At 39.6% G+C, this 142,346-nt stretch overlaps 9 protein-coding genes, 1 long non-coding RNA gene, 1 other non-coding gene and 1 pseudogene across 12 annotated transcripts; 9 read left to right on the forward strand and 3 right to left on the reverse strand.

Moving 5' to 3' along the window:
- Positions 1-9,294: 9,294 nt before the first annotated feature.
- vsnl1a (visinin-like 1a) lies at positions 9,295-35,056 on the forward strand. Its single transcript, XM_014993586.2, has 3 exons — positions 9,295-9,462; positions 32,515-32,730; positions 33,066-35,056. The coding sequence occupies exons 1-3, from the start codon at positions 9,301-9,303 to the stop codon at positions 33,261-33,263; spliced, it is 576 nt and encodes a 191-aa protein (XP_014849072.1). The 5' UTR covers positions 9,295-9,300; the 3' UTR covers positions 33,264-35,056.
- A 1,014-nt stretch (positions 35,057-36,070) lies between these two features.
- Positions 36,071-37,975, reverse strand: sf3b6 (splicing factor 3b, subunit 6). Its single transcript, XM_014993583.2, has 4 exons — positions 37,826-37,975; positions 37,008-37,126; positions 36,608-36,746; positions 36,071-36,472 (listed from the first exon to the last, which is right to left on the reverse strand). Exons 1-4 carry the CDS (start codon positions 37,853-37,855, stop codon positions 36,383-36,385), a joined length of 378 nt encoding a protein of 125 aa, XP_014849069.1. The 5' UTR covers positions 37,856-37,975; the 3' UTR covers positions 36,071-36,382.
- Positions 37,976-39,645: 1,670 nt separating this feature from the next.
- On the forward strand, positions 39,646-55,325 carry tdrd6a (tudor domain containing 6a). The gene is made up of 19 exons (XM_014993575.2): positions 39,646-40,324; positions 43,387-49,029; positions 49,208-49,287; positions 49,390-49,449; positions 49,541-49,586; positions 49,928-49,992; positions 50,979-51,033; positions 51,138-51,205; positions 51,742-51,793; positions 51,907-51,992; positions 52,097-52,159; positions 52,559-52,577; positions 53,223-53,302; positions 53,380-53,419; positions 53,529-53,560; positions 53,645-53,708; positions 53,811-53,878; positions 54,182-54,236; positions 55,166-55,325. Exons 2-19 carry the CDS (start codon positions 43,467-43,469, stop codon positions 55,252-55,254), a joined length of 6,585 nt encoding a protein of 2,194 aa, XP_014849061.2. The 5' UTR covers positions 39,646-40,324; positions 43,387-43,466; the 3' UTR covers positions 55,255-55,325.
- Positions 55,326-55,739: 414 nt separating this feature from the next.
- Positions 55,740-66,601, reverse strand: pla2g7 (phospholipase A2, group VII (platelet-activating factor acetylhydrolase, plasma)). Of its 2 annotated transcripts, none has more exons than XM_014993578.2 (11): positions 66,289-66,601; positions 65,055-65,177; positions 63,950-64,100; positions 63,240-63,333; positions 63,094-63,162; positions 60,330-60,504; positions 58,842-58,955; positions 58,428-58,519; positions 57,680-57,850; positions 57,461-57,609; positions 55,740-56,300 (listed from the first exon to the last, which is right to left on the reverse strand). In XM_014993578.2, the coding sequence occupies exons 2-11, from the start codon at positions 65,148-65,150 to the stop codon at positions 56,200-56,202; spliced, it is 1,212 nt and encodes a 403-aa protein (XP_014849064.2). In that variant the 5' UTR covers positions 65,151-65,177; positions 66,289-66,601; the 3' UTR covers positions 55,740-56,199. The 2 variants fall into 2 exon arrangements, with proteins under 2 accessions (XP_014849064.2, XP_014849063.2); XM_014993577.2 differs by having other exon boundaries at positions 65,055-65,182.
- A 518-nt stretch (positions 66,602-67,119) lies between these two features.
- ints9 (integrator complex subunit 9) lies at positions 67,120-76,310 on the forward strand. Its single transcript, XM_014993576.2, has 17 exons — positions 67,120-67,312; positions 67,691-67,818; positions 67,924-67,984; positions 68,122-68,184; positions 68,360-68,499; positions 68,737-68,823; positions 69,497-69,617; positions 70,174-70,308; positions 70,813-70,924; positions 71,029-71,209; positions 71,308-71,368; positions 72,458-72,629; positions 72,729-72,853; positions 74,728-74,895; positions 75,006-75,104; positions 75,194-75,331; positions 75,984-76,310. The coding sequence occupies exons 1-17, from the start codon at positions 67,304-67,306 to the stop codon at positions 76,158-76,160; spliced, it is 1,977 nt and encodes a 658-aa protein (XP_014849062.1). The 5' UTR covers positions 67,120-67,303; the 3' UTR covers positions 76,161-76,310.
- A 1,566-nt stretch (positions 76,311-77,876) lies between these two features.
- Positions 77,877-81,035, reverse strand: glrx5 (glutaredoxin 5 homolog (S. cerevisiae)). Its single transcript, XM_014993581.2, has 2 exons — positions 80,612-81,035; positions 77,877-79,297 (listed from the first exon to the last, which is right to left on the reverse strand). The coding sequence occupies exons 1-2, from the start codon at positions 80,907-80,909 to the stop codon at positions 79,125-79,127; spliced, it is 471 nt and encodes a 156-aa protein (XP_014849067.1). The 5' UTR covers positions 80,910-81,035; the 3' UTR covers positions 77,877-79,124.
- A 240-nt stretch (positions 81,036-81,275) lies between these two features.
- Positions 81,276-82,171, forward strand: prkrip1 (PRKR interacting protein 1). Its single transcript, XM_014993580.2, has one exon. It carries the CDS (start codon positions 81,323-81,325, stop codon positions 81,896-81,898), a length of 576 nt encoding a protein of 191 aa, XP_014849066.1. The 5' UTR covers positions 81,276-81,322; the 3' UTR covers positions 81,899-82,171.
- A 119-nt stretch (positions 82,172-82,290) lies between these two features.
- On the forward strand, positions 82,291-82,569 carry LOC148153013 (small Cajal body-specific RNA 13). Its single transcript, XR_015761882.1, has one exon.
- Positions 82,308-92,531, forward strand: clmnb (calmin b). The gene is made up of 10 exons (XM_014993573.2): positions 82,308-85,117; positions 85,330-85,391; positions 85,484-85,579; positions 87,412-87,495; positions 87,571-87,663; positions 87,751-87,977; positions 88,058-88,251; positions 88,335-88,417; positions 88,961-90,261; positions 91,728-92,531. Exons 1-10 carry the CDS (start codon positions 85,048-85,050, stop codon positions 91,855-91,857), a joined length of 2,340 nt encoding a protein of 779 aa, XP_014849059.2. The 5' UTR covers positions 82,308-85,047; the 3' UTR covers positions 91,858-92,531.
- A 1,395-nt stretch (positions 92,532-93,926) lies between these two features.
- LOC148153014 (uncharacterized) lies at positions 93,927-98,565 on the forward strand (annotated as a pseudogene).
- Positions 98,566-102,353: 3,788 nt separating this feature from the next.
- LOC106921719 (alpha-1-antitrypsin homolog) lies at positions 102,354-104,786 on the forward strand. The gene is made up of 5 exons (XM_014993572.2): positions 102,354-102,457; positions 102,663-103,265; positions 103,563-103,833; positions 103,962-104,109; positions 104,188-104,786. Exons 2-5 carry the CDS (start codon positions 102,671-102,673, stop codon positions 104,377-104,379), a joined length of 1,206 nt encoding a protein of 401 aa, XP_014849058.2. The 5' UTR covers positions 102,354-102,457; positions 102,663-102,670; the 3' UTR covers positions 104,380-104,786.
- A 12,072-nt stretch (positions 104,787-116,858) lies between these two features.
- Positions 116,859-118,634, forward strand: LOC106921717 (uncharacterized). Its single transcript, XR_001419047.2, has 2 exons — positions 116,859-117,624; positions 117,893-118,634. It is a non-coding gene; the product is annotated as an uncharacterized LOC106921717 (long non-coding RNA).
- The last annotated feature ends 23,712 nt before the right edge of the window (positions 118,635-142,346 follow it).

Genomic DNA, 142,346 nt, shown 5'->3' on the forward strand with positions numbered 1-142,346 from the left:
TATAGAAAAGCGCTGCATAAATCTAATCCATTCATAATTTTTAAGAGCAAAATGATAACATTTTTAAAATTCGCTATCAATTTTAGCAAAATTTGTAAGGAAACTCTGGCTTCATGCTAACCTAAATTATTTTTTAAATAAATGGCTGTGATATTAGTTTACATTTAAAGTAGTAATAATGATTTTATACCCTTTGTTCGGCAGTTAGACTGCTCAAATGACTCACCTACTAAATGAGCAGTTTAATCTTGTCGCTAACCCCCAGTTAGCTTCCTGGCTAACGTTTTTTTCTGTGCTTTGCTGTCAGTGGCGGGAAACTGTTGCGGCTGCTAACGAAACAACTACTGAATAATAAGCGGCCTAATTAGGCGCTGCTCGTCCGCCATTACTTTGACCCCGATTCTAATACAAGCAGAGCGTGTCGGTTAAGAAGATATGCTTATGTGGAGTAGAGAAAGGGCGAGTTCATTGTTAGTTCTTGTCCAGTGTTGTTGACAGCCTGTTTCCCGCTGTGTGCGGAGCCTATCAGGCTGATAACACACACGCACACACACACACACACACACGCTGAGCGTCTGTCTCCTCCTCTCTGTGCATCAGCAGCACTTCGTGTTCAGCAGCATCTTTCTGCGGATCTGCACCCCGTACTTTCTGACTCTCCTCCTCCAAACAGTGGAACAAATAGCAAAATTGGAAAAAAGAAGCAGACATTAAAGCCGTGAGCTTCTTGTTTCGCGGTAGGAGCATTTCATACGACTGAGGTGCTTGTTTTGTTTCTTTCCCCCCACCCCCCTCGTCCTCGGAGGGTTTTTGAGACCACTCCAGACACCAGACCGCCGGACTTCTCTCGTTGACTTCACACTCTCACAAGGTAAGAAAATGAGCGCTTTGCGTTTCTCGCATTTTTCTCCTCAAATTATTCTCTTGAGTGCTTGATGTATGCTGACATGATGCAACGCGGTGCGTCATCCTTTCTAATTTCCTGAGTGATTCAATGATTTATTGAGCACATAATTGCAAATAAGCACGCATCCACGTTTTATCAATAAAACCGCCATATTATACCTGCGGGATTAAATCTGGACGATATTTTTCGTGCAGACATCAAATAAGCATGACACGTCTTGTTTGCTTTACTCTTGCAGCCCACGCGCGCGCACGCACACACACACACACACACACACACACACACACACACACACACACACACTCACATGCGCACTGGAGTATTTTTGAATCAGCATCCAAAGTGAACAGGTAATAAGCTTATAATTGGTACTTGCGTGGGGTGGCTTGGCGTGACATGGCACTGGATGGTGTGTGATGTGTGCTTGTGGAGCTGGTTTGTCACTGATGTTGCAATAGTGTGTGTGTGAAAGAGCAACACAGAGAGACAGAGATGGAGAGGCATGGGAGTGGAGGGTAGGGGGTGTCTCCTTAACCCACCCTCAGTAGGAAGCTACATTTCCAGACAAAAAGGCCTTCAGGATATTATAGCCTATCAAATTTGCTAGGAGTAAAACCTCAGACTGGTTCGTTGACATCTGATGTTGGATCTCTCTCTCTCTCTCTCTTTCTCTCTCTCTCTATACCAGCACTCTGCCCTCCTCTCAAGGTCAGGTCCTGTTGGCAAATGATGGGAAATGGGGTGGTGTTATGTAATGGGCCATTGCCCCAGCTCAGGTGCCACTCTGCTGGCTATAAAGCCTCCCCTCTTTTACAGTGCAGATATGTCATCGTCAGTCTTGCACCTGTCACCTTATTCGTCCCATCTGCTTTCCCTCCAAAAAGGGTTCAAAAGGACCTGAACCCTCCAGTGACTCAGGTTTAGAGTCAGTGCGGAGTGTGATCGGCAACTGCAAAGTGCTGCAAAGTGAACCGGTGCACCTCGTCACTCCAGCTTCCCCCCCACCATCCCCATCCCCATCCCCTTCGGCCCGGCCCCATACTCAGGTCTCGTCCTGAAGCGGGCGCACTGGCATTTGCTGATGATGCACCAGCTGGTTCTGTGTTTGTTTCCTTCGTCTCTTTCCTGTGGCACTTGTGAGTAAGTGGCGCAGAACATCACAAACGCATAGATCGAGACAACAGACGCCCGGGCCGGGGTGTGTTCTCTGTTATTCAACAGGAGCGTCATGCCTCTGCATTTCTCTCGGATCACACCCATCCCCACCTTCACTGCCTCTCTCCCCCCCACCTCCCGATTACTTTTGCATCACTCTTTATTCCACTGCGCGTACCCAGTAGTGAGAATGCATCAGAAAACGCTCGGTGGAATGTGAAGAGGGAGTTTAGTCATCGTCGCATTTGCATGCAGAGCGTAGGGAGTTCAGTCATATAACATTTACAGGCTGTTTTCATCCCAGTGCTGATTGATTGCATCACAAGGTGGCGGTGGACGGTAACAAGCCAGATGGGCGACTGACAGGGGTCGTAGGAAGCTTGGAAGAATAGCAATCAGTCGAGGTGCTAAATGGGAATGACAAGCAGCCCTATATGGAAGATGAACGTCATCAGTTTGATGGATGTGGATGAAGATGATGTTTTAAAGTTGCCCTAATTGTCCTGAAAGTGTTCCTGAAAAATAATTTAATTCCTTGAACCTTTTTTAACTTTTTGTCATATTACAGCCACTAACCTCAATAAATACAAAGTAACACATTATTGTCACCACTGGTTCTTAATTGGATTTAGATCTGGACTTAGACTGGGCCATTCTGACACATGAATATACTTTAATCTAAATCATTGCAATCTTGCTCTTGCTCCATGTCTTTCTTTGGGTCATTTTCCTTGCATGTCTTTTGCAGCCTCTAACAGGTCTTCTTCCAGGATTGCTCTAAATTTGGCTCCATTCAGCTTCCCTTTAACTCTGCGTGTTTCGTTGTAACCTGAAAAAATGGTGAAAAACTTGGTGTGAATGCCCTTGCACAGAACTGAAAAAATACATATGTAAGACTAATTCAAATCTAACTTCCCGAGACAAATCCCTGCCTAAACAGTGAAAAATAAGTACCTCAGCAGCATGTAAAATGTGATGCTGGGTCCATCGGCTGCACACTGATGCAGCACAGATGCGAAACTGTCTCTGCCGCTTGTTTGTTGAGCGAGTGACAAGAGATGGCGTGTTGAGTATCGCTCACATTACGATGCAGCGTGAGCGATTTGTGAGGACTTTGTGAACGTGATTCCACATGGCACCACATCAAGACATCACAAGTCTGAATCTTCGATTAAAAATGCAACAGTTCTGCAAGAGGTTCACCTTATCTCATGGCCGTTCTTCTTAGCCCTTAAAAGAAGATGTAAATCTTCCTACTGACAGGTGATTCGGGGAAGAGCCTCCATGTACGAATACAAAGAAAGACACGCACAGTGTCATGATGACAATGTACTACGTCATTTGTTCACATCTCTCTTAGGACGTGTGCACACGTCCCGCTGCTGCTGCTTTCTTCATCCTGGACCTATTTTGAAACAAAGTGGTGTCTTGCACCTTCGTGTCAGAGGGCATTGCATTTGGACATTCCCTGAAGGACTGACATTTGTTTATGAGATCATAGACTGACAAAACAAAGGCAAAGGGTAGAGTTCAATCCACACTCATTTGCGCAGTTCCAATGGTCTGGAGATACAGATGTAGACAAATCTATTGTCACCAAACCTACATTTGAGTTCATCCATCGTATTCTGATTATCCAAGGTTAGGTCCAGGAGGAAAACCCACATTTCCCTCTGTCTAGTGACATCCACCAGCTCATTCTAGGAAATCCCAAAGTGTTCCCAAACCAGATGGGGATACATAGTCCCTGTTTCTGGGTTTTCATCAGTGTCTCCTCCTAGCGGGACATACCCTTAATCTCCAAAGGTAGATTCCCAGAAGGCATCATTGTTGAATGCCTGAACTACCTTAACTGATTTCTTTCAATAGCCGTCATCGTGTTTGATGTATCGCATTAGAAAAGGTTGATGGAAATGACAAAATTCAACATAACTTCCTCAGTGTTGCAAAAAGGTTTTTTGCTTGTTTGAGGTGGTTTTCGGCTTTTCTTAATGTGCTAGAGGGACATGGACTCACATTTGCCAAATAAGTTCTATTGTGGTGAGCATTTAAGTCACATGACTCATCAGCTGTTTCCAAGGTTGGTGTGCATTAGATTTGCATTTCTTTCCGTACATATTCTACAGCATGTAACATCGTCAGTACTGGTTGGCATGACAGAACTATTACAATTTCCCGATAGCAACACATTCTTGAAAACCTCTCTATTTTTCTCAGACGTAATGTCCATGGTAGTTTACAACCTCTATTTCCTGTTTGTTACAGCCATGTGTACCTTCAACAGCTGATGAAAGTAAGCTTTGCTGGTTTGAAGGTTGATTCGCTTCAAACCAGTAAATGGAAACATGGCTAATTTGCCTTTTCTTGCAACATTTTAAAAGTTCAATGAAAATATCCATGGCAATTGGATGGTAACAGCTAATACAGAGACTCCACCCTATCTCTAAGATGGAATAAGGCCAACTTACGACAGAAGCTAATTTTTGACTGGTTGTACTCAAAATCTCATTTTTTCTGCCATGGTCCGTATCTCATGACCACAGATGAGGGTCAGAAAGTACCGGACCAGTAAATTCCAAGTTAACAAACAAAATACTTTGTGCAACCCCCTTTTGCTAACAGCGTAGCATCCTGTAGCCAGAATCTCTCTAGATTAGTGGTTACCAATGTTGTGGTTGGATTCGCACTGGGGTAGTAGTGATGTCTTAAGACCCTGTTTGCTATTTAAAGAATCATGTTGTGCCATGTATTCTTCACAAGAACCTTCAGAAGAGAAACAGGGACACGTCATGACAGGTCCTCCACCATATTTAACCCTTGTGTTTACAAATGGGGTCCAACCGACCCCACACCCGTATCACTTGTATTATTTGCCTCAGTCCTCGCACGCACAAAGGTTAACAATAGGCATGAATAACTTTTCCACATATTCTACACGTATTTCACGTTAAACCTACCTGGAGTGTTGATGCGGAATAAAACATTTACTAGTGTCATCTGATACATGGTTCCGATTAAAAACCCAATAGAGTTTGAAAAATGTTTACATTTGTGAATGTACAGCTTGAGGTTATTCTGGCCTGTGGATGGCATGTTACTGGTATCATAGAGACTTGGATACATCTTTTCCTCCTTCAATAGAAGGCAGTTGCAAAAGGAAATGGGTTGCTGTGAGTGGGAGGTAAAACACTATGGATTTCTAGCTGAATATTCCAAGACATGGGGCAGTGTGTGGAGTAGCGGTAGAGGTTATTGCTCTCTATGGTATGATTCCAGACTTTAAGACAATTTCTTCATGCAGTTCCTTTGTAAAAAAAAAAAAAAAAAAAAAGAGAGAACCAGCAGCAGTTCCATTAAAAACAAGTATTACAAGTATTTCCTCATCCCATGAGGTTTCCATACCTTTTTGTTTTAACCTGGTAAACCTCGGTAGAAAGGTGTGCCTTTTATGCCATCATGCAGACGTTTAAGATACTATTAAAAATTGGTAAAAGTGGTCACTGAAAGAATGAGTTTGTCGCTTAAACAATCCCCAAGCTCCAATTTAGGTGATTTTCACAGAGAAACCGCAGCTAATGGATCACAGGGTCAGTTATGAATGAGAAAATTGTACAACTTCCTCTGCTTTTTTATTAGCAACTGAATGCACTTAGGATGCTCACGGGGGTTGCATTAACACAAAGCTTCTTTGGTGCCACTAAAAAGTTTCCTTTTTAGAGGTCTTTTTCTGTCTTTGAATCCGGGCACTTTTGTATGTTTTTCTTGCGTAATCTGTGCTTTAACTGCCAAACGGAGTATTGCATTCTCACGTAAAGGTCTTCTTCAAAAGGGTCATGTCTTGCCGAAGGACATAGCAGCATGCAGAGGGGGCTCAGATACCTCCATGCGGACCAGATGATCCGAAGTTGAAAAAATAGCTCAACCGAGCCAGTTTGGTATTCCGAAGAAATCACATTAGTGAAGCTTGTTTCAATGGATACGATCAAAAAGATTCAAAAAAATCTTTACCCCTAATTAACTGAAAAATTGCTAGGAGAGACAGTTTTTAGAAAACATCCACTGTCACCAAACTCACGTTTCAGACATATTCATCTTTTTCTTTTTTGTTGCTTTTTTTTAGAAATAGAAAAAGCCTTTGTTGTCCCCGAGTGGGGAAATTCTGGTGCAACAGCAGCAAAGTTAGAGGCAATCGAAAGAGTGATGATTCACTCAAAGATAAAAATATAAAATTATAATCCATTTGTGAACTCGGATCACTTTTAGCTTCACTGACTTGATTCGGTCCAATAGCAGGAGGTGGACTACAGTGCAGGGCATTTTGGGTAAATACAACCAAAAACAGACGTGAGAATCTAGCGCTAGCAGAAGAAATGGCTCGTGGATTTTATCTAAGACAAATGAGAAAATTAAAAGGGTTTGGTTCGTTTGACACAATGCAGTGTGAAAGAGAACCGCACCAGCTGAAAATGGGACAAATGTCGCAACTTTGGTCCCCAATTGAACTGAGTGTACAAGACTATAAGATGTGAAAAAATCTAGCTTCTCTACATTAAAAATGACATGTAATGAAACAACCAGTTACAATTAATTAAAGAAATGAAATAGATAAATTCCATTATCTAATATAAGTGAAAAAGACAAAAAAGGTTCATTTTCTGCATAATCAAATGCACAAAGCCACACAATTAACATTTAAACAAAGCAAATGTATAACAAAAACAATATTTATTACGCCAGTATTATATCATCAGGTTGATTAATTTAATCCAAGTCTATGGAACAGTCACAAAGTGTCACCAAAATCACTCTGTCCCTCTAAAATCTTTCAGAAAATCTTAAAAATGTATTGAATCTTACACTTTGCTGAGTATCATGATATATACCGTATTGTGAGCAGAATATTGGGTATCGTGAGATTAGTGTATTGCTACAGCACTAATATATATATAATTTTCAACTCTAAACACAGTACTCTGGTACTCTTGTCTATAATACGAGTGGATTGTTCTCCCTTTAAGCCCCAGATTTATTTGAATTTTATGGCCATACAGAACACAAACCTGTAAAGGCTCTTGAGATAACTTGTCACCGAAAAGCTACTGACTTTATTTCTCCAGCGGAGTTAAAGTTACCGCCTCTATTTGCTGTGCTTGTGAACAGGGGGATGTTTGGAATGGTGCCTGGACGTTGTCATCCAGGCACCATGAGAAACTGACAGGCAGGATGTAAAAGTCAGCCGAACAGCATTTCCAAAGCGATGTCGTAGGAGAAGCGGAGTCAACTCTCGATCAATAAAGGATCCCGGACACCTTGAAAGCGCCTGAGCGAAATGATTAATATCTCACAGTAACAGGTCCGCTGTTTGGCAGCCAACTTCTGAGTGGGCTGTTGTAGCGTCTCTGAAAGTTAGAGTCTTATTTAGGAAAAAAAATGCAATTCTCCACAATGTATGAAAAGATTTGTTATTCAATGTACAGCACAATATAATGCCGCTATTGATTTAACCATTGTCTCACTCAGATGTGAAGGTGGTTCGTAACAATAAGTGTTAAGATGAGCGTGCTAATTTATTTTCTTTCTAATGATTAACATTTTTGAAGGGCAGTTTACAGTCACTTCATGTGGTTCATTACTTAGTGTTTTTCTGGTTATTTAAAATATCTTCCACTTCCAGTGTGAAGTATTCTTCTCAAAGTTAAAGTGTATTGATTTTTGAGAGAGCAAACTTGCATTATTATGCCATTATTGTTATACTCCTAGAAAATGGTCTCAAATAACAATAGTATCATTAATCGCAATTGTTTATGGGACAATTTATCGTCCAACAAAATGTATTATCATAGCAGGCCGATCTTTGCGGTTCATTGCTGCAGCATGTCTTTATCACCATGCAGACAGATAACTGGCACCATCCATCAAGTGTTGGTCTTATCACCCAGAAGGAGGTCTGAAGGAGTGTCTCAGCAGAGACGGAGAGTGGGGATGTTCCAAAACTCTAACCGTATTTTGCAAATTTATGATAATTAGGGGTTGGGTAATGAACTAATGAAGGCCATAAAGTGGTAGCATGAGCACCAGGCAGATTGGAGCTGAGGCAGCTGCGTGCAGCCGGGAGCAGAAGGAGGAATTAAGGAAGATAAACTGAAACATACTAGAGTTTTTCTGCAACTTCACAGTGGGGACACGCTACTTCAAAAGGTTGCTATTAAATCCATTTGAATGGGTTTCATATACGGAGGGAGAAATGTTTGACAAATAATTAGCTTTAAACAAAACTGGGAAACGAGGACATGTTGTATTCTAAAAGTATTCACACCCCTGAAGTTTTGTTTTTGTCACTTTGCAACCATAAAGTCTTAATTATAAAGTTGAAGGAAAATACTTTTGAACCTTTTTTTTATACATACAGAAACCAGAAACATTTGGAGCTAAAGGATGAAGGATGGAGCCAAATACAAGGAGTCAATGGCAGAGCTAGTATGAAATATGGCTGCAGCTCAGCGATTATTTTAGTCAAAACAAATTTGGCACATTCGATGGACTTTTCAGTTAATCGCATAAGCTTATTTTATGCAATATGCCACTATCATTATATTACTAGAAAATAGTCTCAAAACAGCAAAATTATTGTTTATTGCAATAATTACTGGGACGATTTATCGTCCAGCAAAACTTGTTAAAGTTACAGGTTTCCATATGGCAAGACTTGAAAGGAGACTCTTTGTTCAGTCTGAATATTAAATGTAAATCCTATTTTAAGTTGTACTGCATTGTGTTGCTCTAGCATATATAATCTAAACGAAAGGATTTGACAAAATGTGCTCAGGTGGCTTGGCAAAAGTACTGTGAACATAACCCAGAAACTCTGCTACGAACCAGTTCAAAGAAAGTACAAAAACAAACAAATGAGGACCAGCATCTGCTCCAAGGCAGAAGCAGAAACTGAACGCTGTGATGCAGTAAGGCCTAATTTACACCGTGTGACATTCAGCCATTCTGCCTCGTAACGCACTTCATTTGTTTAAAGCGTATTTTTAGCGCTCTTGAGAAATCTCTGCTTGCAGCTTTGATGAATCGCTCTCCCAAAAACCTCGTACAGTAGCGCGGACTGTTAGCTCTTGGTCTTGCACAACATTTGGATAATGCCTAACCTCAACCCTCTCTGTGTGTGTGTGTGTCTCTGTGTGTTTTTCCTGGGGCCTTCCCTTCTGTTTTTTTTGCTTTCCAGGGAAAAAAAAATGGGGAAACAGAACAGCAAGCTGACCCCTGAAGTGATGGAGGACCTGGTGAAGAACACGGAGTTCAACGAGCATGAGCTGAAGCAGTGGTACAAGGGATTCCTGAAGGACTGCCCCACCGGCCGGCTAAACCTGGAGGAGTTCCAGCAGCTCTACGTCAAGGTGTGGCTCCGCTCGATCCGTCACGCCTCGCTTTGCCTGCGTCCGCTATGGCTCGCCGCAGAAGTGCCAAATTTGTGTTGCGTTTTAAACCCAGAGGGAGGAAAGCAAAAACAATTTATTGAAGAAGAGATTTGACTGGACTCTTGGTCTAGACAAGCAGTTCTTCAAAGAATCTCAAACTGGTTTGAGTGTCAGAGATAAGAGAGTTGTGGCGAGGATAAGAAGCAGTAGATGAATTGCGTGTTGAATCGAAAGGCTTGTAGTTGCAGGATGGCGTTTATAGCATAGAAGACTGCCAGCAGCTGGAGTGGGACGGCTGAGATGGCTTGTATGAAGATGAGGAGTGAAAAGGATGAAAGAGTGAGTGGTGGAGCTGGGAACTCTGACCACAACTTGTCTAAACTCGCTGTGTTTCCAATACAGGTGTGAGCAAAACTTTGTCAATATTCTGCTAATATTATAAAAACATAGTTTTGAAATCGTGGTATTTCCACTAAGTAAGAAACGGAATTAAAGTCACGCTTGGATAAGTTTGTTCATGCTGTCAGTCATTGAAAAACATGTTGCGCCATCATCCTCCTACCACTTCCTGTCGTCTTCTTCGTCTTTTCTGCCAGTAGTAACCTCCAGTTATAGATCATATGACTCGTGCGATACGAAGAAGGTGTTGCTGTTGCAGTTTTTGTGAAAACTACAAACTTCGATATGGTTGAAAAGCCATCTCATCCATGCGCAAAACTTTTTTATTGAAAAACTTTTTAATTGCTGTGTTTCAAATTCTGAAATTGTGGAATTTTGTGGTTGATAGAAACGCAGCCACTGACTCCCATATAATTGTGCAAATTTGAATTACAAAAATAATTTTGCTTGATGGAAACATGCTAGTTTCAAAAAAAAAAAAATTTTTCGAGTAAAGTTTTTGAGCTAGGATGACATGGTTTTTCAGTCGTATCAGTTTTAATGTATTTTGCAAAACTGGAACAGAAATTCTTTTTTCACATCTTGCGAGTTAAGTGATCAACAACCAGATGCTGCTGCTGGTGGAAACAATGAAGAAGACGATGAAAGGAAGTAGTTGGCGCGGCATGTTTTTGACATATCGCGTGAACAAATTTATTTATGTGTGATTTTAATTGCGTTTCATATTTAATGGAAACACAGCCTGTGTTGAAGAATGGCTTTGATAGATTAAATGTAAACATTGGTTTGAAAATATGGCGAATATTATTGTTTATTGCAATAATTACTGGGACAATTTATAAGAATTGGTATTGTGACAGGCCTTGTGACCAGCAGGAAGTCTGTAATCGGTGCTCTTCTACTTGTACGGAATAAATTATTAAATGGCCGCTGATCGTATACAGTGATTTAGATGACTACTGAAGTTAATTTGTTTTAACAGATTACTAGGAGTTGCAGAAGTTATTTTCTAGAACTACTTGCTCTCACATTAAAGCTTTAAACACTTTCATAACTTGTTTTTGCACAGCTGGTTTTTGGAAGTGTTAGTTAGGGTCACATGAATCACCACAGCAACCAGTGTTATCACTCTTCATGCATGCCTGCTTTTAACCTGCCCCCCCCCTCTCTCTCTCTCCATGCTTCCACTCGCCCCCTCCTGTATCTGGGCAGAAATCCAACAGAGTCTGAAATCAGAGGCACTCGAACGATCATGCTCCTATGCCAATATGCATCGTACCGTATCTTATTACCTCTTATGAAGCGGTGGGAAATTATTCTGTGGTTTATTCATTTACACACACAGAAGGAGGAGAATCCTGTTCACTAAGATGACATAGGAATTAGACTAATATTAGGAAAAGCAGCCATGCGTGCAGCTATAGATTTACGCTGTAGGTGTTTACACATCTGGGACTAAGACTGCTGCCAAATATAAATAATGTGGTTATTATTCTTTCCTCCTGGCTAAAAGGATTATCACACCTGGGATCTTGTGTACCTGAATTTACTCTTTCACAGTCTAAAAGTACATTTGCATGCCAGGCATGTCTTTGAAAACCTGTATGCTATTGAAGGTAGCCTAGAGTTGACTTTGATCCACCTTTTGATTCTAAAAAACAAAACACTTAGAAAAGTGTAATAGGTTCGACAAAAGAGATCGATATTTTTATTTTTGTGATACAAGAATCAATACGCCTGCATTAGAAATTGATTTGATTGATAATATAAGGCTCTTAGATCCTGGCTTTGGAACCTTGTGGCTTCCTAAAGGGTTGCTAAACCCATGAATGACAAGACAATTTAAACATGTAGTCTGAAAAGAACTCTAAAACTGCAACTTTTATAAAATGTAAGTTTTTTACATATTTTTCTAAAACTGTCACCATGTTGTGACAGAATGTTATGAGACAGATGATGTCTGAAAAGATTGAGCTCCTTCACCTCCTCACTGAGCCAATATTGCCATCTGAAGAAATGCATCGCTCCTGACCAAAATCATCCAATCAGAAGCAGGAGGAGGGTCTTAGCGCTGTCAATCAAGCTTATGTACTCACTGATGGCGGAGAAGCAACTCAGGAAAACCATTCAAGGATAATTTTGTTTACAGGGACTTCAAAATTCATTTTATTTGTTGTTTATTTTTCGTGGATATTTAACACGTCTTCCAGTTCCAGTGTTAAATGTTTATTAGAATTTAAAGTTTATTGGTCTTTGACTACGTGTTCTTGCTTTATTATACCAATATCATTATAGCACTTGAAAATGGTAACAAAATCACAATATTATCATTTCTAGCAATAACTTCTGGGACAGTTTATTTTCCAGCAAAAATTTGTTATTGTGGCAGCCCTAGACATTATATATATATATCAGTAAATATTTGTGGCCTGTAAGTCCAGGAAGGAAACATCCAGAATCACCCGTTATTTTAAAAAATATTTTTTATTTTTAGCATCTTGTGCTTTATGTTTGAACTTCCTGAGAGTCCTCAAGGAAGAAAGCACTCACAGTAGTGTAAGAATGAGCATTAATCTTTTATCAGTGGGGCTGGGAAATGCATCGTTGCCGGAGGGGGGGTCTACCATTGCATAACACACACTTATGCATCCAGGTCACTTCTACTAAATGGCAACTTTTTTAACCCTAACTTTCTACATCTGCTCACTACCAGTCGTTAAGAAAACTGTCAATAAGTCAGTCATTATTAGAAGATGTATCAGTCAACCACCAGCAGAATGTTTGAATCTGAGTCAGTATTTACTTTATAATTATGATAAATAGCACTTTTAGCAAACTGAAAATCCTTTTAATTTCTATTCAAATAGGAAAAGTGGAAGAAAAATCATAAAAGAAGCAACACAGTTCAAATCTAGAGGGCTGAGGGTACCACCTATTTTTTGATTGCAGCTCATTTTGATGTTTCTAGGCAACAATATATCAGTGATAGGGCTTTTAAAAATCTAAATAGCCAATAAATGGAAGAAGAAGAAGAAGAAGAAGAAGAAGAAGAAGAAGAAGAAAGTTTGACTGCGACCTCACATCAGTGAGACAGATTCCTGTGAAGAGTGACTGTGTGTGTGTGGAGTTGGCAGTGGGAGAGGTGGGAGTGTGGGGGGGTCATATGTTTAGTGGGAGAAAGTAAGAAGCAGAAAAAGGGGCAGAGGTGAGAAAAACTAAGCAAGTGAAGGAAAGTGTGGTTAAATTATTTATTAGTCATTAGAGCCACTGGAGTCAGAGAGCAGAGTGATGGCAAATGTAGAAATGAGAGCAAAGACACTTCCTGGATGAATATCTACAGACCATCCACCGGTGACCAGAAGCTTACTACGCCGTGTTAGGTTGTAGATAGAAAAATAAAATAAAGGAGCAGTACATTTCTGCCAAAAGAATTTAGAAATTTTGAGATTAATTTTTTGACTTTTTGGGAATTTTATGAGTTTGACAAGATGAAAAATGTCTAAGTTTTTTTTAGAAAAACATCTAAGATTAATCTTAAAAATTTTTGAGATTTTTTTTTGCTTTGATTTTTAAAACTTGAAATTTCCAAGTTTTTTCTGGAAAACATTTGAGATTAATCTTCATATTTTGCTTTTTAGATTTTTTTCTCTTTTTTTTTTCAATTTTTCAAACTGAAATTTCCACATTTTTTCTAGAAAATTTCTGGGATTTCTGTCAACATTTCAGATTGTTTTCTAGCAAATTTTTTACTTCTCAAACTCAGAAATTTCCAATTTGTCTTTAAAATTCTTCTGAGATTAATTTCAAAATTTCAGTTTCTTTCATGCAGATTTTCAACTTCTCAAAGTCTAAAATTTCCCAGCTCTTTCTAGACCATTTGTGGGATTAATACCAACATTTCAGATTTTCTTTTCTAGCTAATTTTTTGACTTTTCAAATTAAGAAATTTCTCAATGTTTTTCCAGAAAATTTCAGTTTTTTTTTTTTCTTAACAAATTTCCTAATTTTCAAGCTCAGAAATGTCCAATTTTTTTTTTCCCAGGCAGGGTGATAAACGGCAGCCTACCTGCAGTAAATGTAACTTTTCTGGGGATAAAAATAAAGCGGTAAAAGCAGGTGCAGCATGTCAGCTGGAAGTAATGGCCCTCTGTCTGAAGGCTTCCTTTGATGCGGTGCAACAAAACGTCACGTTTAGGCTTCAGTAGCTCCATGTGTCCCATCATATTCAGCATTTTAAAACAGAAATCCCATTTATTTTATGTATGCTGAGAATCAGTACCGATAATGTTCACAAATTACAGAAAGAACTCAAGCAGAGGACCAAAACAAAAAGAAAAACATGAGCACTTCAGAAAACCAGCAGTTAAAACACCCATTAGTTTGGTCAATTAAATGGAAATAGCACATTTAAATGCAAATTTCGTGGTTCAGAAGTCAGTCCTCAGCTTTAATTTTCCACTTAGAACATTTCAATATTTCAGTATGCCTGGCATAATCACCTAAAAGGTTCACCATTAGAAAAATAATGATAGGAGAAGTGCATTCCTCATTTAAACAGATAGTGGTGGAAACTAGAATGGAGGCAGAGGTGATGGATGAAGGGAAGCTTTAGCTCTAAACCGCCATTCATCAAAGCGTCTTGGATCAATGGCCTGTGGAGGGCAAGCCTGCTATGAAGGAGTTTGTCCTCGTTAGGCTTTATGGGATTTTGATTATTTTGTTTTACCACACGCCCAAAATGTGACATGAGTTTTCCTTACTTTACCTTGAAGAATTTCAAAATATCCTCCTGTTGTAGTTCATCTTAACTTTAAAAGTATTGTGCAGTGGTGGGACTCAATGAAAATTTTTCATGGAGTTAATTTCTGAGTCTGTAACTGATGAATTGAAGTTAGTTGCATTTTAGCCAAAAACTGTGTATCGACAAAACAAACATTTTCAATTCCAAAACCCTTTTTGCTGCTATGTTATTGAATGTGGTAGCACACGTTGCTGCTGACATAAACACAAACAGTTGACCAATATCAGGGATGAGAAATATTCAGAAATATTCAGGAAAACAAATGCATCTTGGGAAAATAACATACCTAGTCACAGTGCTATTTGACATGCTAATGGCTGGCTTTACCAAAGCAGGAGCACTATTTATTTTCCTTTGCGCTGATTGGCTGTACCTCCCAAGAGTAGAAATATGGAAGACTGTAAACATTAGCTTGTATAGTTAGTGGTAAGACAGGTTCTGCTGTGCGTATTGATGCATACTAAGGTACATTTTCTGTATGAACTATTAAAAAAAGGCAATTCTGAGAATTTTTGGAACGGGTCTCAAAAGTTACGTAACACAGTTGTTTGTGAATAGCGAAAAAACTCTGGGGTCGCGCTAACCTCCAATACCAGTCAATTAAACAAACTTAATAAGGGTCCTAGTCAAAGCAGCAAACCTAACTAACAGAAATTGGATAATAATATTTGGACTTTGGCCAACAGAAAGATGTTTTTCATGTTACCTCAGCAGTCAGTTTTGGGGCTGTTCGACACTCATAGTTTAGCACTGGTTAGCAAAATGTCTAAGTTGTTTTTACTTCTGTTAGAGAATCCAGTTGCCAGTTTCACTGACATTATTAGCTGAATCTTACCTCCAAAATCTAAAGGTTAAAGTTTGCTCAAAACGTTAGGTACGACGATGGTTGTTGGTAGTTTTTTTAAGAGCAAGTTCTCTGCTCACATTTCCTGACCACACAGTCTCCAAATCGTTAAAATGACCTGTTGCTCTTTCTGTTTCCCCTGTGGATCCCCACATTTAGCGGTGTGGCTGAGCTCAGACGGCGGCACAAAAATGGAAGTGAACCTTCCGAGTTAATTCACACACACCGTGTGAAACATCGCCCTGAAACTCAAGCCTCCTGTTGAGCATTGACGCCTGAGAAGCTGTAGGTGATTGGATTGAGGTATATCTTTAGTAGAAATGTTGTCCACCTTGTGATTGTTGGGTTTTAAGGGTTTTACTAGAGAACGGAATGAGTTTTGTTCCTCTGCACTGCTAAAAAGGCAATAGCTGTACCCCTAAGCCCAAAGTAAATACATGCGCTGGCCTGAATAAAGATGTATGGATGGATTCTGCTCCGATGCAAATCTAGCCGTGCCTACAGGCTTTTCGTTGTTTACGGGTATGGTATGAGCGCCCATCTCTCCGCACGCCTGCCTCCCGAGTGTGAGACTCCCCGCGGCCCGCAGACAGACTGACAGACAGATCACAGGAAGGTAAATGGAGCGACAGAGGGACACTGACATCATCTGGCCAACAACCACGTTTCTGCAAGGAAACATATGGGGCCTAATCACAGGAGACAAAGGGACAGACAGAAAAGACAGAGATGCGCTGTCACACTGACATGGAACATTAATTATGAAAGAGGACTCGTTTGGAAACTCTTTGTGCATCATTAGGACAGATGTCGCAGAAGGTGTTGGGGCCCCTGGGGGATCTGTTCAGTTTTACGGGAAATAGAACTTTTAAAGCATCCTCTTATTTGCTAACTGTGTCGCTAGACTCTCAGATTAGAGCTAAATAACATCCATGCTGCAGGATTGATATGAATATTTAAAGGCACTGATGCACTGGGTATCACTAATGGAATATGCAATGAAAAGAGACGAGGCGTGCATTGTGGGAAATTGGATTTATCAGCTCAGACGGCATCAGGTGATCTGGAGTTTATATCATTTTTAAGGTGTTTTGCTCAAACTTCAGACTTGGTTAATTAAAGCAGATATACACAAAAGGTTGATGAGTTCAACTGAAACAATACTTGGAAATGACTTAGGTTATTGCTATTTATTTTCGAAGATTGCAGTTTGCACTCGACACACAAACCTGTAGAATCCTTAATATTGTGGTGTTTTTTGTCTTTAATTTTTTTAAAATTATAGCTGTTTATTACACCATTATCATTATCATATTACCAATACAAAGCTACAAGAAAAAGTCCAAGAGAAGGTAGTTTTTCTCAGTTTTCTTCATCTAATTTCTTCCTTTTTTGACTTTGAGCTAATCAAGAAAGAGTTAATTTAAGGAAACCTGTAATGTCTAGCTAGCTAGTTCACAAGATAGACAGATACATAGATAGCTAGAGCTACCTGGCGAGATTGATAGACAGCTAGCGACATAGATAGGTAGCTAAGCTAGTGACATTGCTAGCTAGCTAACAAGATAGATAGATAGATAAATATCTATCCATCTATCTATCTATCTATCTATGATAGATAGATAATAGATAATAAAATATTATTTGGCTCACATCTAACAAGCTCAATCTTTCTATCTAGAAAGATTGAGCTTGTTAGATGTGAGCCAAATAATATTTTCACTGGATTTTATTTTGGAATCAATCAATATATAATGGAATATCAGAGTAAATGGGCTTTAGAGGTTTGTGCATACCTGAGATTTTAGATTGTAGTTACAAAATGTAAAAACCATGTATAATTTTACTTCTAAGCCATTTGTCTTGGCCTGTGGGATACAATCCCATTAAAATACTGCAGTTTGTAGTTGTGGGGTGGTAAAGTGTGAAAAGGCTGAATGGATATTGTAAGACTAGAAAAAATGTTGAGCTATTATGAATGCAACAACATTTAAAAAGGAGCCTCTGAAAGCCTCGATTATAAACATTCTTCCTCTGATTTACCCTTCTGACTGTTATCAGCCTCTGTGTCACTTCCTTACATTTCCCGTCTTTCAATTCCACACTCTGCCTCGTCTCTTTTTCCTCTTCTGCCCAAGTAAGCTCATGGCTGGCATGCTCTAAAAATAGCTTTTGTCATCTCTGAAGCTGATGCCATTCTCCATCGTTGCCACAACTCAGGCACACACACACACGCGCGCGCACACGCAGCACTGAAGACTGAAGAATTGCTTCTGAAAGGCAAGAAACTGAATATTTTCTATTGACTTTAGAGGAAAGAAAATATTTGTGATGTGCACAAGCCTACTAATATAGCATCAAGCCTCCCTCTGTTGCTGTTTGAACACGTAGAAAACTAAAGGAGACAAATTGAATAAATTCTGGACTAAATAGGAATTTGCAATGTTTACAGAGTACACAGGGAGGAGAATCTGACTCCGAATCAGTAGTCTGTCATTTTCCCATCATGAATATTCTCTGGTCTCTCAGACTGGATAATGGGTGTTAATTACTGAGCACCGCTGAGTTAGAGGTTGTAGATGAGATGGCCTCAAAATGGGCTGTAACAGTGAACAGGGACACTCAAATGCAATCAGAGACAGACAGAAAGAGAGAGTTACATCGAAAAGACAGGATTGAAACTTTGAGACAAAGAGGAAGCCAAAAGGCCAGATGTTGGATTCATCAAAATGAATAGCTTTGAACCCTGTCGCGCTCTGCAGACTCTGGAAAGTGCCTCCCTGTGGGCTGCAACGGCGTGATTCAATTATTCAGCAAGTTTCAGGGAGGCTCACGTCTGTCATGTGAGTGTGTTCAGATGGACGAACTTTTTTAGGTTTTGCTCTCAGGGGAAATAGCCCTGTTGGCACATTCGATTGTCCATCATGACTCAGCAGAGAGTAGAGCTATCAGTTGCGCTAATCGGGCTTGGGAACTAGTTGGTAGTGGCAAGAATGATTTTCAAGCAGTTAGCATACATTCTGGTCAGCCGTCCGCCACCCCATGAGAGCGGGACCTCTGAGCTTGTGTTAGTGGAGATAGTAAGAATAAACCTTGTTATAATATCTGACCATTTAGAAATTAATCAAAATATGCCACATTGTGCTGAAACAGTATTTCCTGTTGCTACAGATTTTTGCTTTTTTGTCACAAAATGTCTCAGATGTTCTTGCAACTTCTAGCTTCTCCCACCAGATGTAGACATAAACAAGTATTTTAAACTTTGAAATTAACCTTCAACTTCTCTACTTGAGTTCAACACCTCACAATCCTGCGCTGCATCACAATCTAATGCTTCTGTCTTCATCTTTAATCATTTGTTTCTCAGCTCAGTTTAAAGCCGAGCTTTCCATGGGCTGCTCCGTTGGAATGATCCGTGATAATTGCATGTAATACCTCCCACACTTTTGCTAAGCCTTGAGCACCATTTAAGTTTGATGGTGTGGGTGAATAATCTGTTCAGATCTCACTTTTTCCTCCTCCTCCATTGTGGACTGCTTGTTCGTTCGCGTCACAACAGAGTGAGCTGCGACCGATTCCCTTTTTCTAATGGGAGACTTCCGGCGGGTCGACATCCTTATGCATGCTTTCCAAATGCAATTCCCTGATTTAATTCAAAGAAATGTTGTTGTGTACTCTTCTTAGCATGCTATTATCTGCATCAGCTTCCGCTGATCAACATACTGATTGATTTTGCAGATTAGACGAACGCTGTAGGATTACACGATGTCTCCGTTCTGTGGCCTCCCACGGACTGGACAGCTGCTGCCGCTGACTTTGCTATGGATGAACCAGCACTAGCTCCACAATCTCTTTTTGCGCTTTACAGCCGAGGTAGATCAGGGGCATAAGTTTCAATTTCCGATTCTGTTGAACGACATTTCACACAATCATGATACGTAATGTAACAAGTACAGAGCGAAAAGGATGAGAACGTAGCTATAGTAGCTCCTAATAGCATATAGTGATACATAATCCACAATAACAGATTTTGCTGGATGATAAATTGCCCCAGAAAGTTAACAAAAATGCTGTTGTTTTGAGACTTTTCAAATAATGTAATCATTCGGCTCGGCACGTCTGTCGGCACGTCTGTCATCGCAGTGGAGGATGGCTTTTGACAGACTCTGTCAACAACCATCCTTGTCAATAAACTTATGAAGTTTACGGGCAATTTCCGGTAAACTTCATAACATCCAGCTGGTGCATTATACACGTCACAGCCAAACATTATCGATTAGGTAAAATTTAAAACTTCAACAGCATCCATGTCTCCAGCAAGCAATCATTTCTCAATACCCTGGAGTCCAGATCCTCTGGACGAAGCAAAGTGTATCGGGGGCTGGTTTTTACTAGCCTAGAGGGACAGGATATGAGACATCTTGATGGCGTGTGCTCCTGGTAAAACGTAATACAGTGACAATGGGAACACGCAAACATTTGCATGCAGTCTTATAGATGAAACCTCTTGGATGCATGCAGAGACGCAGAAAGGATTGAGCAGTCATGATTAATAAATCCATGCCAAAGAGATTCGATGATTCATGTGAAATGAAGGCACAACGTGAGTAACGAACCATCGTGTGGACACCCCAAGAAACAGAGGCTGCGTGTTGTGTTTTGTCCTGTGGTATTTCCTCACCGTCTCCCTTCCTCACACTCCTACTTCTCGCTCTCACCTCCCTTCCCTCACTTCTTTCTTTCCTTCTTTCCCTCTTTATTTCTTTGTTTCTTCTTGTCTTCCGCCTCTCTTTTGGCCCAGGCTATGCTGGAGGGGCTCACAGGCCTGATATCAGCTTTTTAAATAGGCCGTTTCAAACCGCGCGAGCTGCTGCCGTCTTTATCTGCCAAGCGCTCAAGAGACGAGCCGTTCCGGACACACCGCTGGTGAGGGGAGATAAGCAAGCTGCTCGTCCTCTGTTGTTCTGCCTCGCTTTGATTTGCGTCACTAAGACAGAGGGGTAGTCCTCAGGTCTACCTGCCAAACCCGACAGCCCAGCCGTGATTCATTTTCTGCTTGCTGTCATCTTTGGCATCTTTTTTTCTTACTGATTTAGATCTCAGTCTGAAGCGGAAACAACTAGAAATAAGTTGTTGATTATTTTAAATCAGCTTTTAGCACTAAATATAAAATTCTGTATCAGAATAAACAGTTCTCCACATTGTCCCATGTACAAATTAGTTATATTTACTTCTCCGTTGCTTATTCTCTCCCGCATGCCCGCCGCAACTGCTCTCTTCCCCATCCCCACACATGAAGGAAGATTTCATACTCAACGCTGCCATCTGCTGGTGATTGGACACTTACACTTTTCACACATGGTTATTGCCAGCAGATGGGCGTTTTGTAACCACAGATGACCGGGGTCAAAGAGGGAGGCAGACCAAATTCCTATTAAATCTCAAGCTGAGTGACCAGCAGCTTTTCAGGAATCAGTGGTTCAGGCTCAATCCCATGTTCCGCAGTACAACACTGATGTCCAGGCGCTTATCTCCAGGCACTGAAAGCATATAATCAGTTATTTTTGGGGGGCTCCTTATACAGAATGTGGTGTCAGAAGTGGGGCTTTATATTTGCTATGTTTGACATGTGGAATAAATGTAGAAATTATTATCATCAAATAATATCTAAGAGGAAGTACTCTAAATCCAACCATCCCCTCATCTCAGATTACAATGTCTTAGAAAAGGGAGGGATGAGCCTTGTTGCTTATGAAATTTTAATCTGCAGGGCTCCATAAGAGTATTAGGTACAGTTTGAGTCTGAGTCAGCGTGAAAGGCAGTGTACGTATTTTACATTTTAATTTGCACTTCAACTTTTTTTGCACATGTTCACACTAATATAGGATAACAACTAAATGCAGACACAATACAGCTGCCACTGCCAAGGCTTGATGCAGCAGGTCACCTCCATGACCAGAAACAAACCCCACAATGTTTAGTGATTTATAGTAAATTAATGCTTAAAAGAGCTTTTCCACCAAACCTGTTCTTTGTGCTTCAAACCTCCGGCCTTTGACTATGAAAAAAGCAGCGCTACTCCAGCACCAGTTTCCTGTTGGACCTTTTTTTCAGCTGCTAATCAAACTGTGTAGTTTCGTTTCTTTCAAGAGAAACAAAAAGGAAAATGGTAAAAATTAATTTACCAGATTTACTGGTGGATCTAAAAAAAAAAAGAGAAGAAATGAATGCGTCAAAAAAATTAATACATTGAAATCTATGTAACAAAGCAAAATTAATATATAATATGTATTAACCAGTGTTGTAGTACTAGAGATCTTTCTTGGTCTCGAGACCATTTTTTGATGGTCTCGGTCTCGTCTTGGACTCGACCGCATTTGGTCTCGGTCTTGGGCGCTTAGGACTCGGCATTTTATTTCAAGACCAGTCGAGACCGTAACTGTGAAAATATCACTAAGCGTACAGCATACTATCCAGTTTATTTCTTAAAATCTTTGTTTTCAGTGGATGCAAAACGTACCGATTAAAATCCGACCAATAACGTGACTTGCCAATTACGTGTTTCTGTTTCTCTCCCCTACCCCCCACCTTTCGCTCGCACGCAGCGCTCTGAGACATGCGCAGTGGTTTTCTCTCAGCGGCAGAAGATGTCTAATCGTCAGTAATAGAATAGCGCTGCATAAATCATAAGAAATCCGATGGCCACAGCTAACTCAGCAGCGCTTCGCTTTCACAGACGGTGGGGACTGTCATGGGGTGTGGTTGGTGGTGGTGAGAATGAACGCTGACGACCCAGGTAGTGATGAAGATGATGATGAATTTAATAAAGAGAGCTCAAACACAGTCCATAACAGGCGGCACGGCAGTTAGCACAAGGCAACTGAAAGAGAGGACTGAAAACGAGAGCTGAACCAACACAGGTCGTTACAGTTCGACTGTGGTGGCAAGCAGACAAATGACATACGACGTATGACAAGGATCCGACAAGAGACAAAGACAACAGGTGGACTTAAATACATATGAGGGTAATCAGGTAACTAGACACACCCGGGAAGCAATCAACGAGAAAGACGCAGAAACAACAGAGACTCAGGACAGAAACTGAACACAGAAAAACCTTAAAATAAATACACAGAAACACGGATCATGACAGGGACAACGTCTAACTTTTTTCGTCACTCAGAAAAGAAGCTCATTAAAGGTAAGCTCCGTTGACGTGATGTTAGCAAAGCTATCTGTATATAGAGACACATAAGCATTTGTGATGAAAAAAAGTCACTCACTGTGCTGAATTATTCTGCAGAGATGTTGACTGACTTGTCGCAAATATGGGACAACGCTGTGTCCAAAAGTCTGCAATATATTGATGCGACATTCAGGAACAGTACGATTCAAATGCTCGTTTCTTTACTTATTAGATAGGACTGGAGTTTCACTGAGAGCCGTTGTTCTATCAGATTACCATACATCAGAATAGCATACATGCAGTGAGTACCAGGCCTGCGCATTAAGAAGTCTGACCGTCAGAGGAGTTGTCAGTTCACCATATGCAACAAGTTATGATGAAAATAAGTCATTAAATTGTTTTCAATGATAACTTTATATATATACATGCGTTGTCGTGGTTTCAAAGTGTATTTAAAGCAAGGTCTGGCTGCAACTGCAGTCAACTACAACACACGCCTGTGTAAAACTTATTAACCTACTTAACCGCTAAGTCAGGATGCCATACAACTGTTTAGTAAAGTGTATGATGATCTACATCATGATTCTATTTTGCTAATTAAATAAAATTATATGGTAATGATGTGTCTGACAGATATAGCTGTGAGTTTGTGCTAAGCGTATGACGATCTGACAGCGTATGCTGACCTGACAGAACACTCTTCTTTGTTCTTGTAATCCTCTGCGTACACTGCAGTAGCTATCATTATTTTATTTAATTATGTACATTGATATTTTTTTAATTAACAAATAAATAAAACACAAGAACGAAAGCGCACACAGAGCATGCACATTGCTCTTTGATTGTTTTCGTTCAAAGTGGCAGCTGTAATGGTAGTCTGCCATGGTGTCAGACTACCTGGCTTCATGTAGCGGGAGAGCGGGTGAGAACAGTCATGGTCAGGGCATTACCTCAATTGCTATGTATAATGGTGCAGACAGTGGTGGTTTCTGACATGAGCAACATGGACAAACACCCAGGGCGTTATCTTTTTAGGGATGGCACAAGACCACCGCAGATCGTAGCACAGAGATGGAAGCAAAGCAGGAGAAAGAGTTTGTTCTGCTTTTAATATTGGTTAAATTTATTAAGTATTTAATATCTAGGTGTTTTTATGGAAATATGGATCTTTCAGATCAATTTGAGAAGGAATTTTGATCATATTTCACATTTTATCGTATCATGTAGTGTGGGGCACTGGTCTTGGTCTTGACTCGGTCTCAACTTCCCTCGGTCTTGGTCTTGTCTTGGTCTCGGGTTAGGTGGTCTTGACCACAACACTGGTATTAACATATTGCTTTTCCCCAACAATACATTCTCAAGTGGGTTTGTCTGAAACCTTTTACTGTTTGGATATATCCAAAACATCGGTGTTGTCTCAAGTGTATCTTGTTGAAATTAGCAAAAATACTTATACAAGCTCCTTCTTCCAGGTTGTAGCAGGAATGTCTGGATAAGTTGCCTTCCTCGCTCAATTCTAAGTGTGTAGTGTTACTATTTTCAAGTGTTCAACAATTATTCCCTGCTGTAAACCATAATGGATTGAGTAGTAAAGGGAAAAGACCTGAATGGTACAATTATCTCATCTCAGAACTGTGTGCGTGTCGTTTCTCTCGTTTTATTTCTTTTATGCGTTCTGAATGATGTGCGTCAGACTTTTATCTCATTGTGCATGTTTACTGTACACTGTTTAAAAAGAATACAACATTTCTATCAATGAGAAATTTCCTCACGGACAAAGAGCGGCTAAGTTGTGCTGCTTTGGTGATAATCACATCATGACAGACACCCAAGCGAAAGTAACAAGAGGATGATTAAAAACGTATTTTCCAGGGCAAAAGGGGATTTGCGTGCGTGCGTGCGTGTGTGTGTGTACCAGTGCAGACCCTACAGGCTTGGAAGCAGCCGCTGCTACAGATTTGCGCTGGCTCAGTTTCTGACGCCTTTTGGCTCGTCATTGCGGGTTTATGTAAGAGCTGACGCAGACAGACACTGTAAATGTGTCCCTGCCATGGATTATACGCATTTTCCCTCTTTCCCTCTCCCCTTCACCCTCCCCTCCCGCCATGCCCCTGCATTCTGCTCAATAAAGCAGCATCTACGGAGTGCTCTTGACGAAGCAGTGTAAACACCCATATGCACAGACAGCTCGCCCTGTCAGGAACAGCGGTGTATTTCTGTAACAGGCTGCATTTTATCTGACAATATTGGAAAAAGGGTGCATGAAACATAAGGCGTTATTTACACTGCTCTTCGCCTTCGCGGTGGGAATATGTCAGTTCAACCTGCGGATGTTTGCTGTGAGGAAAAATAATGCTGTTGCTTTGTATTGTAGGAATTGAATATTAAACTTTGCCTCGATGTATTTTATTTGGATTTTATGTGAGAGGCAAACATAAAGTGGTACATTTTTGTGAAATGGAAAGAAACACTTATTTTGCCAATACAACTCTAAAAAAAGTGTCTTCCATTCCATCAATTTGTCTTCCTCTTTTAATCTAAAATTTCTGAATAAATCCCAGGTAAAACAATTGCCATATTTTCTGGATCATAAGTCATGTTGGAGTATGAAATGTCTAAAGCTGGCATGCTTTAGACAGCTTTCAGATTGTTGAACATCAATCTGAAATTGGAAAAATATGACTCAACAAACCTACCAAGACACGGCCATACACCTCAACTGCAAATGGAGCACTGAGCAGAAAACCCCATTTACCATAAATTGGTGCAAATTGGATTTATAAAAATAAAATTGTTTAATGGAAACAAGGTGATTTTGAAAAAACATGTTATTTGTTCAAATATTTTCACGTTAGGATGAGGTGGTTTTTCAGCCGTATCAAAATTGGTCTATGGCAAAACTGCAATGGAAACACATTTTACATCATCTCGGTTTATGTACAGCAATAGCAGCAATGCTTGTGTCACTCCAATGCCTCAATAAGTCGTCAAAGTCTCCTCTGAAAGCTAATGGTATCGCTAGGTATCCCATCACCACCATGACTTTGACTCATCATGTAAACAAACTTATTCACCTTTGATTTTAAATTAATTTCGTATTTAAAGGAAACACCACAGTTGTGAATTGTATTTTTCGACATTAGCAGAACATCAAAAAAGTTTTGCGCACATTAGTAATGGACACTCTGCAAGAGAGGCACCCAAACTCTGGCTTTTCTTCAAAAATCTGTCTTTCATTGAAAAGCGGCAAGTAGAAAGCTTGCCACTGTGATTTGGAATCGCATTCAATCTGAATGACCTTGATATATTCTACAAAAATGTGTAGAAACTTGTGTCTTTAGTTGAGCAAAGCCCTTAAAAACATAGGCTCACAAGACTGGGAGCAGTACCTTCAGAGGAAGATGATTCTACAAAGTATTGACTCAGTTGGGTGAATACAAACGCATGCAACAGTTATTTGTAAAAAAAAAAAAAATTGGAAGAGTTTCGTTTTCCTTCCAGTTCTAACATGTGCTTAGTGCTGAACTACTTCAAGCAGTCCCAGTAAAACACAAAGATGTCTGTGGTTGCACTGTGACAAAATGTTATGGATATACCTATTTAGTAATAGCATATTGCTTTTCTATTGTGCAGCATTTATGTTTTTGTCAGTGTCGTGCGGTCAGGGGAGGCAGGTGAGGCTCATCATGGAAAAATAATATATAATGATAAAACCATTTATATTGCTATTTTCACCCTGTGGTTTGTACTATAAAGTATCTATTTTTTACTTTGCTTAACCAATTCTGATTATTTTTGTCTTCAAAATCGCTGGATTTTCGCATTTTCCCATTCAAAAGCTCAGAAGCGAAGCCGGTGAGGCAGCAGCGAGCTGAGCCTCACCTGGGATTGCGCAACCTCTCGCTAACTGCGCTGGCTGCCATTCTATGGGGGCAAGTTCGTCCTGTCTGGACGCCGGTAATAAAATGGCTAAAAAACATTTAATATATGGACTGATTTTCCATAATTTCGCGTATGTATATAATGTACAGTGTTTTTTTTGTCACCAGCTGTGTGTATCGTGTTTTGTGTGCGGAGGAGCGATCAGAAATGGCAGAAAACAGACTCCAGATGAGGCAGACAGTTCTCTTGCTTCATGGCAGGGGGCGCTCATGATCCCAGACATTGTGACTGCACAACTGTAGAGTAAGACACAGTGAGCTAGCCATGGAGCTAGCCATACAGTAAATAAGTAAAGTACAGCGATATATTTGTTTTCTCCTCTCTTCCGACGTCAACATGAAAGACTACATTTCTACACTTAAACAGTTTTCTAAAGTGGATTTTTAATTGAAGCAAGAGATAATAACTAAAGGAAGAACAACACTGGAGCTGAAAGTTTTGCTTCGAGACAGTTTGATGATTCTCAAACGGAGTAGAAAAGACATGCCGAGGATAGACTTGGCTTTGGATGAACGGATATTTTTGTGCAGAATTAGCGGTGCATGGATTTCATTGATAGATAAAGGTAAGACAGCAATGAGATATTTTTTTATTTATGAAATGTGCGTTTTGTGGGCAGTTTGTATGTCTAAATGATTCAGTAAAGTAGAAGCGGTAGCTAATCTACCACAACATTTATTTATTAATTAAACATTAATCCTAAAACATACTACAACAACCGACTAAATGTTCTGTTCTGTGTGCAAAATAAATTCTTGAATGTTTTTTGGTGTTAAATCCTGAAACATGAAGTGGCATTGTTGTCAGTTGCTATGGCAACGAGTCTGCGTAGCTTGACGAATACAGATCACTTTGCTGTGGATATAGCACGAAATCAATACCTACATTTCTAAGTTTCACTGAGTTAACGCGGCTATGGATGACATGTAAAAGGTTAGTCTTTTTGCCCTCCAGCGTTGTATGCCTGCGCGAAATTTCCGTACGTCCAATAACATGCATGGTGTCTAAGTCATAAATCAGTGCCTCACCAGCAATGAACCTCACCGCACGTCACTGGTTTTTGTGGCCAGTAAACGGTTAATAGCAGACAGCCCGTTTCCTATTTGGCACCACTCCTGCAACCATTTATCCGCTGGCTGAATGATATTGAACCATCCATTTAGTTTGGAAAGATAGCGGAGAGAGGGCATGCAATGTGTGGGGCTTGTCTGACCGTGTGTCTGCACACACTCGTGGTGTCTGCACGCACATGGAGGCAGCAGGTGGAACGACATGGACAGGGACAGGATAGGGGCTCAATCTGTGAGCCTAAATCAGGAGCGTGGAATTGACATGGCGGCAGTCCAGAAAAGACATTATAGTTCACTGACTGCATGGGTGATCACGTATAAGGTCGCCCTGATTGGCTGTCTGGCAGCTTGTTGAGCTTCTGGCCTGCTGACTTTGTTATGTAAAGTAACAAAAGCATTTATTTTTATGTATTAATAATTTGCTTTTTTATGTATTTCCCTGTCTTTACATGTTAAGATTACATTTATATTGTTATCAGATCATCTTTTCATAAGAATGGTTAAAATCATTTGTATTTAAAAAAAAATAAATTTAGAAAACTAATTTGATGTAAGACTTTTGCGTTCTTTTGGTTAAAAGTACAATAAATGCTGTAGCTAATTTACATGATCAAGACATCTTTTGTCTTAAAGTTCTTAACATTATATTGGAATTGTGGTGCTAATAGTGGCAGCATCCAGGAGTAGCTAGGCTACGTTAGCTCTGATTTGATCTTTCATGTTTTATAGTTAACTTGTTGCATGTTTGGATAATTGTTCCCTCTGGTTTGGAATCCTGAGCAGCTGAAAGTTTTTTTTTTCTTTGTTTCAGACAGTTGTTATAATTCATAACCATAGCAACAAAGTAATCTCTTAGTCTAGATAGATCAAGAGAGGGGGAAAAGCTGATGAGCAATAGATGCCCCAAGTTGGCCAGTTGAACATTGACGACCCCTGATGTCAAAATTCTGACTCGGAAAGTTGGAGGCTTGTCTTCAGCTCTGATCTGACAAACAAATATGGCTGCCACTGTAATTAAAGTAAGTGTTAGCAGAAAACCATTTCCTTCTGATGGTTTAAATCTCGTTGGATCAGGTACTGTGGAGCTCATGTCAGAACATTTGCTAAGGTGATTGAACGTTCTAGATGTGGAGAAACACTTTCGGTTTGTTTGGCTGACTACTGTCAATTAGCAAATCATAACTGTTCTGCGAATTAAAACTGGAACACAGTTAAACTTTGAGATTCAACTTTTAAGGTAAATGGAACACCCCATTTCTCAAAACAAGACATCAAGACATTTGAATTCCTCAAAATTCAAATGTCTTGATGTTGGAGGTACTCCTAAATAAGTCGGTGCATTTAGGCCTAAAGAGCTGGTACTTCAGTGAATGCCGGCATTATGATGCCAGGTCTTCACGTACCTATAGAAGTGTTACAGTTACACTATTTAATGTTGAAGTATCTGCAACAAGTAAAGATTTTACTTGCTGCCCCAAAAAAGTGGGGGCACAAGAGTGGTGGCTGTGTCCCAGAAGTCTTTTCCCAATGGGATGTTCCCAAATCAGCTCAGTGACTCTCAGCTCCTTTTTTTACCTCAACGTACCATTTCAAGGAACATTGATCCCATTCCACCCTAGTTGGTATTTCAACTAGATACCAAGATGCCTAAAACCTCTGATGAAGGGGAAAGACTGATCCCCAACCTGAGTTTTGTTCAGGTTGAGAATCTTTGGCTCATCCTCCACCCTTTGTAAACCAGCTGTTCTGAGATGCCATCAAGAGGAGTATGTCGTCCTGAGAAAGTGCAGGAAATGTTAAGTGTACCATTACATAACCGATCGATCTGATACTCAACATAATACAATCAGAAAAGTACCTCATATTTGTCAGTGGGTGGGATGTTGCCTATAAATAAGCATAAATGAGAGAGCGAGAACCAAAGGGAGTCATAACAAGGACTTGAAATAACTCATCGCTTTCAGAGTCACAAATAACTCTTTTGGTTCTTAGATAACAGTAATCCAGTTAAACACAGTTCCCAAACTGAAACGGCATCTCTTGAGTGGGAAATATGCCCTCCTCACTTAAATCACAACCCACACACTCATCTCTTGAAGCCTTTAAGCCATCACTAAGTCAGCTCAAGTGTTTAGCTCGACTTTCAAATGCAGATTTGGGAGGGTAGACTATGGAGATGGGCGTGAAAGAATTGGCTTTTACGCAGATACGTTTTAATCAACCCCCCCCCCCCCCCCCCGAGTCATTTGTCGCCATGATGGACTTGAGGGTTTAGGCTGTAGCAATAATCTAATCCATGGGAAAACTTGTGTCCTCTGTCTGTACCCTCCTTCCTCCACCCACGATGGCTTTTGGATCAATGCCAACTTGCAGGCTGACTATAAAGGCTTTAATGTTCCAGTTAACTGCTGTTTGTTTTGGGGTGTGTGTATGAGAGTGTGAGGAGATTGGATGTTAAAGCAAATATTAGTTTGACAGAATATGCTTTGCCTGCCCTCTCAATGACACACACAAACATGCTGAATGACATTAGCCATTGCTACACCCCGCCTCCTTGCATCTGGCGGTCTTGTTCCCTCCTAGAGTGGACAGAAGCAGTCTGGCATTTAGCCTGTCCTTTGATGGCCCGATCCAAACCACCACATTAAACAGCCATGAAAGCAAACAGGGGCCAGATGAGCAGAGGACAGAGACTTTCTGGAAGCATTAACGACCCAATATCCCTGGCTGTTCATTTGAAACTACATCAGTTTAGTCAGTAAAGGGAAGTTGCGTGCCATGTTGTGTTTTTGTCTTTTTACTGTCCCCGTTCCGATCCTTTCTGCATCTTTCCATAGTTGTCCATCCATTTGCTCCTCCTGGGTGGATTAATGAACCGATGTGGAGTCCGTACCGAAGATTGCGCCTGTAGGAAGGAAGCCACATTGCATTTCTTCAGAGTGTCTTGTGTATTCTGGTGGCTTCCCGCTCAGTCCCAAAGGGGTTTTCTTGCTAAGATTAGTTTGGTCTTATTAGACTGAACTTGGATCAGCGAGCTGCGAAGCTTCTTATAATACTTGCTCCGTCACACTCGCTTTAGTTGGCTCCTCCGTCATTTCTTCAGTGCCCTCGCTCCTCTTGTCTCTCCTCATCACTTTGCCATCCAGCACTGCCTCCCCCACATTTTCCCTCCCCTACTGATGGTTTGGTTTGCTGCAGTAGGAGAAAGTTGCATGGATAATTCGCTCATCTGCAACGGGCGGTGTCTCATTGAAGATGAGCGGTTTTGCATCTGTTTGAAACTGCCTAAGCCCCTTCAGCCTTGTCTTCCTCCCTTCTCTGGGATTCTTTCTTCTGAGTGTTTTCAGTTATCTCCAGCCCTCCATACTTCTCTGCTGGGGTGCCATTTCTGCCCTCATTTCTCAACCCGCCTGTTGTGACACCACACAATCTGTCAATGCTGTCGTTTTTACTTTGGGGAGAAGAGATGGAAGTGTCGTCTTTGCCTTTTTTCTCTGTGATTGGACTACTACAAACATAGGGAAGGACATGGTGTGGCATAGTGATTTGGAAGCTATTGTTGGGTTTTTTCCAATGATAAAGGCAATAGATGCTGGTAAATCTATTTTGCCAGTCATTGGCACACAAGAAACCAATTATTGAACATAATATTTACTATTCTTGTTGAGAAAACATTTGTACAATAGCTTTACAACAACTCACCTACTAAGTAGCTAGTGTGTTTGGTCACATATTACCAAGATAATTTTGAAAAGCAATTCAAAATTAGGCCTGACACGATAACAAATTTTCCTGAGCGATAAATAGTCCTAGAAGTTATTGCGATAAACAATAATATTGTTGTTTTGATACCATTTTCAAGTAATATAATGGAAATGACATAATAACTCAAAAACACATTCTGAAAGAGCAATAAACTTTAAATTCTAAAGAACATTTAACACTGGAACTGGAAGACATTTTAAATATAAACAACAACAACAAAAAACAAAATGGAAACAACAAATAAAGCTAATTACAAAGTCTCTGTAAACAAAATTGTCCTTCAAAAAAATTGGCTAGTTGAGACCAGCCCGACTTTTGTCATCCAGTTTTTGGTAGAAATAGACAAAAGAGAAAAGGAGAAAAATAATAAATTATGCAAATGGGAAGAAGCAATCAGGAAGTAGCAGCACAACATAAAAAAAATGTTTCTTGAAGCATATCTCTCTTCATATTTTCTGTCTTCTCCTGATGAAGGCCGAAGCAGCCGACCCTGATTTGTCTGCGTAAGACCTGTGAGAGCAGCCTCAGTCAGCTCAGATTGCCCATTGACTTTTTTTACAGGAGCGGTCAAGTGTTAGGTTATATCTAATGAATCGCTCAGCTTCACAGCATTTATAGTTAGCAGCTGAGCTGGGGCTCAGGGCTCTTTCACAGTCACTGTATTAACCTCTGACCCCATGTTCACAGTGCCGACATGCACTGATTGCACGGATAGCAGCACAAAGAGAAAATCTATTTATTTTTTTTTGCCAGCAATGAAACACGGTGAGCAGATCTACATGAAATATCTTTAAAAATTCTACTTAACTTTACACTTATCGCCACGAACAAACTGGAAGTCGTTATAAACCTTTTAAAGAGACAGCAGTGTAGGCGGTGGTGCTACCTGATACACGACTACAAAGATTTCTGCAAATATGTGCTCAGTAATATATCTAGAAATCCAGAACTGTTTGAAAAAATATAAGATGCTTGTACCAAATATGTCAAAAATGTATATTTTTTTTCCTGTTTCGTTACCAGTTCTTCCCTTACGGCGACGCGTCCAAGTTCGCCCAGCACGCTTTCAGGACCTTCGACAAAAACGGCGACGGCACCATCGACTTCAGAGAGTTCATCTGCGCGCTGTCCATCACATCGCGAGGCAGCTTCGAGCAGAAACTCAACTGGGCCTTCAACATGTACGACTTGGACGGAGATGGCAAAATCACACGGGTGGAGATGCTGGAGATCATCGAGGTATCCCTGCACGAAAGAACCCAAAAACTCTGTCACATCTTAAACTGAGTTCACACACCACCTGTTCTGGACAGGATATCGGTGCGCTACAGGATCTGGGGATGTTTTACTTGCAAAGATAAATAACTTGCTGGTTCTGCTAAAAAAGTGGAACCTTAAATGGTTGAATCTGAAAGAAAACAAAGTAACAAATTATAACTACAAATCCAATCTGCCAGATGTGTAAAATAATTTTGAACTTTCCTCTTTCTCGGGGTGACATGTTAGTTTTATCCACGTAGGTTCACCAACCCTCTTTCTTTTTGCTTCTTTGCTTTTTCTTTTCCTCCTGGCAGGCGATCTACAAAATGGTCGGCACAGTGATCATGATGAAAATGAACGAAGACGGCCTGACGCCCGAGCAGAGGGTGGACAAGATCTTCTCCAAGATGGATAAGAACAACGACGACCAGATCACGCTGGAGGAGTTCAAAGAGGCGGCCAAGAGCGACCCGTCCATCGTACTACTGCTGCAGTGCGACCTCCAGAAATAGGCCGGGACGCGGCAGAGAGAGCGCCCCCACCAGCCGCCACGGACTGCACAGAAAGAATTTCATGTTCCATTCAGTTTGCAGCTATTTCCACTGAAAAAAAAGAGAAAAAATTATATGCTTGGACTACCTTTCAATGGATCTGCTTCTTGTGTTTGAAACACTCGTGTGCATGAGAATGTTATTTGCTATGAAACAAAAACATCGACACACAGCGGTGTGCAGGTGCACACCAACGCCGCAAAACCAACACCTGCAAACACACACACACGCCCACACACATCTCTACATATAAACAACTTGCACAAATAACTATATATATATATGAAGAAATATAAATATGAATATATATTACAATTATTTATAGATCAACTGCCAAAATGTGAAGTGTGCAAAAGTATTTTCCATTCAGTTACATTCTACCAGAGCTTGCGCATCATGTGATGTGCTGACGTTGAATTTGCCGCTACTCTATTTATTGTTCCGAGTTTACTGATGCTAGCTGTGCGTGATTCACCAAACCTATCAACCGAACCGAACTCCTACAATGGCGTACCTTCTTCCAGTACCCCCACCCGTCTTTTCAAATATTAGCTCTAGACGAGGCGGATTGGCCCGAGTTTTCCCACCGAAACGAGCCTGTACCGTCCACCAATACAGTCAATGTTGTTCATTTGCATGCCTTTAGGTTCTGCCTTAAAAGTCGAATTTCCATCCGGTGATTGAAGACAGAAAGCCTTATCAACGCGACGCAGTGACTCTTGAGGAGAGACAGTTTTTTTTTTTTTTTTTTTTTTTTTTTTTCAAAATAAATCAGCCTGCTGTGAGTCCTCCTATGAGTATTCTTGTACGGGTTGTAAGCTCTGTGGTCCGTTGAGACCTTTTCTTTGGATTGCTTTTAACTGTGGGAGCATGTTTCCTTGTAGATTAGATGTGCTATATGTTGCTAAGACCTAAATATCTCGTGCCCGATGTGCATTTGAGCACATTTATCTCGTTACAAGTTGGCCGACGCCGAGTGATGAGGACTGTCGTTTTGGACGAGAGCTAAACTAGCAGAACTCCGAGGTACACCCAATGAAGGCGACTGATTTAGGATTGAACCGGCTGGAGTTATATTAGGAAAACTACTCTGATTCAACTCTCTACTTATTTGTCTCATTTAGTTCATTTTGGCTCACAGGTTGCATATCGTTACAAGGAATTAAGAGTCTTTGAGTATTAAAGTAACCCAGAGGTGAGGTGTTTGTGGTGTTCCTAGAGGACAGCTCTTAAGGTCAAGATTTTCTGTTCAGTAGGTTTTTACAACTTGCCCTCTTCGGCCTCTCAAAGTATTTCTCTTTTACCAATCAGTCTGATTTTTGTATGTTTTTTACTCCCTTTGTTTCATATGTTCTACACATCGAAGTCCAGTGAAGTAGTACCTCCCAACGGTGACATGACTAACTTTGCTTGGCCCCAGTATATTCCAGACTTTATGTATTTATTTAGTGGGATGACAGAAGAAAGAAGCAGATTTGGCAATAAAGATTTATCATGTTAGTCCATCTTCATCCCTTCAGCAGTGTGGATTGTAACCCTGGTAAAGTGTCTAATCTGAACATTTTAGGCCTGATGATGTTTCTAACTACGACCCTGTTACTGCTGAGAGGATACCAAGTCAAAGGAATGGCAACAGTGTAAAAAACAAAACAAAAAAAAAGCTATTCTTTTGTAGCATGTATTGTGTCCCTGAAGACATGGCTGCACTACTCCCTGTGTTGTGATTTAATCTAATAAAATAAACTCTATGGGCAGTTGTCTGGTCTGATAACTCAACCAACCATCCTTTCAACCAACATTCACGGCTGAAATATTTGGAATTTCCAGGAATGGAAAAATGTGGAAAAATGTTTGATTTTTCCAGAATTTATCCATTTCTTACATGAGAAAAGCCTAGTAATGCTTAATAAATTCAACAGTTTCTACTTTGATTTATTGATTTTGTATGAACACTTATTCAGAAATTAAAAAAAAAAGTTCATTTTATGATTTACTTTGTAGACATCCTTAAATTTCGATTGAACTGCAACCGTTTCTTAAACTGGATCTAAAACGCCAAACTAGCAATAAAGCTGTTATTTTTTTTGAAGTCCAAGTGTCTCTAGAATTTGAACAAAAATGATTTATATACTGCAAAAATACCACATTTTTTTTGTCGTTGGTGGACCTGTTGCTAATAAAATGTAACTATTCAAGAAGTACAGAAATATTTTACACTCAAATAGACATTAACAAATGCTAAATAAATTCCAAGCGAGCATTAGCTCAACGCTACTGTAAGCTACTTTGAACATGAAATAGATATTTATATATTTCAACTTTTACTGTTACCTGTCCCTAATTCTTCCAGGAGGCAGTTTGTACTTCTATTTTACTTTTTAGACCATTGTTTAAAAACTGAAATTCTTAATGTATAAATTTATTTGGTAAATTAGACCACTTTTGGATTTCAGCTCTAATTTTGTTGTAGATATTACTAAAAAGTGACACCTGAGAAAACTTTTTTTTTTCAAAAGGACATATAAACATTTCTATATTCCTGTGTAAAGTTTAAATTGAACTGATTGATGGGTGAAAATAATTTTAAAAATCCTTCCCAAAATATATTCTCATTTTGAGGATTTACATTTAGACGTGTCAAACACATAAACAGAGTCCTTCTAGTTGCATAAAGCGCTAACTGAAGTGTATTGATCTCACAGGCTTACTCGGAGGGCAACACTATTACATAATTATATGAAAAATGTGATGAAAAGAAGGGAAACAGGTTTTTAGAAAAAGAAGCATTTATTTTACAGAAAAGTTTAACCCTACATGAGCAGTTCATGTTGACTCCAGCTTACTGTTCAGAGAGATGACTAAAAATATCAGAACCATTTCTGCTGAACTGGATGGATCAAAATAAAACAGTTAAATAGAAACTATCTGGCTTCGATTTAAAGCAAGAGAAATAAAAGAAAATGTGTAAAATGGTATTATCCACAATTGTAATCACAAGCATAAACCAATCAAAAGGGGAAATAATTGTTTTTTGTTTTTACAAAGAATGAAAACTGAAAGACGGGAGGGCCTCGGAGACGCTACTTCGGAGGGTCTGTGTTGATGCCATATTTCTCTTTTAAGAGCTTCAGTTGTTCCTCTTTCTTCTTCGTGTCCATTTTCTGGAACGCCTGCAAAAACAATAACACGGAAATCCAAATTTAACTGGTACCAAGGCGACGGATTAACCCTTTCCCACACAAAGTGAACATTATTTGGCTTTGCTTGGGGACCAGACTGTGGAAGCTTGTGCCATCGAGACGTACTCTGTTTGCATTGTAGTAGAGAACCACGAGGTAACGGTTGCAGACGTTGAAGCCCGACAGGTGGTCGCAGGCATTCTTGGCATCAAAGATGTCTTCATACACGACATAAGCTGTTCCTCTGGTTTCAGGTGTGTTCCCTCTGAGAGGAGAAACAAACAGAGTGGGCACCAGACCAACCTGTGCAGTTTAATTATATAAAGCAAAACGTAACATATGCCGAGGACGTCCTGGATTAAACCAATAATCTTCTTTGTATAACAATAAAACAGCAAAAGCAAAAGTCTCGCAAGTAAAGCACATGGGTGATTTTTACCGTCAACGTAGGAAAACATTCCATCTTTACAAAAACATTAACAAAGTTCAATATATTCCCCAAAAAAGTGTCTGGAACTGAGCTTACGTTCGGATTTGTCGTATTGGTCCGTATTTCCCAAAGATATCATACATCTCTTCAGCTGTAATCTTGTAAGGAAGATTCCTGACATACAGGATTCTGTTCACCTCAGGAGGTAATCGGATCTGCAATGAAAAAAAAAATCACTAATCACAGAGAAAGAAACAATGTTTAGATATATCAGAGATTGTTTACAGCTTCTCAGACTTGTACAATGGTTTAAAAGAAAATACAAATGCATTCCAAACCATTTATTTGTACACGACTAGTAAAGAAACCAGTTTAAGTAAAAATTATAGCTGAAAAAGATTATTACTAGACTTTTAACTTGTAGCTACCAGATTATTTCGTATTTTCAATGAACATTTAACTTTTTAAGGACTTGGTACCAACTTTGAGCAGCTCTGCTTCAAACTCTTAACATATTTATAATTGATAGACTTTTGCCAAAATCTTCCAAGCTTCTGAAACGTTTGTTTTATTAGAAAAAAACACACAATATTAAACATCTTTATACGTAAACACCCATATGCTAATAATTAGCATCCATGTTCGACAGCATTTTTCGCCTCATATACAATTAGGAAAATTCCTAATTGTAGTGTGTAGGTCTCACACACTAATAAAGTATTAGAGAATTCAACGTCAGTGCAACAAATATAGAAATCAACACTGTAATAGCTTTAAATAAATAGAGTAACCGAAGCTCTTCTCAGGCGCTCTAGTTAGCATGCTAACGGCTAACCGTGTGCTAACAATGAACCGGATATTAACTATGTAAGGACTCAGTTAATATTTACATTAGTCGATTGGTTTTAACTTACGTTAGCGCGTTTCGCTGCTTGCATAGCCATGGTGGCAGGTTAATTTGAACAAAATACGTAGATAAATAGCAAGCACGCAGTGTTCTGGGTTTTCCTGTCGTCGTCAAAATGGCAACAGTCGCTGGTTTGTGACAAACTTCCGGTTACAAACTTAGAGGCAAACAACGTAGTGCTGCCCCCTGTGGTGCTGAAATGAATATACAAAATTCGTCACATGGTGACCGTTGTTGCTCGAGACCACCTTTTTGGACATGCTATATTGTCGAAACAGTTAGGTTTACACTAATTCTGACTGTATATCGTAAAATATATGCAGATATATAAGTTAGCGACCATTATAGTATATTATTGTCCTAATGTAGTAATCCTAAATATGTTTTCTTTTATCTTACTCTGTCCCTATTGATGGGAGAGTCGAGAGATGTTAAATTCCTAAAATAACGACAAAAAAACGAGCCACTGATTGAAACAGGTCATTAAATAAATCGTTAAACATGATGTGTATTTATGTGTTTTGTTGTGTAATTAATACATTGCTTAAACATTTCAATATTTATGTAAAAGTATATTTATATTCTATTTATTTACTTGCAGGTGTATATAATGAATTTATTTATATGTTAATTAAGATACGATACATAAAATACTTTCCTACTTGTTGCTTTTAGCCTTCAATATACACAATTCTAAATATAAAAAAGATATATTTGTATCCAATTCTAAATTCTAAAAATAATAATAATAATGACAGGTCCTGGTCATTTTCCACTTTTGGATTATCGTATCTTTTTCAGTTTCGGGCTTTTCGAACAAAAACCAGACAAAAAGAAAACACCACTGCAGTATAGCTGTGTTATGTCCAAAATGTCCACTAGGTGTCTCTATATGTCATCAGCTTCATAAGCCATTACCTGGCCTTGAAAGGCTGCTTAGTACTCTGACCTCCGAATTAAAGTAATAAAACTGACACAAGCAATAGTAAGGAAAACAATAAGAAATCAAAGATGCAAATTTTGGAGGTAGTACTGCAATAGAAGGAATTATGATGCATTGCCAGGTTAAATATTGTTGACCGCAACCATTCACAAAAAAACTAAACTTTTGGTTTTAGCATTTAATGAAATACACAGCTCAGATAATCTCTCTGATGAGGAAATATATTATAGAAACACAGTACTGTCACTGCATCTCAGTATTTGAAGAAAAAAAAAACAGGAGATCCTTTAGCTCTGCTTCTACACACGTTTAAAGTGAAAAGAAATATTAATAATGCTTGTCAGACCACACCTGGGAAAAATGATTTAGGCTATAAAATGTTACCACATATGCCAGATAAAACAGATCATATTAAAATGGAGTAGCATGATTTGGGAAAATGGTAAACTTCCATCAGTATGAAAACAAGCTATAATTGTTCCAACCAGTGAAAGACAGCATTTTGTTACCTTATTAAGGAAGGAAAACAAGGTGAAATAGAAAAGAGGAAAATGTAATCACTTAACTCCAAATAGGAGATTTAGGTGTCACCGACACTACTACAACAGCCAAGCATCGAGGATACACACATTGTAACCAGACTTCCACAAAGATCCTTTTTCAGTCGCCATGAAGGAAAAACCCAATTTGTGGGTTCTTGGAGGTTCAGTCAGTTAACATGTACAATAAGGTTATTTCCTTTCCAAAGACAGATTATTTCAATGAATCTAGTTTTTTTTTTTTTTACCCCTGGCCTGTTTTTTTTTTTTTTTTACCCCTGGCCTATTTTCCAGAACCACACTCCAGTCTAGTTGGCGGTGAGACACTTAAATTAATTTTCCAGCCACCAATTAAATCATGATGAAAACGGTAGAGATTCATAGCTGTTCTCATATCTGTCAGAAACATATTTTTAATAAGTGTTTGACATCTAAACATAAGCTAATAAATGAAGGTAGATAAAGCTTAACATTAAGATATATTTTTATTTAGTCCATTTTTATAAAATTATTAATACTCACATTTGAGTGTTAATGGTTTTTAAACTCACCGTTTATATATTTCTTTTTTATTATTATTTTTGCCTAAAAATTAGACGACGTATTGTTTTATATTTTTGAACGCTATTTTATTTAACCTAATGGTATTTCCGGGTCACGCGAGGAGGAGAAAAAAAAAAAAAAAAAAAGAGAGAGAAACGTTAGGCACGAGCTTGTGCGGGGTTTTAGGCTAGCGACCGTTAGCTAACGGCTGTGTGCAGTAAGGTTTGCTCATTAAACTAAATTCCTCTGGGAACAGCTAAACTTCTCACGGAGAACACAAAACATCGCAAGAGAAAAGCATCGTGATTGGACCGACTTTTAAAGCAGTAGAAAGTCCGGAAAGTTTCGACGCTGTTAACGTCTGCGCGGCTGCTCGTGGATCTGCTGGGTGGAGGTGAAAACGCCAAGGCGGCTTGTTGGTGAGCTAGCGTCACTTCAAGTGTTAAGAGGATTGGACAGGTTCGCCAAAAATAAAAAAACGGTGAGAGTTTACATATTGGAGCAGATAATTTTCGATTAATTACGGCTAAGGCTTTGTGTGACAACTGGAAGACCGTTAATAATTAAGCGAACATGACCTGTTATGTTAACGGCCGTTTTATTTAGTAACTTAGCCAAGTTGCTACTGAAAGTAAAATTAGCTAACTGCATCGCATATGGCGTTTTTCTGACAAAAGGATAACGTCTTTTGTTGATCTCGCATTGATTGTTAGGAAAAACACAACGTTTTTTTTTACACAGTTATCTGTTCGGATCTCAAATCATATATTTGCATGGTAAACTAATCTTGCTGTGGTCTGTAGTATGAACATGTGTCGGTGTCCTGTTGGTTTGGTATACCCTGTCAGAATATCATACCGGAAGTCCACAATGCTATGCTCTAAGTAGCGTACCAACAGTTAAGTTTTGATAGGTATTACACTGAGTTAGCATATTCCTTCAAATACAATTATTTCAGTGTATCTTACTGAAACAAAAATAATAATGAACAACAAATAAATGTTAAACAGTAGTGTTTATAATTTGAGTTATGCATCTTATTTTTTTTGTGCTGCGCATGAGCATTAAAAGAGGGCGTCATTTCTTGGGCATAGTGAATCATCTTAACAACCTGATCCAGTGAACGAAGGGTTACGACTGTCGACCGAGATGGCGATGAGACCAGACATATTAACATGAGAGCCATAACTGTCTGAACAACTAATTCAAGAAATGATAATTATCAACAACTATCACAACATATTACACTCATTTACATTCTATTGGGAGGAGACTTAAATGGCAATTAGAACTTGAAAAAAAAACTTGCCCAAAAGAAAAAAAAAAGAGCCCCAAATAACACCTTGAATGAAATTATGAGAATATTAAAGAAAACCGTTGTATGTGAAGAAATCTCAAAGGAGCTTTCAAAACCACAACTGGAATTTTATTAGCTTTATGAGGACATTTGTGAGGTGCTCCAAATACTTCTTCAAATTGAAGAGAAATTTTGTGCAATCATTTATTGGTTAACTTAAAATTAACAATGTGATTTTTGAATATCTGTATATCATTTCAAAGTATGTCTCAAATTTTTAGGAAACTTAATATTTGGCAGATTTAGAAAATTAAGACAGAACGTACACATTTCTACGATGACACAAACAAAACTGATATTGACTTCAAGAGAACTTATGATTGAGAAATTAATTTAAAAGAAGTTTAACATTCTATTTGCTCTTTTAAGGATAATAAATTCTCTATTAACGATGGCGTGAGTTGTGAATTCTATTTTTTTTTTTATGATAAAGTACTAACCCCATATTTAAATAGCATGTTAAAAGAGTAGATACTGAGAGGTGAATTACTCCCCATGGTTGATTAAATTGATCCCAAAACCTCTCTAACATTGAGTATTGAAAATGTGGAGAAAAAAATTTCTAAACCCTGACACTAAAATATTTACAAATATCTTTCTAAACAACTAAAATTAGAATTAAAGGATATTGGTGAAGACCAATTATAATTTTTGCCTAGAAGAAGTATAAATAACCATAGTTGACTAATTTTGATTAACAGTTTGTACTTGTATCAGAGCTGAGCTGCAATTGCTCAGTCAATTATCACACAGGACAACTAAAATATTTAGTCAGGAAATTAGATAAGGTTGTCCTTGTTAAGTCATATTTCTTCAGGTCACACAAGTTGTGCTTGTACTTATTTAAAAAAGGGCATAATCAGTGTTAGAAACACTATAATGTACAGTGAAGTAGACGTCACTAAAAAGATATGTTACAGTATATTTAAGAGAACTTTTCTACAAAAGATTACCTTTATATATAATGTTTCTGGTCTTCTATTTTTGGAGAAGTTAACTAAGGGCAGATTTTCTTAAATGGAAGAAAAAAGTTAGAGGTTACCTATCAAATTGTGTATAATATATACTCCACAAAAAAAGCCACTGGAAAAATTTAGACTTTATCGACTATTATACATTCTGTGAACTAGACATGGAAAGAGTTTCTCATTATATTGTCAATGTAAATATACAATTTCATTTTGAAGAGATGTACAAATTATAAGACAGAAAACTACAGAGAGAAAGATGTTATACTATGCTTTGATAAGGGCATGGATAAAGACTTCATCTTCTTCACCCAACTTCTACTATGTCTGGTAACATTTCACATTTAAAAGAAGAAATGGTCAACCCTCTGCAAGGAACTCAACATATAAATCTCCACAGCCAAGGTACTTGACTACAAAAGGCAATGGAAAGCATTTGTTCTCGCCAAGATTAATGGGAATTTAATGTGTAATTTCTGTATTGATCTGATTTTGTTTTTCTTAGAATTCTTTTTTTATTCTTGAACAACGTTCCCTTTGTACTCATTGTACCCCCTACCATTCAAATGTTGTTTGATTTTTTTTATTTTTATGAAACCAAATTATTTAAAAAGGGTGGGGGAGAAGTGAACAAGGGTTAGTGCTCTCTGCTGTGGTTTTTCAGATAAAATTAAACTTTAAAAGTTGAGTTTGAAATTGAAATTGAATTGACCAGACGGCTGGTCAGCAGTTGTCAGCGCCTCTCCCCCCACACAAGAATGGCAGTATCTAAAAATGGACAGTGAACTTGTCTAATTTAATCAGAGAAGCACCAATCAGGCATTTAATGGAGAACAATGACTGCTCAAGTATTGGTAGTAATTTTGGATAGTAATTAATTTTCTTATGAATAAAAAATATATAAAATGGAATTAAATGTCAAAAGTTAGATATTACCCTTTTAGATTGATTTAAACAATTTCTAATTCCCATGTAAGTGAATTGTTTTTGACGGGAAAATATCCAATTCTTTTATGAGAAGGAGCAGGACTTTTAATGTTAACTCAGATACTTGTGAATAAACCATCTTTGAGGTTAACATTCCCTTATCAATTCTAATCTCTTTTTGGCAGTCATGAGATATGGTAGATATTAATTTCAGCTTAGTCCTTGACCCATATGTAAAGATCCTGATTCAGTCTTAGTTTTGTCACCATGTGTTTTTTTTTTTTCCCACAGGTAATAATATTCAGTACCTGCACACCGGCACTGAGAAGGTGGCAAGTCATGAGCAGCTGCTTCTCCAGGAAACTGCCACAATGTCTGCAATCCCTGGACTTCCTGCAAGAGGATCAGATGTAACAGTACTTGTAACCAGAGTTCACTTGCATCCCTTATGTGAGCTGGTGGCGTTCTGGGGAAAGCTTAGTCAGCAGAGATCAACAGATTATGAGATTCTGGCTGATGAAATTCAGTCTCATGGAGCCTTATTTAAAGACCTGGAGGGAAATCCTGGTGACCAATGCTTAGTTCACATTGATACTACTTGGTACCGAGCACGCATTGTGTCCAGAAATGGCACCAAATGTAGTGTCTTCCTCATTGACAGAGGAATGACATACACTAGCACCACCAGCAAGCTAGCATGGGGTAAAAAAGAACATTTTCTTTTGCCCCCTGAAGTGGAGTTATGCGTACTAGCAAATGTGTTACCACTTTCATCTGAGAATAGATGGTCTCCAGTGGCTCTTGAGTTTCTAAAATCTTTCACTGGAAAGTTAGTGGACGCACATGTGCAAGATGTGCTGGTGCCAGACAGAATGATTCTCCTGAACATCCCTTGCATATCCAAGCAAATGTATGAGATGGGATTTGCAAAAAAGTTGTCTCCAGCAACCTTCCAGGACTTTCTCCACATGTCACTGAAATCGATCAGTGGAGCTGAAGCATTGACAGAAGTGCAGCAGCTCTATTTGGGATCGGGTGAGCGACTCCAGAAACAGGAACTATTCATGTACCCAGAGTTGCCAGGAGGAACTGTGGAGACTGTCATTGTAACAGAAGTGACAAATCCTCAACAGATTTTTTGTCAGTTGAAAGTTTTCTCTCACGAGTTAAAGAAACTAACTGAGAAGGTTACGCAGAGCTGCGAGGGCAAAGTGTCCAGTTGCATGATAAGCCCAGACATGATTGGTTATCCATGTGCAGCAAGAGGAAGGGACGGTAGGTGGTACCGCTCTGTCATACAGCAGGTGTTCCCAACAAATAAAGTGGTGGAGGTGTTAAATGTAGATTATGGAACAAAACAGTTTGTCCAGGTGGAAAATGTGAAACGACTTGCTGCAGAGTTTACCAGGATGCCAGTTGTCACTTACGTTTGCTCCCTCCATGGTATCCTTGACAAAAAGGTAGGATGGACAACAAGTGAAATTGACTTCCTCAAGTCACTCCTGCTTCACAAGACTGTGATAGCCAAGGTTGAATACCGAAGCATCTCTGACCAAGTTTACTATGTTACACTCTATGGTGATGACAACATTAACATGAACAGCTTGTTTGGTTCCAAAGAAAACTGTTTCCCGAAGTATGAGAAAACACTTGGAGATTATGCCCTGCCAAGTGGAGTTTATACCCAGCAGCATCCGGCCCAACCAGAAAGAAAGATGCTATCTTCCCAACCGAGTGTGGAAGAGATTCCTGCTGAAGACCTCGTCACAAACTCCTCACATTTGGCAGTTGTTCATCACGTATCTTCCCCATCAGAGTTTTGGATCCAAACCGAAAACTACAGAAAAGAACTGGAGGAAATGTTGGACGCAATGTACCATCTGTACCAAGATTCAGCGAATACGCACATGCTTATAAATCCATCTCTTGGACTCTACTGTGCTGCACAGGCGCAAGATGGTGAATTCTACAGAGCAACTGTGACAGAAGTTGGTGAGACACAAATCAAGGTGTTCTTTGTTGATTATGGCAACACTGAAGTGATTGATGGGAGTAAGATCAGGACTCTCCCTGCTGAGTTCAGAAAGATGCCCCAGCTGGGTCTGAAATGTTCCCTGGCTGGTGTCAGACCAAAAGATGGGAGATGGAGTCAAAATGCTTTGGAATATTTCATCAAGACAGTCACAGATAAAGAACTCTTAGTGCATGTGAAAGGAAGATATAGTGACAGCTATGTTGTCCAACTGACGAATCCTGAAGCACAGACAGAACAAGATGTTAATACACAAATGTGCACAAATGGCTTCTGTGAAAGAACCGAGATTCCAAGAGAACCCACAGTTAAAGGTGCAATGAAGCCTTCCGTTGTATCTTCAGCCCCATTTACTGATGGAGCACTGCCACAGGTCTGTAAAGACATTGGAATCTCTTTCAGACCTGCTTTTGGTCTTCTAAGCAATGAGAGAAAAATCAGTACCTTTAAGGAACAAATGTTTCCCATTGGAAGTGTCCTTGATGTCAATGTCTCCTGCATTGAAAGCCCAAATGACTTCTGGTGTCAACTGGTTCAGAATGCCGGATCTTTGAGATTGCTTATGCATGACATCCAGGCCTATTATGCAAACAGTGAGTTTGAGCCTAATGTAGATGCTGCCTGTGTAGCTCGTCACCCTGAGAATGGGATGTGGTACAGAGCTCTAGTCATTCGCAAACATGAAACCCCTCAAGTTGATGTGTTGTTTGTGGACTATGGGCAGACTAAGACTGTCTCCCTCTTTGACTTGAGAAAGATAAGTCCAGAATTTCTGGCTCTCCATGGTCAAGCGTTTCGATGTAGCCTGTTGAACCTCATCAGTTCTACATCGGCCATTAATGAATGGAACTACAAAGCAAAGGAAAGGTTCCAAAACTTTGTTGAAAACGCTGCTTCCAACTTTATCATTTTGAAGTGCACCATTTATGCCGTCATGCACTCTGAACAGATGGTTCTTCACAACATTGTTGATCTAGAGACTCCGTTCGAGAGCATCTGCAACACTTTGGCCAGTCTCATCACAAGCATTCCTCCCAAGAAAACCTCCGGGCCGTCTTTTCGTCTGGACACATACTACTACTCAACGCACAATATCAAAACTGGCACAGAGGAGCAAGTCACTGTGGCATTCGTGAACAGTGTCAGCGATTTCTACTGCCATCTTGACAAGAATGCTGATGTGATGAAAGATCTTACAATGAGGGTGAACACTCTCTGCCAGCAGCTTGAGAGGGTAAAAGTTCCAGCAGTCTTTGGAACCTTGTGCTTTGCAAGATATACTGATGGGCAGTGGTACAGGGCTCAAATAAAAGCTACAAGACCAAAACTACTGGTTCACTTTGTGGATTATGGTGAGACTCTTCAGGTGGACAAGTCTGACCTGCTCCCTGTCCCCAAAGAGGCAAATGACATCATGTCTGTGCCTGTGCAAGCAGTTGTGTGTGCTCTCTCTGATGTTCCTACTGATGTTCCTAGTGAGGTCAACGAATGGTTTGAGAAAACGGCAACAGAATGCCAATTCCGTGCGTTGATAGTGGCTAGAGAAGCTGATGGCAAATTACTGGTAGAGCTGTACCATGGGAACACCCAGATTAATGCAAAAATAAAGAAAACATTTCAGATTGAGAAGCAAGAAGAGCAAGTTGTCTGCCAGAGTTGGAAACCACATCAGGTTCCAGCAACTCATGCACCAAAGACGGAAAGGACTTTTTCAAACCGAGCCATGGACAGTAAAGATTACGAGCAACCCTGTAAAAAGAGCAATTTCTCTACCACAAAAGCTCCATGTCAAACAAAGCTCGATGGTAAATCCATGGATGAGAATCTAAGGTCTGCAGTGAAATCCACAACTCAGAAGCACAGACCAGCCCCTCGAGAGCTATACAAACCTCCGTCTCAAAGGCAGCCAAACAGAACATTGACTAACAATGGTTCTGAGGAAGCTAGTGGTCAGCTGAGACCCAGAAAAGTGAGTCCCCCCCCTAAAACTGAAAGGTTCATTTCAGAATCATCTGGCACAGAATCCCAGGAGGAAACCCCAGCTGAAAAACTCCCAAAACTCATAGACCTTCCATCTAAATGCATCACACCTGGCACAGCAGTGGATGTTTATGTCTCACATTGTGACAGCCCGCTAAGCCTCTTTGTGCAACATGTCAGTGAAGAGGATGACCTATTCTCTCTGGTGGAGAAGTTGAATAATCCAGATTCAACATCAAAAGCAAGCCCCATCAAAGATGTGCACCCAGGTGACCTCGTCAAAGCAGAGTTTACAGATGATTCGTCCTGGTACAGAGCAGTTGTGAAAGAAACTCTTGAAAACGCAAGGGCTCTTGTTGAGTTTATAGACTTTGGAAACACAGCAGTGATGCCAATTTCTAAAATGGAACAACTCCCCAAATCTCTTTTGCTGTTTCCAGTTTACAGTACACACTGCATGCTAAAGGATGCTGTTGTTCTTGGAGAAGAGAAAGTGTTTGAACCACATGTGGTGTCTGCCTTTAAAGAGGACATCGGCAGCTGTGGAGACAAGGTGCTCAAGTGTCAGTTCATCAAGCAGGTGGGATCTGTGTGGGAGGTCACTCTGGAAGATGGCGGCCTGGATATAGGGTGTAAAGTGTCTACAGATGGGAGTGATTTTAACCCAGAAAAACTAGTGAATGAGCAGCAGGTGCAGCATTTTGATAAAAGAAAAGTGGAAGAAGACTCTGAGAAACCACTGCCACCCTGCAGTCTTGGCTATCCATACCAAAAAGAGATTCAAGAGGGGCAGCAGCTAGAGGTCTACATTGCAACCATCAATGAAGATCAGACGTTTTGGTGTCAGTCTGCCGATTCACAGGAGCTCTGTATGATAACATCAGCTGTTTCAGAAGTTGAGAATGCAGCAGATCAAAACATTAATCCAGATGCCCTTTACCTCGGAATGCCATGTGTTGCATTGTTTGCTGACGATCAACTTTGGTATCGCGCGGAAGTTGTTGATAAAAGTGACAATGAGCTTTCTGTCCTTTTTGTGGACTATGGAAACAATTCACAGGCAAACATCACCGATATCAGAGTGGTACCACCTGCCTTACTGGAAGTTCCACCCCAAGCGTTTCTGTGTGAGCTTGAAGGCTTCGACGCTTCCCATGGATCTTGGAGAGATGGAGCAGCAGATGAGTTGTCCTCACTTACAGCAGACAAGTTGTTACAGATCACCGTCACCAGAGTAACAAGGACAGAAGGAAAACTGAAGTATGTGGTAGAGTTAGAGTGTGAAGGCCAGGTGATAAACGAAGCAATGAATGCCTCCTGGAGCTACTTCGAAACAGAAGACATGCCTGATTCGGGTGGATCAGCTACACCACAGAAGCTTGACTCAATCAACACTCTACAGGATCTTCTTCATGATGCTAGTTATTCCTCTTGTACAGTGTCTCAGGATGAGGAACATATTGCAGAGGAGCTCAACTTCCTTCCAATTGAAAATGGGGTTTTAAAGTTGGCCAGTAGTCCAAAACAGAGCGAGTGTTCCGAAGACTCCAATAATGAGACTGTTGTTGAGTTTGGACAGGATGAGCAGGAGTCCAGTGAAGGGATAATCATGGTCCCTGCTGCCATGACACCCCCTGAAGATATTTTTCCCTCTGATAGTGTTGTAAAGGAACCCTTGCAACTTTCAGCAGACCTTTTAGATGAAAAGGACATTTCATGCTTGAGCGAAAACATGATTGTGGTCACTGGCCAAGATCCCGAGGAGGAAAATACTTCAGTGCTTCATGCTGGAGAGCCAAATGATGATGGTTCTTCTCCAAGGGACGGTGCTTCAGGGGCCACAGATGAGCTGGAGATTGGAACTGGTGACAAGGAGATGCTTAGTACTTCCTTCCTTACCTTGGAGATGGACACTGTAAATGGTAAGATACAACTCAGCTTTTTTCTGTCATGTCATTACCGTACCTCTATTATCTCCTGAACATTAAAAAGTTACAAAAAACTAAACAAAAAATACATTTTATTTATTTATTTTTTTTTTTAAAAAGGGAACATTTCTTTTATTTCGTCTTTTCCCTATTTTATCTCTTCCTCTTAAAGCTCCAGCTATGGTAGCAGGAGAAAGAAATGTTGCTGCCCTACAGGCTGACTTAATGACCTTTACATCAGAAGAAACTATGGTAAATGTAGATTATATTGAGGTCACAGTGAATGAACCTGATGAAAGTTATCATAGTGTGATGGGAGAAATTTAAGATGAAATTAACTATTTTTCTGTAAAGGATCTGCAAGATGATGTTTTGAAAGAGACGACGGATACAGAATTGGATTCCTCAAAACAGGTATGTCCGATGGATGTAGAAGTCCGCTGTGACTTGGAGTGACCTCAGGTTCACCCGCTTTAAGTTTTTATTTATTTTTCTGCCTTATTAGACTGAACCGGCGCCTTCCTCAACTACAATTCAAGAGCAGTTGTGTGGTGAGTAACTGTTTAAGTTTATCATGTAATACAGAGATGCTAGCTTCTTTGAAAATTGCTTTTTCTACAGGGTAGCTGTGAATCCCATAAAATGTCCTAAGATTTAGATTAAGCCCTTAATATAAAATTAAGGTCTTAAAATGTTTTTCATTAAAAAAAACACACACAAAAGTTGCTCTTAAATACATTAAAGACAGGTCTTAAATTTGGTTGTGAGAGGACTATTTACTCTTGTATATTCTATGTAGTTATTTTTTGTCATGGTGTATTTCTGTCAAGTCATAATGAAGATGAAGACGTGTTTCCTTGTCAACTAAAGGAATGTGTGATTGTTGTCACAGAGCAAGAAACCAAGACTGGAGAAGGCATCCTACATGAGGAGACATGCGTTTCTACAAATGTGCAGGTACATTACAGAAGTGAGGAAGATAATCTGTTTGACTATTGATGAATTATAGTTCTAGTCAGACGGTAGCAGATAGGATTTGGGTAATGGAAGTCGTACTAATTTGGGCTTCTTTTATACGTACTTTGGTGCTTAGATCTTTATGTTTTGCTCCTTTTTTAATTCGGGGTGTGTGTGTGTGTGTGTGTATGTGTGTGTGTACAGAGTCCATATTAATCATACAGGCTCAAACCCACCACTATTTTATTAAATGTCAATCAGTGACATCTTCTGAAAAGATTCTGGCTGAATATTTGTCCTTTGTCCTTAACAGAACTGGTTCATTTAAGCCATTTTTCTGACACAAGCCAAATTTTAACTACAGTCTGAACAAGCTCGAAATTGAACCAAGAAGCTTAATGAAATCTACCATCAGGCTTCACTTGTTTTGGACTGTTTTCCTGTTAAATGACCCAGCTCTGTTCTAATTTCAGCCAATGAGCTGCTGCGTTACACCAATGCCTAGCCCACAGAATGATTCTGCCACCACCATGCTTGATAGTTGACAAACATCTTGGGTTTAAAAGCCTCCATCTTGATTCCTCCAACCATACCTCTTGTCATTGTGACCAAACCGTTCAATGCAGAAGGCATTTCGTTTATCCATAGATCAACTGTGTTTAATTGAGCTTGAATGTGTTTTAATAGCGGGGGACATTTAACCAGACGTTCCTGGGAGTGTATGTATATATTTGACCTTAGAAGTACAGTTTTAATATTGTGTAGAAGAAATGTGCACCTAATTCTTGATATTTAATAACATTTACTTTATTTTGACTATACTTCCACCCTGGAAACGTTGCAGTTTGACTAAATTATTTGGAAAAACAAGATATTTCTGCGAAGCGTTTCTAAACCTCTTACAGTAACTGTAAATTACATTGTAACAAACCTACAAGGCTGCAATCGGAGTCAAATCTTCATCTCAGCCTCCGAAAATGTTTCAGAATGACTCCGCGAGCGAAGAGGCTGCTTCCACCGAGCATGTGGACGCACAGCCAGGTTTGCTAACGCCACATCAGACCATCTGTGAAGCTATTTGAGTCAGGAGTTACACACTGGTGACTGACGCAGCCTAATGTGTATATATCATTCTGTCTCGGCAGTCCTGCTGCAACAATTTACCACAACCACAAGCAAAGAACAGAGCTACACGTTTCCCCCCACAGAAACGGTAAACGCAGACGTCTTTCTTCACTCGCTTGGCATGTTTGCCATTTTCAGGTTGGGTCACACGCCTTAATGCAATCAGGAAGATGTGGAGGACATTATTTTCATCACCTACAGTTCATTTTGAATCAACTCTAAAGATGTTGAAGTATTCTCAAATCTTAATCTTGGCACAAAAATAAGAAAAAGTATATTTTTGTACACATGGAAGAATCTCTTTATCATGTTTGAGTCAAATTATGTTTTGTCCCGTTCTGGATTATAAAAAGTATGTCATTTAATTCTAATTGGCAGAACAAATCTGCTCTCCATGTCACTGATCCTCGGCAACATCGACAACAAAATCCAAACTAAACCTAGGAGAAGAGTGTGAATATTGTTTAAGAAAACCCAAACTCAAGGTTTTCACCCAGAGCTGTACATTTCCATACAGAGTTTTAGAAATACCTCAGACTAACAAAACATCCTCCAGATGTTAACATGTTATAAATGTTTGAACATCTCTAAATCCCTGAAAGTTGAATATTGTTGCTGTTTCAGGGTGAGGATCCTCATGACTTTGCCTGCTCTTTGGAAGAAACCCATCCAGCAGGTGAACTCTTCATCAGTTGGAAAAGAAAAACAAACAAAAAAAACGTGTTTCCTACAGCATCTGTTGTGCTGCTTGGATTATAATTTTGCTACAAGTTTTTCTTTGGTTTGCAGATTCAGAGCAAACCTCTGATGAAAAGATAAGTGCAGCAGATTGCCAGAGCCATGTGATAGCAGAGGAAATGACACTTTCTATCTCTGTGAGTGTCAACATCATGTGTGAAAAGAGAATTTTAACTTTTCAGTTCAGTGCTGACTAATCAGTGTTAAGTGGTGTAATTAACTTGTTTTTTGTTTTTGAAAGGTTTCTGAAGGAGATGTAGATCATGTTTGTGACAGAACTGAGCCAGCCGAAGAGTCGGATGAGGTGAAACATTCTGCTGCTGCGCAAAATGAACTATTTACAGAAGACGCCTTTCAAAAACATTCTTGAACAGTTTTGCTGCATTTCAGCTGCAAACGTCAATGTTTATCAGAGGAGTTTAGTGAGAGATCTGTGGAATGTAGCAGAAAAAGTAAAAAATGTTTGTTTTTTTTGATAGATAAAAATCTGCTTCATCTGTTGGCCTCATTCTTCCTATTTCACAATAACACACTTTGCATTAGTCTAGAACCTATTAATAACTTCAATGTGGCAAAATGTGGAAATATTCAACAAAAATGAACACTTTTGAAGGCACCATTTTTGATTGTACATATTTAAGATATTGAATTATTGTTGTTTGATTTTCTGCCTTTTTTTTTTGTTCTTGTTTTGAAACAATAGGTCCACGAAGTCTCAGCGGGTGAGTAATAATTCAGATCCACCTAAGCAACATCAGATTAATCAACATTTCTTAAAAGAAGCAGCTATATTGGCGAGTTAACATTTTCGTTGACATTTTCTTTATGCACTGAAATTCATTAATGGAAGAAAATTTGTGCTGCAGACATACAAATACATTCTAATTTCTATTGGGAACATTTGAGTGATCATTTCTCTCAAATATAAATCATCTTTGGCCACATTGCAACCCCATTGAATCTGAAGTTTCAAATCTCTGCCTGGATATTTTTGCTTATTTTAATTGCACATTTAATTTTTCTTTAAATGTCCTGTGAGTAAATATATATTTGCCCATTTATCCATAACAATATCTAGCAGTTACTTTCGTAATTTTCCGTAATTTCACTCCCTGCTGCGGCGGGGCCGAAATTACCGTAATAACCCGATATGGGCTGGAATGCGCAACATCTCCCCTTTCAGAAACCGTTGGAATTTTTCAGATGGCGCAGTGTTGCGGAACTACGGTGCTGCAAATTTGGCTGTGTCGTCGCCGACACTTTCGTTAATGACCGGTTTTGCTAAGCAGCCTGGAAATGGAAGCAGTTTGATTTGAGGATAAGTTTGGAAAGCGATTTGCTTCCCTCCATTCCTTCTTTCTGCACAGAAAGTGTGTCAGGCATCATGGTGGCAGTAGCAGATGTTCCCCAGCATGTTGAGGTGCCGTGCACTCCCAGCCCTGACAAGGTATCGGTTAGATTTCCAGTCCGTTGCTTCATCTGAGTTGTGATCCCATAAGCAGCTCACATGACCCTGTCTTTCAGGACAACTCTCCACCAGAAGATGAGACCGTTCCTGTTAACAGTAATGAACTTCCTGCTTTTCTTCTTTACGTCTTAAACGTGAACGTTGAGCACATTTTTGACACCTTTCCTCATCCATTTCTCTACTTTTTGCTGTTCTGTTTTGCCAGCTGATGGGGAGTTACAGACCTACAGAGATGTGGTAATGTATATCAGGGTTTTTTCCCTCTTAATTATGCTATGTGTTCTTTCATCTGAGTAAATCCCGCTCGTGACACCATTTCAGAGGAACATGGATGAAGAGTTGACGTGTTCGGTCAGCGACAGCTGTTTGGCAGACGTCTCTCAAGGTATCAGACACCTCAATCAAACTTCTTTAACAAAAGTTTGAAGCTCACACTTTATTATAGAGTATCTCTTCAGTTTAATAAATAAACAACGCTTTCTGTCAGACTCGGAGCAAGATCCTGATACGGAAACGGACTGCAAGTCTGAGGAAACGGCTCCACCGCTGAGCGAGGTAAACGGAGAAAAGATGACAGAAACACTCAAATCTCTGTTTTACTGACAGTGTCTTTAAGTTTCATAGAACTGTTAAGGAGTTTGCTTTTTACAGAATTCCTGCTGTATCAGCCAGCTGAAGGCTAGTGTAGCTAAATATAATAGAAATAAATGTCGGTGACTCTAGCGAACAGATTCAGCTGAAAATTACAGTTAGATGAGATAATTATGTTCAAACACTTGGCTGTTTCTACAAATTAACAAGAGCTGTCTGTTGGTGTTTATATTTTCACAACTGGACTTTTTTTTCTTCTTGTTCTAGGAGTTTGATGACAGTGAGCTCACAGAGGAATCTCTGTCTGCTGAGGACAGTTTCGGTAAGCAGAGTTCCCCGACAGTTATTCATGTCTGTGGAAAGGAAAATTCACCAGATTTTTGTTTTTCCACCAGGACAAATGGTAACGAAGCTGAGTTACTTGACTGATGTATGACTGCATATGAGGGCTTTTGTAGATAAAAAAAGAAAAAGAAATCAAATTTCCGCTGAAAAATTTAGAGCTTAATCTCAGAAATTTTCTAGAAAAAATGGAAATTTCTGATATTCAAAAGTTGAAAATATTTGAGTTTTTGTGTAGCAAATTTTTTACTTTTCACACTCAAATCTTTTTATTTTAGAACTTTTTTTTTTTTTTTGGCAGAAATTTACTCATTTGTTTTTCTGTGTAATGGCCCTGTCATGTCCTGCATATGTCACTTCACTAGGACGGTTATTCAATACTTTTACCCAATACTTTACTCTTGAGTCATTTCTTAGATGGCTACTTACTTTTTGTTGTTTAAAAATATGTTGAAGTAGTGATGATGTTTCTCTAACCACCACTGGCAACAACAGTATTTAATTATTTAAAAAAGCTTATGGAATTAAAAACTACTTCATAAGTGGAAAATACATAAATTTGTACTAATACCAGAGTGTTTATATTTGTATTTGTTATATTTGGTCTAATGTCAAACTACATCATTCACTGTTTTAAATGGATCATATTTCTACATGGCAAACCATTTACCAGTAGTAGAGGAATAGAAATCTAAAATGTTTTAATTCATACAATTAATGAGTAGTTGGCAAATCTTTCCTTATGATTCGAAAAGAATGCACAATAATAAAAACTGTTGTACAGTTCAAGAACTTCACTCGGCACAACTACAGGTCCTTAAAGTCCTAAATGTACTTGCGATTTCATTTCATTTTGTTGGGAGAATCTCCTCAATCAGTTCACAATCACCATGTTTTGCTTTCTTCTAGAGGCCCAGCTGTCAAAGATAACTCACCTCTGTCTGATCGTGAAGGACGGAGCTGCTGATTATCTTCCCGAGCAGCAACCGGAGGAATAACAGCCTTCCCTTTTTTGGTTTACTTTGTGGTCTCAGATTTGAAGTTAATCAGCTACTTAGTTCTGCTCTGAATCAAATGGGTACAGATCAGTTAGCTTGTCTTGATTTCTTTTTATATATATATACATATTTGACTCAGCAGGATCTCCTGTTTTTCATTGTTCTGAGGGGGAAAAAAGTTTATCTGTAGGAATTTGTTCGTGTTTTTTGTGATTCTAATCGGAGCACTGTTGTTGCAGGTGAATTATTTGTAAAAGTTTTAGTATTTTTTTTCTTGATTCTAATTATTTTGTTACACATCTAAACTACTTAAGTAGCTGTTGGTTTGTGGAGTGGAAACAATTTCTTTATTTGTTGTGAACACATGCATGCTTTGAAACCATTTTTATTTTTGTGTGTTGACCCAATAAATATTCCAGGTCAGTATTAATGAGTGATTTTCCATCCTTACTTCCCTGAAACCAAAGAAAAAAATACAACACTGATTTTTGATACAAGTTTATTTAAAACACGTAGATTATAGACAGTATGCGATTAAACATTGTACGTGCTATTCACCCATGAGGAATCGTACTGAGCTGCAGCACATAGGATCTTACTGTAGGCGTTAGTGTTAAAAAAATTAGGCCTTTTTATTTGGCTGAACTACTAATTAAAACCAGTTTGCTTAGGACAAAAATCTAAGTCGAGATCCAAACAAATTGCTTAAAATACTTGGTTTTTACTGAACAAATATGAACCTGGAAGCTAAAAAAAGATTTCACCAACAGTAAAAGGAAGTCCTTTGTACATCAAGGCCTCTTGATACAATCAGCGGTACACTTGGTGATTTGTCCTGCCTGCTTATGAGGTAGACTGGCTTTTCTCTCCGACACATTCTCCTCATTCAGAGGAACCGGCTTTAGCTGGGAGAGATTCTGGAACACGAGACACCCATCAGGGTGTTCACATAGAAGACTGGAGCAGAATTACGTTGGTTCCTGGGATGAGGTTTTCGTCGTGTCCGTCAATCAAAGGGTCCCACTGATTGAAATCCTTCTCCAGATCTACAAAATATGAAAAACATCCAGATGAGTAAAGTTAAGTCGGCCTCATGAATGTCTCAAATTCATGAAAATAAAAAACTATTATGCTTCCTCAAACAGGTTTTGCCCCAAATCATTCTTAGATGATGAGATTTCAGTCTGATCAGTTCAACTTAGAGTAATCAAGGTGTTTTAGGGGTTCTTGTTACATCCAAATAATTTGCTGCTGGCCACACCCCCGACTCAACGTTTACACTTCCACGTGAAAATGGCTGCTTAACAGATGCACAACTTTACAACCGTCCATCTTTGACCCTGAATCGTATCCAGACGCAGAAGTAGTGAAGCCTCTTCTGTGGAAACAAGATTACTGCAAGTGGTTTCTGGATGGTAAGTCAACAGCAGAACACTTGTATTTTCCAGCAGCCATTGTACAGCACATACAGTGGTAAAACCAGCTGACCAAATGTGCCGGGGCTCCACTTGGGTTGCTTGATGAGGCACATTGCCTGTGATTGTGACTAAACATTTGGGTGGTTTTTGAAACCACCAACTTTCCAGATAGCAGAAAACATGAATTTATTGCTAAAAAAAATGTCTTGGTGTTTGTTTTCCTTTTTTTTTTTGTAGGACTTTTCAGTTAAGCAAAGGTTTGTCATGTTTTAATTTATGCTTCACTTGGCAAAGAGTTGTGTTATTTATTGAAACAAAGTTTAAAAGAAAAGCTTTTGCTAGCTTGTATCAAGTCTCATGGATAAGTTTAAATTTACCAGCTGGCTCGTCTCTGTTGCCAACCCATACGAGGCAAGGCGACTAAGAAGAAATTGACTACAGGGTGAAGATTGTAAAGACCCATATCGTTACCTTCCTGAACTACTGTAATGGCATAAGTTTTAGTTTTTCTTTTGGCCTATGTCACTTGGCACAAAATGACTTGGGCCATTATATTAGGAAGGTGACAATATGCAGTACAAGAAGCATGAAGCTGGTATCAAGAGCCACAATCAGATCCCAGAAATTTGAGTTACTGCTGCACAATTCCCCACCACCTCCTATATCTACAGTTTTTTCTGTCTTAAATTTCATTGAAGGTGGAAATAAAAAGTCTTAAATTTGACCCGCTGATGTTCTGGAGACATTGAACTGAGGCTTTTAGCTGGACCAGGTGGGGGTTTTCTTACGAAGATGGCGTTGCAGAAAGGCCAGAGTTGCTTTATTGGAGAGGTCTATGGCTAGCTCCGGGTCGATCTCCCCTTTCAGCTTCATCAGCTTCCCGATCCAGTTCCCGGTCAGGAAGGTGAAGTCTGGAAAGCTCTGGTGAACCGTGCCTCTGTTGGAATATGAGAGCATTAACAACCGGTTTATTATATCACTACGACTACTGTGGGTCCTCCCAGTACCTGATGGTGATCATTTTCCTGTCTATGACAGTACAGTCCAACTTCTTCATGCGGCTGATGTTTCCCGCCCACTGGAACTTCTCGGAGTTGATGAAGAAAATAGGCTGCTTGACCCGAGGAAAGATCTCGTCATCTAAAGGGACCATCCAGGCGTCCAGAGCTACGCCGCACCTGATTGGAGGGCAGAGTTTTAAAGCTTGCGGCGATGTTTTAACCACAAACTTCAGTGTTTTTATTGGACTTTCTGATGAACCAACACAGCAGAAGTGCACAAGACAAAAAGTGTATGCAGTATTCAACAAATCAGGAAAATTTGCTGTGCATCCCCAGTGAGTCAATACGTTATAAAACCAGCTTTCCGTAAATAGAACCTGACATTTTTGCCCATTCTTTGCATAATAGTTGCAGCTCAATCAGATTAAACAAAATTGTCAACAGTTTTTCAAATTTTACCGAATATTCCCAACTGGATTTAGGTTCAGACTTTAACTAGACCAATAACACATGGACATGCTTTAATCTAACATTATGCTCTGCATGTTTAGGATTGTCGTCTTGCTGTAAAGTGAACCATCACCCCAGTCTCCAACCTTTTGCAGCCTTTAGCATCTTTCCCAGCTTCAATGAACCTGCTGCAGAAGGTATGTAAGATGAAAAAATGAAGAGATGCTGCTGCTTCTAAAGAGTACGGTAATGTAAAATATTGTGTGACTTTCTGGAATGGGTGTGTTGTAAAGAGAGAACATACTTGAATTTAACCTCCTTGCACAGGGATTCGATAACGGTTGCGCCGCCAAAGGAATGTCCAATCACTGCTGTCCTGCACAGGTCCATGGAGTTCTGGTGCCACAGAGACGAGAGGAAGTCATTTAAAATGTATTTTTTCCATTACATATGAATTCATGTGAGTAATAATGTTATAGCTGCTGCCTTTATTGTAGATCTGACACCAGAAGGTGGCTTATTTTGGAAGATATCCCACAAAATTACCAACTTTGCTAACTTTCTAAGCTAACACTATTATCAGAGCAGCAGCTAGCTAGGATGCCCCTTTAAATGAAGTTGCTTTAACATGCAGCTGCAAAAGATACAGCAAGATCCAATATTTCATCTGCTAGAATATACGCATCTCTTTCTGTTGCCATAGCTACATTAGCATTACCTCCAGCGTTGTGTAGTCGAACGGCGTCTGCAGGACGTTCTGCACCGCTACTCCAGAGTTCATCTGGGTGAGTTTATCCAGAGCCAGGATGCATTCGTCGGCTCGTTGCTTCACCTGGAAACGGGAACAAAATGGGATCGGATCAAATTAAATAAGTATAGAGCTTCATGCTCCTACTTTGTTGCATTATAACCGCACACCTCTCTGTGTGTTTCCCATCTTAAATAGTGTTAAAGTGTGAAGTGAGAGCAAAATGCTACATGGTTTTCAGAATTCTCAGGCAATAAAAATCCTTAAAGTGTTCATTTGTATTTAAACACTCCGATTCTAGTTGGTAGAACCACTATTTCTGCCAAATTTGTTTTTCTCCCAGAGACTCAAGTTTTTACCCTTTTGTCTTTTACAGGATGTCCTTAAAAAGTCTAAAATTAAGGCCTTAAAATGTCTGAAATTATTTTTTTAAAAGTATGTTGGCCTTTAAGATGTCAATCACAGGCAGGGGTGGGCATTTATTGTATCGTTTATCTTGAATTCTGATTTATTCTTGTTGCTATAAATTCCAATTAATGCTTAAAATCGATCAAACAGGCCCTTATTGTCACAGCTGATTGTTTTATTTCCTCCACTGTTTGACCTATGAATTTGAAAATACAGTTGCCGTGTTCAGCTTAGTGACACAAATCACACTTCTTCATGTGACTGGTGTCCTAAAGAGGCACATGACAAACGGGAATGTTTTTCAAGCTATATTTGTTTTTGTTGGGCTATAATTTCCCAACAAATGACTGACGCACAGTCAGTCATACAGACTTTATTACATCAAGTCAGACATAACAAATAGTTCTTAGTCATTTTATTGTTATTACAATAGTACCGCAAAATATTGTGATAAAACTTGAAGACCATATCACCAGGATTATATAATTTATTTCCTTTTATGTCCTGTATTTATTTTTTTTTTTTTTCTCGTGCGACGTTTCTGTCAGGCCAAGATTTGAGTCACACTCATACATCTTTATTGATTCTTTGACTTGATGCAGTCAAGGCTACTGCTAACTAACTGCTAACATGCTTCCACTAGCTAACTAACTAGCTTTTTTTTTTTTTTTTTTGGGGGGGGGTCCATGGTGGATAAATTATGCAAATTTTTCACCAGTTGGTTGGATGACTTTCATACATTTCCGTGCAGAAATAGGTCTTAAATTCCAATGTTATTGTTGATGATGGTCTTAAAAAGTCTTAAATTTGAGTTTGTGAAACCTGTAGAAACCCTAATTTAAACAGAACTAAAATTCAAGGAAATGAATACTTCTGGAAATGCACATTTATGTTGAGTGGGCCAATTACTTAGAAAAAAAAGAGAGAGAGAGATAGAGAAAGGATGTGGTTATTTCACTGTAAAGCCTGCCTTCTGTGTCGAAAATTGAGAAGTGATGAAATCCATGTGTAGCCGGCCCTCTCTGCATGACTCGGCAGATCTCAACTGACCTGCTTGTTCCTCAGGGGGAACTCGCTCTCGCCGTGCTTCAGAGCTCTGTAGTACATCCACTCCCTCAGCAGGCCGTCTCGATCCGAGGCCGATGGCGACATGGGCCGGCTCTCCTGCGTCGGCCCGGGTTCCGTCTTCTCGTGGAAGTAAAAGGTAGCCGAGGCCGACTCGTCTCTGCCCGGAGGGGAAACGCAAAACAGACATTGAGGGGGGAGGAAAAAAAAGAAGCAGAAAATGAAACCGTTGAGGGTGTTTCTGAAAAAGCGGACCTTGCTGTACATGTTTGGCTTCACATGTACAGCGGACATCCAAGTGGTGATGATGGGCCAATCAGATGGAGGTAAAGATCTAAAGATGATGTTACTGTTAGCTTTAGCATCCCCAGCCGTCACAGGACCGTCAATTTGATACACATAAACACAAAGCTTAATTCAGTGAAAGCTACTAAAAACCTTTGTGGTAACTTTGTTACCCGGCCATGTAGGCATCTGTTTCCTGCCATCATCTGATCAGAACCAGTTCTGGGGATTACTGTAGAACCTCTGGACACGACACTCCAATCAAGGATTCTTCATAACATTACACACAACTCTGAACATCCTCTTCAACAGACTGTTAAACAGCAACAGTCAGAGGTTTCAATATGAACTGCTGTAACACAGACTGCTACAGGAGACGCTTCTTCCTAACAGCCATCAGCATCAACAACAACTCTTTGAAAAAACACTTGGATGATACGAGTTCCATTTAATTTCCCTCTGGGATTAATTAAATGTTTGGTTTTATTGTTTGTGTTAAATTTCTTAGTATGGCAAACAGTAACTATATTTAATTCTAACAAGTCTGAGAAAAGAGGGTTTTATGAAATGGTGACATTCAGCACAATCCTATAATTGTGCTGAATAATCAGAAGTTTATCTGCTTCTTAAGAAGCAGATATATAAACTTCCTTTATGGGACTAGAAAAACAGTTTTGGTTTCAGGTCCGTCTACTGAAACATCCTGTTTTGAGGTGAATTAAAAAGCAAATCTGTCTTGACATCTGCACATATCTACGCAAGGCTTGGCCCTCGTGTTCAGGCTCGTTCGTGAGCGTCATTCTCTCCTCTGTCTTGAGGGTTTCAGTCGCAATTTGAGGCGGAGCGAGGCGGCTGCTGGCTGAATCACCCGAGCCGCGCCGCAGATTTGTGACAAAGCGAGTCCGCTGACGACAGGCCCACGTGTTGGCTACGCGGCTCCTGCCTTCAACCCGGCCGCGGCAGGCCCGGCTCCCTCACAGAGCAGCCGAGGCCATTATGCTCTCCTCCATACGGTCCCCTTGTCTCTATACTGAAAAGAAAATGTGATGAGCTGGTCCGTACCATTGTCTGCGCACCCTTTCCACTCCGACTCCACGGACAAACAGCAGAGGAGGGCCGGCCCTCTCTGCTGCGTTTGGCTGATGGTCAGACAGAATTTCTTCAAAATGACAAAATCTAGGTTTGTATTTCTGGGCTCCGTGTCATCAGGCACTCGTGATTGGTGATAGGCTTTGGTTTTACAGGGTAGCAACAAAAAAAATGTCAGTTAAAAATGGAAAAACGTGTGCTGTGACAAATGAATTGTCTCCTTTTAAAACCAGTTGAATATATCAAGAAAACTCAGTGAGTACAAAAGGTATGGTTGTGTTTGAGTCTTTATCAGTGAAGGATTTTTGCCATAGTTGCCTTTGCAGAATTATTTTTAATTTAGCCACATTTATGGGTTTTTGAACATGCAGATGCCTTTTTCCCATCAGAGGTAGAATTGCTTCTGATCAGGGTCCTATAGCAACGCTTTGATTGTAGTTTTCTGGCCGGTCACCCATCTTAAAACGGTCTGACCTTCCAATTCCCATTTATTTATTTATTTTCCCCCCAAAAAAGTCACTGATATAGTAACAAAGTTGCCACGTTGGCAACAGTGGGGTGACTATTTCATGTTTTTTATTTATAGATATTTTGTAAATGTATTAATTGGGTTTTACATTTATATCTTGATTGATCAACTTTCATCAAGACAGGGCTTTGGCTCCCTTTGGAGGAGCCACTGCTAAAATAATATATTAATTACAGTATTACAATGCTAATGTTACCCATAGAATTTCTTACTTTAATATATAAAAAGTTATTCAAAAACAAAGAAGTACTAAATTTAGTAATCATTTTCATGTTGATACATGTTGATTAGTTGAAGTAACTTTAGTTTTGTGTGTGTGTGTGTGTGTGTGTGTGTGTGTGTGTGTGTGTGTGCGTGTGTGTGTGTGTGTAAGGTTGTTTGTCCTGTGTCTGGGTGTTGGCCGGTGATGGTCCAAGTTGGACCCCGTCTGTCACCTAGCGACCGCCGGATATGGGCGCCATATGCAGGTTTTACTGTAGATGCTAATAGAATTAGCACGTGTGTAAAGCTAACATTAGCCGGTTAACAAGACTTTCTGCTTGTTTGGCACCTGTAGATTTCACACATGGGTGGCGCTTGTCTGGAATTTTTCACAACTGGAAATATTTCTAAACAGCCAAATTAGCTTTTTTCTTAAGAAAGTGAAAAGTGTAGCAGCCAGCTTGACTGGCAGTGCACAGCGACGTCAACTCGTGTTGATCTAACACCTTCCCCAGCAACTGAGTGAAACTGAGGCTTCTTCAAACCTTGGTTTAACTGACCCATATCAGCAGTCAGGTCAGTTCAGGTAGAGTTCACTTTGACTAAATTCATTAGCCAACTTTATGCTCGGAATGGTGAGTTTACCTGTGTTCCACTGATGCCACGATGAAGCCCTGAGAGGCCAGCTCTACACATATAGCTGAATACAAAGTCCTGGAACAAAACAGACAGATGTTCAGTTAACAGCAACTCCAGCCGTAAAGGGAAAAAAACCTACACACAGTGTGTACCTGAAAGCACCGAGGCCGTGGGAGAAGATAACCACGGGACACTTCTCACTGGATTTAAACGGAGCGTCCATGTAGGCGGGGATCTTATAGGAGCCTGGAATATTAAAACCAGACGACAGTGTGGAATTAAGAATCAGAATAGAAACAAACCCTCCTGGTTCTCTGTTAACGTCCCAATAACTCTGCTTGGTAAAACATCTGAAATTAGAGATCAAAGTAGAAGAAAGTTTATAGCTGAGCTAATCCCAACTGAAATGAAGCTGAAGTGGCAAGTGTGAATTTTAACTCACTTCTGCTTTCACATTCCCCTCTGATCAGCTGCCTCCTCACCACAAACGTTCAACCCTTAAGCTAGGCCTTTCTGAAACCCTGATGCTTCAGATTTCATTAGAAATTTGCTCCCCTATTTCTAATGAAACCTGAAAAACTGATGTGAGATCCGAACGTTGGTTTGTGAAATTGTAAGAGATGTTGTTACTAAGAGTTGCACTGTAATCTAAAAAGGGAGGTAATTACTTCTCCACATGGAAGCCAAGCTGGTTTGTATTGTTTTTCTACTTGTAATAAGCAAAATTAGATTAAAATTTGGATTTAATCTGGCCATTTTTGATAGTAAAATTAAGTCTGACAATTAAAAAAAATAAAAACTAACAGTAAGAAAAGAAAGCATGATGCACATCTGGAGGATGTGTGTGTCTGCACATATTCACCAAAGAGGTATTCGAAAATCTTTTCGCTCCAAGTTCGGTTGATTTTCATGAAGTCGGCCAGGCCGTAAAAATACTCCATGTTAGGGACCCAGTCAGGCTTCTCGGCTTTCTCCGTCTCCTGGCAGGGATAGTACAGCCGGAAGAAGCTGCCCTGTTAACACACACACGCACACACACACACACACACACACACACACACACACACACACACACACACACACACACACACACACACACACACACACACACACACACACCTCATTTTATATCAGCAGGACAACAAAAACAATTCAACTGGATCTGGAACTATTTAAAATATTTCCTCCTCAGAACTAAGTAGTTGTGTGTTTGCTGAAGTATGTGAGGGCAGGGCCGGTCCGGTGACGTTTGGGGCCCTGGGTGGAAATCCTCCAGGGCCTTCCAGCTGACATCATTCAGTACAGCTCCGGTAAAATTCCTTTTATTTCATCCATCTTCAAAAATGCTCACTTTATACATCTGAGTTATTATCAGAGTTATTTTCAATAAATTAAGCTGACTTGTCAGATTAAGAGTTTCTTTTAAGAAACTGACCATTTTTAAGCAGGTATTAAACATTTTACTAAAGGGTATGTTTCTGTATTAAAAATGTTTTCTTTTTTTCCATTAGTCTGATGTAATATTCAAACTTTAAATGTCATGTTTTCATTAGCCAAGTGGAAAATCATTATAATTAACAGATCTGTGTAATTAATCTAAATAATGTTTCACTTTGTAATAAAGTTCCTGAAATAAACTAACTTTACAATAATATTCTAATTTATTGAATGGATTTGTACTAATTTATGCTTATTTTTGTCCTTTTGAGAGGACTGGATCATGCAGAAAAGTGAAAAATAAAGTTTTCTTTTTAAACTTTAACCTAATAAGCAACTAAGTATTCCACAGTCTGACCACTCTGAAATGGCTGCTTAGTTTGCATATGCCTTTGACTGGCACCGACTGTGTTGGAGGAATACCAGAGAACCATTTTTGCCTATTTAAATCCAACGCCCACTCAAACGCACAGACACACAGCTGGCCCTGTGTGTGCGGACATGGGGTGGGTTTTGTTGCCGTCTCTCACCTGTGCAGTGTGGTCCATCATGAAGTCTGTGCAGCCCACATGGTTGGGGCCCTTTGGAGGAGGGATCCCCAGATGATTACTGCAGGAGCTCCCCATGGCAAAGAAGCCTAGCTTGTGCCTCCACTGTTCTGATAAAAGACCACGATACAGATGTGGTTAGACGACACGCAAGACGAGACAAAAATCAAACTACCAATAAACTCTTTTAACTTCACCTCAAGTCAACAGCTTGGTGGTTAAAATTGGAGAAAATTATTGAAACTGGTTTTGGACCGGATAAAATTCAGGGCTTCCCCCCAGTGTATTATATGTCTGGCGGGCCACCAGGCTTTAATTGGTCCCTGCCAGGCTAAGCATTGTTTATTGGTTTTAGTTTGTTTTTAATGTTGCCGTGACTCATATTCAAGAATCTTTAAGGAGTTGCTGCAGAGTAACAGCAGAGTTTTTTAAGAACAACATGGCCAGTGGACGTATTAAAACTGCCATGCATCAATTCATACCCGCTGATGTACAAGTCCAACTACTGATGTACTTAAATTTACCATTCAACCATTCATTTGCATTAGTCAAATCATTGTTCTGACTTTAGGTCACCAAATCAGGCTCTAGCCCAGGGCTCACATCCATGTAAATCTGGCCCTGGTTGCTGTGACCAAAGGCTCAGGACTGTTAGGCTAACGGCTCCATTTCAAGGCAGCAGAGACGGTATTCCGATGTAACATACTATTAATTGTTTTTATCCACCTACTTTGCTTTTCGCCGCTACTCTTTTAAATCAATATCTGGTTAAAAAGCCATGAGAAACGTTGAAGTCGGGGGTATAATTTATTGATACACCATCATTTTAAATCATTTTAAATGTTTGTTCTGTCATTCCACATCAGAAAAATTAAGTGTTAAAGTGATTAAAAAAAAAAAAAAGTTCCGAATTAAATGACAGGGATGCTGACGGTCACCTCCTGCTGCGCTGTGAAAATAGTGACACTGCGACCAGGCAGTTTAAGTAAAGACTGACTGGTTCTGGAAACGAGGATTTTAAACATCACTAGCAGACTTTAGTGATGTTTAACCTTTTGTCTCAATGTTCATGGATTAGTCCCCTGACTTTGTTAGTAACATAGTAACTTCGCTGTCAGGAGCTGTTAACTATTTCGCAAAACCGTATGTCACAACATCAATGAAGTTGTTCAGTCGTGACACAAAGGTCGCGCTGTAATATTAAAGTAGTGCTTACCTGTCCTTGCCCAGTCGTAAATTCTCTTCACCGCTATCTGCACAAATCCTCCATTAAAAGACATCGACTTTTGTAGTTTAAAAAAACTGAGTTAACCCGCGCGCTAAGCGGCTGACACCAAAATCATGGATAGAACGCGACAAACAACAACAAGGCCTGAGGCAGCTCCGGAAATCTGGTTGTCCCCGGCTGTTGCCACATCAGCTGTGCTTCATTATTGTGCGGTCACAGGCATTTGTTAGCAACAGCGCACCTGTATGAGTCACTCGGCGGCAGCTAAACTTGTTTGAGTTTGACAGTCTGCTGCTGCGAGCAAAACTGGGAGCTACATGGGGGTGGGAGGGTTGAGGTTTTACACTGGCTCCGCATCATTTACAAGCCAGCGAGACTAGCGGGGTGGGGCTATGTTTCTGTTGACCATTTATATGTGCCTTTCAGGGTAGTTAGTGGACGCTGACTTCAACCATGTATATCATATTTACGTAAAACTAATAGGACTGTGTCACCCGGCAAACGCATTGCCTCCGTTCCTGGAGAGAAAGCTGTCTTGCGCCGCTCACGAGTACTTCCAGCCAGGTCACGCACCGGCTGATTGCTACAGATTCGGTATCAGTTCCCAAATAATTAAAAAAAAGTCAGGGAAGTTGTGTTATAAGACGCCATAAACCTTCATCCCGCTGTTACTGTGATAACACTTCTATGAATATCGTTTTCAGTTCTTAGTAAAAACGATGGGAGAGAGGGCATGTACCCATGTGACATTGTTTAGATAAATATTGAATTGAATTGAATTAATCTTTAATTTGATTCGGTTATCCACCGTTCTTACTCTGGCAGGAAAACCAATAATATCCTGTTAAAGAGCTGGCTCGTCTGGTGGAATTATACTCAGTTCCTGCAGGGGGCGGGAGAGAGCATACAACACGAGCGGAGACTGAACAATGTAACACAAAATATTAGCAGGTTAGCTACGAGGGCTAAAATATAGCATTTTTCAGTCCTATATTCTCTTAAAATGAAGCTGGTGAGTAAATAACACAAATATTAAAACAATACATAATGCCACAGCAGCTTGAGAAGAGGTCTTGAGAGCTTTAGAAAGTAGCATTAGGAGCTAATCCATTCACTGTGGTTAGCCAAGCAGCTAACAACAAGGCTAAGGACTGTACTTACACTGATCCTCCCATGCTGTTTGATATAGTGAAAACTGGAAGCAGTTCGTTTGATAATAGTCTTATAATTTATATTTCATATCCTTGCAATGACAAAGGAAGCTTGTTTCTGTTCAAAACACTTTAAAAGCAACAATTTGTTGCATCTTTTCTGGGGTTGTGTTGACATTACCCGGTTATATTTTACATGAAAGCCTACTGGTCCCCTTTTTCCCTTTTTCTCTTTGCAGTACTGTTTGTCCGGTCACCCAACGCTGCCTTGCAATGTTCTCAAATTCAAATCCACCACCATAATGCTGGACTGTGGACTGGACACCACGTCTGTCCTCAACTTTCTGCCTCTTCCTCTGGTGCACAGGTAAAAAAAAAAGGAAAAAAAAAGTGATTTAACTGTTTATGACTGGGATGTATTGATTAAATATCTTTTTAAATTTTATTTTATTTTATTTTTGTGTATAATCAGTCCGAGACTCTCCAAGCTGCCTGGCTGGGTCTCAAAGGATGGGAGCTTAAACCTGGAAAAGGTAAGAGGAGTTATAGGATTGAGGGATTGAATTAGTGTGACGTACAGTGAAAGGTTGTAAATACAGCTTAAAAACAGTTTTACATGAATAGTTTCTAAGGTACAGATTAAATATAAAAGTCCTCTTCATCCTCCCAGGAACTGAAGGAATGCGCCGGCAGAGTGTTTGTAGACTCCCAGCCCGAGTTCTGTCTCCCTGAGGTAAATAATCCAACTGAGATGATTGTTATTAGAAGAAAACGTGGGTATGGCTTAACCTAGGCAATATGTACTGTTCACTGTTGCATCATCTGTATTCTATACATCACTGTAAACAACCAAAAGGCAAACTCTGCTCTTCATCTTGGTCTAATTCTTTTTGATTTCTCTCCCACAGAGAGAACTGCTGGATCTCTCCACCATCGACGTCATCCTCATCTCCAACTACCACTGTATGATGGCCTTGCCCTACATCACCGAACACACCGGATTCACAGGGACGGTGTACGCCACAGAGCCCACCCTGCAGATAGGAAGGTGAGTATGGAGGGCGCTAAAATGGATGGAACATCATTTGCTGTTTTTTACTTCATTTGTTAATGACAAAAGAGAACAATTCAAGAAATAAAGAGAATCATTTTATGTTGTTTTTTTTTGTAGCTTGTTGCTTTAGATTTTAGTTAAAAATCTCACTTGCTCCTTCGTCTTACATGTAAAATAATTTTAATATACCGATGGAGTTATTAATGAGTAACAACCCTCGTTTCCCTGCAGGTTGCTGATGGAGGAACTGGTGAACTTCATGGAGAGGGTTCCCAAAGCTCAGTCTGCCACCTGCTGGAAGAACAAGGAAATTCAGAGGTTGGGAAATTAAACGCAAAAGATGTGGAAAAAGTTTGAAGGGAACTAGTTTTGTAGAATTGATTTTTCTATGCTTCTCAAGGCTTTTCCCAATTTTCCGTGGCCTGTTTTTGTTGAGCAGAAGTAATCTCCCAGCGACTCAAATAATAAATACACACAAAGACTTAAAAAAAAAAACAAGAAACATATTCAATTTCTTGTAGCCTCTTCTGTGCTCTGTAATCTTTGGTTTGTTGGATTCCATCACTAACTTGGAGTTTTACTTTATTTCTTTGACACCAGTTCACTTTCCTTGGTTATTTATTTGCTAATTTTGAAAAATAATTAAAAAAAAATATTGGTACAGTTTTTCTTTTGTCCTTCCCTCAGTTATATGAAGTCTGCTGAAACATATGTTAAAAAATATCTTTCAAACTCCAACTCCAAACTTCATTGTTTGTAGTTTTTTTTAACCATGCTCTGTTTGTATTTTAACTTGAAATGAGCTTCATCATGATTTTTTTTCAGCAGTGGAGTCTTGCGCAGAGCGTTCTGCTTGAAAATGACTTTCTAGCTCCAGGTCTTCCTTTCTTAGTTTTTGTTTTTCAACTAAAAATAAAATCCACTTCGGGGTTGTGAAACCTTTTTATTAGACCACCAGTTGATGTAAATAAATGACGCTCTTCTGCATCAGGATGCTTCCTGGGCCACTGAAGGACGCGGTGGACGTGTGGACGTGGAAACGGTGCTACAGCATGCAGGAGGTCAACTCGGCGCTCAGCAAAGTGCAGCTCGTCGGCTATTCCCAGAAAGTGGTAGGAACAACTATTCTCCTAATTGCACTGACTGAACAGATTAAAGTTGTTTTTACATGTTTGACCAAGCTTGTGAATATTTTAGTGTATTTAAGTGTGCTGTACTGGTGTAGACTTGTCAAATAAATTTGTAATTCAGTACATTTATGTCTGTGTTTAAAAAATAAAATAAAAAAAAGTTTTAAGCACAGTTCTTCTGTATCAGATCAGCCGATACCAAACCTCAGATATCGGTATCGGAAGTGAATAAGTGAATGGGTGCATCCCTACTTCTGATACTTTGTAACATATTTCAGAAATACTGACAAAAAATAAAGCAGTGCAGCTAAACTTTAGACAACACTGATAATTAGACTGACTGATACCAAAGTTTGCAGAAAATTAAGATACTAAACACAGTTATTTTTTCTCTATTCTAAAACACCACAATAGATAAATCTAAACATTACAATCCATTTGAATCTTGTTACTGTTGTAAGATGTTTTAACACGGTATTTCCAGGCCACAGTTGTTGTTTTTCTCATGTTTGTTTGCTACCCTGACTCTGTTGTTCAGGAGTTGTTTGGAGCCGTGCAGGTCTCCCCCTTGAGCTCCGGCTACTCGCTGGGCAGCTCCAACTGGGTCATCCAGTCGCATCACGAGAAGGTGTCCTACGTGTCGGGTTCTTCCCTCCTCACCACACACCCGCAGGTAAATTCCTCCTCCTGCTGATGTCAACCCATACGATGCTAGGTGCATTCTGTGCAAACAGAGCCATAGACGGTGTCTTACTCTTTTAGCGGCTTTGTGTTTGTTCCTCTATAAGAAAAACAAAGCTGCTGCCAAGAGCCACAAACAGTCAAGAAATGTCTATTTTTGCTATGCCTGATTGTAATGCAGTAGAATCTCCCAACCATTCCCTGTATTTATAGTTCTTTTCTGACTTAAATTTCATTCAATGTGGCATTAACAAAAAGGTTTTAAGAAGCCTTAAATTTTTCTTGCCAAAACCTGCAGATACCCTGAAACAAAACCAGGGTGTAAAAAGAAGACTCTGTTTAATGTGTTGGTGAATTTAAACCAAATCTGAAGGGAGTTTAGTGTAGTTTAAAGCGAGGGAAGAGGCAGACGCCGCCGATCTCATGTTCCCACAAAGACTAAGCCACACAGTCACAGAGCGCTCTGGTAAAGTGTGCTTCCTGTTTCTCCTCCCAGCCGATGGACCAGAGCTCCCTGAAGAACAGCGATGTTCTGATTCTGACGGGCCTCACGCAGATGCCCACCGCCAACCCAGACGGCATGCTGGGAGAATTCTGCAGCAACCTGGGTAGATTAAAAATGTCCAGAAGAAACAATTCACCTAACTTTTTTTAAAAAATTTTTTCGATCTAAGTCACTGACTGAAGCTTGTTGTTGGGTTTGGCCCCGCAGCCATGACGATCCGGGCGGGAGGCAACGTGCTGGTCCCCTGCTACTCCTCTGGAGTGATATACGACCTGCTGGAGTGTCTATACCAATTCATCGAGAGCGCCAACCTGGGGACCACGCCCTTCTACTTCATCTCTCCTGTAGCCAACAGCTCCCTGGAGTTCTCACAGATCTTTGCTGAGTGGTGAGCAGCTCTTCCTTAAGACCTCTTCATGTTTTCTTCATTACTTCTTCATCATTCTTATTCCTCTTCTAATTTCTGTCTTTTCTGTTCTGATTCAGGCTTTGTCATAATAAGCAAACTAAGGTGTATCTTCCTGAGCCTCCTTTCCCACACGCAGAGGTAATTTCCACCTGCTGCATCAACAATGATGCTGCAGTTTCTGACAAAACGATTCTGTCAGTATGACCTCACATGCTGGAATATTACAGCTGGAAAACAGCTTTCTAGATCAAAAAGTTTAAACTGAGGTGACACTTTTAAGATCCAGCAATGTTGTCTTGAGTTTCCACCAGTGCAGAGCTTGAGCAGCATTCACATCAGGCGACTGATGTCAATCCATTAGATTGACAAGGCATCTGCACATCCTTAAAAAGTCTTCACATTTCTTTATATGTATCTAAAATGAAGGCCTTAAAATGTCTTAAATTCATCTTAAAAAGTAATTTGGCCTTTTAATATTGTTACCTTCTTAAAATAAGGTAATAACATCATAAAATAACATCATTTTTTGATGTTTTAGGTGAAAAAATATCACTTTGGGCAAAAATTGATTAAGGTGATTATTTTAGGAGTCTAAATTTTGTCTTAAATTTTGTCATGGAAGGATTAGCTGCTAATAAACCCCTTGTAAGGTTTAGTTGCTGCTAACTAACTGCTATCTACCTAGTTAGCTAAGGCATTTCCATTACATTTGGTCATGGAAAGACTATTAAATGTCATATATTCTATTTTTCATTTTAGTTTTTTTTTTGTTTTCATGCGACTTTTTGGTCAGGCAAAAGTTTGAGTCCCACTCAGACATCTTTATTGCGTTTTGTGCTTCTAGATAGTTGAAGCTCCCGCTAACTAGCTGCTAATGAACTCTTGCTAGCAAGCTTACTAGCTTTTTTGGCATCTTTCATGAGTAAGTGGAAATTTATCGGCAGTTGTCTGGGCCACATTCATACGTGTCTGTGTTGGTAGATGTCTTAAATTCCATTCATAATAAACCTTAAAAAGTCTGAAATTTGAGTTGGCGAACCTGCAGAATCCCTGGATTTATTACCTAGAATGTAAAATTCAGTCAAACTTAACAACTAAATAGAACCAACATTTAAATAATGTTTAATATGGGCAACATTTTGATCTGATCTTTTTCTACCAGACCAGCAGCTTCATAAAGAGGAAGCTGTTGAAATGGATGTGGTGACCTTGGTTTCTGTGTTCCAGCTGATCCAGACCAACAAGCTGAAGCACTATCCCAGCATTCACGGCGACTTCAGCAGCGAGTTCCGCCAGCCCTGCGTGGTTTTCACCGGTCACCCCTCACTGCGCTTTGGCGATGTGGTTCATTTCATGGAGCTGTGGGGCAAATCCAGCCTCAACACTGTCATCTTTACAGGTAACTACCACACAGACGCTGAGGAAAAAGGGGGAAAAAAAGAAGTTTTTTTCAACTTGATCTTGAAGCTGATTTTATTTTATTTTCTCTTCCTTTCAGAGCCAGATTTCTCCTACCTGGATGCCCTGGCTCCGTACCAGCCATTAGCCATGAAATGTGTTTACTGTCCCATTGACACTAGGCTCAACTTCCATCAGGTTTCAAAGCTCCTGAAGGAAGTGCAGGTATTCAGCTCACATCATCACATCATTCTTAAAATTTATGTGCTTTCTAGAATATGAAAATGTGGGAAACTGTAGCAGAAACCTTAACTTTTGATTACCAGGCCACAGGATTTCATGATATTTTTTTGTTGTCTTTTTTTTGCCATCAAAATGACTGATTTTGTGATGCTACTTTAGAAATATTTGCAAGGAATTTTGCAAATATATATTACTATTTGCAAAATATAAATATATATTTATATATTAAACTCCTTCAAAAATATCCATACAGGCAGAAAACAATGATGGAAAAAAAGCAAGCAGTAATTTGTGTTATTTAAAGAACTTAAATAGTCAGGTTTTCATTACTCACCACATCGATCACTGATAACCTAATAAGACTGGGGCAGTGGTGTTGTAGAAGTAAGAAATACTGCCAACTGCAGGTGAGAGTTAGTAGTCACTGAAACCTGAAGCATTTTTGTAGAAAATTTTCAATTAACTAGTAATTAAACTTTAATGCAAAACAATGGGGGGGGGTCTGTTGATTTTGCGTGAATTTCTGCATTAGTAAAATGGTGAAAAATAATTGTGGGTAAATGTGGAAAAACAGAATATTCCGAAGTTGGCAGGTGTTTCATTGAGAAGAAACGAGGACAGGATGGGTTAGAAAGCAGTTCTGTTAGGTTCAGATACAAGTCATGATTATTTATTTATTATTGTTCAACCAGGTTATCAGCTGCTGCTAGCTTCCACTCCAGGCTTTGTTTGACCCTCTTTAGTCCAGTCTTTGATAATACTTGGCTCAGTTTGTCAGCTGGTCATGTAAAAGTATTCATATGTCTTCAACTTCTCTGCATTTAAACCATTTTCAAACAAAAACGTTACTTTTACTGAGGTTTTATGTGAAAGTTTAACACAACATAGTGCGTAACTCTGGAATGCAACAAAATGTATAAAAAGCTGTGAACATTTCTAAAAGCAACCGGACAAAATAGATCTGAAAAACTGGCGTCAGATGTTGATGTTTTCTGACTCCTTCTAATGATAGATTTGCAGTCGTCTAATCTAGAGATGATGCAAGTAAAAAAACAAAAAAAACAACAACAAATGTTTCAGCAATTTGACACATTGCATAAAAACTGGTTAAAACTGGTTTTACTTGCTTAGACTTGTCCTAAAACACTCTGAGTTCTGACATGGGAGAAACTATACAAGGAAGAAGATCAAAGAAATAAGTTGCATCATAAAAGTGGTGCAATTTCCCAATACTAAGATTTCTCTTTTATTTTAATTTAGTCTGAGGGAGTTTTGTATCAACCAGTGTTTTTTCATCTTAATGGCAATACGACTGAGGCTGCAGTGAGTCAGATGCATCCAATTTAATAAATTTGGATGTCATCTGGATAACAAGGAAAGGAAATATTGTACTTCCTGATCCCAAAGGCAGGACGTACAATGAAAAACGAGACGGGACCGAAGATGGATCCTTGAGGTACACCACATCAGATGGGCACCCAAGAAGATATAGAGTTCCTATAGATATAAATACAAACACATCTCAAAACAATTTGAATATCCTAAAGAAGGGTTTTTGTTACTCATTTCAAATAGTGAGTATATTTTACAGATTCATGACAGATTCAAGCCTTTTTTAATGTTATTTTGGTGATTATGACTTACAACGTATGTCAGTATACCACAGTTCTTAAAAATGATGTTGGACCACGAACAGATTTATGATATTCTTGTCTCAGTTTCCTTCCACTTCACAATTAATCACTCCTTTGTGTTGATCTGTTACATGAAATCTCATTTAAATACGTTGACATTTGTGTTTACAACAAGACAAAATGTGGGAAAGTGAGCTGTCCGAATGCATGTCTGTCCTGCAGCCCCTACATGTGGTGTGTCCGGAGCAGTACACCCAGCCTCCTCTAACGCAGTCCCACCGTTCGGACCTGATGCTGGAGCTGCAGCCCCCTCCCATGCCTTACAGGCGCTGCTCCGTGCTCAACCTGCCCTTCAGGCGGCGCTACGAGCGAGTCTACATCCTGCCTGAGGTAACACTGACGTCAGTCAGAGGAAACTGACATTTTCTGCATCATGGGAGTATTTAGAGTCCCTCTCTAGGGGGTTTTAATTCCCAGAATCCTGATTCTTCCTCTTCTAGCTCGCCAACTCACTGGTACCCTCTGAGGTTAAACCCGGCGTCTCCGTGGCAACTGTGTCAGCAGTGCTGCAGTCCAAGGACAACAAGCACACGCTGCAGGTGAGGACCGCAGGATGTGCTGGAAGTGTTTGTTGCCCCTGGAGTTGGCTGACATTTTTCTCCCAACCCCTAACCTTAACCCTGCCAAGTCGGTGCCCAAAGCGCCTCCTGTGGCCCCCAGCAAAAAGAGGAAGCGGGTGATGGAGGAGCCCCCCGTGACAATGGCGCCCAAACCCCTGCTGAGCGGAGCTGTGCCCCTGGAGGCTTTCCTGGCCACCCTGCAAAAGGTCAGAGTGAATGTTCTCTTAAAGGGGCAGTATCATGTAAAATTAACTTTTTAGAGCTTTATATGATGTTATAATGCCATTCCCTCACAAAAACATACCTGAAGTGTTGCTTTGATTCATGTATGTTGAGAAGCCCTTTAATCTCCCTTGGCAACCATTCAGCTGAGCAAAACACCCGGCTGGACTTAGCACCGCCTCAGAGGGCAAAGCTCCTCCTACAATTTACAAGCTGAGCATTTGGCTCACAGAGCAGCTCTCCTCCGGGACTCCCCCACTCAGCTCCTTCAGACTAGCCAGTAGCAATTAGCAAACAACTGGTTGAACTGCATATCTGCTGAGATACTTCTCAGTGAAATGCTGGTAAAAACGTTGTTAAAGGGGTCATAGAGGAGACATGTTGTGATGACTTCCTGAAGGCGGAGTTTCAGAAAGAGCAAAAGTTACTTAAAGAGGCAGAGGCCCAATTTCAAGGTGTTAAATAATGAGGGCAAATTTCTTTTAAGTTATATTTGATATAAATGGCATTTTTTTATAACATAGCTATTTGATTGTGCTATAAACTGGCCAAAGTGCCTGGAAAACACAGAACACTGCCCCTTTAAAACCGGGCTCAGTTTTCATTCCTGTGCGTTTGGTTCTTTTGGACGAGCAGCACGGGATCACAGAGGTCAAAGTGGAGGAGACGGCAGACGGACACATCCTGCACCTGCAGGCCGAGGACACCCTGATTCAGCTGGAGGAGGACGGGACGCACATCGTCTGCGACAACAACGAGCCGCTGCGGGCCACACTCAGAGACCTGGTGCTGCGCTTCCTGCAGAAACTCTGAGCGCGTCCATCTGGTCTGGTCTCCCTCTGCTGCAGCACAAACACAGGACTGGGGAGGAGAGATGTCGTATTTAACTGTAGTTTTAATTTTTTGTTTGTTTTTTATGAAACGTGTCCAGATTTATTATTTTGTATTAAATAATTCCCCAAACATCTTGTGCGGTGTGTCCTGAATCACTACAGTGTTTTGGGTTCGCCAACATTTTCACATTTTGTTTTTACAATTTCTTCTGACATCAATCAATTGGAACCAAAAAATGCTATTTCATTCATTGGTAATTCACATTTATATAAAGAGTCAGAATTGAATTTGTTGAGCTTAGGGCTGGAGCTAACAATTAGCACTGGAAGTAAATTGGCACATTCTGCAGATTTTCCACTTAAACCTGTTTTATACAATATTAGAAATGTATCAATCCTCCCATGGCCTAAAGAGATGGGATCCATTAGACCCCACAAACTTTTTACTTTGCATGGTTAGGTGGCATCGTACTGATGCACATTAGTTGGAATTGAGGGACCGAAAAACAAATTTTGCTTAGTATGAACTACTTTGTGTGTCACGTTAAATCTCGTAAAGTCTTAAAATGTGGAAAAGTTCAAGGGTATGAATACTTTTACCATGCATTATGTATTTTTTATTCCTCAGCTCTGAAGTGATTTCCTTTTAGCTCTGCATTCTCTCTAAATTTGGTGACTTCTGGATCTACAAAGGAACAATCTGCAAGAGACACCCTCCTTCAGTTTTTAGTGTTTTGGTTTTGTTATTCTACATTAAATCAGATGAGCAAGCAAAAACAGCACATTTTTCCTGTCATAATAGATAAAATAACACAGAACAAGAATGTTTAGCACTTTTATCTGAAGAAAAAAAATAAGAGCTGTGAACACCATCTGTTCCAGACAAGCTGGAGCAAACCAGCACAGCTGTTTTGTTTCCTTAACGTCTACAGCAGGCTTCACAATCAAAGGCTTATTGCAGTAAAATAATGTCACATTGAACATTCATAAAAATCAAACCTTTAACTGGAGTAAATTCATTTGTGAAGCAAGAAGAAAAAAACTCCCACATTAAGACGTAATTGTTTTAAATATTACAACTAATGATGCAATGTGTGCAACGCCAGAACAATTCCTAGAAAATAAGCAGAAGTGGAGCATTTTTAATTATCTACACAACTTCCTGTTTCTCACCGTCTCCATTCTGTTTCAACTACTCAAGATGGGAAAGTCAAGAGATCCTGCCACTGGAGTGAGACAGACGTTTGTTAATTCTCTAAAGATGCATCTAAAATAGCTACTTGTGTTAACCTGCCCTCAAAAAAAGAAAAAAAAAAAAAACTATCTACAGAGTAAAAACATGACCAAAAACACTGCTACTCTTCAAAACAGGAAAAACATGAGAACATACTATTGCAATAAGGCAGCTGTTGATTTTGGGGCCCTTAGAATGAATTTGGGCAGATTTATCTCACTGGACTATTGATGACAAACAATACTCTTAATTTCAAAACTTAGCTCAGTAATACTCTTGAGATCTGAGCTAATCTCAGTTTATTCATAAATGAATAATACGGGGGATAGTTAGTAGACTAGTTTGGATAGTTTACTCACCCATAAATCAATAATAATGTAAAAACAGCCTTTTCAACTTATCTTTGTCCAACATTAAAAGTGACCGTCAGACACGCCAGAAACAAAGAGCCGACTCGTCATCTGCATCTGAAAATATTTAATTGTTGCAGGGTTAACATGTTCCTAAAATACATTTAACAATAGGCTTTAAATGTACAATATCTTACAGTGTACTACATGTTCATTTCATAATACAACTGTTGGAGGATGCTCCAAAACAAAATATAAACACACTCTTCCTTCGGCGACAAAAAGGGAAAAAAAAAAAAAAAAAAAGACTGATGTAACAAATTCAAACTGCCACAGTTTGTCCAGCAGGGCAGGAAATAAGTCAGAGAAGAAGAAGAAAAGGAGGCAAAGTGTGTTTGGTGCGTCTCAGCGGATTTCAGCAGAAAAACACAGTTGGTAGACTTTGTATATAAATCACAGCAAAAAGAGCAAACAGGTTGGATTTTTTTTTTTATTATAATGCATATTAATCCCAGTTCCCTCTTTATGTAGTGGAGCTTCAGGCAGTGCATCTGGAAGGTTTCAAGTGTGTCGACATCATTTTGAAGTGAAATCAGTCTGAATTTAGGGAGAACCAAATGTGGAGAAGAGGTAGTCCAGATTTCTGAAGGTAACATGGAAGGAAACCGTGGCGAAGTTGATACAGAACTCTGTTCCTTTAAACGTTACCCAAAGGAATTAACCATTTTGATTTGGCAAAATTAGGTAAAAAAAAACACAAAAACAAATAGGAACTTTAAAGCCGATATGATTTGTATTATTTTTGGATTGGTGCAAAAGGCTCTGATTGTAATGCATAAAAAAATTAAAAAAAACTTTAAAGTGTTTGTTTACGATGCCATATTAAGGACATGATAGAGAGAAAAAAAGAAGTACATTTTGAGATTAATCTCAGAAATTTTTCAGAATTTTTTTTTGCAAATTTCTGATTTTTGACTTCAAATTCAGAAATTTGATGGGGGTTCTTTTAAGACAACTTGTGAGATTGATCTTGGAATTTCTGAGGTTTTTCAGAAAATCAAAGGTTAATCTAGAAAATCTGCAATTTTCTGAGTTTTTTTCCTAGAAAATGTCCGAGATCAGTCTCAGAATTAGCTTTCTTTCTCAGTTTTTATCTACAATCGCCCTAACACGCCGTCGTTATTATTAGCAGTAAACAGGCTGCATAATGTATTCAATCTACCTGGATAGCTGATTCATCTCCAATCATTGGAAGTGTAGCCGGGGATCGGGAGGAAGTGTGAACCTGATGAATGTGTTTGCTGTCTTCTCATTCCTTTGATGTTTGTTACGCTCTCTCTCCTTTTTTTCTTTTCCTTTCCTACTTGGATTCCTTCTCGGCGTCCAGCAGAGCCGAGCGGATGCCGAGCTTCTTCAGCTCGTCCACCAGGTCGCCGTTCTGGTGCATCTGGAGCAGGATGTCGCAGCCTCCCACGAACTCGCCGTTGAAGTAGACCTGAGGGATGGTGGGCCAGTTGGAGAACACTTTGACTCCTGTTGTTACGGATCAAAGTCCAGACAGAAACAAGGAGATCAGTCACCAAGGGAACAATGGAGGAAGGAGGTAGGATGCTTCTGAGTCACGATGGAGAGCTTTGGTTAGGATCAAGTTTAAAAATAAAATCTATTACTATTTTTTTTTTTTTTGTTATACCAGAACCAATTTTAAACGGGTTCTTTTCTAAAAAATAAAATACAAATGACAGAAAATGTCTTCAAAAAGTGACTTTTATTTCAATCATCCCTTCTGTGAGTTGTATAACGGCGTATCAGGGCTAGGCTACAATTTTAACCAGAAAAAATATTCTTAAAATTATGATAAAAAAATTGTTTTAATGAGGAAGAAAAAGGTTCTAGAGTTATCGATACGATCAGTTCATGTGATTCTTAAACTAAATTCGGGACGCTTGTATAATCGTTTCAGTGTCCTCCTACTGACAGGAATTTGATGCTAATTTGTTAAAAGATAAAGTATTTCCTCATTTGTAAGCTAGATGTCGAAGTACAACTTCACAAGATGCTCAAGGTTCCTCATTTTATTTTTATTTTTCATTTTGTGCTGCAGTTCTCATAAAGTTACTACTTCATTCTCCTAATAATACAACTTTATTCTGGTAATATTAAAACTTTATTTTTCTGTTATTTGGATGTTGTCGTACAACTGTATCCTTGCAATATTATGAATTTATTCAATCAATTCTTTAAAAAATGAAGGGTGTGATGACACCACTCTGACTTATGGGGGGGAAAAAATAATAATCCAGATTTTCCAGTTTGTACAACTAAGTGGACTTTTTGCTCTCCGGTCATATTTTTGTTCACTATCCACAGTCATATAATGACATTAGTTGAAATGCCGCTCTGAGAAGAAGAAGCAAGATAATAAAATAAAATAAAATAAAATAAAATAAAATACAATAAAATAAAATAAATAAAAAGATTGAACACCTGAGAACACAAACCCAGCTGTGAAGTACACAATCTTGGATTGATGCCTGTCTTCTCAACCCTGGTAATTAGATTTTAAAAGCAGTAAAGTCTCTGATCTCATCTTTGGCGGATGGTTTGCTTGGAGCCACACCCTTTGGTGCTGCTGCAGGACGCTGATAAAAACCCAAACGTTTGGAAATACAAAGAGCTGAGAGGCAGAGCTGATCTCAGGGAAATGACAGTCTGGTTAAAATGGACGCAAACGTAACAGAGAGACATTACAGACTGGCTGAATGATTAAGAAGCTGTGCCTTTAGCTAAACACCTATTAAAGATGCCAACTTGTTGCTCGGACTCAACTTGTCCCAGCTTACTGACCTTCTCTGAGCTCCTGGTCTTCCAGAACGTTGTAGGAAGCGTATTGGTCCACCCCATGCATCCGGAGGATCTGGACCACGGCGTTGCTGAAGCCACACATGGGCTGTGCCGGGGTCCCCTTCATAAACACCACCACCTTGTCCTTCTTCACCATCTCACCAAGGTCCTTCTGGAGGTCCGCCGCCGCGCACAAGAACCGGGCCGAGGCCGCTCGCACAAGTCCGTCAGCTGGCCTGAGTAAGCACGCGGCCGCGCCGGACCGCATACACCTAGCTGTGGATCTAATTAAACTGTTCATAGTGTTTTTTTGCGATGTTTTATCGGTATTGATAAACAAACAGGTCGCACACGTACAAGTTGGGTCCTGTATGAGTGAAACTCACAGGACAACATCGACTTCAAGCTTGATGGGCGGGATCTGGATTTGGATTGGACGGCTTGTCGGCCGCTAAAGTTTAATCTGAGCTGCTATTGGCCAAAGCGAACGCCAGTCAGAACGTAAAATCGTCAACAACGTGGTTTGCGTAAGAAATAATTTTAAATTAACTTTCAAAAAATAAAGTCAAACAACAGCCATATTTGCATTCGTGTGCTTTGTAATTTATTTGCTAAAAAAAGAAATTAAACATATTTTTAAAAAGTCATTCATGGAGCTTTTAAGAGCTTCCGGGGTGAAATGGGCAGAACGGAAGAACTCAATAGCAACTAAAGATGGCGGCGCAGACGCATAAAAATAACAAACCGGGGAAATCTGGGGGGAAAGAAGCTCAGCCGCTGATACTCCCCAAGACCCCGGCGGAGGAACAGCGTCTGAAGTTGGAGCGGCTCATGCGGAACCCCGACAAAGTCGCTCCTATCCCGGAGCGGCCGAAGGAGTGGGCCCCGCGAGCGCCGCCGGAGTTCGTCCGGGACGTGATGGGCTCCAGCGCGGGCGCAGGCAGCGGGGAGTTTCACGTCTACCGCCACCTGCGCCGGAGAGAATACCAGCGGCAGGACTTTCTGGACAAAATGGCAGAGAAGCAGGGCAAAGACGTGAACTACCTTAAGAAACTGGAGCAGAACCAACTGGAGGCCGAGGAGCGAACGGCAAAGCGAAGGAAGAAGCGAGAAAAGCTGAAGCTGAAGAAACTGTTGGCAAAAAAGGCTAAGACGGAGGGGAAGGAGAAAAAAGATGAAGACAAGGACTCTGACAGTAGTGGAGAGGAAGAGCGGAAGGAGAAGAGTGGGGAAGAAGAGGAAAAAGAGGACGACGCTGAGACCCCGAGCTTCATCATGGGGAGGAAATGAACAACCATATGACAGTACAGTGGCAGGGGTTAGCCTGGTCTCTATTCCCGAAGAGCAAATTGACTCTTAACCATAAATGGTTGATTGAATCAGGAGATGGAGAAACTTATTGACTGGATCCGTTTTACTTTTAAATTCAGAACTTCCTGAGTGGATTTTTAGCCAATCACTTGATTCGGTTTGGACACGTGATCACACTCGCAAAAATGTTAAACTGTTGGGTTTTGTCTAAATTGTGTCCTCATGTTTTGTTTGAATAAAAAACAACTTTAATTCTGTTTCCATTCTATGTTGCTCTCAAAAAGTGGATGGAGGATTATTCTGTGTGCTGCACACTCTTCTATATTGGAAATGTGCTTTTTTTCTTAAGGTTATGACGTCATATCTGTGTGTCTTTGCCGCCTTGTCGATCGGCCCCTGGTGACCTCCATCACCCGTGGGAACAGCAAGGTTGCAGAAAGCATCTCAAAGGATGAAAAGGCGTGGCTTCCGCAGGCTTGGGAGTCCCACGTGCGATGTTCCTTGGACAGACTTCCTGCTTCCCACGGAGGAGGCGGTCCGGCTTAGTGGCAGCCACCTTTCTTGAGGCAGGTAGAGTAAAAACCAGGCAGCTTGATATTGTTTGGGCCAGGGGAAGCTTTTCCTGTCAGACACTGTCCGCTGTCACAGTAATAGTTTAATACCCCATCATTACTCTGCCTTTAATTCATATCCAGCATTTTTTTCAAAAGGTGTATTTGCTTCAACGTAGAGGTGGAAACTGCTCCACAGTTTAAACAAAGTAAGGTTTGTGTCGGCATCGTTTTGTGGTGCAACTTCCTTTAACTGTGGAAGTTGCACCACAAAACAAACCTGCATTGAGATTTGTTTTGGTCCCAAAGTAATATTGGTGGGGATAAGATTTGAGAGAGTATTTAGAGGATTTCTTGATATGCTTGTGATGTGCAGTCATATTCAATAAATCAGAATATAATTACTGATGAGGGTTGTGAGATTAATCATACTTTTCGAATATAACAATCTTTAAGCAAGTATTATATTTACTAAGCTTGGATTTCTGGATTAAAGAAATGCTATAAAAATGTTTTTGTCAGCTGTAAAATTAAGAGAAATAAAAACTAAAAAACAAAAGCAGTTGTGTTTCACCTATATAATGTGATTCATTTAGTGAATTGAATTACTGAAATTCATGAACTTTTCAATAGTATTCAAAGTTATTGAATATTGAGATGACAAATTTCTGATTTTACAATGTCAATTTTAAAATCATAGTTATGTATTTTAAAGATGAAAATTTCACCTTTTTTCCCCAAATTTATGAGTTTTTCAACCTAAGATAATGTCCAAATTTTTATATATGAATACATAAGTTAGAAATTAGAGTTTTATTGGTGGAAATGTACTCCTCCATAACCACATTATTATTTTTTCTTTGATCTATAATTACCCAAAGGCTTTGTCATAAATATGACTGCATATACATTGAAATTTTAGATTTTGCCACGTTCACATAAAACACAAATGTTTGGTTTGATGTGTTTTAAAACAGTTTTTTTTTTTTTTTTTTCAAAATATAAATCCCCTTTTCTCTCCTAACAATAAATAAAATCCATTGCGACCTGTTGCACATGTACTTAATCATAGCATAAATCCAATTATTCTGTTTGGACCACAGATGTTTGTTTGTTAAAGGACTTTAAGGAGCAAACAGAATTAGTTTGAGCCTGAGTCAGCCCAGTCAAACACCAAACATGGGTTTCTTTGTGATTCATATTGTGACTTATGTGTTTTTCTCATGCCAACTGGGAAGATAAGGTAGATTTACACACAGCTAATAGAAACTGAGCATCAATCACGAAAAAAATGTGAATAATTCTCTATAATTATATTTAACTGAGACTGGTGAACCATTCAAACCAATCTTTGCTCCACATTATTAACAAATCCCCTAAATGACTTGTTCCCAGAACTCTTGGGGTTTTGACTTTCAAAACGACCACATCTCACACAAAACCTCAAGTTGTTAAATACTGCAAACACTTCAATCCAGCACGGACAAAATGAAGACATAACCAGCCTTGTACTATTATTCTTATGATGATGTGAACATTTCAAGTTAAAATAAATTTCTGTGTTAGTTGAGAAATCAGTGTGTCAGCCTCCACAGGTCTTTTGTGAATGCTGACTCGTCTCCTCTGTTAGTCAGTGGCACCACTGAGGCGTCGTCTGCAAGTTTTGATTTAGACGTAGTTGAATGAAGGAACTCTTCAGTCGCGTCTTTACATGAAACATGAAAAGAGCCAAAAGCACAGCCTTGGGGTATCCCTTTGCTAAGTAACCAATTTTAGGAGCCACTCTTCTAAATCACACCTAAACTGAGATGTCTTGGTAAAAATCATTTTGTCATGAAGAAGTTTTGATACAGCAATAGCAGCTATTTTTAATGAGATCCTTCAGAGAATAATCTCTAAGTGAATCTTTGATTTGTAAAAATCACATTAGGCTGGTGGTTTCACAACCTGAGAATTAAATGATTGTGTGATAAATTATTCGATTATTGTTATTATCCAGTTTCCTACTAAAATCTCCAGTAGATAAATAGGTATAGGCATCTTCCAGAACTGTTGCTGTTAGCAACATGCATCGATTCTTCTTTGCATAATTAAATACCCAAGAAATCTGTTTGCTGGCGAATGCACCTTGTTTTTAAGGCGCTTAAAAAATGTCTACGCCCGCTAATTCTGCAGATTGTTTTGAACATGCTCAAACAGAATGTGGTAATTAAAAGGTAATAAATCAGAGATCAAATTGTTGTGTAAGTCTTAATTCCTGGTATGTGATGAAGCACAGTAAAACCAGCTGATTGTATTTTTTGTCCCACGCAAAGATCCAGTGAAATCTGGCAAATGCCGCTACAAATACGACACTGTGGACCGCTGCCCGCCAATAGCAGGGAGTCTGTGTTGTCCCAGGGGGGAGTTTTGCTTGGTGGAAGGTTTGGGCGTGCTGGAGCAAGATATGCTGTCTCACTTTGCCTCACCTCAGTCCTTCTTTTTATGAGGAAGTCTCAGAGAAGACTGCGGATATGTTCAGCTCTTGGCACCTCTTCTATCTCCACAATGGATCTTGAGCAAAAAGAGTGACTGAGAATGCAGGACTTACTGGATTCACAGAGCAAAGCAGCAACGGCGATCAATGATCACAATGGGCAGCCTCAAGGTATGATGTGTTTTAGTGATCCTTAAGGTTAGCTAAATACCCTTTAATCAAAAGGGTTACTTGTTGCTATTTTTCAGTAGATTTCATCCATCTTATAGGCTTTGTACCACCTGGTTGCTCTATCACCTGCCATGTTTTCATTGGTTAGAGGTGTCGTCTTCTCAAAGTTGTTCTTTGGAAATGTTTTGTTACGTCTCGCTTCCCCTCTCCAGACAGGAGGAAAGCTACGCAGAAGAGAACTTTCACCAGATGGATGAATGTGTTCTTGCAAAAAGTAAGGCAGGAACCACAAGACTTTCACTTCAAAGCACTTGTTTGCAATAAAAACGATTATCCACAAAAGCTTTTGTTTCTGTTTATTTCCAGCGAAATCCTCCCCTTGCAGTCTCCGACCTGTTCACAGACATTCAGGATGGCAGAATGCTCATGGCGCTCCTGGAGGAGCTGTCTGGCTGCAAACTAGTAAGAACTCCCTAATTTTTACATCTCGAAACCATAAAAAAAAAAACAACAGTATTTTGTTGGAATAGAGCAACACAAATTGGGGGTGTATAAAGTCCAATATTTTTGCTTCACTCAGACTGAGTTCACATCTTGCCACTTTCCACTTTAGCTCCAGTTGTATGTTTTAGATTAATTCAATCTTTTCTTTTAGTGTCAAGTCTGTCACAAGCTGTGTCTCCCTTACAAGTGTACGCAAAACTTTGTCGATATTCCACTAGTGTTGAAAAAACACAATTTCCCAATTGCTTTGTTTCCATTAAATAAGAAAAACAATTAAAGTTACACAGGAATACATTTACTCATGCAATAAGTCATTTTAAAACATGCTGCGCCATTGTCTTCCCACCCCTTCCTGTTGTCTTCTTTGTCTTTTCCGCCAGTAGTAACATCCGGTTGTTGATCACATGACTCGTGTAACGCAAAAAAAGTGCTTCCATTGTAGTTTTGAGAAATACACAAATTGTGATACAGCTGAAAAACGCGAGTTTATTCAAAATTGACATGTCCATTAAACAAATTTATTGTAATTAGCTCCACCCATCTACTTCTGGCCAGCTTCACTGTCCCTACTGAAGATTAGCATGGCCACATTATGATACGGCCACCAGTATGTTTTAGGTTTTGCTTTAGGGTACAGATGGTGTGTTCAGTACTCTTTCAACTAAACAGAGCATCCTGTCATTTGTGGCAAACTCCAATAGCTATGGCTTTCCACCAGCAACTTCTCCTGGTAAGAATCAGCACCTTCTTCTACGTTTCGCTCCGTCCAGAGAGTCTGGACCTTTAGCTATTCAGAAACGACTGCTTACTGGAGACCTGGACTCTGTTGAAATTTTTAAACGATTGGATTTGTTTTTCAACAATCACTAACGTTTGACCACATGTACTATGTGAACTCAACCGTGAAGGAAACTACACTGTGAAATTGATAAAAGTGAACGACATCTTTGCCAGCAATAAAATGTCTTAAACATTTCTCTTGCTCCAACTTACATTTCTCAATAGTAGGGCAAACCCAGACTGAACATCTCTGTTCACTTCCTCTGCTGCCATTGCCAAACTACAACTACAGGCAGAATACAATTCTAAACCAGCACAGAAAATCAAAGTCATCGTTTATAACTTCTGTTTGCCGATTGGTCCACTTGAAATTCTACATTTAAATTGAGCTCAATGGGAGAAATCTCAGACGGAGCTTTGAAGGGAGATGAGAATCAAGTTAAAAGACAATGGGCAGGCTACCAGAAACAGCTTTCTTCTTGCCTCTCTTCCTCCATATAATAATTTCTTCCACTTGAGCTGTGTGTCTCAGCAGCTCCTCCACAGTTACCAAGGGCCTCTTGGCTGCCTCTATGATATATGCCATCCTTTCCTGTCCTGTCAGTTTAATTAGATGAGAATGTCTTCTAACAATACATTGAAAATAAGAAAATGTTCAATTGATTGTCTTATTTTCAGAATATGGACTGATCAGACCTCTGGTGAGATGTTTTAAGCTTGGGATGTTGTATTGTAACATAAAACAATATCCCATCTGCTGTGATCCTTGGTCTTCATGATGCTGTTTGCTCTCTAATAAACCTCCGAGGCCTTCACAGAACAGCTGCAGACTATTTCCTAAACGGTTGCACAGGATTTCTTTCAGGGATATCAAAGTAAGGGGGGCCGGGTTTGTAAAATCTTAATAATATACAACAAAGTTTACAGCTCTAATGAGATAAATTGTGTAAGAATTCAAGAGGTTTGGTTACTTTTGTATTTGCCTCTTCACACTGTCACTTCCATGTTAGCTTTACAGGTACAGGTCTTCGTCTCATCGCATTTTCAGACTGAACAACATCTCCAAGGCCCTAGCTTTCCTGGATGACAGACATGTGAGGATTCTCTCATCAGTTCAATACAACCAGGTTCATTGTAATCCACTCACTGACAGCAGTGTTGTCCCCCAGGTGAAGCTTCTTGGCATCGACGCCTCCGGCATTGCTGATGGCTTCCCTTCTGTTGTTCTCAACCTCGTCTGGAACATTATCCTCCACTTCCAGGTGAGCAACTGAGTACCTTCATTATCCATCTAATATTTTCATGTATACTATAGTTTGTCTCTTGGCCTTTTATGGGAAACTAAACAGGTGAAGGAAGCGACAGGAGGCCTGCAGAGACATTTGTCCTCCAGCCTGTCCTCCTTATCGCTGAGCGCCTACCCTTCCACCAGTGACCTCTCACCTCAAACCAGTGACAATGACAGCTACTCCTGCAACACTCTGCCTAGGAAAGGGAAAAAGGCTGAAAAGGAGCCAAAATACCACAGCAAAGCCATTAAGACTCTCCTGCACTGGGTCCAAAGATGCACGTCAAAGTAAGCCTGTGTCCAAGCTCGATGAGTGGAAGAAAATTACAATTTTCCACAAACGTTTGAAGATAGTCATGAATTTGCAGGTACGGTGTGGATGTGGATGACTTCGGGGCCAGCTGGAGGAGTGGAATGGCTTTCCTGGCTTTGATTAAGTCCATAAACCCGGACCTGGTCGACCTGAGGGAGAGCTTGTCCAAGGAACCAAAGGAAAATCTCCACCAGGCCTTCATGCTGGCCCATCAGTGTTTGGATGTACCCCCTCTGCTGGAGCCTGAGGGTAAAAAACAGAATGAAGACATCATAAGAAGTCACAATGGTTACTACAGCAACATGAAGAATAGTTTATTTTTTTCCTTACAGACGTGGCGTGCGCCTCGCCGGACGAGCAGTCCATCATAACATACGTGTCGATGTTCCTGGGGGATCATTCAGTCACAGATGAGGTCGGCGCAGTTTGACACTTAGAGAAATACACTTGCCTTGAACATCTACCTTTTCTTTTATTAGAAAAGCTGATTCTCCACACACATACATTACATAAGGAACAGCCTAATATAACACCATAAGACTACCACCTATCACCTTTATCCAAATTTGTAGTAATAGAAAGGGCAAGGTAATTTTTGGATCGGGTATATTCTAAGAAAAATTGTATTTAGTCATTATAGAACATTATTCATTTCTAGGGAATTGTAGGATATTCTTAAAAACCATTAAAAAAAATCTTTTTTTTCCTTTTAGTTTGAGGAAGCTATGCCTGGAATCTCCCCAAAATTTTCCAACTTATTCTCTGTTCCTTCAGAAGTTGAATTCATTGTGAAATCCTCTATTCAGTCATCTTATCCAAGCCACAGAACAATAATAAAAATAAAAATCCATCATTGTACATTTTGAGTCATCATCACATGACTCAAAATGTGCTTTTACATCACAGAATCATAAGCATTTCCAAACACGCTAAAATGTGACTTTGCTTCATCTTACAGGATCACATGGCACAGTTTGAGTTTCCCGAGATTCCCAACTTTGCGTCTCTGGAACCAGTCGGCCTTGGACAAACGCTGGCCGATGACCCAGAAGCCCAAGCTCTGCTCAGAACCTTTGAGAAAAGCGATGAGCAACGACTGTGGAGACAATGGTCCAGGAAATCTTCAGAGACTTCCAGAGCCCACAACTCCAACATGAGTGGAAGCCCTGAAACTTCCTTTCCCTTTACTCAAAGAGCGTTAGAGCCACCAAGTCCACTGGAAGCAGGCATAGCCAACCAGGATATCCGATCGTGGATGGATAAGAGTTTGGATCGAGGCTACGGTAAGAGAAGCCTTGTTTCCCAGAGCTCCGAAGAAGGAATCTACAGCTTGTCGGCATTGGATTCAGACGAAGAGGAAGCCTACAGCTACATCCTGGATCTGACTAAAGATGTTTTCCGACCAAGTAATCCATCGAAAAGACAAGTACCAAAAGTAGAAGAGGAAACAGCTGAGGAGATGGAGGAAGAGTCGAAACATCTGGAAGTGCTAGGGATGTTTAACGGAGGCAGACATAAACAAGAAGGAGATCTCAGGGCAAACAGGAAGTTGGATTTGGACAAGATCAAAAGTAGCCTTAGAGAGACGACAAACAACAGGGCTGTGTTTGACTTGGAGCCAGAGGCCCAGAGAGGAACAAACAGAGACACTTACACTGAGAAAGAAAGCAACAAAAGGATGAAGAGTGATGGTAAAGAGAAAGATGAGTTTGACAAAGTTCAAGATGGTGGAGTAAAAGCAAATATTTTTGAAGTTGCAAGTTGGAAATATGCTGAGAAAGGAGGAGCAGAGCTCTCTGGAAATTTGGGATTTGCAAGAGAGAGAACAGTGGGGGAAGATTTGGGAAGATTAAAGGAAGGGCAGGATCTAAAGGAACGGAGTGAGACAGAGGAAACTCGTGTCAAGAAGAAAGACACAGGAAGTCAGAAACGTGTGAAATTACAAAGTTTCAATGATAAAACAGCGGAAAAAATGTCCTCAGAAGATGCTGGTTTTAACATCCTGAATGCAAATGGGGCTACAATTAGCAACACGGGCTGTGGAGCTGAAGTGAAAATGAAGGAAGCTGGTCATCTAATGAAATCATCTGATTACGGGTTTGTTCAAACAGAAGACTGGAGGAAACAGGAACCTATGATCAGCAGGCTCAAGGATCTGAAAGCAGATCAGAGAACTACCACCGAAAGCCTTCCTGATGACATCCATGAGGGCGATAACAGTCGGACTGTGGCCTGCAGGGCGTCTTCTCAGTCATTATGGTACTGATTCATCATTGCACACACACTTAACCTCTTGATAAATCCTAATCTCCCTTATGACTGATCAAAAGTCTGAATTCCGACCCTCTGCAGGGGTAAATCTTTGTGATTACATGAGAAATTATTGTAGTCTGAATATAAAACACCTCAAAGCGACAAGGTAACTGGTGTTAAATTTCACAGAGCTCTTAAGCAAAGAGGACAGAGACAACAAAACATGCTGAGGAGAAAGTTGGAGTCATGGTGTTTCCAAAGGGTTGTGTCTGCAGGAGGTATAACAGCAGTGTAGACCAGATCACAGAAAACGCCAAGGAATCTGCCCCAAGAACAGCAATGTAACAGTGACAGCTTTGACAAGAATGATTTAGGAATAACTTGGAATTCTCATAACAACGTACAACAAACAAGTTGCTTAAAAATGCTTAATGTTCAATCAGGCACTGGTCCCTTATCCCACTTGTATCGTTTTAGCTTTGCTTGCTTTGTTTTTATCTGGTACAACAAGTTGTTGTCCGCCGTAGAATATTGCATCAATTTCTATCTGCCAGGAAGACGTTTTGCAGTCTAACAATGGTAACAAAAGAAGTGAACAAAGCCATTCAGTACATGTTGGCCACACTTCCAAATATTGAGCAGTTAAAGTCAGACCAAGAGGAATGTATAACACTTTGTTGCCTTAGCCCTACTTACTCTCCACACGGTTGGTTACAGGAACAAGCAATTTCTGGTAAATTTCTCATCCAGCTGGCTGGGGTAAAATCAGACCCAGCCATTTGAAACTTCAGCACAGTCCACACCTCCAGCGAGCAATCGTTTCTCAATAGCCAAGAGTTTAGACCTCCTGTATGAAGCAAAGCATAGAAGAAGGGGCGAGGCTAGGCTGGAATAAGAAGTCTTTTTTTATATACAAAATACATTTTTGGCTAGCACTAATGGCTTTTTCCATTTTTCTCACAGTATGTAGACAGGAAGGAGGCATAGAGAAGTGGGGAAGACATGCAGCAAAGGTACTTAGGTTGGGAATTGAACCCAGGGCAACCTTGGGGACGACTATGGCCTCCGCATACGGAGCATACGGAGTGCCCGCTCTACCCACTATGCCACGCAATGACCCTGAGAAAAAGCTTTAAGAGAAGAATATGGCACAAAATTAAATCATAGATGTGACTACAGGATTTCCTTTTGACCATTTAGCTCCATAAATAAAAAAAAAGAGAACTACAGTGATACACAGTGGCTCAGGCACATGGTAATGGAATCGTTTGTTGAATGGAAATGGAAGTAGAAAGGGACGCACTGGGTCAAAATGTGGGGATGAGACAGCAAAGGGGAAAATTGTCCTCTCAACTGCTCACTCATCCAAACCAGGCATTCGGTCCTGTTTTGTGTTCTTTCTCTGAATGCAATACATGAAATGAAACATAAAAAGCCCTAATGGAGCTCTCCTGTGTTTATCTGCATTCCAGGAACAACGGCGGACTCAGTCTTCAGTCTATAGCAGCCTGCTGTAACTCAACCCCATTAGAGCTGGAGGTCCTGCTGCTCCTCTGGATCTCGCTCTACTGCTACCTCATCCTGCCTCAGACGTACCTCTGAGTCAACTTGGCTGTACATCCTCTCATCAAAAACATGCTTAATTAGACCAGTTTCCTCTAATGGGGCAAACAGAGACTCTATGGCTGGCCTGGCTTTTCTTCCGGTTCATTCAATTTCCTTCAAGGTCACATTGGAGGATTAGATTTGCAGCTTTTGCCAGCAGGTTTAACACAGTCTTAGTTGTGGTAATCATTTCCAATAATCTGTATTCTCAAAGTGATTGCTGCTGCTTAAATGACCAGAACATCGTTTATGTTGGGGGCGGAGGGGGAATTTTCCTGGAAAAAATGAATTCTCTCAGATGTAGTTGACATAACTCACCACATGGTGGCATCGCAGCATTACAGGAGCTGCGCATTAACGCTGGAGCTTTTGGTTGTCTGCTGAGAATCCAACATGACCTGCTGTTTAGTTCCAATCCTGAGATTATATTGATAATATTTCACGAGGCAATTAGTAAAAGAAACGTTGTTTTTGTCTGCATAACTAAATAGTCATTTAAACCTTTAATCAACCACATTATCTTCCTATAGAGATCCTAATTTATAACATGGGGCGTGTAGGCGGAAATGTATCGGCACTCATGTTGTAAAAAGCTGTGCAGTAATTTATTTGTAATGCAGTATTGGGACAGTTATTTGTACCTCTAATAATAAATGAGGAGGAGAACGGTTCTTTGTTTGATGAACAATGAATGCCTAAACGGTTCATAGGCATCTGAAATTGGCATGTTTCCATCTGAAGTTAGAAGTTTATTAGAAATATCCATATATATCTGTTTGTGGAGAACATCAAGAGATCCAACTCAGCTCTGCTTTTCTCCGTTGCTGAGGCAGCATCTTAAATAGATGAGCTACTCGCCTAGATTTGTCACCATGTTGAAATAATATAATACATCTAGGACTCTTCATGCATACCAGTTTTTATTTGAGTTGCTAACAGGAGATAATGACATTTTTTAACAAGGCAATTTAAACTCTGTTTTTCCTCTGAGATCCTCTGTCATAGCGCTTCGTCTCTTATGTTGTGATGGAAACAGGTTAGGTAACTTCAAAGGCACAGAGGCCGGATGAAAACGGGTCCACCTGCTCTGAACAAATCAGCATATTTGCCACTATTTATCAAGTTTTACCTTTTTAGCTCACAAACAAACAAAAACACAAGCTTTTTCTTCCTACTGCAAGATTACAACTGAAAAAAATCCCACTAAATTTAATTAAGATATTTTTAAGTTTCACTTTATGCTTTCAGGTATGATGTGAGATTAACTGAGGCGGAGTTTGTTTTTTTCATCATATCAAAATTTGCGTATTTCGCAAAAACAGTTACGGAAACAGTACTTTAGCATGACACGAGTCACATGATCAACAACCAGACGTTACTACTGGTGGAAAAGATGAAGACAGCAGGAAGTAGATTGAGAATGATGGCTCAGCATGTTTTTTAATGACTTAAGCTTATTCATGTGGAATTTTAATTGCATTTCTTGTTAAATGGAAACACCGTAATTGTGAGATTGTATTGTTTTAACAAAATAATACTGACAAAGTTTTGCGCACATTTGTAATAGAAACACAGCTAGAAATAACTATTCCTCTTAGACTACGGACCGGTATCCCTCGCGGCTTTTCACACATCTGCACCAGGAGTGACAACAAACTTGTCTCCAAATTCAAGTCTGGAAAGATTTTTTTTTTTCTTAAACCAGAGAAGCGGCATTCAAACCCGTTTACAGTTTCTGTTTGAATGTCACTGTATGTGTGCAGGGAAACTTCACAAAAAGAAAGGTATGCACCGGTTGCATAAGAGTTCAAAATCCATGTTGACCAGAATGTGAGAGAGGAATGGCTATGCTCTGTCCTTAGAGTCCACCTGATGCACATTATTTGTTGGTGAAATTCTAAGAAACTAAAAACAGGCTCCCACTGTTTGCTCGGAGCTCAACCCAAAGGTCAAACGCTGAGCTCCGGAGATCAATATGCTTTCAGCACAACAGCCGCCCCCGCACCGAGCCCTCACCACTTCTCCAAAGCAGGAGTGCGGCCTGTCTTCTGCCTAATCAGGCCGGGATGGCAAGAGGAGAAGCCAAGATGTCTGTCACGTGCCTGTATCACAGTGCTGGGATTGCTAAACATCTCAGAACACAGATGAGCTCTGCCAAACACTGGGAAGCTCCTCAGGATGCCGGTACGACGGGATATGAAGGCCAAACTGAAGAATCAGCTGAACACATCAGCGCTGAACACAGCCTTAGCCTTTGGGCCGTACCAAGACCTGGCCACTAGAAGTGCTATGGAGCAGCAGAACACCCTGTTTTCACTGTTGGGTTTGGTGTCAGCTCTGACTCTGCTGTGCCGCTTCTCTGGGCCTGAGAGTCTGGGACAAAACATGGAGGGCCTGGTTCTCACAGCCAATGATAGCATGGAGGCCACCATAACGGCACTCACAGATCTGCAACACAACCTTGCTTTTGGGGAGGGAGACGGTGAAGATGGTGTTCAGAAGGGACAATCTGAGGCTGCGGCAAACAATTCTGATGTAAATGATAGACCAAGGAGGAGGAGAGGAACTGAGGATGACTCTCCCTCTAGGGGTCAGTTGTGATCATGGAGCGACCTTCATGTTGATGGAAAACCCTCACTAAACTTTGAAGGGTTTTTTTTTATCTCGGCTGCAGCATCCCAGACAACCTGCCATGAACATCAGCTTTAAGACACTGATGTAAGATCTGCAACACTCAGACAAGCTTAGGGTCAACGGTTTTATGTGTTTTAAAGATAGCCACTTGTCCTGTAGGGATGATGGTTCGGGTCAAACTGTTCATTGCAGGTCCTGCACACATGGAGAGGAGCGCAAAATATTTTTTGTAGGAAATTGGAAATTAAGAAATCATGTGAATTCAACACTATACAAAATTATGGGGAGGAATAAACTGAAAAATTCTGACATCAATATCTGAAATTTTCTAGAAAAAACAGGGACATTTCTGAGTTTCGAAAGTTGATGATATTTGACTTTTGGAAATTCTCAGAAATGTTTTTTGGCGAATTTTTATTTATTTTTTTATCTAAGGCCTTAATGATGTAATAGTAAGTATGCCGGGCCAGTCGGTGGCGTAACACTGCCAGAGAACGACACAAAAAACGGCGACTTGTTCGTTTTTTTTGGCACTGGTGGCCTTCATTTGACAACAATCCCACAGGAATGGGTCAGAGAGAGAGAAGCGGCAAAGGGACCGGGAGTAGAACGGGGAACTGCCGCTACCAGGTCTGAACACGGGACTCCTGCTCTAACCATTGCGCTACCCGACTACCCGCCATGTTTACTAGTGAGAGTGAGGCGCGCGCACAAGGGATAAAAAGAGAGATTGAACTTTGACGTCATGGTTTTAAAAAAGAGGCGGCTCCATGTACACACCGAAACATGAAGTGTGTTTCTAGAACCCAGTTTTTTAAATGATTGTTTCTGGTCTCTCAAGATGACAAAAAAAAAAACTTAATAAATACACCTATAATCATCTCCGGGGCGACAGCACTTCAGTAAATCAGAATACATAGATGACATAAATTTATACCCACAAAGTGATATATTTTAAATGATTATAGCATACAGATAGTAACATTTTCAACATAGAAATGTTATGTTGTGTGATGGTCTGTGAGATATAGGAAAGAGTGCTGACTTGACATGCATGTCTGTGTCAATGACACTCAATGACATTCACTAAGAGGTCACTGCCAGAGAAACTGGCTTGTTGCAGAGACCTCGATTTAGATCATTTTGCCTGACAATAAATTATTCCAGAGGTTATTGCAGAAGTTATTGCGATAAACAATAATATTGTTGTTTTGAGAGAATTTTAACTAATATAATGGTAATAGCAAAAATAATAATGCAAGAGCACAATGTAAAAGATCAGTAGGCCTTAAATTCTAATGAATATTTAACACTGGAACTGGAAGACATTTTACATATCCAAAATAAATAAACAAAACAATAAATGAAATCAAATTTGAAGACTCTGTAAACAAAATCGACCTTCAACAAAAGGGCTAGTTGACACCAAAGCACCAGACTGAAGACTTTTACCATCCAGTTTTTGGTAGAAAGAGCGAGAGAAAAAAGAAATAAACGACAAATTATGCCAATGGAAATGATTGCGTTTGTTTTAATCTATCATGTGAATTAATTTATTTGTTGATTATTGTGACAGGCCTACTTGTATCCATATTTATGGAAAGTTTAGTGGAAGGATAAAGTGTGGGATAAAAAAAATCCAATGAGCATCCTTAAAAAGACAGAGAAGCAAAACTTAGTCAGGAGTTTGAAGAGTTTTACAGAATTACAATTTGACAAACACCACAAATAGATTCATTCAGGACATGTGTTACAGTGGCCACATTCGTTTGACAAACAAGCATTAACCTAAAATCTGGTGGAAAATTTCTCAATACCTGCCTATCCCTCTGGTACTGTATGGAACATGGGCCCACATTTCTGTCTTAAAAGTGTTTTTTTTTTTTTTTTTCAAATTTCCTGAGAATGTTTTGAGTTGTTTTTTATTAGCTGTAAACCAGAATAATCAGAAGAAAAAAAAAGTTGATCACTCTGTTTGTAATAAATATACATACGAGTTTCACTTCAATCATGATTTGGATACAGATTACATAATGTTTAGTCAGTACCATAATACATCTTTATTGCATCTGTGTCAAAGAACAAAGACCAACAGAGCATCTGCTTTCTCATTAGCTCTTGTTTTTATATCCTTCTATAACAGTTGGTGCTCATAAATTTATGCAGCAGGAGTTTTTTTTATAGGTGTGCAACTTCTGTCTTTGCCATTTTACTGTCATATTTCATTCATAACATGCTCTTCTCATTAATTAACCATAAATCAGGTCGGCAGCTTTTTGAACAACACCACACGGTGCCGCAGAGCCTCCACCTCAACTCCACAGTCTTTGTGGAGGCTGCCATGATGTTCCTGGACGTCCAAGGTGATGATGCTGTACGACACCAACTGCTTGGCCACCATGGTGTGGCTGGCCTTCAGGGGCCACTTTTGGTTTTTATGTAACACTGCAGATCTTTTGGGGTATTTATTTGAAACTTATTGCAATAAATGGTAATCTAGTTATTTTGAAACTCTTTTCAAGTGATGAAATAATAATGACACAATAATGCAAGTACACCCTCTCAGAGATGTACTTGCTAGAAATGTTTGCTAATTTCTAGCAAACATTGAACACTGTAATTGGAAGACATTTTAAATATTAAAAATAAATCAACAAATCACCTGAAACAACATATATAATGAATACTGAAGTCTTGGTGTTTTTTTTTTTTTTTAAAGGGGTAGTTTAGTCAGGCTTTCCCATTATTCTTTGCAAATTATCTTCAGACACTATCCATTAGTCAAATCTGATCTAAAGTGTCTATGAAGATCACTTCTCATGTGTTGCCACCGATTCTCGATTACATTAAGATCTAGGCTATGTTGGAATCTTGTAACTGCAAGTGAAACTGATGGGACGACCTACTTTCTGATTTATTCAGCTAATAATTATCTGGGTCACTTGGGGGGGCATTCATAAAGCATAAAGATGTCACTTCCAAATGGCCATATGGAAAATTAATAAATAAAATGACATCAACAGTACTGTACATAGCCCTGACCTGGCAGAACACTTTGGACTCCACAGCCTTGATCCCGATATACACGCAACAATTCAGAACGGGAGAATTGGTGCTCCAAAGTTCTGTCTTTAAAGCACAGATTTCTGCTTTAAAGACAGAACTTGGTGTTCCAATCCCCTTTATTTACTCATAGAAGACAAGAAACACTAGCTTTAGTTTCATATATAAAGCTTTTGGTGAGCGTAATATTTCCATTGCTGCTGGTAAAGCTATTTTACCTGCTGTAACAATAAACATGAGTCCATTCATCCCAACCGTTTAAGCAGGTGCCCAAAATTTCTCTGTTCTCTTCAGTCTTCAGCAGCCAGTTTGCCTTTTTGCCCCCTGATGAATGAAGCCGAGAACGTTCTAAATGAGCGCTAATTACTCTTCCCTCTACACGGGCCTGTTAAAGCCATCAGTAGCTCTCGCAAGACCTCTGCCGGCGGGTCCATTAACGCGCTGATTGTTGTTTTCACAGGAGGGCAGAAATCCGTTTCCCAAAGTTTCAGCTGAGAAAATCCTACAGATTGGAGAGCATCCTAAGAGACGCTGGTGTTCCTTGAACACCGCCAACTCCTCCAGCGCACGGGAGAGGAGGAAGCTGGAACTCTATGAGACTCAGAAGAGTTCAGAGTGAGATATCGCTTGAAAAACAATCGGTGGAAGAGTCCAGATCTGGAGAGAGGGGGAAATGGACGGACATCCCACTGGACTTCTCCGTCCCCCAGAGGATCGCTTTCAACAGACCGTTCGTCTTCGTCGTCTACAATAACCTGACCATACTCATGTTGCTCATTGACTGGATTACCGATACCACAGAAAACGTCTAGATATGAAGAAAGTAGGGGTGCACCAAATTATCAGCACATATTTCCTTAATTTTGGGAGATCGGTGATCGGCCGATACTTACAGGTGAAGCCGATATTATCTACCTCAGCAAAGGTCTAAAAATCGACCACTGTCCTCTTCTGCTCTGCCATGAGGGAGCTTTGACTGACAGACCAGGTCATGTCTGCATGTTCGCAATCAACAATAGTCACCACACTGTTTCCAACTAAAGCAACTGTCTTGCTGTATTTTTGCAACATTTCAGACAAAAAAAAAATCGGCATCGGCCGATAAAGAACGGTAATCAGTGATCGGTTCTCCCCTGGAAGAAAGTGTGCTCTACCTTCTGTCTCTTCTGTTCATTGTGCCATATTTACCTACAAAACAAGAAAGCTTTGGGTTTAACTTTTTCTCCCCCCACCCCCCCTCCCCCCGCAGCAGTGTTGCACTTCATAAGAGGAGAAAGTTACATTTCCAGAGAGTTCAGAGAAGTGAGTGCATATTGATTTTCAAACATTATGAGATGATTCACGGTTTATTCTCCCATTTTTGCAAAAATGATGAAAAGACATTCAAATGACTGCAATTTATCCCTGTGACTGAATCGCTGCTATCTGGCAAAAAACATAAAACATTTTTTCTTCCATTACAAAAGCATTTTCTCTGTTGTCTTTCCTCCATCACTCCGAAACCCATTTCCTCCCTTAGCATCTCTTTATCTTCTTAGGCAATTATTGAGAAATTGCTTTGCCAGAGTATCCAGGCTCATTCGCCGACACAAAACAGCAAAAAAAAAAAAAAAAAAAGAAGGGCTGCTGAAGTAGTGTAACATTTTGTGGCGGCTTCCTGCCTCAGTGTGGCAACACCGCATTGATATTTACCTTCATGAAGAGATGATGAATAGAGGACGGTTTGATGAAAAGGACGGCAGATCCATTCATAACTAACACAAATGTCAGCCTATTAATCTGCGAGGCTTTCAGCAGTTCATGGTAAAACCCTGGATTGAGAGCCGTGGGGAATCTGTTCCTGATCCAAATGGAGAAATTTCAAGTTCAAAACTTATTTAGTATTTTTTCTCAAGTGGCATTTGTAAATTGTTCATTTAAGCACATTAAAACACTAATACATGAGTGTAAGGTTCAATCCTTAAATCCAAACAAAATTTTTGAATTTTTGTATTGCTATGTGAAAAAAATAAAATACCCCCAATAATCAATCAATCAATCAATCAATCAATCAATCAATCAATCAATCAATCAATCAATCAATCAATCAATCAATCAATCAATCAATCAATCAATCAATCAATCAATCAATCAATCAGTTTATTCACTCGATTTAACTAATTCACAAACTTCCTTTTCACTTTCACTAATGAAAAGAGAGCTGGAAGAAGAAAAAACTCTTAAACCTGCCTCTTTTTCAATTAAAATCTAATTTTTTATGACCTTATGATAATTTAAATTAACAATATAAGTTTAAGTCGACTTATATTGTTAATTTAAATGATCCATTAAATTAACACTCTATGTTGAAAACAATATATTATTTGGGTCATCGTAGTTCGAAAATGAAAAAAAGGAGTAAATTTTCTCCAAAAAACTCCATCAAATTTTGATATTAATTGCAGAAACTTTTGTGAAAAAAACTTGGAAATGTTTTGAGTTTTTTCGAGCAAATGTTCTACTTTTGAAACTTTTCAAACTCAGCAATGTCCTTGTTCTTTCTAAAAAAAATTCAGATTTGTTTGCCAGAAACGTACTCCTCCTCCTTTTTCTAGCTACAATGGGCTTTCTGCGCTGTCACAATTAAACACAACTAAAGCAAAAAAAAAAAAAAAAAAAGCTAAGTAAAAAAGTTTAACATGTAACTTGTTAAATTTTCTGAATTACAACTTATATTACAATACATTTAATACACTTTTTTGTCTAACTTATTTTGTACATCTTAAATACGTTTCTTAAATACACAGTAAGCTGAAATAATGTCAGAAATCTTTTCCTTGGCTTCCAGTTTTTTTCTTCTTCAACAATGATGTTGTGATGCTGATGTTAAATCTGAATTATTTCAAGCAGTACACCATCAACATCATCAGCTCGTCAACTTCTTTCCCAATCCCATCAACACAGTTCTACTTTATGGTCTAGTGATCCCAGATTCCTAGCAGTGTTTGGCTGTAGCAGGCAGATGAAGGTTGATCTTTTCTTTTTTATGTTAATTGCCATGATATGAGTTTGTTTTTGCTGCCTTGCGGCTCCTGATAAATGGGATTAAACTGGGCCTCAGTGTTAGCATGAGGCCAGTCCTCCCAGGACCCTAATCATCAGCTGACTGATGTCTGCCTGAACTCCCTCACCCTTTTGTCCCTTTTGGGACCCAGTACTGAGTTGCTTTTCTTTGGTTTCTGGAATAAACGACACCAAACTAAAATTATTCTGCCACACACTTTTTTATATACTGAAACTAATTGCTGCCCACTTCCATTAATTCTTGTTAAAATAAGTCAGGGCACTTGCCCAGGGTGGCATTGATAATGAGTGGACACAAGAACAAGATAATAAACAAAAACGTTCAATTAGCTGCCTACACCCTAAGCAGGTTTCTGATTGCTTTTATGCATATTTATGAGCTCTTCTTCCTGCTATATCAAGTGGAGCATTATGTAGCGTTAACTGTAATGCTATGTACGGTAAATAATATGTCTGCGTGTCGCACTGCCTCATAGGATATGTTAAAAAAATTTTTATATTGGGCGTCATCCATACAAGAATTTCTGATGGACACGTTCCGTAACATTTTGTGTTTTTGTTGTTTTAAATTAGTAAAAAAAATACAACAACAACAATAAAAAACGATTTCTTTTGGGTAAAATGATCAACCCTAAAAATTATTTAGTCATGTGGTATGACAAGTTATAATGTGCTTCATTTAAATATTCAGTACTTCAGTGCGACATTAATTAAAATTTAGTGCTTATTTTTGCTCTCCGCTCATCAATAAGGACGTTTTCCTTTTCCAGAAAGCTAGCATTTTTGCTGTCTGAAACTAAATGTTGTTAAACCAGTATATTTAGGATAATTTTTGCGAGACAAGAAAAGTGTTGTAGTACTGCATACTGGTCCCCATCCAGAAAACCTTTTTTTTTTTAAACTTTGAAATATTCACATGGACATTAAGACAATTTAGTTCAATCAAGAAACACAAATGAAAATTGTAGTTATCCACGCAGCCAAGCCAAATATTTATGTGGAATAAAGTTTTTATGGCACAATGAGACAAAGACAATGCATGTTTGAAGAAGTCGGCATAAGCATTGCCAACCCATGAAAATAACCAAATGTCAGGCCCGGTGGTGGCAACATCATGCTGTGGGACTATTTTGAAGTGAGAGGAATGATAAAGATGAAGAACTGCCAACACAGTTTTCAGCTTCACTATTGATGGTCCAACAGGGCAGTGGTCCTAAAGTCGTATTAAGATATATATATATATATATATATCTTATATATATATAGAAGTTTCTGCAAATAAAGGGTGTGGTCAAGGTTCAACTTGCTGCAGCCAACTTTACCAGAGTAAAGTCAGTCAGAGTCAGAAATGTTCACTTTCACCCTATTGTGTCAAAGAAAATTGACAAAAAATGACATTTGGACTCTGTTCTTACAAACACAATCGCAGTTGGATGTTGCTTATTCTTCCAGTTTAAAACATAATGTCACCTTCCTAAAGAATAATGGCTAATAGGTAAGAAGACCACTTTTGGCAAAATATGACTTAGGCCTTTGTTTTAGTAAGATGACGACAAGTTGTTAAAACCTTAAAATGAAGAAAAAAAATATTGAGGCCCCTATATGTCTCTCACAATATGTCAGCATAGACATATTGTGAGAGCAGTCTCTTATCTTTTATGTGCTGAGTGGGGTCTCTTGCATCAGTGGAGATGGATCGGTCAGATATCAAAGGACAGAGACCAAGGGAGGCTGATTCCTGGTTAATTTTTGACCAAACTGTCAGCTGTTTCTCTGAGCTCCTCTATAAAAACTGGAAATCTCTCACAAGCCTTCTGCTGCAGAGAGGACAGTAAAGGTAAGCAAGTCACTTTATTGAGATCAGCAGTACAACCAGCTTAATCTTAAAAGCAAATTTCAATAAAAGAAATGGCTTTGGATGCTTGTTTTAGCTGTAAGAAGGTAGAGTCAATTACCCTGCTGATTGTATTAATGTTGCTTCTCAGAAACAACTGCTTTTCCCTTCTGTGTTTAACATAGCTGACTTGTTTTCTCCTTGCTAGGTTCTGAGATGCATGGTATCTTTGCTAGTTGCACTCTGGCAGCCCTGCTGCTGGCTGTGGCCCGAGCCGACCACCACCTCCACCATGAGGGCATGAAATGCCATGTTATTTCCTCTCCCAACGCCGACTTCGCCTTTGCCCTCTACAGAAACATAAATGGTAGAACCGCTCCTGGAAAAAACATCTTCATGTCACCCCTGGGCCTCTCCGCCGCTCTGTCCATGCTGTCCACAGGGGCCCGCGGCAAGACCCATGCCCAGCTGTTCTCCAGCCTGGGCTACGCCGACTTAGACCAGGCACGGGTCAATGAGGCCTACACCCACCTTTTCCAAATGCTTGGCCAAAGCCAGCAGGAGCAGAAGCTGCACCTTGGCAACTCTGTTGCAGTGCGCAATGACCTCAATCCTCTGCAGGCGTACCTGACGGACATTCAGAATAACTACGGTGGCGAGGTCTTCAAAGTTGACTTCTCCAACCCCTCTGAAGCTGTGGCTGAGATCAACAGACATGTGGCCTCAAAAACCCAAGACAAGATCAAGGATATTGTGAAGGACTTGGACCCTTCAATGGCTTTGGTGCTGATCAACTATGTCTACTTCAGAGGTAAGCATACAGAACAATCCTCATTCGATTGACATATTTTAAGAGTCGGACCATGCCAGTTACGACACTAGAGAAAATCCATCCATCCATTATCTACACCTGTTAACCATTGAAGGGTCACAGGGGGGCTGGTGAGTATCTCCAGCAGTCATTGGGCAAAAGGCAAGGTGCACATACAGGTACCAACCATACACAAACAGTTATACCTGACAGCAACCTAAAGCAACCAAATACACAAGCTCACAATCATTGGAAAATGTTTGTATTGTTCTCATTTTCCTTCGTTGCGCCATACAGGACGGTGGGAGAGGCCCTTTGACAAAAACCTAACAGAGAAGGCGGACTTCCATGTGAATGAAAACACCAAAGTTGAGGTGGACACGATGAAGAAGATGGGACGTTTTGATTACTATCAGGACCATGACAACCACACCACCATCGTCTCACTGCCCTACAAGGGCAACACATCCATGTTGATTGTTCTGCCTGATGAAAACAAGATGGAGGTGGTTGAGGGCTTCATCAACAAGGACTACTTGAGGCACTGGCACGACAGTCTCTACAAGAAGTAAGAGGAAGATCAGTTCCGCTTGTTTTTCTTAGAAACATGAACCACGGTGTCGAGGAACATCACGGCACAGTGGATGATGTATCAATAGGTAAGTGTTGCATAATTCAAGATCTTTTGTTCTACAGCAACCTGAACCTCTACATGCCAAAATTCTCCATCTCCGTTGAAACCTCGATGGATGAGACTCTAAAGGAAATGGGAATAACGGAGGCCTACAGTGACATGGCTGATTTCTCTGCCATATCCGAAGAAATCAAGCTTAAAGTCTCAAAGGTAGATTGTCCTCTGGATATGACCACCAGTTTTTAAATCGCAACAAAGCGTTGACGATTCCCTTTCCCCTCCCTGCAGGTCTCTCACCAGGCTGTGCTGAGTGTGGATGAAACAGGCACAGAAGCAGCCGCCGCCACCACCATCGAAATCATGCCAATGAGCCTCCCCATCGACGTGAGGCTCAACCGACCCTTCCTGGTCTTCATCATTGAGCACTCGACGAGGAGTATAATCTTCGCAGGCAAGATCAGCAACCCAACTGCTGCGTAAAGACTCTCGTGGCATGTAGAGCCGCCACACGCTCAACAAGTTTCAGTGGCTTCGGGACGCCGATTATGAATTCGCGATATTAAGTGAATTGAATAAATGACAAGTGAAGGGGTGTGAATAAGGTAATAGACCTATCTACAAGGAACAGGAATGTGCTTCCATTAATCCGTCTGTCATCATAAAACATTTGGTATCATTTGTCATCTTCCCAGGTTGATAAATGTATTTCACCCGTCATGATATATCATTCTCTCATTGACTGTTTCAAGAGATGAATTAATGACTAAAACATCTGTCAATGCAGCATCGGCAGCATCCACTAACACATTAAATTGACGTGTTATTGCTCTACTGCTGTTTCAACAGGGCTCAATGTGAACTGAAATAAAAACTAGTTACAAAAACAACTGGAATTTTAAGGGTTTTTTTCTGCTTTATTGCTTTCCATCATTGTTTACAATGAAAGTTCTGGGAATTGGGAGGGAACTGGATTTTTCCTAGGGAACAAAATGGATCATGGACAAAGTTTCACTGTGGCCAATGTCCCATCTTATTTGTGAGAGATCTGAATGTGGACAAAGATTTATTGACTTCCTCTTTATCCACCACTCCGTCAACCAGAGTGCAGATGCTGTCCAATAAATGAACGTGGCTAACAACAACAACAAAAAAAATCAAATATGTTTACACTGATTGTTCATGTGGTGTTGCTTTGTAATGATTTTTCCTCTGCATGGTCAAGCTTGTGTGCACACAAACTGCCTGCTAATTGCAGATTATTATTTATTAAAACCATTTGACAGGCACACCACATTCCTCACTTATTGGCATATGTGGAAAAGATGTGAAAACACCATAAAATGAATTAACATTAACAATAGTCAAATCTAAAATAATAATAATAATATATATATATATATATATATATATATATATATATATATATATATATATATATATATATATATATATATATATATATATATATATATAATAAATTAAACCACTGCACTGGAAAAAATATTATTTTTAAGGCTTTTCGCACAATATTAATAGAGATATAAATAGATGTGGTTGGATACTTTACAATTGATGCAAAAAGTGTAAAGCTTTGTTAAAATACAAGGTTTCTGTGATGTAAAACGAAACAGAGAGACTATGACTATGACAAGTCACATCAAAGCTTTTCTCACCTATGAAGTGATAAATTTGTATCTTTAATTCTGAAAAACAAATCTGTAAAAAGAAAAAAAAAGAAAAAAGAAAAATGAAGCTGCAAAAAGCCAGTCAGGTAAGTATGAACAATGTCAAACACCTTGTTGAACCATCTTCTTTTCAAAGATTTTTTCATTATTTATCTGATTCAGAGCAATAAGACAGGAAGTGGACAGAGAGAGACAGAGGGAAAACATGCGGAAAGTTAAGTTCTTAATGTCGGCTCATTGCCCAAGTTGCCCACACCATCACTATGCAACGCATCGCCTCAAATGTCGAAGCCTTTTTGATTTAACTTCTTTGATTGGATTTTCTCAACATCCAATATCTTGACTGTTGATTATTTGATCACTCATCCCTAAAGGTTCTCCAAATTTATAAGATTTTGAGGAAATATCTTATCCCGAGAGCTCTTTGGGATACCAAACAGATTTCTGTTAGGTTTCTGGTTCCCAAAGGTGATTTTGAACCAGAGTCGCTTGTTTACACCAGAAGTACGTTTCCGATCGGCAAATCTTGTTCCAGTGGTTTTCGGCACGAACCATAACGCCATGTGTGGCCTTTTGAGATGAAAATTGTTCCTTTTGATGGATGAAGAATTAGAAAAATACACAATAAACACTTTGATAACTACTGGGTTTTTGTTACACTTTGTACAACATGTCACAATGAACATAACCTAAACTTTAATGACATCCACCAAGACATTTCAACAATATTTGAATCAATTTCTTCAGTTTCCTCAGAAGAAGTTCAGTATTTTTCCATCTTAAATCTTTCCACTACACAAAGAAATCACCAATCCCTTCACTTTACCCGTTGAGTAAGAGATTTTGAGTGGTGTCAGCAAAGACAGTATGCGTAACCTGATGGCCATCGGCCTCACATGACTCTTCGCCCTTTGACCTGTCAATAGAAGGGCTACTGCTGGCCCTTTACACAACTGCAACACTTTGGAACCCGTGTTAGGATGCACACACACTGTTCTGCAAAAAAACCTAAAAATAATAATAATAAATAAATAAAAAATCAGTAAGACATGTCTGACTCTGGGTGAAATTGCTTTTTTTTTTTTTACGTTGTTTTGTGTGTGTGTGTGTGTGTTTTAGATTTTAAAGGCAAAATTTGGAATTCAGTAAGAATCAAATAATGGTTTCATCCATAAGAATGTTTTTCAGATTTTGATTAAATTGAGTTTGGATTCTGTACTTAAACCTGCCAAAGCTAGTGTAACAAAAAGCCAAACTGCTGGGTCCTATTTTCTACCTCACGCTATTGTGGAGACAGCAAAAGATGGAAAATGATGGATTTAAAAAATTTATTTCATATTTAAACCCACCTTGATCATTGAACTGTTGTGAGATGGAACTGATTCAGTGTGCATCGTGCAAACAGAGCAGCTCTTTCTGAGTGGCTGCTTGTCTTTGTTGCTTTTTGATTTGGAAATCAAAACTCACATCATTCAGATATATTAAAATATTTGAAATTGATTATTTTTCCATTCAGACCCTTGAAACTGGGACTTGATCACAACAGTTTTGACAAACGTGAGAGTATGCATTTGAAGAAGGGTGCAGCTCTAATTTTGAACAATCAGAAAGAAAATGAATAAGTCAAGTTAACTGCTCCTCAAATTAAACCAAGTAAAAAAAAAAAAAAACTTTCGATCTAAAACGATGTAAACCTAAAACGTGCAAATAAAACTGAACATCGTGTGAAGAAGGATGAGAGCCGATTCGGTTGTGCGATTTGATTGACAACTGATATATCAAATCAGAAGCTAGGATTGGCAAGTTTGGTTGTGCGGTGTGGTGTGGCGCAGATATTGTGGCTGTGTCAGCATGCTTCATAAAAAAGTGAGTTTATGTGAGCATTTTATGTAAAACTTTATTTATGGTTCATGTAGTTTCGTGTAACGGTGTTAGGGCCGTCATGTTTGCGGGTAAGTTGTGTATATGCTAACTGCTTATATGTTGGTGTAGTCGAGTCATGTTAAAAGGTAATTTGCACAACTAGTAGCTATTTTCGTTCGTTCCGCTGTTGCTTTGTTCAGTCATTACTTATTTGTGATATTTCTTATTTTTTTAATCCATGTTCTTCTGTAGAGAACCTCATAGATATCAAACAACTTTCATAAATAAGACTGTGTTATCTCTACTGTTCATTCTAAATATTAAAGCCACATAACTAGCTCTCCCCTAAGCACATCATCATGTCAAGTTATTTCTAACCTTATTATTCTTGCATACAGACAACTGAAATCTACATTGTCCATTACAAATGTGCAAAAAATGTTTTGTCAGTATTCCACTAATGTCTGTAAAAAAACAATTTTGCAGTTCAGGCATTTCTATTACTTAAGAAACACAATAAAGTTTGTTCAAGCAATAAGTCATAAAATAAGTAATTAAAAACGTGCTGCACCATCACCCTCCAACTACTTCCTGTTGTCTTCTTCGTGGTTTGCATCAGTGGAAACATCCTGTTGTTCACCACGAGACTTGTGTGATGGAAATAAAGTGTTTCCGTAGCAGTTTTACGAAATAAATTAAACTTTGACCCTGCCAGATGAGGAGTTTTATAAACACCTCATCTAGTGCAAAAGCTTTTTATTGCAAAAGCTTTTTATTGCAAAAGGAGGGTTTTTTTCCTGAAGTTGCTTCCATTTAACAAATCTATTTTCGTATTGTCAAATAGAAACTCTGCTAATGTTTCCGTTGCAGTTTTGCGAAATATGGTTGAAATGCCACCTCATTCTAGGGCAATTTTTTATTTTATTGAAAAACATGTTTTCCAAATTGACATGTTTCCATTATGTGTCTGTATTTTCGTAATTCCAATTTGAGCAATTTCATGATCAATGGAAACACAGCCCCTGTTGCTTTGTGTTAGATGCTCATTGTTTGCCAATATTCCATTGTGTTCACTTTGATTGTCTGTAAAGTAACTTCTTGGATACAAAGTGACGGTCCAAATTCAGTTCCCGAACCGTCTGTCGAACTCCTCAAACTCAACATTTGTTGTTCCGAATAAATTAGTTATTTCCGAGCCCAGCGACTCTCCTCCTGGTGTTACTGAGCGTCTCTCTCAGATCTCTCTGCTTTGGTAGTTATCTACGCATGCGGCAGATCAAATACATGGAAAGCATGCAAATGAAGACAAGGTGTGACACATGGTGAAGTGGGCATCTATAATGCATTTCCTGTTGTGTTTGGGACGCGCACGCGTGAGCCTTTGGCGCCAGTTATTTCCCTCCGCTGCTCTTGTGGGACGTGACGGTGGGTGGGTGAGACCCACTGACAGACGGGGCCACGGAAAAAGATAAGAAAAGCATAAACTCGTGAGGTAGCCACGTTTTTTGTCACTATTCGTTCAGACAGTCGGAGCACCCACCACTGTGATCTGAAGAACCAAGAAAAACATTCTGTTTGATCCCACACCATATGATATCATCACACATACTGTATGTCGTTCTCCACGTGTTAATTATCTATGTTTTTTTTTCTTTTTTTATTTGTAATGAAATGCAATCGTGCTTTTCATTACAAAGGAGATTGAAGAATTCAGATTCAAGGTTTCTCACATTATCTGAACCTTATTATGTCGTCAAAATTGGCACCAACGCAGCAGTCGGGAGCTTGAAGCTCTTGAATATCACTGCATCTTAAATTTGTCATTGGTTTGTTTGAAGACAGTTGAAAGGGAGGCAACAACAGACCTAAGAAACTTGTACGTTTCTGGAGTGACGGGACGAGCCAGGTTCCTCCCATCAGTCATTGTGGTGTTCGGCTCATGCGTCACAGTCAGAACAGATGCAGACAGCCGTGATCTAAGGACTGAGACCCAACTCCATCAATTCTGTTTGTTCAAACCAGCAGTTGAAGTTCCAGATAAAAGTCGAAACTTTAGGAATGCAGCTCTCTCTTCCTCCAAAAGGCTCCACTTAGAGCCTTGAATGTTATATCACTTTGTTTTATTTTTGTGTTTTTCTGATAAACTCCATCTTGGCAGCTGGATTTATATGTGATAAACCGGAGCCATAAGCGGCTCTTTTGACCTTTCACAACGGCTCTTAGTCACGTGGATAAAAATAATAAAGAACCAGTGTTGAGAAAATGAATTTAAAATAGGCTAGTTTTAAAACTTAACATGTCTTGATTCAAAAGGCCTAATTGTGGTTTTGAAATTAGTAATGTATTCTGACTTTTTGACCTTTATGTTACCTGTAGTTACAGGAGATGGTTTGCTAGGATCGTTTGAACTGCCTTTTGTCTGTGGGAAAACAATACAGTGGAAGTTCCAGCTTTTCACACTCATCTGTGAAAGGCCGTAAACACGGCAGGGGTTTCTGGCTTGAGAGAGGGTCAGAGATAGCTCCTGGTTGGATGAGCAAAGATACGCCTTATTTGAATAAATTAAAGAAAAGAAGATAAAACTTTCTACACAGAAGTAACAAATCAGATTTGCTCTTGCAACTCTCCAAAGATGTCTTTGCACGTCTTTGCTTTCTTTCTTTCTTTTCCAAGTCTGTGAGGTAAATGAATGTATGTCTCCGTTGTTCTGCAGTTTCTGGTGTAAGTTTGTGCATTGTCTTACTTCTAGGTTTATGCATTGTCTTATATTGGATTAAACTCTGTAATTCTGTGACGTGTTATTTTCCTTGTGGCCACACGTGGCCTGCCGAGAGGACCTGGGATCCAGAGGAAGAGAGAGAGCCAAACTTTTTTCCAAAGTTAACCTATTTTAAGATTTCTTCCTTAACACCAGCTAATTTTATTTGAACATTTTTAACATTTTTACAGTGCACTTATAAATCATTTAAGATATGCAGCAACCAGCCAACGCCCTACCACCCTGTCTTTTTTAGGGTTAATATTGAATCTGACACTTTCCAGGGGAATGTAGTTTGATATGAAGATTTTCCACAAATGTTTTGAAGGAGGCTTATCTCCCACCCATTTGGTCATAGCAGCCTACCAGCCTGAAATACGCAAAAAAAAAAAAGAAAAAAAAGTAGTGTCTTTTCATGATTTTACTGATTAAAGAACCAGCAAATATTTTAAAATATAGATGTAAGAACAAATGCAAGTTTTGTCACAGAGTAATTGCATTGAATTTCAGATTCAACAGAAAGTGACATGCTGTGTATGCTGTATATATATAAAACATGACTTAATTAAACACCTTCAAATTGGGCTTCTATCTCTTTAAGAAGCTCCTGCTCTTTCCGATACTCCGCCTTCAGAAAGTCGTCACAACAACATTCCTCGATCAGGTGTTTACAAACATTCTTCAGAACACTGGACTGAGAAGGAGCTCCTATAATGAGCTCAGCAGATTATCAGTTCCACCAGGTGTTTGCTAATTGCTGCTGGCTAGTCTGAAGGAGCTGAGTGGGGGAGTTATGGGGATTCTGCGAGGCAGAAGCGTTTCCCGGAGCTGTGTCTCAAAGGCGGCGCTTGGTTCTTCTACCGTTTTACAAACTTGAATGGTTGCCACGGAGATTAAAGGATTTCTCAAACATGCATGAAAGAATGAAAGCAACACTCCAAGTATGTTTTTGATGAGGGGAATAATGGTATAACATGATGTAAAACTAAAAAAAATATATATGTTACATAATACTTGTCCTTTAATATTTTCCTCAAAATATTCACAACATCCTTCTTTTGCATCTCTTTAAGAATGTCAGCACATTTCCTAGTAGATGTTGATAAAGATTGTAAGTTGTCCTTTTTAAACCGATCATGTTACATTACTGGCTCTAAACAACTTTTATTTAGCTGGACTGAAGGGAAAAAATGACAGTTTGAATGGTAAAAGTCGCAGACCTCTCGACAAAGCAGTGCTTTAGTGTGAAATAAAACATTTTCTCCACTTAAAACTCAAAAGAAAAGTCAGTAGCCTTTCCCCTGACACTTCTAAATTAAGTCCAGTTGCCCTTTATAGGTCGCATAGTTGGTCAACAAATGGCTGCTATGCCATAGTTGCTCTCCTAAACATCAGAGCAGACCTGCATTTCCGTCCCTTTGTGCATCTGAGTCTCTGTATTTATTCAGTCGTGACTGAGCGGACTCTCATAATCTACATCTGCATGTGTTTAATCAAGAGCGGCTCTATAAAACAAAGTGATGCTGATGGAGTGTTTCTTTCAACACTGGTTTACATTCAGACTGAGCTTTATGCGCAGCCACACAGAAACACAGAGATAGTCACGGCGATGGCAGGTTAGCAGGAGCTGATGCGGAACAATACACCTGATTGTTACATGTTACGCAATGATTACATGAGTTCATACTATTGTTATGAGAATATGGGACATTTAGATATAGCCGTCATCAGGCGTAACATGTTATTTTAAATAAAGCCCCTTGTGAATGTAGTCATACTCCTAAAGGTCATATTTAGTAACATCATAACCAGGAGCTTCAAGGGGTTTTAATGGGATTTTGTGTGATTGATAAACTTGATAAACTTAAACTGGTAGATTCTGAAGAATCCAGAATCTACCAAGAAATGAGCATGATTCTGGAAAGCTGCAAAGATTCACAGGTCAGGTGGGAAAATCTGTGAAGTAGCAGGTCAAAGTTCACAGGAAGATAACTTATTTTCTTCTTATTTACTGGGCAATATTCTAAAAGAGAGTTGAGACCGAGTCTACCTTCCAACAGGACAACAACCCTAATCCTAGACATGCACCTAGAGCTACAGCGGATTGTGTTAACCCTAACTCTAGTCATAGTCCAGACTTAAATTCAATTGAGACTGTTGTTAAAAACCTAGCGCTAACTCTGCTAGCAGAAGCTAGCGTCAGATGAAAACAAGGTCTGAAACCCTTTAAATAAAACCATGACAGCAAATCTTAGATACTCAGTTTCTGAATCCATCGTATAATTCTGAACAGATAATAATAGCTAAGTGGAGAAGTTTGGTTAACTATCAATTATTCAAGGCTAAAGATGAGCTTCACTGGGATCGCTACTGAGGATTTTCCATGTCAGGCTTGAAAATACTAACCTGAGCCTGTTGTCTAACAGTTTGACATGGAGGATTCAACGATTTTCTCTAAGCTGTTTCATGGAGCAGAGCTTTGGCTGAATTTACTGATACATCAATAAACTCTCCCACTAAATTTCCTCCACTCAACCCCCGCCGACTAAATAGCTGCTCTTTACACTTCTGCCAACCCCACAAAGCGTTCTGCTTAGATTCAGTCATTATGCGATCTCACAGTAGATGAAACGGTGAACGGTGACGATTTAATCAGCTGTTAGCAGGAATGATCAGGCGGCTGAATAATGGAGGAACTGCGTTCTGCTTGTTTGGACAATGATTCTTAGAAAAAAGGCAGCCGTTTCCAGAGCGGGATGGCACTGTCACATATTTCTATTTATACCTAAGAAGATCCATTACTCCTCATACTTTTAATAATAGATTAACTCTAAAACTTTGCTGACATTTGGAGTTTTTTGTTCTTTATCTGTTACTTGGTATTTCACAATCGTCTTCAGGGGACAAAGAGCGCTTAAATGGGATTTGCTGGAGCAACACAGTGTGAATGAGTTATAGGCAAGGAGACACCTAACAGCATTTTGAACACCTAAGAGCTAAGGTGTTGCAATGGCTGAGAATAAACAGCTCTTAATTTCTCCTCTCAGACCTTTCTGGTTAGCTTTCAATTCCTTACTGTGTCTCTAAGCAGAGACAGAGTCCGGGGCGGTGAAAATTCTTCCAGATTTCTTTGTATTTTTCTTTTTTCTCACAATCGTTTTTATATATTTTGGATTATCATCAAGTAATTGATTAAAAGAAGAAGGCTATCCAAACAAACCTGCTTCCATGAGAAAAAGTAATTGCCCTAATTGTTAAATCAGAAGTTGACCCTGATTAGCGACATTTTGAAGGAAGCTAGCTTTGCAAGCCACACCCAGGTTTCAAGTGAGAAATTACTTTGACAGAATCTACCTGAAAACATAAAGTGGGCTAAGCAGCCTAAAACATAGATGTGGGCAGATTGATCTAAAATATCGACACCAAGTCGATATCAGTATCGGATCGATGCTAACGTGGAATGAACGTTAGCATTTTGCTTACTTTAGCTTCAGATTCCCTCTTGAAATTTATTATGTTTGTGTACTGTAGTTATTTTCTACCAAACACAGATGTTTTCTTTAAAATTATACTTTTTTATAAATTGTTTATTTTGAAAAAAAAAATGCACAGAACTTTTTGTTTTCAATTCCTTCTGCTTAACACGTCAATGTGTTATTAAAGTATTTCATAGACAAATTATCTCTTAGGTTTTAACAAAAATAATTCAAAAAGAAAAAACACAAAAATGTAATAGAAGTTTGATGATATAACAAATGATTAAAAAGTATCAGTATCGGTATCGGTATTGCCAATTTGGCCCTTTTATGTACTGAAACCAAAATATGCAGTATCGCACACCTCTTCTCAAAAAGCAACAAATGATGTTCTTCTCAAAAAACATTGAAACATTTTTGAAAATGAATAAAAACCTGAAATGTGTTTTTAAATAAAAAGGTAAAAAAAGCTGGTTGAAACATCAAATTATAATTCTATTCTGTTCTTTTATTTAGTTGTTAAGCTCCAAACTGCATGTTATTTATTCCTTTTCCATATGTTTGGGATTTTCAATTTAAAAAAGTTTTTTTGTCTTGAAAGTCTACATTTTTCTATATTCCAGTACTTCAATTTAGACATTTTTTGTTGCTTAATTTATCTATATAACAGAGAATTGTTAGAGTGGAGGTTCTTGAATTTTGGAGCTTTACAAGCACTAGACAGTTTTTATTCATTAAGAATAAGGGCAACAGTGTTTGGTTTGTAAATGTCCCAAATCCTTAAACAATAAAAGCAATAAAATAAAGTAAAATTTCCCCTATCCTTGCCCTCCCAATAATAATAATTAAATCACTCTTTAAAAATTGCATTTGGCACTTCATATCTGACTGACTAAAAAAAAAAAGGAAAAAAAAGACATTTGTTTGCTATGACATTTTTAGGTTAGGCAAAGAATCAAAAATGGAGGAAATCTGCAAATATCTTTTCACAAGACGGCTTATTTACATGGGAAAAAATGACATGGCATTTTGGTTTCCATAGAAACGGGCAAAATAGCACACAACATTATAGCTTAACATCTGCTGTGTGACTTCAGGTCATTAAGAATTATCATGAAATTAACATCCACCGAATAAATGTGGAGATTTCAAAGCCATTGCTGATAATCTTCTTAAATGACTTTCTAAATTAACTGAAGCATCAAGAGACGACATTGTTTCCTGTGAAACCTTTTTTATTTATTTTTTTGGTGAGTTTGTTTCTTTTCATGCTACATGATGAAATGCTGCAGAGGGCAGTATGCCGGTGCGTTCTTCTCTGAAGAAAAACAACAGAGCGGGAGGTTGAATAGAGGGTGAGCCGTTCTAATCGATAATTACGTGTCATTTTCAGACCAGAGATGAAAGCAAAGAGGATCAGCCTGTGGAGAACCAGAGGAGAGATATTTGTGCTTTTGGCATCCATAAAGAAGAAAGCAGCAAACACAAAAGTATATGTATGTACGTATTCCCACGAACTCTTCCACCATTTTGTCATGCTGCAACCAAAACTGTCATTGTGCTATATTGTGATAGACCAAAACAGAATAGTGCATTTTTGTTACGATTAAGGAGAATACTAGATAGTTTTTCTAATTATTTTACAAATATTACCTGAAAAGTGTGGATTTGAACCCTGCATGTTTATACTTTTCAGAACCACCATAAACTGGGCTCACAACTGCAAGTTACCCAGGTTATTTACACTGACCTGAACCAGCGTTCATACCAGATTTTCCATGTTAAAACCGCAAACATGAATATATTTTATTGGAATTGAATGTAAAAGACCAGCACAAACACAAAGCAGTCTACAGTTGTGAAGTGGAAAGAAAATTATAGTTTCCTTTTAACAATGGCTTTCTTCTTACCACTCTTCCATAGAGACCATCTTTACGCAGAGCACAAATACAGTGCAGTCACCAGACTGAAGGCAGAAAAAGGGTCTGAATACTTTCTTTTTGCACACAACAAATGTTAGAAATGCTTTGAATCATTTCTAACAAGAAATCGTTTTCTTTCCACTTAACAAGTGAATACCACTCTGTTGGTCTTTCACGTTAAATTCAAATGAAATATATTCATGTTTGTGGTGGTAAAGTGACAACATATGGGGTGTGAATACTTTTGCAAGCCACTGTTTCTGCAAGTTTTCCACATCTAGATACAAAAATGTTTGCCAACTTGGTTAGATTTGGAGGTAGAGGGTCTGCGAAGATCAACTTACAAATTTGCCCATTGGATTTACGTCTGGACTTTGACTGAGCCATTTTAACGCGTGGCTATTCTTACTGCTCTGAGTGTGTTATTTTTTCAGGAAATTGCCTATTTTTAGTCTTAAATTAACGATTAATTGATTGCTAAATAAGTTGACAATTCTTTCAGTAATCAGTTCATCACCATTGATCTGATTAATCGTTGGAGCCCTAATATTGTGTGTGTAATTTTGCAAAGAAGTGTATACTGTACTGTGTATCCCTGGGAAACAGGAAGTCCAATGTAACATAGCAAATGTGACGTTCCTATATCTTCAGATCAATAACGCCCAGTAATGATGACCCTAAGTGCTTTCTGAAAAAAGATTTGTTTTTTGCTGTGCAATTTGTCCCTCACTCAATAGGTGTACTCAAAGTAAAAGTTAGATTTCTTTTTCCATAACTGTTTCAGAGAGAGATACCACATCAAAGTAAGAATTTATTTTGAGGCTTTTTACCCATTTTGACCAGGAGTAAATGTTTTCTGCTCAAACTGAGGCAGTTAAAGCCGGGCCTCTCTTCTGACTGCACACACAAACCAACAGGGGGCACTGTTGTGTCACGGGCGCATCAGGCGGACGTCTCACCATCCTCGCCATTTTTCACTTAATGCTGCTCTCATCCGAGTTCGTAATTCAGACCAAAATTAAAGCGAAGCCGCTCCTCCGTTCGTTCAGCGCTCTACTTTACACATCAAAGTCAAACGAGCTGAATGCTCAGGAAGGTCATGGCAAGGCCCGCTCTGCTATCATCCGTCCTCATCTGTTTGTGCTATCTGTGCGCCACTCTCTGCCAGGGAAAACACATTCAACGAGGGAAGTGAGGGGGAGAAGTGACTCTCCACTCCCCAGAAAAAAAATAGGGTTCCAGTTTTTTTCCCCCATGGGCAGCGCGAACGATACGAGTGAAGGGAAAACGGTGGGGCGATGTCACGTTTTACAAAGAGTAACAGTTTCTTATCACAGGAGAGACGAAATCCTGCTTTAAAGGTCTTAATCTCAATAAGAAGTAGTGCAGGAACAAAGAGCAAGATGCTAGCAGACATAATGGTCATTTGCCAGAAGGACGCTGCTGACCCACACTACACGTGGGAGGCGACGCTGAAACCCGCTCGGCGAAACCGACGAAGCGGCATCCACTTAACACGAAACGAACGTGCATCACCTTATTAACCAACTATCAAAGGAAGCCAGCGAGAGTCAGGCTAACAGAGGGAGGCTGCATCAAACACTCACACATAAAAGCAAACTGATCATGTTTATTGTCTTGTCTGCACCTATATCGTGTTGTCAAGCGGGAACGCGCAAACCTCATCGCCTTTAACGTCGGAGGCCTTGCCAAAAAAAAAAGAGCCGACTGCGTTTCAGAGTAGTTGTGATGTCTTATTACAGTTAGTCGCAGTGACAGTCTAAAGCAAATCAATCACTAAACTGAAACACGGCGCTTATTCACGCGGAGAAGCGGCGGCAGCGGGTGCCTTGTCGAAGCATTTCAAACGTGCGGCACGACGCCATGACCCTAAAAATCTTAAGTCAGCCGTCGCCGCTGACAAATGGGATTAGACGTCACGAGTCGGGAGCAGAAAGAGCCGCCGCGCTTGAGGATTGACTGACTGACTGAACGTCTCGCTTTGTAATGTATCAATTCAGGTCAGTGGGAAGAGAACAACAGCTGCATTTCATTATTATTCCCCCGTCACAACGCATCAGTCCTGCAGAGTCTTCAAACAAGTGTTTACTGTAATTTTTATGTTTTTTTTACACCATCAGCTCAGAGGTGTGCAGCACTCTGTGGCTCATCCATCACATTTAATGCATGATGAAATTGCTGCTGGCTTGACACAGACATGTGCACACACACACACATGCACACACACACCAACAGCCTATATTTATATCTGTATTCCTCCTCCTACAGCCTGTCTGATTGAGGCAATCAGTAACAACACGCGGAATCATCTCGAGAAGCTCTGCAGGTGTCGACAAACAAACTTTTCCTCCCTGGAGGGTTTGTCATGTGCGTCTTTAAGCGAGCCATGCAGGACTGGAAATGCTGCAGTCGGATAAAGCTCTGCCAAAAAGGAAGCCTTCCGAGGCCGGATCCGTCTCCGGTTGACGCCGTGATTACTTTATTACTTGGACGACTTGTCTTCCGCTATTGACCCGCTGTTTAATGGCATTTTTTATCATCAGTTAAGCTGCACTTTATTGCTCTTATTGTCAAGGCTTCCAATTAGTTGTCAGACGTCTTATCATTCAAGCTAAAACATTAGCTGTCGGCCTGGAGAATTACCCCCCCTGAATTCAGGAGTCAATTTTGGGAGCTGTTAGCTTCTTCACTAGCCTTCAAAAAACGAACTGTGATAGCTGCGTTCATGAACCGTTTACTTGTCAATATATATTAAGTCTTTCACAAATCATAGTAATGTACAGTTTTATGTAGTGACAGGTTGCTACAGTAATAAAATGCTGGGAAATAGATGGGGTTTGTTTTCTTAGCATTGCTAGTAGCGGTTAGCCTAATAGGGTACAGGTTAGCAGGTGATTCTAACTCTACATGTCAGCAACTTTGAGAATGTAAATGTAGTTAAATAGACAGACTTTATTATAAACTATTACTTCAAATCACATAAAAATAATCAATAATAAAAAAAGAATAAGAGGACATAAAAATGGATATAGTAATTATTTGTAGAGAAAAACACATGAGTTTGCCACATACCATTGTTTTTATTCATATATTCTGAACAATACCCTTGTGTGTGATATATGTAATTTAAAGTTTTCTTTAGGATTACTCAAAATAATGCTCAAGTTTAACCTGTAAAAGCTAATTTAGTCAATTTACCCCCCACAAGACCACTTTTTAAATAAAGTCATATTCTTATTTCTGGCTACATTCTTACTGTTTCCATTGAAAGGAAATATCCTGAAATAAAGACAGAGGGTTTTGTATCATTTGTGCTCGCCTAAGTCAAAAAAAAAAAAAAGGCCTAATTTTCCACACTCTGGCCCATATCTAGCTTGTTAGCTTTGTATCCTGCAAAAATAATTAGCTGCCAAACTGTCCTGATAGCTGTTAGCGGATTCTGTTTTCAGTCCGAAATCTGAATCTTAAAGCTCAAAGTAGGGGGATGTGGGGGGGAATAAACTGTCATAGCACTCCATGATTACAAAATCATGACTTGGCAAGGCGGAAGTTCCTCACCAGGCCCTAACTCCAGTAGGTGGAAGAATCAGTGTTTTTCCCCCTTACTTTTAACAGTTTATATCTTGTTAAACTTTCAAAGGCTATAGCTCATGGTGTGTTTTATGGCGTGGTAGAGGTGCTCCATGAACAGTAGCTGTAGGTTGTTGATGCAGCAGTCTGAGGTTTGATTCCTGATGTTGGGAGCTGTGCTGAATGTCCTGGTTCCACTGGTATACAAAATCTTTAAAAAAAAAAAGGATTAATTCAGACATTTTTGGCGGGATACTTTGACATGTTTCATTGCTAAGAGGAGTTAGCAAATTTAGGTTTTTCCAACAACTTTAGTTTGGGTTGAGACGTTTCCAGACTTCTGAACTAACCAGAATCCAACATTTCTACATTGCAAACCATGTAACCAGCTGGCTATTATTTCTTCTGCCCATTAATAAGTAAATACATATTTAGCAACATATGCTTCCTCTAACCCAAACCCCGCTTTCCAAACAGATTTTGACAGATTTTTCCAACACCAAATGTAAAACAAACTGATTAGAACAAATCAGAATGTATTCAGACCTTAATCTGACCAAAGAAAAAATATTTCTTATTGATGTGTTGTTATAATAATAAGTCAAAACTCATACATATTAATGTGCCGTATCTAAAATGGCTAACACATCCAGTTTGCTTGGATATGATCCATGATTGCCTCCATCTATTTCTTATCATCATTATATTATTAAGGCCAAACTGGATAATTAATAACACTGTAAGTGTCCACATAGTGTTAGATTATGGGTGAATTACCAGCTGCAAAGCTGCCCTGCATTATGCAGAACAACCAACGCGCCATATGGATTTGAATATTGATAGAAAGATGCTCTAAGTGTGACGATGCGGTTAATTAGCCCTTAGTTTGTATTAGATATGAAAATACCAACCACTGCTTAAAGCTGAAGAAAACAGATGTCAGTTGCTGCTTGTCTACATGCTAGAGTATAACTATTGCAATTCAATCCAGTTTATATCCCACCCATTCAAGATCTTTAAGGCACTTTACACAAAAAAACTACATTTGTAAATAGCAATTTATAGTAAATTAAATCCAGTCATACAAAGAGATTCAAAGTCAACTACATAACTTCCATAATGTTCGTTGCTAAACAACGCAGTCAGGTTCAGTTTATTATTTAAATTAGTAAAAAGATTTTGGTCTAAGGAAACCCAGCCGTTTGCATCACAACACTGACTTTATAGGAATCCTCCCCCCTGAGCTAACAGGGTAACATCACATCAATGTGATATTGTTTAGTCACATAAACCCATTTTACCAATTGAGACTTACAGATTCAGAAGGGAAAGCCAATGATTAATTACTGCAAATAGCTACCATTTACTTCAGGGAGCCATATTAAGCCACAGGTTAAAGCAGGTTAAAGTTGGGGTTGAAGAGAAACCCTCTTCAAGAGGCTTTATCACTGGATAGTAATACAGTGGTAGTGTCTTACTGTTTCTGATTCAGTCTGTAGCATTCTTTCATTGTTGATTTTTCAGTCTAAGTCTGAAGAATCAACTACATTTGGACTTCTGGGTACAATCGCAGTGCCCAGTTAGCTCATCTGGGTATTAAATGCAATTAGACTTTATACCTAATTGCATAAAACCTTCAGATTGAAATTTGTTGAGATCTTTGGCTGACAAAAGTAATATTTGGATGAGTTGAGTTATGGCTTTTAAACCAAGTGTCAACCATCAAGCATGGTGATGGGAACATCACGCTGGAATACTGGAATAACAATTACTGTTATTCCATAAATAGAGTTTTCATACGGGTCAATTTGAGAAGTCCAATGTTAGTTTTCCAACATCCATCCAAACCAGTTTGGATGGATGTTGGGAATTGAATTCTTGTCGAAAAGTCCAGTTTTGTCCAATTTCCAATCTCTTAGCTGTTGATTTGAAATGAAGTTGAAATTATTTGTGATTTCAACAACCACCTCCATTTATTCCATAAATAGAATAACAAAGAAGAACCACCAAAATATAAAGAATAAGTAAATGTGAAACTGGACCACCTGGATCTTCGATCGGAACCAGAGCATCCAATTGTGTATTAGAAACTGGGTGCAGAAAGTACTGAGATAAAACATAGCAAACTTTTACTGAGCCAGCAGAAAACGATGCCTTATGTTATAGGGATTTTGCGAAAAAGCTAAAAAAGGAAAACCTAATGTTTGCCTCCCTCTTGAGCCTCGGTGAATACTGCCTCCTTCCTTTGCCGAGTCTTGCTCATAAATTCAAATTCAGGCTTCGTTGCATCCTTTCAGAAACCCTGCAAGGTGAGCTTAGGCCTCATTTATATTTATATTTCTTCAACATTTAGACACTCCAGTGGCTGTGAGATTGCGTCTGCCGTTTATATAATCATGAAAGACTTGCATCCGGTCTCTCTTCACTCAGAGCTGCAGGTTCTCTCGCTTTCTGCGGCGTATGTGTAAGTGGGCGCGGCTCCGACCCCGCGGTCCATTCAAGCGCAGTGAACATATAGTAGCTCAGAAGTGTCTTGATACAACAGAGAACATTCAAACACGACTGCGTTTTCAACAGCACACGGCCCGAGGGCAAATCATCACGTATTCCCCTTTACCTCTGTTTCCACTAGAACCCGCTCTTATTCTTTTCTCGTATTAAACCTGAGAACACAACAGGAACAGGTTTGGTTTGATAAGAGGCGCAGCCTTGTGTTCGCTTTCTCCTGAGAGGCGGTGACATGATGAATAGACAAAAACGATCGTGTTCCTGGGGCTTAGAGTGGACTATAATCAAGATGAATGTTTGCTTTTGATTGCTCACCGCTGTCGAAAAACTCCGAGACAGAGCAGGGTTTTTGACAGCAGTGGAAATGCTGGGAGAGATGGAACGGCAAAGAGGAGGGTGGGTGGGGGGGGACGAGAATCAATTGATCATCTATTATGTCCAGTGCTTAATGAAAATGCTGCAGTTGGATAAAGCTCTTCCAAAGGGAAGCTTTCAGAGCCTTTTCTGTCTTTGGCTTGATGTCATGATCAGTTTAATACCAAGGCTTCCTGTCTTCCAATATTGATCCAATGCTTAATGGCATTTTTTTTAACAAGCATCAGCTAAACTACACTTTATTGCTCGTGTTTTCATGGTTTCACGTTTGCTTATTCTTTATACTAAATTATTTGCAAGTATAAAGTGTTTGTTTACACTTTTGATGTTATGTACCTTAGTAAAACTTTCACAGATCGCTTCACTGTACAATCTCTGATAGTGAACATATTGTTACAGTTTCTGAATGTATAAAAGTATTGAGAAATATAGAATTGTTTTCATTGATAATAGCATTTAGCTTAGCTTATCAAGCTAGCTGGTTTATTGAGCTAAGTTATTGTGCTAGCTAGTTAATAGAACCAGTTACTTAAAGAGCTAGTTATCGAACTAGCTAGCTAATAGAGATTGTTAGCTTATTGAGCTAGCTAAGTTATCAAGAGTACCATGTGTGAATACACTTGTTGAACATTGAAGCAGATGGATTAAAGAACAGCAGACCTCACTAGACCTCCTGTTAGCTAAGAAAAGGAAACTGATTATATAATTCACAGTCGCCAAAATTGAACAAGTTTGAAAAATGCTTTCAGTTGTCATGACTTTCAGATAGAGTCCAGATCTGCTGATTTAAACAGTTCTGTAATGATCAGAGTGTTCTGAGCCACATGCAGAATCAACCACAGAGCCATGGTAAAAGTTAAAAGGTTTATGTACAACAGCAGTAAGGAATGTACACTCGGGAAGAGCTTCAAGACAAGAGACGTATCTGGATAGAACATAATGGGTCAGGAAAGGGAGCGGTGTTGATGACGTTTCCAAATCTGAGTTGTTTTTCTCATTTTGATAATTTTGGTGAGCAGATTGGCGAAGAGCACAAGGATGGTTGGATCTTGGAAAAGTTGGAAAATTTGATGCAGGTTTTTGGATGATTCACTTGACGTTTGGGGTTAAGAGAATGAATCTAGGAGTGAACCATTGGGGCTGAGATCTGGTGAGGACATCCAGAAGGACAAAGAAATCAAGGAACTCTTAACCTGTGAAGAACAGAGGAAAGTGGTGAGTAACTAGGAAACACTGGAGGAATCAAACAAACTTCAGTAAAAGAACGGATTGTGGCTTGACTCTACCATTGTCATTTAACCATTAAGCACTGATTGATTGTCTGACTGCTCCTTCGGAACCTTAGCAAGTCTCATTTGTTTGTGCTCAAGTGCAGCAGGCACCACATACTCCATCAGATGTCCTCTGTAGAAAAGACCTCACACTTACACACCACACTTCCAGAAATCCAGATAGCTAACAGGTTCTGGCTAGTGGCAATGTTGTCAGTATAATGGGTATATTTCTATTGCCACTGTTTAGTGGGGTCTTTAGTTTAGCTGATACTTTAGTGGCATCAGCTAAACATCATTTAAACACCATAGTTTACCCAAGTATTGCGACTGACCATGCCTGTCTCTTTATGACCAGATTGTACCCATTTTCTGATTCCTGCTTCCAGCAGGATGACGCACAGTGCCATTAAACTCAGATTATATGAATTGGCCTTTTGAATATGGACCTTCAATGGGCTTCACAGTCACCAGACCTCAGCCCACCAGAGCACAATTCACATCACTGATCACTGATCTACAGCTGGCAAAATCTACAGCAGCTGCATGATGCAACCATGTGCGTATGGTGTAAAGTCTCTAAGGAGTATTTCCTAAAACCTATTCAAGATTGATCTAAACTGGTTTTATAAAAGCGTAACTAGTAAAATAGCTGTTGCGTATCTTCTTTGCTGCTTTACTCAAGGTCCAAATAAAACTTAGCTGATTCAAAGGCTTACTTCTCTGCTTCAACTAGTTGTTGACGAGTTATTAGCTTGAACTTCAGGAGGACATTTAAAGGTCAGGAGTCCCATTTTTCTGAAATAGTACCTTGCTGCACATGATCAGGTAGGTGGAACACCAGTGTTTGTTTGCTGGCTCTTACAGCCCCGATTGTCCCAGCCAGAGCATCTGTGTCAGTTTTGTGGATGACTTGTCCGTCATAATGGCTGCAACATGCTCCCTGGTACAAGTCCAGAGTCACTGATCCAAATAGAATAGAGCCATTTCTACTGATAGCAAAATTCATTTTCAATAAATGTTTACAATAAAACGCTGAGCAGTTTCCTGGGTGAGTGGACCAACATTTCTAAGCACTCTGTTTAGTTTAACAAAGACCAACTTTTAAAAAGTCATCAGTTACATTTACTTTGATGGCATTATTAGGTTATTCCAACAATTGTGGCAAATAACTTTTTTAATTTGAAATGCTTCAAGAATACAAGATGAAGTTAGAACATTTTAATCAACTTCATAAGGGTGCGTATAAATGGGCTCAGCAGATGTTCTATCAGGTGTTTGCTAATTGCTGCTGATTAGTCTGAAGGAGCTGAGTGGGGTGGGGGTGGGGGGGAGGCTGCTCTGTGAGGCAGAAGCTTGGGAACTCCAGCTTTGTTGTCGAAGGCGAGGTTAGGTCCACCCAGGTGTTTTGCACAGCTGAGTGGTTGCCATGGAGATTAAAGGATTTCTCAAACATGCATGACATAATCAAGACAACACTCCAGGTATGTTTTGGATGAGGAAATATCATTATAACATGGTGTAAAGCTGAAAAAAGTACATTTTACATTACTGCCCCTTTAAAAGGAAAATCTCCGCCTTTTCAAGCATATGCCTTTAACTAGCCTCCGCAGGTCCATGAAGACGGTTCTTGTTCTCACATCTTTGGGAAGAACTGGTATATGAAATGGTAGATATGAATTCATATAGATTTTGTGCCAAGCTCCCGCATGCAGGTTCCAGTCTCTTGCCAATAGCAAGAACAGTAAAGTCTGCCGCAATTTACTGTCCTCCCGCGCCTCAGATATACACATATGGCCTGATTTGGTACAGTATATGAATATATACGTCTGCCACTACCTGCAGAATGCACGTGTAAATCAGTCATCCTGTGGCTTCACCGGATCTCTAATGCTGTCTCGGGGGTACAGCAAAGTGGAGCGGCACCACCGCGTAGCGTCCTTGTTAAAGAGGTCTCTGCGGTTTATGTGTCCGCTGGCACTGTGAACCATGGCCCAGGGATTTACAGCACCTCATTACCGAGCCATCATAAAACCCTCATGTTTGCAAATGTTAATGCTCGTGATTTATATTTAAATGTCATCTTATATGTCGCAGTTAAAAGGCGAGTTAATGACGCGGCGGGGGCAGGTGACGGAAAGACTGACGGAGCGACGGGATGAGCTGTTGTCGGCGGAATGAAAATGCATTTGCCGGGCCGACTTTTGCTCCTCCATCTTTTTGTTCTCCACTTGATACTCAGCAATTTGTCATGACGGTCGGCTTGTCCCTTGTGGTGTCTCTGCCATCAATTAATTCTGAGCAGCGCTTCTTTGGCCACAGAAAAGGACTGACACTTTCGTTCTCTTTCAGTTTTTTGCTGCTTCTGCTTATTTCTTGTTTTTCTGATTAATAATCTGAAGTGCAGCAGCAAGTGTGTGTGTGTGTGTGTGTGTGTGTGTGTGCGCTTTTCAAAGGGCTTGAAAAAGTATACTCTTTTGGCATCTTTAAGATTTAGTTATGTTGCAGCCTTTCCGAACCCATCACTAAATACTCTGTTAGACCAACTTTTCAGGGCAATAAAGGCTAGATGTCTTCCTAACTACTGGACGCAGTTAAAGCTGCGGTATGTAACTTTTACAAAAATAAATTTTTGTAAAAGTTATTCATCAAATCTGTCACCATGTCTGTGAAACAAAATCTAACTCCTCTACTTCTTCCCGGTGGTACTAGTGAGGTCTGCAAAATTGCATAGGTCAAAAACAGCCAATCAGAGCCAGGAGGAGGGTCTTCGTGCTGTCAATCGGCCTCCTGTACCCTACTGAATGTGCTCGTAGTGAAAAAGATCTTATGATGCGTTAAAACCAAATGCGTTTTGAACCTCAGGCGCATCTGGTTTATATTCAAAGTCTATTAGAGGTGCGTCGAGGGCCCGTTGCAGCTTGTTTCACACATCTAGCGTGACACCATTTGAACCATTTGGAGTGTTTGACGCGTTGAGAGTGATCAACGCATCCAACGTGTTTGACAAAAGGACCGGGAACTGAAAACAATGGCTAGAGAACATTTGCTGCGTGTGACGCGCTCTCGACGCTCCTCCTCATAGACTTTGAAAGTAAACCGGACGCGCAAAGCGTTAGGTGTAAAGCAAAATGTCAAACTTCTCCATTCAAAGTGCACACAGTCAACACAGTGAAACTGCGAATGGCTCGTTAAGTCATGAAAGACTTAAAGGTTTAATATTGACTGTATGTTTAGGGTTTCTGTCCAACTGGACGTTGAATCTCTTCCACAACTTCAAGTCTTTTCCAGCAGGTTAACCTCTGTTTAGCTCCATCCATCTTTCTGTCAACCAGCTCCTTTTTAAAAAAGTGTGGAAGTCTTGGTTTTTGAGCAGGGTCTCTGAAAAGAAGCAACAGGAATATCACAAGTCTCAAGCATTTAGATTAAGTGTTTGTGGAGAGTTTGAATACTGGTACACAGGATAAGGTGGCCTTGGAGAGACTTATGGATAGCAGAGGAGGTGTGGAGGATTCTGTAGAGGGGGGAGTTGCTAATGAGGAGTGGTCAGGGAATTTCAGGATATGCTTGGTTTGGTACCCAGGATTTCCTTTCCATCAGAGATGGAAGGGGAATTTGAAAACTCAATGAAACTCAGAGGGGAGGGAGCATAAAATGTGAAGCCAGAAACATAAAATAAAGAGCACAATAACAACTGGCTTGATGCTGCCAATGTGGGTCAACACTCAGGCAAAGAGACGCCGTCTGGCTCCACCTGCTGGTCGCCTGATGAGATGTTTGAGCTCAGGTGCTCCAGCTGCTGCTTTAGGGTGGATCTGCATAGGGGAAAAAAAGCAATCCACACTAAGTATGGGTTTTGGCCTCTATTTCAGATTTTTTCATTTTTGGTCTCCATGTTAAATCCTTATGGTTCTTTTCCCAGTTAATATTTACTTCTCATTTCCTGAGAAGTAAATATAAAAATCAGGATGACCAGGCTTTCTCTGTCGTGGCACCCAGACTCGCTGCCACTAGTTTGAAGGAGCTGAGCGGGGGAGGGGTGCTCTGTGAGGCGGTAGTTTGGCTTTGTTGAAATTTCAGCACTCGGATTGACGATGTGTTTCTACATCCTGAATGGTTGCCAAGGGGAATTTAAGGGTTTCTCCAACATGTATGGAAGAATCAAAGCAATACTCCATGTATGTTTAATAACTTTGTAACATGATATAAAGGTTAAAAAGTCAATTTAATACATAATACGGTCCCTCTAAGACAACTTTATTCTGGAAGGCTTTCAATGCTAATTTTTCTAGATTTCTAACTTTTCCTTTTTTTCTCTATACTTAATTATTTGTGTTTTTGAATTATCTTTAGCTGCATGACTGGCTGTTTCATAAAGGGCTGCATAAATCAATAAACAAAACTAAATAAATAAAAGGGTGGATTGCTTAAATTTCTCCTCATCTTGATTCATGTCCTGTTTGCTGTGTCTCTTCCTCTTCATGGTCAGGGTTTCTTCTGGTTTCACCAACTCAAATTCAAGACTTTTTAAGACCATTACAGGAATTTAAGACCTGTATCTCCACAGAAATGTATGAACTTCGTCCAGCCAAGTAGCAATAAATTCCCACTTACTCATGACAGACGCAAAAATATGTTTTAGTTTTTAAAATATATTAAAGATTAGTCACCATTGTGGCTATTACTTCACATAAACCTAACTACATTGTGTTAGTCTATCGTCAAAATCCCACAGGCCCTTGAAGAAAGTTCAAGGGCCTGTGGATGCATTAGCAGGGGTCTTCATCTTCCTTTGGATGAAATGTCTTGTGTACATAGATGTTATCAGTCAGAAACAGGAAAAAAAAATACTACAACAGAGTCCCTCCCTCTGCGCCTCTCCTCAGGAGGTGACACACTTCCACATCAAAGTGGAGATGTAGCTTATTAGTGCGGCTGACTGAGACCGGTAGTGCGGTTCAAACGCTGCTGCTCTCTTTCAATTACATTTTTGGAGATATAATCTTATTTATAACCAGGAGCAACGTGGTTCATCAAACCAAACAAAGCGCAACTCGCTTTCTTCCTCGCTGGTTTAGGGAGGGAGCCTGAACTTTATTGCTTCAGGGTTTAAGTGCAGCACATCTCTGCTTTGGCCACAAGAGTCACTACACATAGGTAAACAATTGTAATGATGACATTCCAGATAGCTGCAGAGAAGAAGCCAAGGTTGACGAAAGTTTAAAACCTGATGGACTCGATAAGAGTGGAAACGAGTTGATTTCCTGGAGGATGGAGGGTTACATGTTCTAGATCTTATTTATTTTTTTATATGTATTTTTTGTTAAGAGATGTCATTTCGCTGCTTGAACAAAAACATGACCTTCTGGGCCGTCTTTCTTTCACTTCCTCCAGCTCTGGCTTGACCAGCAGGATTTGCTTTGCGTCTCCCAACACGACTCTGGCTGATCGCTGCAGCTCCCTCTGTGCTGCATTTTTCTGATTCAAGGAAAAACTCAAATTTAGACTAGAGGCTGCACAGAGCTGAGGTCATTATACAGACACTCGCAGGAGAATTACAATTCCTTGAATTATTCTTTTTATTTATTATTTTAACATGTTAATTTTGTTGGGATTTTATGTGATGGGCCTTCCGCTCCAATTACAACGGTTTTATAAATCGAGTGCCAGATCCGTCTGTAGATGGACAAAGTCACTTTGTCACGCCAATTCTCTGTTTTCCCACAAACACACACAAACTAAATACAGAGTTTTCTCAAATCTTCACTTTGGCCAGAGTTTTTATAAATAATCGTTGTTAATGACCTCAAAGTTTTTGTGTGGCTGAAAGACCAAAACACATAAAAATGTACTTGTTTTCTTAGACGTCTGGCTACTTGTGGACTAGACCTTATTCTGATGCAAAAACACACAAAACTGAGACACGCCACAGAAATCTAAAATCATTTTTAACTAATTCCAATGTCTCTCCCCTGAAAACACATGAATAAGGGTCAATGTAGGTATTGACCCTTATTATCCCATGCAAGGCATCCCTGTGTAAGAACTGTAAAGCCATATGGGTCGTAGATGTAGGATTTTTTATTACCAATTTGAGACCCTGCAAACACCTGCAAATGTGCCCAGCTGATTTTTACCGATGCTAGCCATATTCAGTCAAGTGAACCCTGTGCAAGAAGCAAAGTGGCTGAACAAATCCACATCCTACCCACATAAACATGCTAGTTGGATCCTTTGAGCCTTTATTTAGTCTTCATCTACATTTGAAAGCATTATGTGGCTTTTTAGCAACTAAATTCTCCACATCCTTCTTCTTAGCTTAGCCTACAAGGAAATAAACCGTCTTCAAAAACCCTTCCGATTCTCCTTCAACAGAACCTCTGCGCCGTGTGCTAATTGTCTAGACTGCTTCATAAACACAGCCCCCTACACCACACCCCCTCCATCATTATTCACCGTTATCAGTTATATAAGAGCCTTTATTTGGGGCAGCTTTAGTTTTGGCTTCGATGCTGAGCCATTGTGGTTGGCACTTGGATGAACCGCCTCAGCCTGTCACTCAGACTTTATTTTAAAGTCATTCTCCTGTCTCAATCTGCGAGCCGAGATCCAACAGTCTCCCGCAGTGACTGCATCCCTTCATGATGGTTCCCACACACGCTGAGCTCCTTGACTGCACATCAAGTTTAAATGGGGGAGGGGGGGAATGAGACAATCACACCTATAGATTCACTCCGGGGAAAATGTCGTTTTTTGTTTTTTTTTTCTTCAAGAGGAATCTGTTAAAACCGTTTCAACTACGTTACTTCCCCCATAATTCTGTGTTATTATGGAGCCTGAATCTGTGTGACATGTTCCTGTGGTGTCACCTCATGACAAACCGGGCAGAATAGAGGTGCAGAATGCGGCGTAGACGTTTCCGCTTTTAGCAGTGTGTTTATTCCCTCGCCGCGCGTGGCCGTTTCTCATTCCCTCGGCGCGAGCGGCCCTGCATGTATCTGTTGTTTCCCCCCTCCGAGGCCTCTGTGTTGCCGTCCCGGTACGTTCAAAGTCTTGAAAGTGGTCCGCGCTGGTGGTCCTGTCATGCTGCGCCGGAGCGATTGGCTGAACAGCCGGGAGATGAATTGGCCGGGAAGTCCTGGTGTCAGTATAGACAACCCGCCTGCGGTTCCTTGGAGGCGTCCTTATGAGATTGCCACTGGCGTTGCTGTGTTGCAAAAAACCTTTGTCGGGTTTTTTTTTGCCCTGCTCTGTTCCACTATTGCTTTTTGCATGGCTTTTTTTTTTTTTTTTGGTGGAAACGGGATTGTTTTGGAAGAGCGGGTTTTTCTTTTGTGAAGTGGTAAAGCATGAATTAAAGATGAACTTGGAGTTTTGCTATCACAGTGTGGTTCTGGCACTGAATAATAAAAAGCTGTATTGCTTCACATCTGAACACATCACATATTCTGGTGCATTTTACAAGAGTCCCAGCTTACATTTTGAGCATTGTTTATGCTGTGGAGCACCCAGACCCCTTAAAGTCCTGGTTATAGGATAAATAGAGTCGATCTATATCACGAACAAGCAAACTTCCACAGTGTTCCGGCTGTTGTCATGGCAACTATGACCGGTTGCAGCCCTCCAATCTGCTTTCAGATAGAGTTAAAGAGCCAACAATAAATTTCCCAACTGTTTACCAATTGAAACCCACAAAAATTCAATAAAAAAAGGGAGAACAGTCCTCTTTTTTCAATTTTTTTCACCTTTGGATTTTCCTGCATCCCAACAGCACGACCACAGACTCATGAAGCACCATCAGAGGATGTGTGCAGGAGAATATTTCATGGCTAATTGAGCCGGCGTGATGCCGGGCAGTGCCATTGTCGGGGGAGAGATAGGCACCGGGGCTGCAGAGGAGAACAATCAGAGAGGCTTAACAAGCTCTCACCGGCTCCTCTACTCAGTGTAATTAAAAGCAAGTTGGTGGGAACGGGCAACATCCCACCCACCCCCACCTCTCTGATCCACTCACAGACAGACGAGAGCGGGCACATGTCCATTCACAGGACAGAATTTGATTTCTGCAGGCTTGCTCATTTTCACACTGCTTCACCATGTTCAGTCTCTAGGAAAATAACATTTCCAGAAATCTGTGCGGTCGTGACAAAAAGCTATGTTTGTGCCAATTTGGGGACATTGTAGTTGGTGATAATACAGAAGAACCTGCTAAATCCTGGGGTTTTCTTCACTGTCTTCGTCAGTAGCAACATTCTGTTGTTGATCATGTGACTTGTGTGATACGAAAAAGTGTTTCCATTGCAGTTTTGCCAAATACATCTGTTCATTCCAGCATCAAAAAAAGGTTTTATTAAAAAACGTAGGGTTTTTCAAAATTGCCATGTTTCCATTAAAGGAATTTATTTCTGTAATTTCTATTTTAATGCAAACATACCTTGTGAGAGGTTGCTTGAAGTAGATCTGAGGCCTGCAAACTGCCAAACATCCTGCTTTTTACAAAAGTGTTTCCCCTGGAAGATGAATCTCATGGAAGGAGTCGTGGTGTACACAGTTTTTTTTTTCCCTTGACTAAACCAACAGTCAAGAAAACTTTTCTTTCCCCCCGTTGGCTCGCCATTAACACCAGTGTGAATGCACACATAGGTTGTGGTAGCATTGTGTAGCCATCAGCCAGAGTTGCCTGCCCACAGATACAAATTAGCTTCATGAAATAATCATAGCCAACTGTCAGCCCCTGAGGGAAATCACACTGTGGGCAGTCAAAATAACTCACCGCCTGTTGAAAATATGTCAAAACAAAACGTTAAAGACTGACAGAGTCAAAATGCACTAGACTCGCCTCGCTTCCTTTATGTTTCATATAGATATAAGTTTTAGTCAACTGACAAGCCCTCTGAGCAGTGTTGCTGCCAGGAATTCATTTAGGTCCAAGGCTGGTTGGATTGTTTCACAACCGAGGGGAGAGAGAGAAAAAAGGGGAAAAGTCTGAGATTTTTGTTTTTCTTTTTCATTGTTGTAATGGTTTCTGGACACAGACTGACAGGAACCCCCCCGATGGATTCCTAACCAAGGCCAATAAACACAATAGATGCATAAATACACACGTATTGACAAGAAACACTCCGGGAGGCGATCCAAAGAGTTAAAAAACAGCATACTTTTAGAACACAGGAAACCTTTGTTTTTAAAGATGGTAATGCATACAGTCTCTTTGTAAGTGAGTAGTTTTCCCAGACTCTTGTTCTATTCCCTAGTTCTAATGTTCTTTCTATTTCCACTAATGTATGATGTCAACCGAGCTTAAAAAACATGTCAGTGCAGTGTTTTGCCAAAGAATTCATTCCCCTTGAAGTTGTACAAAAACAACATTGGTTATAATCTGTAGTGGTTTGTTTGACTTACGTTCCATTTGTGTCTCCATTTAGATTATTTCTTTATGATTTACTTGCTTAGATATTATTATTTTAGATTAGCTGCAGTTCTTATCATTTCTGCTTTGGATTTGTTTGCTTAGTTTAGCGTTTCTTCTGTTTACCTTTTATGTCGGGTTCAGGTTTTTTCCTCTATGTTCCTTTTGCTTCATTTATCTTTCACCTTTCCCTCAGCTTGGCATTCTGTGCCCCTTCCCAGCTGTTTATCATTTCCTCATTTGCCTCTTTCTGCTTCCTTCACCAGCTGCATTCACACACCTGTAATTAGCTCTTCTGGTGAGTTTGTCATTTCCAGCTCCTCTTTCTCTGTCCCTCCCTGCTGGATCCTTCTGTTACCCTAGGAGACATGGAGGAAGATTTTTTTTATCTTGGAAAATTATTGGATTCCCTTGATATAAAACTTCTGATAACAAACAAATGAGATATGAAGATATCTCAAATCTTATTAAAGCCTTGTATTGTGGCGGAAAGACTTTCAATATTCAAGATGCAGTGTGAACTGACTAAATACATTATTATTAGGGAACGCTAAAGTATTGCGAGGGAATGCAATCAAAAAGAATTCCCCCATGTTTCCTGCGTTTTAGTCTTATGCAAACATCACTCAATCTTTCGACATCTCAGAGGACACTTCCATCCTCCCAAAATGGAAAGACTATGGCACAACTGCAATCCTACTAAGACGTGGCCATCCCATTAGACAGACAGGCTAAGCGGCTCATGGTATCTCTGGAGGAACTGCAAAAATCCACAGCTTAGGTGAGCATAAATATGTCAGAAACTTTCTGTAAGAAGGAAAAAGAATACATCCAAACTATTCTGACTCAATTTTGAGTTATTTTCACAGGATAATATCGCCATCTGTCGAGAGGGAAATTATTGAGTAGGAGCTCCACAAAAAGTATTTTTACAAGACAAAGTGTCTACCTTATCAAGTTCCCTAAGTCCTTAAATCTCTAATCTTATCCCTGTGGTCATGTATCCTAACTGTTAAACCCCTTTTCTCCGTTCCCTACCTCCATCTGTTACCAATATCCAAGAACTGAAGGAGAAACTGATTACTTTTGTGGCCCCCACTTACCCCACTGCTCTCATGGCATTGCCTGAACTAAACTGACTGTAATACATGCCAGTTACCAGGTAAGTAAGGCCGCGGTTAAATGGTGAGGAAAATGCATCAGGAGGATGACATCTGAAATCTGCTCTTCTCGCTGTGTCTTTGCCGCTGGGTATCTCTCTGTAATGGCCTCATGCGGGGAGCCGTTTTACATCATGAGCTACCCGTCTGATCTAATGCAGGTAGAAGAAGCAACCTCACGCTGTTTGGAAAAGAACACAGGTATCAGTCGGATGACATAACTAATACCGGTGTCTCGCGCAAATGCTTTTACATTGATTTAGCTTTCAAACCGTGGGCTGTAATTGAGTTCAAATCGCATTTTGCAGGCAGGTGGTGTCATTGACCTAGTTACAGTGTGTCTTTTAACAGTTGTCTGTAAGCAGCTTTGATGTTTGGAAACCTTTGAAAAAAAAAAGTCTTTTCATCTGTCCTATTTCACCAAAAGGTGACTGTATTCAGACTGACCCAGTTTTGATGTTCCAATTACCAGAATTGCGTGGAGCTTCCAATTTTTCCCTTTTACTGTTGGCATCATTTAGTTTTTAAGAATTACATGTTGACCACTGACAGGCTTAGTAAATAACCCAATATTATCTTCAGCATGGCACCTGTTGGCGAGGAGGAAACATTAGAGAGCAGAATGTTGTGTCCTCAAAGTTTATGTCAGAAAGAGGAAAAATGGGTAAGCATAAGAATTAAAGTGAGTTCAACAAGATAAAACTGTAATAGCTAGATGATTGGGTCAGAGCATCTCCAAAGGCTGCAGCCAATGGAGATTAGGAGAGGTGGTCAGTACCTGCTAGAAAGGTCCAAGACAGGAACAGTGATGGACCAGTGCCAAAACAAAATGGTGAGAAGTGAAGACTGGTCCAATGTTAGCTTGCCATTATACGGGGGACCAGGTGGTCCCAGGAGTGTACTAAGCACTAAGGAGTGGAATCTTTTGGATGATACAGTGTTCAAGAAGAAATCTTTGGTAAATCGACCTCTGAAAATTTCATTGCAGAGACTGATTTACCAAAGACATTTATCGGACCATTGTCGTGTCATTGTCATGTTGTGAAGAGCAATGACCCCAAGCTGTTTGGTTTAGTTTGAGTTTTCATTGGGGTTGCACTTTGTAGCACTGTTACCTTACAGTCAGAAAGTCCTGGGTTTGAAACCCAGCTTGTGATCTCTCTGCATTTTGCATGTTCTCCGTGTGCATGCGGGTTCTCTCTAGGTATGCCGTCTTTCTCCCACAGTTCAAAATGCGACTAGGTAATTGGTCTCTCTAATATTGTCCTATGAGTGTGTGTGCACGGTTGTCTCTGGTGTGTGTCTTTATATTGGGCTGGCGACCTGTGTAGAGTGTACCTCGCATCTCTCAAGTTGACCTCTGGAGACTAGCTCCCCGTCTCCCTGTGGATGATGAATGGATGGGGTTTGGAAAGGATTAGAAATAAATTTGAAGTTTTGCTTGGTTATACCAGCATAGATGCTATGTTCAAAGGCAGACCCTAAATCCAGGCTCTCTGTCAGTGGAGCAAGAGTCAAAGTGATGAGTGAGCAGGCGAGAAATGCTGATGTTTCCAGGCCTGAATATCATCTCTGAAGGAACGAACAGAGAAGGAAGGAATCAATGGCAATACCCTGTTGTGCTTACAAGGATTTGTTTCCACTGCAGGGCTCCTGCATTTGCTCTGGACTGGGATTTTTTTTAAAGGGAATCTCTGACATGTAGATTTTGACTTGGCTACAGTGAGCAGAACTTTCACACCGAGGGAAAGCATATATCTACCCTTTAGTTTGTCTCTAATGTCTTTTTGGACCAGTTTTCTTCTTTCCTACAGCCCGAGTGTCCTCCGAGGATTGACTGATATGTGAACCTTCAACAAGTTGGCTGGGGTTTAAAACTCCATGGTTTTTATCTGTCAACACTCACATTGCTGTATTTCAGATTTTCTTTCCACAGTGGGGACTTTCATGGACAGTTCTTTTCCCCGGTGTGTGCAACAGAAAAGGCAGGTTGATTAAACCCATTCAAACCTTCCGATTTTTCCAAGTTTTCGTAAAGAACTGCACTGTTGAGCCTTCAAGTGGTGGGGAAAAAAAAAGCATTGACAGTAACGGCATTAATCAGAAGGCTCTACGGTGAGCCGCTGGGATGTTTGACACCTTTTTATATTCACTGAAAAGCCTCTTTTACTGGAGAGACTCACACCGTCAGTTTGCTCCTGTAATCAAAAAGAATGGAACTTTACGTCTGTAAGTGTATTTCAAAGGCCTGAGGAACATATGCATCCTCTCTTTCAACTTTCCGTTCCTGTTTATTAAAGAGAAAATATCAGTTTGTCGCCTTCCTTTAGGCTCCATTTCAGTTCCCTCTGGGTTTATGTCTCCTGCAAACAAAGATATTAGGACCAGCAGCCAGAATCAGTTTGTTGGACCTTCAAACGGAGATAAAAGACACATTGTAAAGTCAGAAGATGAAGAAAAAATTTAAATAAAAACAGATTTCACATTCAAGTGCAAAACACAGTGTCTAAATATGCATAATTCTTTAATATTTCCACATTTTCACAAGCTTGAATGTATTTAATGAAGATTTGATTTGATAGACTAAAGTAAGGGTCTCTTACTAATACTATGAGATGACTTCTGAAGGGAACTTCTGCATTTTATTTAAGGGGACTAGAGGGGAAGGAGTCGTATACAAACGGAAACCAATATTTAGATTTTTACTTAAGAAAATTTGTCTGCATTTGTGTACCAATTATTCACTATCTTTTTTATTGGTCTGTTAAAAGAAAAATCCAAGTAAAATATGTTTGAGTTTGACAGAATATAAAAAAAGAAATATCTGAAGGTGCTACGACAGTTTACACTGTTCATATACATGAATATTTAGGAATATTTTGTGTTTTTCAACTTTTACAAAAGGCATTTGTTAGCGTTTTAGTGCGGGGTCTCATGTATTCATTCATTTCAGGTGTTCACGGGTGTCCACTGTATTTCTTAACCGAACTACTTCCTGCAATAATTTATCTTTTTCTGATACATGCTGGTTCATTTTGCATGGAAAAGACATGACACTCTAAAAAGTGTTTTGACTAATTTGATTTTCTGTCATAAAAACACCTTTTGTCATTTAGTTAACTGGCATATTAGTAAGTGCCTAAAATACATGACCACGTGTATAGCTGCGTTCCCATTACAAACGTGCACAAATATACCCTGATAATGTCGAAAAAACATAATTTTGCAATTGCCGTATTACCATTAAATAATAAATGCAGTTAAAAATCACACGTGAATACGTTTGTTCTTGCGATAAGTCATTAAAAAAACACCATCCTCCTACCACTTCCTGTAGTCATCTTCTCCATGACATCCTGTTGTTGATCACGTTTCCATTGTAGTTTTGTGAATTAATTTTTTTTTAATGCGACCAAATAAAAAAACACCTCATCCTAGCACCAGAAATAAAATAAAAATAATTTAAAAAATTTTTCTTTTCTAAATGTGAAGGTTCAAAATTATATTGTAAATGGTAATGCAGCTTCTGAGGGATTTTTACTTTCAGGAAGCAGCATTTAGCGTCAAATCTGTATTGTTCTCTGAACTGTGTTAACGTTCCAGTCTCAGCTACAGTACATACAGGAACACTTTGGCAACATTTTGTATTTTTAACAGTAACAAATGTTTTCTCCAGCACATTTTCAACATCAAACCGCACCGTGGGACTGCCGCAGCTGAACCACAGTCCAGGCTCCTCTCTATTTAGCTGATCTGACCAAGTAAATGTTGTCTTTGACAACAACTCGCCATTAGTTTGTTCAGTGAAGGGAAGAATGAACAAGGAGCAGCATGACAGCAGGCAGGTAGGTAAACAGAATTGTGCTGCTGCTAATGCAGAGATCTTGTACCACAGCATAACAATTTCTCTGCATCCTTTCTGTTAAAGCTATATTGCTGCTGACATCAAACAACCTACTGTATGTCGTCGTTTCAGTGTTATGTATTGTAATAAATGTCATGACGGCAAATTATCTCACACAAAAACAAAAACAATTTAATGCTAACGTATTAAAATAAATCTACTTTTTATCAACATTTTGGTCAGTAGTGAATTTATATGATTTCTTTTGGTTATTTTTGACCACACACTCTACTGTATTTTAATATATTTGTAAAAAAGCTTAGCGTCCATGTGAACTTGTAGTCGTATCCCTTTGTTCTATTTTCAGCAGTTTATTTTCTTATTTAAACGAGGTATATTTGACAAACAATTTTAATTCATGGGAAGGTAAATTTCATATTTCCATTAATTTCAAATGTTAAAACACTTCAGTAAAAATACAATAGGCTGTTTAGTTTTTGTAAATGCAAATAAAATGTTTAATTGTGGCCACATAGATGAAGTATGCTAGGTCTTAAAGATGCTTCATTGTCACTTTAAATATCCATTTATTAGCTTTCAGTTTGTTTTGATTTCATGTTGGCTCCGTGAAATCAAAACAAATTGTTAGCTAACTGTGCTAGCTCCTTCTGTTGGTGTTAGCTCCTGCTAATGGTTCTAGCTCTAGCTAATATAGTAAAAAGTAGCTCACAAGCTGTTCACACCAGTTTATTTCAACATTAACTCACGTATAGCGACACATGAAAACTTTGAGGCAGTTTGCCTCAATCCAGACGTTTTGTGAGTCGACACAGTCAGCTTCCATGACCTTGACTTCTTGTGTTTTGTATATGAACTGGAGTCCACTTTAACCAAACTACCCATTCAAAGGAACAAAACGGCGACAAGTACAATAAAAAATATACAATTTTTCAAGTAATTGTAAAATTACAGCATATTTAAGCCAACATGGTCAACTAATTAGATTTACACTGAGATTTTTTTTTTTTTTTTACATCTGAAGACTGGTTGCTTTGGATTTCATTTAGTGAATAATACATTCAGATGTTAAGGTGTCAAAATAAATTTGTAAATCATTCACGTTTTTTCTTCTACTACACAATTATACTGTATTGAATTCAGAATTGAAAAAAAATCAAGTTTGTCACTTGACAATAGATGAGAAAGTTCACTGTGATATTTGATTGGCAAAATCTAAAACCTCCAACTTCAACCTCAGACCTCCAACAGATACGTTTCCAGGTCGTCACGACAAGTTGGTGCCACAGTGCAGCTTCCTGTGTGTCTTTCCCCTCTCTGTCTGCGTCTCTCCTTCCTCGCAGTGACTCTTCTTGGTGATGTATTGGATTCTGAGAGAGAAAAAGGTGACTTTCTCCTTTCCATGATCCAAAAGCAAAGGTCGTGGACCCTCTCCGCCTGAGGTGCTCCCCTTCAAAGAAACTCAATTTTCACTTAAAAAGGCGGACTGATGCACTACCTTCTCCCGCTGCTTCTCGTTCTCACTCCGCTTCCCCTCCCCCCTCCCGTCTCCCGTCATGTGTCCACCGAGTTGTTCCCCCGGCCCCCGGACAAAGGACGATTACACGAATCCGTCACCCAGGAAATCCCGACACTTTATTTCCTCTCAGACAAAGAGCCAGTGACGGGTGATGAGTTTGTAGCTGCTGGGGGATTTGACAGACTCCAGGGGAATAATAAAGCAATTTCAGTCTGCCAGAAAAGTCAGAGGAAGGAGAGACAGAAAGAGAAGAGTGTGGGGGGGGGGAAAGAAAAACCCACACATGTGGAAGATATAAATCACTACTATGATAGCTGCAGTTTTTTTGGCGGAAAAATGAGACAGTTAAATTGCACAGAGACATGACCGGTCCTGATCACGGTGGAGATGTGGTGCGGAGAGCAGTCGCAGAAATACGACTGAAATACAAGTTTATTATGGGTTTTATGAGACGATCTGTATTTTAAGGTCAAACAACTGTCACGTAGTAAAAATAAAATGACAAGATTTTTAAACGTTGGCCACTAAAAATATAAAGATTTAAATACAGACAGTATAAATTCAGATGGTAAGCTTACAGCGGTGCCACAATAAAGAACTTTACAGTTTAGGGAGTGTGTGTGTGTGTGTGTTGCTTACAGTCCATATAAAACCCAATGTTTGTTTGGATTTTGGACAAAACATCACCACAGCAACAGTTTTATAATAGTTTTGGGTTTTTCATTATAACTTAGTTTTATTTTGCTGTGATTTCTTTTATCTAATTCAGTTAGTTTTAGAGTGTGTTTGCTAGTTTCTATTAGTTAAATATTGTTTAGTTTTAGTTTTTATTAGTTGTAGTAACAGTTTTAAAAAGCTCAAAGTGTTGTATTGTTATTTTGCATACATCAATTTTTTAATGAAAACTCGTTTTAAAAAAAAATATGTTCAATTATTTTTGAACAACCGTCGTTTTCTCCCAACTTTAGCTTGTCACCATTTTTCGGACTAGCCTAAAAGGCACCAGGAGGATTACGGAGCCACGTCATTTGCCGACAGCTGACGTAAACGGCTTATGTGGCGGGGAAAAAAACACCTATTTCACATTGGTTTGAAAGACAGAAAATAGATTCATAAACACAAAAAACAAAGGATATTAAATCTATAATCTATAAACATCCTTCAGTATGTTTTAGTTTTATAAACACACAATATAGTTCCATTTACTCACCATTGTTTATTTCAGTTAACAAAAATGATTTCTCAGTTTCAGTTTTTTTTATTTTGCTTGATATAATAACCTTTCAAAGCTTCAGAAAGTATAATATTGCCTGTTTGATCCACAACTTGATCTGCTGCGTTTGTAAAAACACGTTGCCAATAGATTCTAACACTGATTAAAAACTTTAAATCGTCGGACATGTTGATTGACTTATCTCCCCTCTAACCTTGCACTTATTGCCATTTAAAAAATGTTTTTGAAAACCACAAACTATGGGTTGTTTGTTGACTATTTACAGTCTTTCCAGTGATACGTAAGAGATCGCTACCGACTGGCTAACGCGACGCATACTTCAGGATTTAAAGCTTCACATAAACTACAGATAAACAACGAGCATCTCAGCTCTTTGTCTTTGAGCAAAGCAGAAATTAATATGTATTCTGAGAAATAAATATGCATCATGGAAGTATGTGTCGTTATCACTAACCACTTCAAAACATGAATCATTTAACCAATCACCAGCCAATTCATGTGATTTTTTTAATTTTTTTTGGATGTTCAGGACTTTTTTCAGGGCTGTTTTTGTTCGGAAAAAAAAATTGTCACTGTTATAATTATGTACTTTATTCTGACGCAGGAGAAAATGCGTGATTTGATTGCTGATTGCTAAGACCAAGTGCCCTTTAAAAAGAAGGAAAAATAAAGACATCAGCAAATAACCAGGAGTCGGATGCAGAACTGATGTTCTATCAAACGTTGCACGAAATACAGATAAACATGAAACATCTCAGTCTCAGTGAAGCAGAGATAAATATGCATTTTCAGGATAAAGTTTTACATCTAATTCTTATTTTATAAGACGATCTTAGTTAATGACACCGAGTCATCTCACTCTGGAAAACACAATTTAAATAATAATTTAAAGCCCAAAATTGTTATTAATTTGTAGTAGAGACGCAACAATCAGATCTTAATATCTGTGTCAGCCCTGATATAAAAAATCTAAATGTGTCAGTGATGATCCATAAGTTCAGATCGACTCAGTCTAATTCTATGTTTTGTGCGTTGAGTGACATCATGCTTTATCACTTATTTTACATTATATTTACAATTCCTATTTGCACTTTCTGAACCACCTGAAAAATGTATTGCAGTTTTTTACATGTTTGACCAAAGTAGTCAACCTATTGTTTTTGTCAGCTTCAGTTTCTTTATTTTTTATTTTACGTTGGCTGTTATACACCTTATTGCATTGACTAAACAAATTGAAGCTCTTATTTTTACATTTTTCACCAAACTGGTGAAGCTATTGGTTTCAGTGTGTTGTACTGGTGCAGGGTTCACAAATAAATGTCTAATTCAGTACACTTATGTGTTGTGTTTTAAAAAAGAAACATTTTTCAGTCAGTTCAGCTGTTTTTCTGCATCAGATCAGTATCAGATATCGGGTATCGCCAGTGTAAAAAAGTGTAGCTGCAGCTGATTACCTGCAGACAGTTTTTTCAGACTATCAGGTCGAATTCCTGAAGCAGCGAAGTTTACTGATGCGCCGCACGAACTCAGACAAACCTCTGTCAGGACCAGCTGCTGTTTATCGGCCAACAGCTTTGAGTTGTCGCTCCGAGAGGAAAATGTTTCCTGGAGTTTTCTTGTCTTTTACCTTAGTTCAGCATGTCCACAGCTCTGCAAAGTACAAGTAGATGCCACTGTAATCACCTGAGTTATTGACTATCTGACAGCCAGCCAACGGTTTAGGTGCGTGAAAAGGCGGTGTGTGAGTGTGTGTCAGGTTTTGAATTGAGCTAGGACACGTGTCATCTTTAGAAATACTTAGAGGACTCCGCAGC

This window comes from Poecilia mexicana, unplaced genomic scaffold (genome assembly GCF_051168715.1).
Source record: "Poecilia mexicana isolate PSO_F unplaced genomic scaffold, ASM5116871v1 scaffold_21, whole genome shotgun sequence".
NCBI lineage: Eukaryota > Metazoa > Chordata > Actinopteri > Cyprinodontiformes > Poeciliidae > Poecilia > Poecilia mexicana.

Excerpts from the sequence above, each read along its gene's own strand:
- vsnl1a (XM_014993586.2), top strand. The coding sequence starts at position 9,301 with ATGGGGAAACAGAACAGCAAGCTGACCCCTGAAGTGATGGAGGACCTG. Across the intron at positions 9,463-32,514 it reads TCCAGCAGCTCTACGTCAAG|TTCTTCCCTTACGGCGACGC; the intron begins GTGTGGCTCCGC and ends TTTCGTTACCAG. Across the intron at positions 32,731-33,065 it reads AGATGCTGGAGATCATCGAG|GCGATCTACAAAATGGTCGG; the intron begins GTATCCCTGCAC and ends TCCTCCTGGCAG.
- glrx5 (XM_014993581.2), bottom strand. The coding sequence starts at position 80,909 with ATGAACAGTTTAATTAGATCCACAGCTAGGTGTATGCGGTCCGGCGCG. Across the intron at positions 79,298-80,611 it reads AGACCAGGAGCTCAGAGAAG|GAGTCAAAGTGTTCTCCAAC; the intron begins GTCAGTAAGCTG and ends CCGTAACAACAG.
- ints9 (XM_014993576.2), top strand. Across the intron at positions 72,854-74,727 it reads AGCTCCTGAAGGAAGTGCAG|CCCCTACATGTGGTGTGTCC; the intron begins GTATTCAGCTCA and ends TCTGTCCTGCAG. Across the intron at positions 75,105-75,193 it reads ACAACAAGCACACGCTGCAG|TCGGTGCCCAAAGCGCCTCC; the intron begins GTGAGGACCGCA and ends AACCCTGCCAAG.
- tdrd6a (XM_014993575.2), top strand. The coding sequence starts at position 43,467 with ATGTCTGCAATCCCTGGACTTCCTGCAAGAGGATCAGATGTAACAGTA. Across the intron at positions 49,993-50,978 it reads GCGTTTCTACAAATGTGCAG|AATGACTCCGCGAGCGAAGA; the intron begins GTACATTACAGA and ends AAAATGTTTCAG. Across the intron at positions 51,993-52,096 it reads AAATGACACTTTCTATCTCT|GTTTCTGAAGGAGATGTAGA; the intron begins GTGAGTGTCAAC and ends TGTTTTTGAAAG.
- LOC106921719 (XM_014993572.2), top strand. The coding sequence starts at position 102,671 with ATGCATGGTATCTTTGCTAGTTGCACTCTGGCAGCCCTGCTGCTGGCT. Across the intron at positions 103,834-103,961 it reads CACGACAGTCTCTACAAGAA|CAACCTGAACCTCTACATGC; the intron begins GTAAGAGGAAGA and ends TTTGTTCTACAG. Across the intron at positions 104,110-104,187 it reads TCAAGCTTAAAGTCTCAAAG|GTCTCTCACCAGGCTGTGCT; the intron begins GTAGATTGTCCT and ends CCCTCCCTGCAG.
- clmnb (XM_014993573.2), top strand. The coding sequence starts at position 85,048 with ATGCAGGACTTACTGGATTCACAGAGCAAAGCAGCAACGGCGATCAAT. Across the intron at positions 87,496-87,570 it reads CTTTCCTGGATGACAGACAT|GTGAAGCTTCTTGGCATCGA; the intron begins GTGAGGATTCTC and ends GTTGTCCCCCAG. Across the intron at positions 88,418-88,960 it reads ATCATTCAGTCACAGATGAG|GATCACATGGCACAGTTTGA; the intron begins GTCGGCGCAGTT and ends TTCATCTTACAG.
- prkrip1 (XM_014993580.2), top strand. The coding sequence starts at position 81,323 with ATGGCGGCGCAGACGCATAAAAATAACAAACCGGGGAAATCTGGGGGG.
- sf3b6 (XM_014993583.2), bottom strand. The coding sequence starts at position 37,855 with ATGGCTATGCAAGCAGCGAAACGCGCTAAC. Across the intron at positions 36,747-37,007 it reads CCAATACGACAAATCCGAAC|AGGGAACACACCTGAAACCA; the intron begins GTAAGCTCAGTT and ends TTCTCCTCTCAG. Across the intron at positions 36,473-36,607 it reads TCTACTACAATGCAAACAGA|GCGTTCCAGAAAATGGACAC; the intron begins GTACGTCTCGAT and ends TTGTTTTTGCAG.
- pla2g7 (XM_014993577.2), bottom strand. The coding sequence starts at position 66,352 with ATGTCTTTTAATGGAGGATTTGTGCAGATAGCGGTGAAGAGAATTTAC. Across the intron at positions 65,183-66,288 it reads TTACGACTGGGCAAGGACAG|AACAGTGGAGGCACAAGCTA; the intron begins GTAAGCACTACT and ends GTCTTTTATCAG. Across the intron at positions 63,334-63,949 it reads GATTTTCGAATACCTCTTTG|GCTCCTATAAGATCCCCGCC; the intron begins GTGAATATGTGC and ends TTAATATTCCAG.